General features: G+C 42.6%; 1 protein-coding gene across 2 annotated transcripts; it reads right to left on the reverse strand.

The window, feature by feature from the left end:
• Positions 1–14,280: 14,280 nt before the first annotated feature.
• Tox3 (TOX high mobility group box family member 3) lies at positions 14,281–114,826 on the reverse strand. 2 transcript variants are annotated; one of them, XM_059264531.1, is made up of 7 exons: positions 114,722–114,826; positions 42,886–42,948; positions 38,450–38,701; positions 26,365–26,634; positions 21,773–22,000; positions 19,974–20,054; positions 14,281–16,287 (listed from the first exon to the last, which is right to left on the reverse strand). In XM_059264531.1, exons 1-7 carry the CDS (start codon positions 114,806–114,808, stop codon positions 15,535–15,537), a joined length of 1,734 nt encoding a protein of 577 aa, XP_059120514.1. In that variant the 5' UTR covers positions 114,809–114,826; the 3' UTR covers positions 14,281–15,534. The 2 variants fall into 2 exon arrangements, with proteins under 2 accessions (XP_059120514.1, XP_059120513.1); XM_059264530.1 differs by having other exon boundaries at positions 38,450–38,704.
• Between the last annotated feature and the right edge of the window lie 29,353 nt (positions 114,827–144,179).

Here is a 144,179-nt window from a genome sequence, read left to right on the forward strand (position 1 = left end):
TCCAATGAGTGTTTTCAGAATCAATCAACATGGTGGCAGAAGTCATCTAGGGATGCTTGTTAAAACATTGATTCCTGGGTCCAACCCATACCCACTGAACCTGAGTTTAGGGAGGAGAAACCTGGAATTTGTATACTTAATTGGAAAAATCAGAACCACTAAAGACAGTAATGGCATTAATTTTATTCTGCTGGCAGTTAGTCTCTGTCTCAACTGGCAAACCCTGGGGTGGGCTAAACTGATTGGCTCACTCAGGGACAGGTGTCTGTTCTGAGACTGTCAGTTTTAGTTGGGAGAGTTACATTGAAGAATACTATTCATGCATCAGGACCAGTACTAGGGAGAGAAAAAGCAGCCAGAGCCAAAGTCCACTGCCGTGTACTGCTGTCTATTAGTAATAAAATAAGCCAAAACAATAGAGATTTCATTGTCCAGTCCTTAAAACTCATTTGAAGTTCAGAAGTACTGCATCAATCATTTTTTAAAAATTAGGAAACATGGCTTTTCTGCAAAATTGGAGGAAGTTCCCCAGCAACAGATCCAACCTGGATCTGGTGCTTGCATAGAACAAGTGTAAAGTAGCCAACTGCCTCCAGGAGACAAACGCCGCATACACTCCTCAGCTGCCAAGGGTTACTCTTTCTCCCAGTCACAGATTGTACTCTGAAATGTCCCAAACTTGCAGTTTCCCCCTCCCCACTCCCTGTGCTCTCTGAAAAGCATCAAGCCACAAGCCTGGGGAAGCCCTAACATCCACCCACTCCAGGCTGGCCTTTGGGGGTTACCTTCTATGTGCTCTGCTATCCCCCCAGGAGGCCCCAGGAGGATTGATTTTTGCCAAATGATGGCAGCTTAACAGATAGTCTTCTTTGTCCACAAGGTCTTAGTCACAGTAAAAATTCAATAGATGGTTTTGCTGCAGGCATATTTTCAAATGCCAGGAAAGCATCTGACAGTGTTGGATGTTTGGAGCGCTATTGTTAGGAAGATTAAACACTGTCCCATGTTCAATCATTTATTCAACAGCCACACAGGGAAGCTAACGAGAGGAGGCAAGTGCAGCAGCAGTGTTTGGTGCATTTTGTAGAGAAGAATTTGCCTTCTTATTTTATGCAGAAAACCAAAGACAGGAATCTGAACAACAGGCTGGTCATGCAGTCTCACTTTGCAGACCAACTAGGGGAGATGCCCGCAGGCACCACGAAAGGCAGGCTGAGAGTAGGGGAGAACGCATGGCCAAAGCCATAAAACAGACTATTTTGGCACACACCTAAAACAAATTTCCCCCTCTCCCAGGTTCCTACTAGTTGCTTTATATCTGTCATTAACCTGTAAAGGATTTCTACAGAAAATGGGTCACATGTATGGTTCCCACCACTGGCATCTACTACTTCTTCTGGCAACAATGTTTTGCTTTTCCACAGAGAACAAGCTCTCCTCAAACTCAGTCCATGCACTTGTGGTGGCCTTGAGTAAATCACCAATTCTAGGGATGAACAGGTGACTTGAGTCTACACAATCACATCAGTGCATTACATTAAGACCTCATCAGAATCAATGCAAAGTCATGGGGTTATCACTAAGATGGTAAAATAAAAGACCGTTCTCTTTTATTCTCTTTTAGGCTGGGAATGCTAGCAATAAGGGTATTGTGGGAGGCATTGAATGGGATCCAAGGATGAAAATAACAGTGGAGAAGTCAGAGCAAAGACAGGGACAGAAAATGAGTCCTGATCACTTGTTTGTGATGTTGGCACAGCTGTGCCTGAAGCTAGTCTTGTCCCTGGACTCTTCAGTTACACAAGCAAATAAATTCCCTTATTTTCCCTAAGCCAATTTGATGGGAGTTTTTTTATCTCTGGCAATTGAGAGTCCTAATTAAAACAGGAATGGACAGAATAATGTGTTTTGTTAATTTTGTTTTCTTTAAAAACCATCCATTGAGCACCTGCTGTGGGCTTCTAAAGAATTAGAAAGCATTGTCCTTCCAAATCACTGAAGACTTATGAGCAACAAGGTTCAGAACCACTTTGACTTAGAGCAAAAAGAGACATTTGATTCTCATATGATGATATTCCAAAGGGGCTGAAATGATGTACAGAGAAAGATAATTGTGGGGGTCGGGGCTGGGTTTTCTTGAGGGTAAGGTAAGCTGGGTCAGGGCTAATAGGTTTGGCATTTCTTCTCACTGAGTGAGATGGATCTGGGCCTAAATGTTTAAGTTCGAGACATCCTCAAAAGTCTTGGCCAATATTGTGACCATTCAGGGGGCCGTTGGGAAATGGGAAACATAAACAATTCAGCTCCCCTTTCTCATTTTCTTTGCATCTGGTTGGGTTTGGGGGACTAACTGGCTGCTTCTGAGGCTAGGTCAGACCAGCTGCAGTCACTATTCTTAGCCTCTACAGAAGCTGGTAAGAAATGCCTGACTCTGAAGCTACATGTTGTATTACTGATGTCACATAAAAAGGACCCATAAATCTTTTTTTTTTTTTTTTTTTTTGGTTTTTCGAGACAGGGTTTCTCTGTGTAGCTTTGCGCCTTTCCTGGCTCTCGCGCTGTAGACCAGGCTGGCCTCGAACTCACAAAGATCCACCTGCCTCTGCTTCCTGAGTGCTGGGATTAAAGGCGTGCGCCACCACCGCCTGGCAAGAACCCATAAATTGTAAGAGCACCTGTTGTGACCCACCTTGTGCATTGAAGGGACACAAATATGAGAACTGGACATTGTATTCCATTGATTTGAAGTTGGCACAGACTAGCATAACAAATTAGATGGCCATCAAGTGCTTATTTGTGAATTCATTGACATACAAGGGCTGGCTCAAGGAGAAAGGAGATCAGAGGGTATGAACCCTAAAAGTGTTTGCATCCTGAACAAACTGTTCCTCATTAGACCAGCATGAGGCCAGATGGAATGTCCACCTGATATAGAGTTATAGATTAAAGAGAATTTACTAAAGAAGGCACCTAGTGATTATATTGGGAGATGCAGCCCAGGAGGATGGGGAAGGCTCCACTTCTTACACTTGGAAGATTTGGTCATCTGAGGGAACTGCTAGGTCTACCTTTGGAAGCTGTGAGGTGACTGGGTGGGCTAGATTTCCATAACTTTCCAGATGTTTGCAAGCACTGAAAGATGAGATGCTAAGGTTCTGTATATTGAACTAAAAGCAATTTTTGCTAACTTTCTTTGGCTTCCCTGTTCAGAAGCTGGGACAGCAAGATGACTCAGCAGGTAAAAGCATTTGCCACATGTCTTCATGACTTTTATACTGCTGTGATAAAACACCACGACCAAGGCAACTTCTAAAAGAAGTGTTTGATTGGGCTTACGGTTTCAGAGGGGTAGAGTCCATGATGGCAGAGCAAAGGAACAGCTCACATCTTGATCTACAAGCATGAGGCAGAGAGAGAGTGAGTACGGGGAATTGCATGAGTCTTTTGAAACCTCAAAGCCTGCCTCCAGTGACATGCCTCTTTCAACAAGGCCACACCTCCTAATTCTTCCCAAAATAATTTGTCCACCAGCTGAGGCCATTCTCCTTCAAAGCACCACACCAAGCAAACCTAATGACCTGAGTTTGATTTCCAGAACTCACACTAGAGGGAACCCACCCCTGGAAGTTGTCCTCCGACTGCCACTTGTTCGTATGCACATGTGCACACCCATCGATACCCATCACACACTAAAAACAACAACAACAACAAAAGATTGGTCATGTGAAAAATCAGAAATTAAAGCAAAGACTGAGTAACTAGCTGCACCATTCATTGTGTTAGGTGATGGAAATAAAAGATTTCCATGTGATTTTCTCATGCTGTAGGAGGTTTCCTGAGCATATCATGCTGTCCCTATATTCTCTCAAAGACCTGACCTTTACACACTGCATCATCAGAGCATATGTTGGAATGTCCTTCTTTACCCAGTCAGCGGTCCGGTGCATATTCAGCTGCCCTTTCTGGGTGCTCAGCCCCTTCTCTAATCTTCATCAGGCTGTTTGGTAATCACTTCTACCTGCGATTTGCCGAGTCACCTGCTTTGGGTTTTGCTGCATACAGTCTGCTGCACATCCAGCATCCAGAATGTTCTCCTTCAAGCACAGATCAGACCCTGGCAGTCACCATTTTCCAGTGTTACCATTTCTCTGGCAGAGTAAACCCTATATCCTGACAGTAGACTAGCAGAGTCTATACCAAAAGTTCACACACGAGCAGGACGTGAACAGAATGTGTAGAGGCTTAAAACATACCATGTCTAAGCGGCACTAAAAACCAATTGCATCTGTGCTGGGAGCTGTCTTTTTTCTTTTTTTAAGATTTCCAAATGATTCCTTTGTATGGCATTTTCATGGAGAAATTTGAAGATACAAAAAACAGAAAAAAATGGTGTGTTGAGCTCTGTGGACACACAAACCCACATCTCTCAGCCATAGCCCATCCTCTTCTCCTCTAGTCCACCCACGTGTGCTGTGTTGTGTCATTAGGGATCAAGTTCCAGATCTCACCTCATTTCATCCATAAAGGTTTAGGATGGAAAATGTAAACATAAATTTAAAACAATAAAATGAACCTGAGAGAACTACGCAACACATGGGATTACACACACACACACACACAACACACAACACACACACACAACACATACACACACAACACACACACACAACATACACACACACACCACACACACACCACACACACACAACACACACACACAACACACACAACACACACACAACATACACACACACACACACACACACACACACACACACACACACACACACGGGCTGGGGGAGAGAGAGAGAGAAATAAACAAACAAAAAATTGATGGCTCCCTTTTTAGCCACATTATAATGAGAGTGCCCCTAAAGAAAAGAGTGAGCAGCTGCTGCGAGCCGCCATGCAGCTCCACCCTCCACAGTATTCCTTTCAGCCTCCCACTTGGATCTTGTCTACTTTTGTTCCCACCTTTTTTTCTCCAGCCACCCAGGCTGCCTTGCAGGGTCTCGAACTGGACACCAGGAAACCCTTGAGTCAGTTCTTGTTGCCGGGGTGTTCTACTCCCTGCAGACGAGGGACTTGCTCCCTCTTCCATGCCACTGTTTCAGGGAGCCCTTCACTGAGGACCCTATCAAACTTGCTCTCCACTCTGCATGCACTCCTCTACCCTCCCTAGATCCCTGCTTATTTCTATTTATAACATTTCACTGAGTCCTCAAATACAGAATTAATGAAACTGGATGCCCTATCAGAATATAACACTGTAAGAAAGGGAGCCATGTAAATATTTGCTGAGTGGATGTAGGAGTGAATGACTCAATTGGGTGATATTATGCCTATATAGGAGCCAATGAAATGATGGAGATAAAGGGTAAGAAGTCAGATAAATAATCTATTTCATAGAGCCTACACAGAAGCCACAATATTAAGAAGCATGAAAAGATGAGAATATTAATAGGTAAGACATTCACAGTGAACTCATGGTAGAAGCTGTAGTGCTTGAAAGAAATCCCTAAATACTGCGCTTACATCAGAGAGGACAACTGTTGCCTTTTGTTAGCAGTCCCTTGGGCTGCTTGTACCATGGAATGAAGTCAGGTTGGTAGGACGCACAGTTATAATCAAACAGTTGCAGTGCATAGGCCAAACACAGCAGTTCCTAAATACATATGCATATGTTTGTGTGTGCTAGCAAGGAAAAAAAATGTCAGAGCCTCGGAGTGAAGCCCAAATGAGCAAAACCCTAAGCATCCTTGCTCACTAAGCCATCCCATTCTCCTCCTCAGGGGGAGCTGATTCTGGAGTTCATTGTATGCGTTGCTATTCTCGTCAAATCAGGAGCATTGTTGGCCGTTTTCCAAACGCAGGAAACAGTGAGACAGCTGAGAATCTCTGAAAGGCCAGATCTACAGTCAGGCATAAAGGTACTAACGCCACACTTTACTCCTTTCCCCCTCTAGAGCCAGAAGGCCACATGGAAGCATTCCCTTCCGGACGCCTATCTAAAACAGGTTATTTCCATCAGGGCTTGTAACACTAAGCACCAGTCTCTAACATAAAGAGGGAGCTTATTGTCACTCTCTCACATCTAAGGCACAAGATGTCCTGTCTGTTGTGGCCTGGCCAAGGGCATTGTCACTAGGATACTGAGAGATGGACTTGGACTAGTAATATTCCCCAGGTGGTCCTGCATTCCTCTGCATCAGAAATCACAGGAACCGGAGCAATGTTCCGACAGTAAATACACTTTGCACCTCACAGTCCTGATAGTGAAAATCAGAATGGAAGCCATGACTGGATAAAGCCTCTAGTTGTCAAAGCCTACTGATTGTCCTATGTCTCAAGCAAAGAGTTCAGCTCAGGAAGAGGGACCAAGTGGCAACAAGGATTCCTGTGCCCATCCACGTGATTTTAGAGAAAAAGACCAGACACTAGGGAGATGGCTCAGGGGTAAAGTAAGCTGAGTCTGGATGCCCAGCACCCATCCAGAAGACCAAGCACAGTGCCTATGCCTGTAGACGCCTGCTGGGCTCTAGAGGTAGCAGGAGCATCGTGGCTTTCTGGACAACTAGTCCTGCCCAGTTTTAAGTTCCAAGATCAGAGTCCTTATCTCAAAAAGAAAAAGAAATAATTGAAGAAGTGATTGAAGAAGACATGACTTGGACCTCTGACCTAAATACACACACACACACACACGCACGCACGCACGCACGCACGCACGCACGCACCACATACAAATTGAAAAGGCCACCACTGAAGCCATTTGTTCCAATGCTCTACTGTCCCCTGCTGTGTTCAAGAACAAAGAGCTGTTCTGTGAATACAATTAAAAGAAACTTTTCAAAACTTAAAAGGTAAGTTTTCTTGGGGGCTGTTTTGTAGCTTGGTGGACCGTGAGGGACATACACTCACCCCTTTTTCCCACTAGGAAGAATAGTATCTAATGATCACATCTTCTAAATGCATCAGTTCTACCCAGAAAGATGACAGTGAACATGTGCTGATGTGACATCTGTCACAATTTGGGCCAGTATAAGTGTCCTTTCCTGGTTTGGAGAAACTAATCACTACCCAGAGTGGCCTGTGCTTTCTGTCTTTTGTAAATGATAAATATTGCTATCCATGTCTCACCATTCACGTGGGTGGCCTAATGAGATTGGCTTCTGAGGACTCACGGGTGACTACAGAGCTCGCTACCGAACCTAAGGGGAACTGGTTTCACCAAGAATGCGAGAAATAGAACCCAGACAAGGTTTGTAATTCTGCCAAAACTTGAATGAGTTTGTAAACATCATCGTAAAATATGTTACCATGTTTACATCACATCGCTTATTATTAAGGACTACTGTGGAAGTATGAGCAGAGCCTACTTCTTAAAATATTTTTATACAATAGCTATGGCATTCAATTATACAATAGTAATTGTGCCTAACTGTACCAAACCCCAGTCTGTTTTACAACTGCTTCTCACACTGAGCTCACAAACTACATAAACACCATCTGTATGAAACATAAAATCCTTAGCTGTTCTAAGAACACAGGCATACCAAATGTAGCTTATTAATTCTGTGGCCATTTTCATGGCTGATGTTTGAGTCTCTACCAACCACCTCACCCAGATGATCTTCCATGCTGTGTGCATTCTGTCTTTGGCTTACGCTTGGGTGCCGGGGTAGCAAGACTCATTGCAGGCACCATGACCTAGGTGCCCAGAACACTCGCCCTCATTTGCAGAGTTTTGTTTTGTTTGTTTGTTTGTTTGTTTGTTTGTTTTTTGCATTGAATGAATTTTGTTCTGCAGAGTTTGCTAATACCCTGTGTTTGGGAGTGAGGGAGGAGCAGGGGAAATAAGGGCCTAAAGCTACCCAACAGTGGTGCATCCTCAGTGTCCTTTTCAGAGTGCTGGCAAGGCTGTACCTCTAGAAGTCCTCAGATGCGGTTTGCTCCTCACCACGTAATTTTGTTTTTTAAGAGGAGGGTAGTATCTAAAACAAAATTCTGAAAAGTTCTTGTCCAAGATAACTAGGAACTTCATTCAAGAGACTGATCCAGAGAAGAACTGAGCATCGTTTCCCAGCAGCGTACAGAATACAGATGTAGGCACAATCTACAAATAAACAGAAATATCTTAGCAGGAAGTAAGTCAGCTGAATCCACCAAAGATCATTTGTGCCCATTCTCAAAAGGCATTGTGTTTGGATTGGCTCCTTGTGTCTCACAGCTTGTGGAACCCAGGCTATTATTTCTGAGCTTTTTTAATGATCTAGAAGCAAATAGGGATCATCAAGATTTAGCATATTTAAATTCTGTAACGTTTTGTTGACAGAAGTCCTGATCTTCCTGCCAATCACTATTCTTAGGAGTTAAGCTAAGTCGCTCTTTTGTTTCTTTTGCCGGGGGTCGGGGGGCAGGGTAGAGAGAAGATAGAGCTAAGGCAAAGCTGGTTTTATTTGCTGTGTGAGGATACTGTACCTAAGCATGGAATTAGGTTCTGCTTTGGAAAGAGCTGTGGTTGGACTCATGTTTATTGGCCAGAATATTCTGAACATCATTAAGAAGTTGCCAGGTAGGTATGCCAGCGCTTGGGCATGGTTTATGAAAATGTTATTATGGACAAAATGGTGCCGTTTCTTCCAGGTAACTGTCCCAACATTCAAAGATGGATGTCTTAATTTGGCATCCAAAAGCACACAAGAGGTCAGACTGTAGGTAGGTAATTTCCTCAGATGCTGTTATTTGTCCCTGGGGGCTCCACGTGCTCAATACCAATTACAGAGGAGAGGATTAAGAACGGGGGAGAGAGGGTGAGGCGTAGCACAGCAGGCCTGAGTAATTTGGACTAAGATCTTGTGTCAAATTTGCAAATTACCAGTTAAGGCAGGTTTAGGACATGGCATCGTTTTCGCTCATTGTGACAAACTGCAAATGAAGGTTCTCTGCATGTCAGAGGGAAGACAGAAGTGACACATAACAAGGCAGGCTATCAAAGAGCATCCTTCTTGGGAACAATAGATCCTTGGATGCAAGGCAAACTGACTGGAAAGAAAATGTAGGGCAGAAATCTGAAAATAAACCCAAGACCCAGATCTCAAAATAACCATTACGGTGTTGAGTCTAGAAAGTCACTCAAAGACTGTGTAAGTGAGTGCCGCGAATATTTGCTCACAGAATGTTCAGGACTAGCATTGCATGGAGGTATGTTCAGAATTCAAGTCTACTCAATCTTGGCAAGTAACCAGTTGCAAGGTAGTTTTAGTGCTTTATTTAAAATCAAGACAATAATAAAATCTGTTGACAAGAGACATATTGCTTTTGACAAGTAGCTGGGTCAAATTCACCATACCCAGCAAGGGCATGGCTTTCTTAGAGATGGAGAGGAACCTCATGAAGGGTGGTGCGGGGCAGATGTTCACCGTTCTCAGGGACACCTATTCCCCCTACTCTCCCACATTAAGCGGATCAATTCCCTGGGCTCCTTAAATCATGCATAACAATGCATACCCACTTGACTCTCACCCTTTGCCATCTTATACCTGGGAAGCAATACATAACCTGCCTTGGCATTGGCACAGCACCTAGTGTCCTAATACTTGAATACAAGGCGAAGCCGTTTGCCAGAATACAAGCCAACGACAGAAAGACACTGTGGTAGCGAAAACAATCAGACTGGAATGTATTCACACCAAAATAAAGTGCCATGTGGCACAGTGCCCCATTGAGAACATGGGTTAGGTGGCGCTTGCTCTGGCTTGCTGCTTGCCTAGCCATGGGGAAAACATGGATTAATTACTCTGTTTAGTGTTGTGATGGATTTCTGTCACCCATCTACACCCACAAGCATACGTTACACATCCTACACCCTAATACATAAACACACATACAGATGCCATGGATAGTCAAGCATTTGACAGCAGATGAAATTAACAGGACACTAGGGTGAATTTCCATTCTAGTTCTGACTATGACTTTTGTCAACAGACATGGGAACAAGCCACAGTTCCTCTCTGTGCCTTGGTTTCCTAATTTGTTATGTGTTAACTCCCACCTCACCTGGCTGAGAGATGGAAGGAGTCATCCATGGTAAATTGCTTTGGAAAGAACAGCCTGCTATACAAGTGCTGGGGATAATAAGGCATTTTACAAAAGAGCATTATTCGTTTGCTAAGAGGTGTGTGCGTCCACACGCCATCCTCTATCTGCGAAGGTTCTTCTTTGAAATTAAATTGAGACCATAACCAGCACCCCCCACAAACCCCTAGTGCTGCCTGAGGTTTGACTTAGCAACAAAGCCGGGTTTTCTTTTCATCCTTCGTCATGTTGGAGTTCAAGCGACAGGGACTTTTACCCGTAGTAGTGAAAATAGCTTTCTTTTTATAGCACACTCGAAAAATGATCTCTCTTGATACTAACATAAGGATAAGGCCTATTCTCCTGTGGCCACCAAAAAAAAATGCCTTGATTTAACTTTTGTGGTGGTGGTGGTGGTGGTGGTGGTGGTGGTGGTGGCACACCTCAGAGAAGAGGACGGGAGGGAGCACGGAGCAACATGAAGAACCAGATACTGAGGAACATTTCCAAATGGGGATCCTGATCAATTGTTCTTTCAGGTTTTAATGCCAAGTGAGTCACACCCTTTTAGTATTCAATCCCGCCTTTCTCACTTGAACACCTCCAGAGGCCAAGTTCAACACAATTCCTCAGCAGATCGTCAACAAATGTCACCCCAAACTCCCTTTCCAGTACTTTCTCCTGGCTCACCTTCCCAAGAACAATGCACGTCCACATCCCCTGCTTTGCAGTGCCTGGACTTCCAACCTGAGTCTTCTCCCCCACCCCTACCCCACCCCCAGATTGGAGATGGCCCCTCTTCTAGGTCAAGACTTCCATCTTGGCTTCTGACAGCCTCCACAAGCCCCAAAGGCACCTCCTAAACATCACAAATTTCATGCAGCTTTCTCCATTACCGTAGCCGATCACAATGTCTCCCTTTCCTAATGAGAATTTTCATTTTCTCAGATTAAAGAGAAAACCACACACATTTGTTTGATGTCTCTCATTGGCACACCTAATCATTCTGTGTGGTGGTACCTTCTCTGCCCCAAGGGGGAAAAATGAAAACTCCACTGAAGGATGGCCTGTTATGATTTTTTAAAAATCTCTATTAGGGAAAATTTCAAACATATACCGAATAAACAGAAGGTGCTATTTATCTCTGCCTTTCCTCTGGGACCCATCACGGGGTTCTGCATGCTGTAGAAGTAAATTTAAGTAATTAGGGCCCAAGGCAAATGGAGCTGTCTGCCTGCATATCTGATTCCACATCTCCCAGGTGACTTAGTGTTTCCTCAGTAACACACACCACCACACACCTGTAGGCTTGCAGTCTACACAGATGAAACCCATCCACCAGCTTTAGGATTCGGGGAACACGTGCATCTTTGAGGTTAGTTTGAAGGATATAGAGCAAAACTCACATGGCTAAGAATATTTTTTAAGAAAATCCAAGTCTGGTTGAGTAACACCCATGCTGCCTTTGAGAGACAACCTACACTTCTGAGAACTTCTGCTGGATCAAAAGTGTAGGGTTTTTGTTTCACTACCTGTTTACTGCTGACAAAAATCACTTTTCAACTGTCTTCCAGTATCTGGCCCCCTCCAGCTTCAGATTCTTAAGTCCGTTATTTTAGAATATTCTTTTAAACTTGTGCCTACCTACCCATTAGTTTTCATACTTTCTCTTCCCACTCATGTGCGTGTGTACGTACATACATGTTTGTGTGCTAAGGAGCAATAAAATCCTTAAAGTGAACCAGACTTCTAGAGTGATGGATTACATCTCCATGCCGTGTCATATGCAATTAACTCAAACGGACTGTACAGTACATTATTCTGTTAGTGCACAGAAGATCAATAAGTAAGAGGAAAACCCACCCCAGCCCTCCACTTTCCCATCCGATTCTAGTAGGTCTGAGACGGATCATGCTACTGTGATGTGTACACCGCAGCTAAGGCAGGCAGGTGGTGCATAGACACCATTCAAAGTTGGCCTATTCAGTCCCGACTCCTCTAAGGCTCCATTCATGCATAGCAAAACACCATCTGGTCCTATTTTGCCTCCAGCAATCACAGCTGACCAAAAACGATAATAACAGCTGTTGCAAAACAAAAGCCAAACAAAGGGGGTGGGTGAGGGGGAGGAAAGGTTAGATTGAAGTCCAGTGCTGAAAATGCTCTGTGAAGTGAGAGCGGAGAAGAGACCGTTCAGATGTCTGGAGCCCGCTGAGTGGACAGCAGAGGACTCCTACTTCAACTTGAGATATTAATCCATCTGTCTGGAAAGCCTTCAGACCGCCGTCAGGTGGTAATATATTGCAGAAATTATGCTGCACGAAGGCATTTAAGTTTCTATTCTTTGAGTCAGGAACTAACGACCCCGTGTCAGCTGAAAATGAAAAGTCCTTATGCTCTTTCATCAGACGGCCATACAGGTGAACACAGAAAGGGAACACAGTTAGCTACAGTAATAAAATAATATCCCCACAACAGGGGAGGGACGAGGTGTGCGTGATGGAGATAGGGTTTGGGGAGGGGGAGACTCTTAACATCCCTAGAACACTTAAGGATCTACCCAATAGGGTACCATGCTTCTCATACTGATTTTCATCACCTGGATTTATTTCTGACCTACTAAAGAAGGAGTACCAAACCCTTATTTAGAGGCAGGGACAGAAACCAGTCACTCAGTCAAATGAAGTGTAAAGCAGTGAACCCTGATTAAAAACAAGTTGGTAACAAGAGTGGGAGACTTGTCACATGACTCAGGTCTTTTGATGTTTTGAATATATAGTTTTGCCTCGTGATTAATTTTTTTAATTGTAATTAAATCATCTTTTTCTTCCCCTGGAACTGACCATCAGTAGCTTTACATAATTTGATGAATGCGATAAAACGCTAAGATTTACATATTAAAAACCCAGTCATGGAATAGCTGTGACAACACCTGCCTCTAACGGCAAACACTTGCAAACAGACTTCACTTGCAATTAAGCCTCATCACTAGTGACATTTTCTTCCCCAGCAATACTTCATGGGTTTTCAAAATGACAATTATAGAACTAAGACACAATTACTGTCACATGGAGTTTAGCAATTAATTTTGAAGACATTTGTCCAAAGGTCCCACCACAGAGTATCAAATGGTTCTTATTGCCATGTAACGTTCGTTGCCATTCACAGAGACCCTCTGAGCGAGCACTGGCTTGCTCCTGATGGGTCTGCGGCAGGCAGCTCCCTGCTTTGCGGAGCACAGCTTGCCCCTTGTAGATGTGGTTAGGCATCTTTCTAAGGCTGTTTGAACACTGATACCTGTCAACTAATACATCTTATGAAAAGCTCCAATTTAGACATAAATTTTTCTATAGCAAGAAGCCTATAAATTTATAATCAGAATCTCTCGCTGTTCAATATTTGTACATAATACAGAGTATGAGAGGATTATGAAATATTGAAAGCAAAATTCATTATTCATAACCCACAACATACAGTAAATATTCTTTGAAGTACAACAACTTTAAGGAATCCATATTCTATTATTTTTTTTTGAGTGTCTTGCATGCAGCAGTGAGGAATGCTGCCATGCACACGCTCACTCCTTTCAGATTAGGATTCTAGTCAGGGTTGACACTTGCTGTTTTTAATTTTCATTTTATCATAAGCAGTTTAAGACTGTTGCCAGTGGTAATTTGCAATTTTTATCAAGACCTCTTCATTACAGCTCCTGACAGGACAGATGCTGTAATTAATCATGCAAGACAACCGGGGATCATGGTCACACAGCTCTCAAAGGGAAGCCACCACAGAGCAGAGAAAATGGGGGGGAGATGGGCACTGAAATTCTTATTTTGGCCTCAAAATTAGGACCCGCCATTTATTTTAATCGAAATAATAACCCAATGGCAGCCACACTAGCCCTGAGCAGAAGACAATTGTTTTTTGCCTTACATAAATATATTTGTATCTTACCTGTATTTTATCTGTAAATAACTTGTGTCACATTTGTATCTTAACAAATAGATAATTACAAAAAACAAACAAACAAACAAACAAACAAAAAACCCAAAACACTCCCCATCTCTTTTCAGGGCCCTGGTATCTGGCTATAAAATCCAAGTTCTCAGTCATGAATATTGTGTTCCCGGTTGAAAAGGGAGGACGATGCTCAGCTCAAGCAGGCCTGGCCGGGGCCATGTTCCCCATCTCAACGTAGTCAAGGGACCAAAGGTAAAATTTGACATTCCATTTTATTTGAAAAGTGAACAGTGTCCTTGCCCTTGCATCAAAATACAGTCCACAGATTTTACTGAAATGTGTTTATTCTATAGCAAGATAAAAGCATTTTTGTTTTAGTTAAGCAAAATACAAACAACTTAATTGCTGCTATCATAACTCATAAAAAAGTATAAAACAGCATAAAAACACAATAAGCAATGTAGCAATGGATAGTTTATGTCACCAGTGTTTACGTTAAAGCCTGGTTTAGGAAAACTTTACAACACATGATATGAAACTTACAACTGGGAAAGAAAATATTTACATTGATTATTTCAGATGTAGTGTGCCTTTTAAATATTCAATATTCTACCGGTATTACATCATAATAAAAACTCTTGCTTTTTCTTTTTAAATCTTAACTTTCGTAATAACTGTTTCATTTAAGTGCATTTCCCTTTTAAAAATACAGTGTTTTTATTTTTCGAAACTTGTCACTCAAAACACGTAATATAGTATTCACAACTCTTCTAATTGGAATGAACATAATGGGCTAACAGTGGCCATAGATATTGTCACAACATATACTGTGGTTTGATTCAGAGAAGTCATGGATACAAAGTAGAAGTAAGTAAATAAGTCAATAATTGAATCTAATCACTTGCTTTTTCTTTTTTCTGGAGAGATTTAGAAAAAAAAATAAGAGCTTTGGCAAAAGTCTGTGATTTACATTAATTTTTTTCATGACAAAAAATGCCATCAACTATTCACATCATACAAATGTTTGTATGAAACTGGATCTTCATATTTCAGGTAGTTACAACTGTGCTTTGTACTTAGTGTTTATTTTAGGGCTTCAGAAGTTCAAACAGCCTGGGAGTGTGGTTCACTCACTTCTGGAGAAATAAGGCCATTTTTTTTCTATGACTCGGAAAGGCCAGTTTACAGTCATCCATATGTCCCAGGATTCATTAAATGGTTTGATTCACATATTGTAGGTATAGCCTGAATAAATAAAAAAGGCAGCACATGACAGAGCGCAGCTTCCTTGTTTAAAAACAAAGTGATGTATAGTCAGCTAAGAGACGCTTCCCAGCTACACTGCAGTTCTTATTGCCTATCTAATAGACACTTGAGAGGACCGTTTTGATCTGTTACACACTGCTGCATAACGAGAGCCAACTTACAAGTTCCAGTTTGCACACCTTCCCTCCTACGCCTCTCTCCTTGGTGCACTCCAATCCGAGTGCCTCATGCACCTTAGAAAATACTGACCTGCGGTAATACTTGAGTCTGTGTCTGGGACTGGATTTGAGGCTGGTGCTGCTGAGAGGCTGGCTGAGGGCTGCCGATGGCAGGAATGGGGGATGTGATCTGGGAGGTGACTGGGGAGTGCTGCCGGGGAGAAGGCTGAGACTGGTGCTGCATGTGCTGCAGTTGCTGCAGCTGAAGATGCTGCTGCAGCTGCTGCTGCAGCTGCTGTTGGTTGATCTGTTGCTGGAGATGCTGCTGTTGCTGCTGCTGCAGGTGCTGCTGCATGTGGTGCTGGAAATGCTGCTGTTGCATCTGCTGCTGAATTTGCTGATGCATTTGGTGCTGCTGCAACTGCTGCTGCTGCATCTGCTGCATCTGCTGTTGCTGCTGCTGCTGCTGTTGCTGTTGCTGCAGCTGCAGCTGATGCTGCTGGGTTTGCACCGAAGGGCTCACCTGGGTGGAGGCTGCTGAGCCAACCATGGCCGTCCCCATGGAGCTTATCAGTGGAGCCCCAATGTTCGAGGGCATGTTGGCTGCGATGGTGACTGATGTGACAATCTGGCTCATGGGTAGTCTCATGGTTAAGGGCTTGGGAGCGATGGACCTAGGGAGCGACTGTGGGAGAGTCTGAGGTGAGGCTGGGACTGTCCCATGTTGAGACAGTGGTGTGTTCAGAAGGAGGGATGATGTCAGATTGGTTGATGCCAGAGTCTGCTGGACAGAACGGATGGTCTGGGCTTCTGCTGATTCAGCAGCAGCCTGCACAGAGAGGAATAAAGTTCCGGAATGTTATAATCTACAAATATATACTATATACACTGACTCAGAAAACAGCCACCACCATTCATGCTGCCCCATCTCCATGGCCTTCATCATGCGACTGTTTAAGCACTTCCTGAAGGCAGAGTCAAATCTGCTCCGCTTCACAGTGAGTCTGGGCTGGTGTGGTGCCTTAAGGGATGGCCCACCCTCCCACTCACTCTCCACACCTAGAGCCATCCCAGAAAGATAGATCTGTGGGCCTGCCTCACTCAGGAGCCAGCTGCATACCAACTGCAGGCATGCTACTCCTTCAATCAGATGGAAGAGCAGGACTCCATCGGAAGGACCAGTCAGCTACCTGGCTTTCTCCAATAAAGCTTATCTTTGTATGTCACCGGGTTGTGTGACTGGTTGTTACACAGCATTAACTGGGGTAAAAGATAACTGACACGCATTTAAAAGCAACAGTACTTCATCATTCTAAACATGCTAGCCTCCCTTCTGAAGCAACACTGTGGAAAGACAGTGGATTACAGCTCTACCAATGCACATGTGCAGTCACTCAGGTAGTTTTCAGTTTCGCTTCTACAACATGGCATCACATGCCACTGAACTTGTATAGACGCTCTGATATGAGAGTTAACTCATGCACCATGCATTCAGAACTGTATCGAGTAACAACAAATACCACCAGACACCGAATTGCTGGAAAATGTCAAAACCCCATTTGCATAACTATTTACCACAGTAGCCACTCAAACATAAGGAAAACATAACTACATTCTTCAAAGACACCGAATGGAAGCCACTCATGACTTTAGAAGTGTTTCAGGTTTAACAACTATTTTCAAAGACCCCCAGAATTCACTGATGAAGCCATAGATGAAGAGAGAGCATTAAAACGTCATATCATGCAATAACCCATTAAACAATGTTGGAAGAGCAATTCCATTTTGTGACCAAAACACACAATTCTGCAAAAATTTCTTTTACACATGCAAAAGTGGTTGGAATGTTTCACCTTAGAGACAGTTTCACCCTTCATTTTTCATAAAAATCGCTATTTTTCTGCTTTGTTTGCTTGACTGGTTTTGGTGGTGCTAGTGGAACCAAGCACCTCCTACATGCTAGGCAAGTAGACCACCACTGAGCTCTCTCTCCATGCTTTGGGTTGGTTCTTTGAGGTGGGGGGGGGGTAGCAGAGGCCACTACAGTGCAATCAAGTATCATGAGACATCTTTAATGACTTTAAATATTTACTTCTGCATTTTTGCGACTCAGAATTATAAAATTCTGCTACTGAAGGAACCTGAAAAAGGCTTCATACAGAGCCCTCCAGTGTATCTGATGGCTCCGGTTCAACACACCACTGTGAAGCAACACACTTCCATGGGCAATGTTCTCTGTCATTGTAACTGTCAATGTAACTGTCACTGGAGGGTCCTAGTCTAAAGGCTTAGGGGAGACAGTGCTATAGCTATGCAAAAGTATCTTCAGAATTTATTAGAGGACTCACAAAACAGAATACACAGTTCCGTAATATAACCGTCATGTATTCTAATATTTAAAAATCACCAGGCTAGTTTTAAGGAGGAAACTAGATGGCAACTGTCTGCTGACCCTGGTCAGTGGCATCAGAGAGTCCTAAGGTGGCAGGCACTTCAGTGGTAAATGAAGCTGGACTAGTGGCTGTGGAGGTGCCTGCCAGATTGACGTGCTGAAAACCTAATGGCATGCTTCTATTAGCTTCTCTGAAGATTTAAATTCAGTAGACAGTGGAGTCACAGACTGGGGTGGAAGTCCTGGGCTCTGCACAGAGAGGCGCACATTGTATGGGAATATGACGCAAACCTATTGCCAATCTCTTTCACTGTGGCCCTTATGTTCGAAGACTAAGATCTCATACCTCCAAATTCTCATGAACCAGATTCTCTTAATTACTCTAACAGGATTTGATTTATATCCATTCTCACCATGAAGGGAAGTCTGGGAGTCTTCAACTGATCATCATCTTAACTTTTGGAACCCTAAACAGATCCAATTCTTCAGAAGCGTGATACAGCAGGCACCTTGTACCACTGGATGCTGCCTCCGGGGAGGTCACTGTATCACTGACTACTCCACCCTTCGGGTCCAGGTTGAAATTCTTCTAAACTCATACCTCAACTATTACTTTAGTTCTTTTCCGACTGCCTAAATATAAATCCTAGGACCCTGTGAACATCATTTACCAAATTTAAGACACTAAACAGTGTTTTAAATGGGTCCTTTTGAAATTCTGTCTTTTTGGTGAAGGGTCATTAAAGCACATTTGGAGATAGCTGGGAACCCTGACTCTAGTCCCAATAGTGTAAGTTATCCCTTCTAGGTCAGTCACAGACTGCAGGATCCTAGTTGTGTTGCTATGTCCCTTTCAGATAGTGGTTCTCGGTTTAAACTCATACACGGTCACTTGCTGACACTCTCACTCCCCAGGGTCACCTATCCTTGCCTCTGGGTACCCCAAAAGCAGACTGGTTCACTTGAGAAGCACACACTGCTGCTCTCCCCAATGCTCCCACCTAGTCATCAACTACACCTCTATGTGGTTGTGTACACAACGCCCACAGAACCTACTTTCCATCCAAGGCACATCTGAGTTCAGACTCAGTGTATCTGCCAGTGTGCATCTTCCAGAGTATCGGAAAATGCGTTCTGCTCTTGCCCTGATAAATGTTTTCTCTCTAATGAAGTGGGAAGTGTCCCCGAGAGCTGTCAACAAAGGCAGGAGGCCCTCTGTTGATCGGATTCAGCAGAGCTGCCAGTGGTGGATCGTCATACAAAGAAGAAAACAACTCAGGTGAACAAGAGAAGAAAGGGACGAAGCCCTTTCAACGTGGCTTTGAGGCCTTATGGACTCGAGATAACAATACTGATGAAATGGAATTGGCTTCTCAGAAGAGAGGAGTCCGCTGCTAAAACCTACTAGTCCGAATTATTCACCCCAGAGCCCATCTAAATTCTAGAAAGGCAAAACACCTCAGTAACTAATTGGTAAAGTAATGTAGGAGCTTAGCTCTGGTGGTGGGCTAAGCAGTAGAGTGCTTGCTCGGTGTGTGTGAGGCTCCGGGTTCAGTCACTAGGACCTCCATATAGATGGGTGGATAGAGTACACATTCCTTTTGGATCAAGGGAATAATGACCTAGAGAAGAGCTGCTCTGGAATATTAATGCCTTTTAAAATACATCACTGTATATTCTATGCATAATGCATATACTTTGTGTCTTAGTACTTGGAACAGGATTTATTTTAAATAATCATGAGACTTATTTATTTATATGATGTGAAACAACTGGTCAAAAATGCACCACTGCTGATTACGATAATGTAAGCACTGGAGAACTTATGGTATGCTCAGAAATGCCTGACAAGCACACCCCTAGCCTCACACTGAGGATATTAACCCAGATCCAGTTCCTGACACGCGGAAAGAACAAGGGGCTATTTAAAATATAGCTATATGGCTACAAACGCAAATAGAAAGAACAGCAAATCCATTAGCAGTAATTCAGTCTCGGCAACTTACAGAAGCCCCTACTGTCCACACTATCAGGTGAGTAGTGAGTGTCTAATGGAGCGCTCCCAGGGAGCCACACCAAGTTCCCAGCACCTGAGCATGGCTCACACACTGCAGCAGGCTTACCTTGGAAACGAGGCTGGCCCGGTAAGCAGCCAGAGCCTTCAAGTATTCCTTCTTGGCGGCTTCTGTTTTCCTTTTATATACCTATTAAAACAAGACCACAATCAGCACCGCCCGCAGGCTATAAATTCTTCGCTATAAAACTGCTGCACAAATTAGGTCACATAAACAGAACCCACCTAAAAACTGGTCTCCCTGGCTCTGGTTTTTTTAAATGTTGTGCGGCGCGCGCGCGCGCGCACACACACACACACACACACACACACACACACACACACACACACACTCCTTGACATAAAAAGCCCTGCCACCTACACCCATGGCCAGGTTTGATGTTTACAGTTGAAGGGGAGAAGGATCTCAGGTTACCACTGAAGGCCTCATACTAGACCATGAACAAGCACCAAGGACCAGCTTTCTGCAAATGGCTTAAATTCTAGCAAGGACTAGGTTTCTCCGTCAGTGTCAATGTCCCCTCACACGCCCACCCTAAACTTCACCAAATCGGAGCTTTAATGACAAACTATAGGGGCTGATGAGATGGCTCAGCAGGTAAAGGTGTCTGCTGCTAAGCCTGACCAACAGAGCCCAATCCTTGGAACCCACTCAGTGGAAGGAGAGAACTGATTTCCTGCAAGCTGAAAGCTGGCCTCTGACCTACACACATGCTGTGGTCCCCGGTACAAAGCGCGCGCGCACGCGCACACACACACACACACACACACACACACACACACACACACACACAATTAGACAAAGAGAAAAGATGGAGCCATCTCAATCCTAGGCTTCTTTTGGAGAAAAAAGGAGAAGTAGAAGTCATAAATAATAAGAGATGGGAGATTGGCATACGGAGACAAGGGAGGAACCTAAGTACTGGTGCGCTGCACAAGATTTGGGCTTCATTTTTCTTAAACGGTCTGATGGCTGGCTGTTAGAACAAAGTAAAACCCTCTTTCCAGAATATGTTAAGTTTGGGGTACAGTTTCCTAGTTCCGTAGAACGGCATTTTGGGAACAGAAATCGGTGTGCTGTGCATGGTAATACGCTCACGGCAAGCCAACAGGCGCATTCAATGGTTGCACCACCCCGGTGAACAAGCTACCAGAATGAGTTCCTGATGTGCACCTCTCCACTCCTCCCTTCTGAAGCAACCATTCTGTTTTAGCACTGATAGGGCCTGTTCTTCCATAGATATATAAAAGCATTAAAGGTAATTGGAGTTTTATGCAAGCAGAAGAGGACCAACTCCAAAGGAGCCCGTCCTTCCCCTCATTTGTGCTGAGGACTTGAGAGCAGGCCCCTGAGGAAGTACCTCCCACCAGCATGGCTAATCTCTGAATACCGCTCACACTACCTAGTTTTAAAATGAATTTGGAATAAAATTTCAAATGCCCACTGACAATAATGAGACATGCAGAGGCAGCTTCAAAGTTTGGAAATACACCAGGATAGCACAAGGGTTCAGAAAGATGATCAATGGAAAAGCACGCAGGATGGATCTACTCCCTTTGTAGGGCCCTTTCTGAACAAAGGGGAAAATTCCACATTATTTAAAATGAAAAGATTATCATCAAAAGTTTATGCTTGCAGGCTACTGCCCAGATTCCTTCCAAGTCTCCTGTGAACCAATTTTGAACATGTACCCATAAGTTGCCTAGAAATCAATACGAGTTGTTCGGGTTTATTTACGTATGTTTTAATTCCATAGCTTAGACGAATGGGCTTTCTTAAGAAGCAATCATATTAGATGTAAGAATATTCTGGTAGCTTTACTTGTCCATGATAGATGCTTGTCTTACCTGCTTTTGCTCCTCTCCAAGGCTGTCCCACATAGATGCTACAATTTTGGAGACCTCTCCAAAGGTTGCATTGGGGTTTTGACCTTTAATTGCAGCCTGTGTGTCTCTGAAAAACAGGGCATATGCTGACACTGGCTTCTGAGGCTCATTGGGATCTTTCTTTTTCTTTTTCTTTGGAGTCTTGGGCTTCTTGCCAGAATCTGGGGCCGTTCTTTTCTCTCCAATGGCCTGCAAAGCAGGAAGAAAATTCACCGCCTAGAATGAACTTGCAGAGAATGCAGCAAGGCTTCCTCCAAGCCACAGTCGCTCTTTGAAGGTTTTGTTAAGGATCATCAACAGATGAATCACCACCAAAAGCGGGGGAGGGGCAAACTTGCTTAGAGTTAACTGGACAGCAGAGATTAGCATTTAGAACACTGATTAATGAGACCCGGAAGTAGCTTTGGTATATTCGCAACATATGCTTTCCATGGCAATTATGAGTAATGAAAGCCAGAACACTGCACCAGGCTACGCTATCTATATACAATGCTGCGCACGCACACATGAGCCCAGCAGTTCAGAGGCAGAGGGTTTAGAAGGAAAACCTAATAACATTTTGGATGTGGATCATATTTCGATATTTTAAACAAGGTCCCCCGCCGCAGTTACATGCCATCTGTATGAGTGGTCAGAATTGATTTTTGTATGGCTGATTTTTTTTTTTTACAAGAAGGTTGCTGTGCTAATGAGCCTCTGGAAGCGCAAACAGAAATTAGCTGTAATCACTACACTTGCACAAGTAAGGAAAGGTCACCTTTATTTCCTAAAATAATAACTTTCTAAAGGACAAGATACCGAGAAATATAAAAATGTCAAAACCACTTTAACTGGAGACAGAAAAGAAATAAATACTCATCGTAACATTAACAGCCTGTAAAAGAACACCAGCTGATACAAAGTCACCAAGACTAAGGGGAAAGCTACAAGAAAGCTATTCATTACACAGGGTTACAATGTAACTCTGAATACAACAGCTCTGCAGAGAGACATGGTCCCAGTACAGACTCCAAGTCAGAACTTCCCTACATATGATCCCAGCAGACATCCAAATTTACACACAGCCACACTTACTATTCATTTGCTGCTGTCACTTGATGCTTATTTACTAGTTTGTTTATTTTTATTTTATGTGTATGGGTGTTTTGCAGGCGAGTATGCTTATATACCACATGCACGCACTGTACATGGTAGCCAGAAGAGGGCACCAGATCCCTGGAACTGGAGTTACAGAGGTTGCGAGCAGTCATGTGGGTGCTGAGAACCGAACCTGGGTCCTCTACAAGAGCAGCAAGTGCTCTTGACCACCAAGCCTTTTCTGCTGGCTCTATAACCTTTTTATTGACCACATTATCATCACAGAGATACCCATCAGAGAAGGAAGGTAAATGACTTACCAACCTCAGCTTTCTCTGGCCTAGATTACAGTACAAGCACACTGAAGATATTTGTCTGTGGTTATTTTCATCAAGAATCCTCAAGTGTTTGGCAAAATCTGTTTAAAAGCCAGACTTAGCCCCAATGAACAATAATTGACCCAAGTTACTAACAGATTAGATTTTAATGATCTTGAATCTTAATTCAAATATTGCTAGAGTTTTAAAACTTTCTAAATGGGGGTCATTTGGAATTTAATCCAATTATTAAAAATTCTTAGGGAGGAACATAATAAGCAGTAACTTTTCTTGAGACCACTGAATATTTGAACCTTTGGGAACCACTGGCTGCCTTCCAGATCGTACTGTTTTTAAGTGACAGCCACATCTACAAAGCATACAAATGGACTCACTTCCTTTCCTACTAAAAGACCAGTCTTCGTAACTTCCACAGTTAATTTGATAATTCTGTAGATGCCACAGTCTTTTTTCTAAGTTTTCAGAATAAGCAAGACTTGTTTAATTCTACCCAATGACCTAAGGCTTGATGGGGAACCAGACACCTTTCAGTTAAGACATTTTATGGAAGCCAGGTTTTCTCTCAATGCAACAAGGATAAATAAAGCAATACAGCTGCAAGTGGAGTCCAAGGCTGGCAGTGCTGGTGCTAACAGTATGCTTAGTTCCCATGCAGCTCTTCTTCAGTAAGGAGAGCTGGATCATGTCCTCTGTAAAGCCATATTCAAAAGTCAGCAAGTTCTGAGGCCGCTCTTGGCAAAGTACAATTTGTCCTAACCATACTTTTTAAGACTAAACTAGAAACGAAGAATTCCACAGTTTAAACAACAGATCAGGATACAGGCTCTTAAAAAACAAAAAACAAAAAAAGCAAACAACAACAACAACAAAATTAACACTTTTAGTAGCTGACTTCAAAAGGCTGAGAATGCTAGAAAAATATCTTTGACAAAAAGAGTTATGTAATGATCATTTTAATCTTCCTTTCTCAGATATTGACTTAAAATGTAACAAACTGGATTCTTGGTCTTCACATAAACCTAGACCCTCACTTAAAGTGGAGTAAGGCAGGGAGGGGTCTTATGGACAATCTCTGTTTGACACAGGACCTGAGTGAGTGCAGTCAGGTGGAGGGAAGGATTCCAGCCGGATCTAAAAAGTCAGAGCTGGCTAAGCAGCCACAGCCTGGGCCTCTTTTCCTTCACCACAGGCAAGTCTCCATGAAGAAGGCTATCACTAACTCTGCACTGGTCAGCTCTGTGCCCAGCTGGATGCTGACCGGACACCGTACAACCAAACACTCCGCTTTAAATCCCCTTGCCTTCTGCAACATCATTCCAGCCTCTCTCTTTCCTCATCTCTCCTCACTTCTTCCCTTTGCTAGCTAAGATAATGATGTGCAGAGTTCTGACCATGACCATGACTCATTCCTTACATTGTCTTACACATGGTCCCAGACTCCAAAGTTCCAGCTCCAAAGGGCTTGAGGTCCAGACTCAAATGCCAGCACCTCAAACTCCCCCCACTGCAGGCCAAAGCCATCCATGCTGGCTCTCAAGCCAAAATCCACTTTCTCCGTTCCACTGTACCACCATATCTTAGTGACACACCCTCTTCAGCACCCCTCATTAACCTGGTATTGCATGCCCTTCTTTCCTCGGATGAAAATAAACAAGCCATCATGGCAGTCTCTTCTAATCCATCTCCTTCTCTCTCTTTTTTTTTTTTTTTCTTTTGGTTTTTCGAGACAGGGTCTCTCTGTGTAGCTTTGTGCCTTTCCTGGAACTTACTTGGTAGCCCAGGCTGGCCTCGAACTCACAGAGATCCACCTGGCTCTGCCTCCCGAGTGCTGGGATTAAAGGCGTGCGCCACCACCGCCCGGCCTCTCCTTCTCTCTTGACCCTCCCTGTGTACTGTTTTCTTTTTTTTTTTTTTTTTTTTTGGTTTTTTGAGACAGGGTTTCTCTGTGTAGCTTTGCGCCTTTCCTGGAACTCACTTGGTAGTCCAGGCTGGCCTCGAACTCACAGAGATCCGCCTGGCTCTGCCTCCCGAGTGCTGGGATTAAAGGCGTGCGCCACCACCGCCCGGCTTGTGTACTGTTTTCTACAGAAGGCCAAAGTGCTTCTTCTAAAGCATCAGTCTGATTACGTCATCCCTGCATATAGATGATCAGTCCTCAGTTACCAACGGAAGACCACACCACACACCCAAGCCATTTCTTCTACTTCTGTTCACCCGCCCTGAATCAAACTTCATGGCACTCATAAATGGAGACACACTTCCCAATGCTCCTCATTCTTCCCTGCACTAGAACGCTGGCCCCTCTCTTCTGCCTCACAAACTTTTATGCATCCTCTCAGACCTAATTCAAATACAACCTTTTCAATAACGTCTTCCTTAATCCACTCTCCCAAGCAGAAGGGATTGTAATCTCTGCATACTAGTGACATCAATTATGTCACTGATCACACCTGGAACTAGTCTTAACACTGGTATTCACCACCATGGCTTCTTAGAAACCTTTGCCCCACTAAACCCAAGAAAACTGACAAGCACAGAATAGGTCCAGAACACACCACCAGTAAAAGCATAATGGGTAATCACACATAATGTGTACCATCACCGTGCTCATTGTCATTAAAGTTACACCACTTGGGCATTCAGAAAAGCCACATCTGCAATCTATGTGTATTCAGAAGTGCATTCTCCAGGACAAAAGCAAAGGCATAGAGTAATTCAAACCCACCAAGTGCCCATCACTGAGAAACAGCATTCTGAAATGCGGCCAGCCAACAAAGGGAGGAAACTTGCTCATATCTGCAACAGAACCCGAGCTTTCGAATTTCTGAAGTGTCTAGAATATTTGGAAACCTAGTATAGGCCCTTCCATTTGCAGACCGGGACAGTTAAACCTCAAAAGCCTTAAGGGATTTGCCTAATGTCTTACAGCTCTTGGAGACCTGATCTCCCAACTTCCACTTCAGCGCCCTTTCACCAAAAATTGTGTGTGAAGAAAAAAAGATTTAAACCACCATCAATTGGAAGGTTTCTCCAAATCCATGAAGAAAAAGGAGGTGATGCCATGAATGTGATCCATAACATGAGCAGGTACGGGCCCAGCTGTCTGCTAGGCTCCACGCTAGGCCACCTCCAACTTACCCTGTTTGCTTCATCAGCGTCCTCTTCGTTGACGGAGCTGGAAGGGGAGGGAGTGGCTGACTTGCTTGCTGGAGGTGAAGGGGAGGTGTGGGGCACACTGGCCCCGCCCAGATTCAAGCCCAACTGCGCACTGAGCTGAGACTGGTTGATGGTGGTCAGCTGGGCAGGAGGCATGATCCCAGAGCGAGCTGCATCGGTCATATGGACAATTGACCTCATGATCAAGGAGGGATCCTGGCGGTACTGTGACACTTGAGTGTGGCTCTGATCCTACAAAGAGAAGAGTGGAGGGGGAAAGAAGTTGAGTTTCCCCAAACAGCAATGAACTTGCAGGGTGAGGGACTCGGCAGGTGGGTCAGAGCCTCTGCAGCTCTGACAAGACATTCAGATGCACACCACAAAGATGAAAGGCCAGAAACACAAAATGCAAAGATGCAACCCAGCTGTCTTGCTGTAGGATGGTCCTTGGATCACTTTTCTTAAAACACGATCTTCCAAAGGAGACCAAGCCTCTAGGGGTTCACCAATGAGTCTGTGTCCTTCTCATACTCAGTACTGGTTCCATGGCCCTCTAGCCCACTGTGTGCGAGGAGGACCCATCCTCTGCTGTACCCTTGTGGAAATGTAAATTCCCAGCAGAGAACGGCCAGAGAGACAGGGAACTATGGCTTCACAGAGCAGAATCTGTCGGCGGTAAAGAATCCTTTCCATGCAGCCGTGTGCTAACCAGGGTCATCGCGATTCTGAAGGACACGGCCAAGGGCATCTGGAAGTCATTCAGTGTCTTGGCTCCCACAACGGTGCTTTCATTTAAACCTACTTTGTTTTTGCTTTCTCTTGCTGAACCCACTATGATTTAATGTCATAATACTTCTAAAAATATTCAATAATATCAGGTGGGGACTTCCCCATCAGCATTAGTTTTCGGTGAAAATGATTTCCCCGACTTCAGAAGTAGCCTGCCTTGTCTGGGGAGTTATATAAAGCCATTAAGGCTATTACTGCCTCCTTCTCTTTCCTTCCTTTTTAATACCAAAGAAGGCGAAATAAAGACAAGCCTTCCCAGCCACTTCTTTCAGACTTGTCGTCTGCAGGGAGTCTGTGATTCGACTAAAGCCTAATTCTCTTGATTCCAGGTGACCTGGAATCTCATTTTATAGACGAAGTCAAGGATTCCTCACTGTCCCTCTTTGGAGTCTTTCTGGTAAGGCCTTTTTTTTTTTTTTAAATAAGCAGAATTGTCAATAGCTACGTTGAGCTTTCTCAATTACATAGTCTTCCTGCCACTAAGCAAGCAGCCATGGCATAGAAAACTGGCTGTATAAATGATGACCTCACCACGCTACAACGCGTTAGGAAGCTTTTAAAGCAGCGAGTTAGATTGGTGTGTGCTGACCTAAGGCTGGGTTTCTCAATCGTGGCTCTACTGACACATTGGACCAGATAACTGGAGGCATGGACTGTGCCCTCTGGGTTCTGTGGTACCTCTGCAGCACCCTCAGCCTCCACCCACTAGAGCTAAGCAGCTTCCCTTAATGCGTTTGGGGTACAACATCACTTCCGTGTGGTTGACTACTGAGCTCTAGAGTGACATCCAGGATGGGAAAAGATAAACTGGGGGTAACTGTGGGAAAAAGTCCCTTTTTATTTAAAAAGCGACCTTTACTGTTAATAACAGTCACATTATAGGAGATTGGATTAGAGCAACAAGAAGGGGTCTTAACTTCTTCATATAAATATAAAATAAATATATAAATATAAAAACACAACAGACAAACAAAACAAGTGAAAACTAGAACACTACTCAGGCAAAACCAAACAGAATACAAGAAGGTTAAATCACACTAACGCTGGAATTTAATAGTTTTTGTTTTGTTTTGTTTGAAACAAGATCTCATGTAGCCCAGGCGGTCTTTAAATGTAGCCAAGGCTGGCTCTGAACTCCTGATTTTGTTTCATTTTTTTTGAAACAGGGTCTCATGCTGACCTCAAATATCATTATGTAGCCAAGGCTAGCCCTGAATGTCTAATTCTTGACTCAGTCTTCAAAGTGTTGGGACATTACTGGACATTTTTCCCTTCAGAAACCCTGTCATTCATGTTCTTTTGAGGCACCACTATTGTTCCTTTACTTCTAGTCTCAGTAATAGGTAATTGACTCATGCTATTTTAACTGCCCTGCCCATATGTCTTCTGGGATGCTTTCTTAATCTTTTCAGCAAACTTATGCCTGCAAGTTTTAAAGTTTTCAAGCAACTTCCGGAGTATACTTAAATACATTTAATTTTGACTGAGTAATAATACCTCAGTTAACTGGCATGGCCACATTAACTAAGTCTGATTATGAAGCTTCATCCTCCAAAGAGGAGTCACCTGCCTCTCACTGTTCCAATGCCTGTGAAAATCAGCCCAGACAGATGTTTACTAACTGGCCACCAAAACCAGCATTTGGATGGGTTCTCATCAGCAAAATGGCAGCCAAGAACCAAGCGCTCCTGACAGATGCTCCCGGCCACTCATACCTTTACTGTGGAGCTGGCTGCTGGGGCTCTCCTGCTGGGGGACTGGTAAGGAGCCCTCCATGGGTGTTTCCTGGGTGCTAGAATCTGGGCTAAACTCAGCATGTGTTGTTTCCTAATTTAACCCCCGGGACTGGGTGTTATTACTGTACCAGTCCTTAGACAGACATGGGTGAGTCCCTGGGCCAATAGTCACCGGCTAGTGACTCTTGTTCAATAGAAAAATGGCGCTGTAATGAGCTAGCTATGCTGCCCTAAGGTTGGATGGTGCTAGCAAAAAGAAAAGAGAACAGGCCCTGGGCTCTCCACCACCACCTTCCATTTGTTTTCTAAACTGAGTTCTCTAATTATATTTCATTTACAAAGACAGTGTTCTTCTGCAGTTGGAGAATTATTGTGAAGAATATTGGTGGCAAGGCCAAGGCTTTGCCAAAACCTAAGTCTTCAAACCCAAGCAGCTGTTGACCCATCCTTCATATCTCCCACAGGACAAGATACCAAGAACCCTCTGGAATGTAATCAAGGAAACTCCAGTTCACATAATCTACTCATCAGAATGTGCCAATACTCCTCATGGCTCACAACTACCCTATCACAGCTTCCTATGTTGGAGGATTATCATATATGATTAGCGGTCCTAGTGCCTATAGACGACACATTTGACTCTACAGTGTAGAGGATCAAGCTTCTGTAGGGCCGCTAATAGTAACAACATCAACCCCCATCATTTTCTATTAAAAAGTAATCTTGTAAAGATATCTAGGCTGGGGATGTAGTTCAGTACTAGAGTACTTATCTACCACAAAACAAAGAAACAAAAGAGTTCTTAGGACTCCTGATTTAAAAAAAAAAAAAAGTCAGTTCCTTTTAAAAGTTCATTCTGGCACCATTCTGGTGCCTATTAAAACTAAAAACCAAAAAATCAAATGTGATTCTTGTAAACGTTCAACAGAAATGGGGATGGTGCATCCTACTTGCTGTCACCAAGCTCCAGACAGAAGAATTGGTGTGTACTTCTTCAAAAGAGCTCATAGCTTTTCCCAGGAGGAATAACATAACAAGGAAACGCATAACCAAAAACAAAGCCCAAAGAAACATAACATGGTTTTATAAATCATTTCCTCCCTATAAAACTAGGCCTTGAAAGACTTACCAGTGGTCAACTTATATGAGCAAAATAAGTACTGGATTGTAAGAGACCTCTGCTAGTAACACGATTTGAATGCCAACAACCTTCACAACATTTATCTATCTATTTATTTACTAATTTGTCTGTTCATTTAGTTTTATGCTGTGGTTCCGGGTTCAAACCTAGAATCTCACTCAGTTTAGGCAAGGCCCTAGCACCAGGCCACGTGTTCACGCAGCCCTTGAGAAAGGTCGAGGGAACTTCCTGTGCACACTGAGGGCCACAGCACAGAGTGTGCTCACGGATGCTGGAGACAGAATTAGCCAGGAGAGGAGACACGGGCCAGGAGTGGACAGATGGCAACGGGCCAGAGGAGACGAGGCAGGAGGATGGCAGGATTCCTTCTTGACGAAGAGCCCCAAGAGCTAAGGTACAAAGGGAGGCAGAAATCAACAGCTGGGGAGAGGAGCAGAGCACCCCCAACAGAGGTGATGTGTGGAGGTGCAAGGCTCAGAGCAGGATGCAGCGGTGCACAGCCCAGCAGAGGCTGCCAACACAGAGCCAGAAACGGCAGGGCCCTTAGGCTGCGGGCTGGATATTGGCTAGAAAATGACAGATCTGACAGACTGGTTCAGGACATCTGGATGGCAGTAAATGGCACTGGACGTTCAATAGTGTGTCTCCTACCTCGTGGAATTATTCATTCCAATAAATGTGAACTGACCGCTCCTCATGGGCAGTCCAACTCCATTAACTTGAGGCGTTCTGTATAAATGTTCAGGTAACCACCTCAATCTGTATTCTGAAGAGAACTCAAAGATTAATATCCAACTGTAGAAGGTCACTAGGGATACTTGGGTCCTCATGACTTCTCATAGGAAAGCACTGCTGGCCATCTACGGGCCTGAAGTACCACACATCTATATGGCTCCCAACAAAAGGGTCGCTGCTCTGAGAGGTGCTCCTGCCTGTACCTGGTCAAAGGGTCTCTTCACTTTGTAACCAAGAAGCTAACAATGGCCATTTTGTCAGCAGTCTCAGTTTGTCCGAAACCCTGCCTTTATTAAATATTAAACTTTTAAGTTAATTGTTTTTTAAGATTTTATTTTTATTATTTAAATTGTGCGTGTGTGCGTGTGTGTGTGTGTGTGTGTGTGCGTGTGTGTGTGTGTGTGTGTGTGTGTGTGTGTGTGTGTGTGTGTGTGTTTAGGTATACAGACATGAGTGCAGATACCTGGGCAGGCCAGAAGAGGGCAGAAGAGGGCATGTAACCCTGGAGCCAGAGTTACAGGCTTTTGTGAGCCACCCAGTGTGGGAGCTGAGATTCAAGACAATCTTAACGACTGAGCCATCTCTCCTGACACCAAACCAAACTGTTCAAATGTGGATAATTTTGTGTTAGTAAAGAGATGTCTCATCACTAAAATAATAGAAGACTCAGCCCACAGGTGCTGAGCCAAACACGAGATAACTACCAAGAGGAAGAAGTCATAATGTAGGGTCTGTAAACCCTGGGACCTGCCTAAGTTTATGGCCCAAGGTCTGTTTTCCCTTATGTACAGACAAAAGAAAGGTGTGAAAGAAGCATTATCTCCCACTAAGATTTTCTCCTTGACTAACCAACACCAAAAGGCAAGCGAGAGAACCTTCCTGACTATGTAAGTCCTCACTACACAACCGTGATTGCAAATCACACACAGGACTAGGGTGGGTCAAGGGGAGGGGCCAGGTGGATACAGTGTGCTCTCACTTCCTGAGCCCATTCATATTTAAATCCCATTCATACTCAAATCCCATTCATATTTAAATCTTTTTCACACTTCAGTATTGAGCAGCAATTTATCTTGGTACAAAAAGAAATAATTCCCCTAGTATTTATTTTTCCCAAATGCAACCTATAGACTTTTACATTTATTTTTTTTCCTTTAAATATTATATATTATTTTTCTGTCTTACCTACTTATACTCATTAAATAGTGGTTCCTCCCATTTCATCATAGAAGGCATTTTAAATTTCATATGCAAATGTATTTATGTGTCTTCTATCTGCAATGTCGAGTAAATATTCTCTGTAACAACTCAACATCGGGTTTTCACACTGGAGGACAGCATCCAATTAAGAAGCAAATAACCCAAATATGAGAGAGTGTGACTAAATAGATTTCCACTGAGCCAGTTTTTAATCAATATTTCCTGAGAACTGGAATAATTAAACAATTATCTGTAATAAATATTACATTGTATTAAAAATACCAGAGTAACTACAAATATTAAATATAGGCCAGCAATTTTATGCTCAATTATTTAGTCATGTCCTATAGCAATGTTAAAATTTTATTTATAAATTGACAATAATCAAGCAAACAGTTATGCTCAGCCAGTAATATTTCTAACCCCACAGACCAGCAGCAAATGCCACCCACTAAGCAAGCCAATGAGAATCACAGACTCCTACTTGACTAACTTTATTTTTAAGATTTATTTTTTCTATGTTCAGTTATGTGGGGGGCGGGGGGTATAGGCACACGAGGGCAGGTCCTGTGGAGGCCAGAGGCTGCCAATCCCCTGGAACTGGAATTAGAGGTGGTTGTGAGCCATCCAATGTGGACGCAGGGATAGCAGGGGCAAACTTGGATCTTCTGCAAGAGCACTATGAGCTCTTAAAGGCTGAGTCATCTCTCCAGCCCCCATTCCACCAACTTTCCATATCTACACTGTTCAATTTTACTTAATCACTACTCTCAGGTTTATGATCTCATACATGATCTCAGGTTTACAATTTACCTACAATGAGTTCTATGCAAAACAGTCTCATTTTAATTAACTGTTACTTTGCAAAAATAAAAATTTCCAGTTTGTTATCAAGCACTGGATGGCATGTCACTCTGGTCGCTGTGATGCTTCTTTGTGTTAGCTGAGTCAGTGCCGGGTTTATTTCCTTTAATCCTATATTACATTTTTTAAGAAGGAATCCCATCTTTCCAACTGTTTACACTCTAAGTTTCCTTCCCTTCAATTTAGTGCAGCAGTCAAGTAATATAATGAATATTATAAGTCAAGCCTTATAATGAATAAATACGCTTTCACTGTCTCTTCATTCCTTCAGATACCGAAGAGATGGAATAGCTCCAGACTCAAGGCCAGCCCACAGACGCAGCAGGTTGCTGCCTGCCTGGAGGGGTGGGGTGGTGGAAATCCGGCAAAGGCCACCTACCACAAGATGGCAAGTGCTGTGACAGTGAGGATCTGAGATAACCACAGAATGATTTTTCCTCTAACACATACTGTGCCATTATTCAGGCTGATCCCGGAATCTGAACTTTATAAAATGGTGCTTCTGCAGTCCCCAAGCACTGATAAAGTCTGGCAACACTCAATGGTAAATGATACAAGCTACAAAGAAGAGACGTGGGGGAAAGTTGACCATTGTCACTGTCGAAGAACAGCTCCCTCTAAAACTTACCAATCAAGTCAACTGCCATGCTTGACACTGCACAACAGCCAACTACAATGATTAGTTCTGAGCAAATGTCTACTTTTACAGATAACCCTAACTCTGACCTTAAAGGCAGCATTAGCACCCACACGATGAGTGAGGGTCAGTGGTATTTACAGGCCAAACAGAAAGAATGTTTTAAGCACTGAATGGTTTGGGGCTGTCTGCTTCACTGGGAGGGGCAACAGTAATGCATGTGTATTGGGTATATTTGGCAGCTGGTCCAACATGGAGTAACAGCTACATGCTAAAATGTGTCTTTCGTGATAGCCATCTTTAAGCATTCAGACTGTGAGTTCTGATATTACAAGGAGGAGGCACTGATTATTAAAAAACAAAACAAAAACCAATGTTATAAGCAGTATAATCAATTTCTGGTTATTAACAATCCACAGAGCTTAGTAGGTGCTCCATAAGTTTTTGCTACTGGTTAATGTGCTTTGATTTCATAATTCAGACTTTGTATAGTTGAGGCCTTGTCCACTAAAAGTGAGGGATTTGCTTCTTTTTCATTGTTAACTAACAAGGAAAATGGTTTTGACAGCAGTTCCACTTAAAATACACAGGCACAGCAATCATTCAATCTGTATGAGAACTCGCCAGTCCCCGATGACTGAGCGGGAACCATCCTATGGAATTCAGCAGCTCAGCCTCTGTTGACAATGGCAATGAACATGTTCATAATAATAATAAGGGCTTGTTTTAATAGAACGTTCCACACATTAAACACATTAATGACCCATGAAATAACTGTTTTATCTGTAACACATTAAGCGACATTACTAAAAACAATGTATTAATTGGTAGTGGGTTATTTCTTTGAATGTAAGTTTTTTTTTCCTTTGAAAGTATAAGATAGCAGGGAAATCATTTCATAAAGACAAAAATAACTTAATCAAAATTAGAACCATTCCGACTGTGTGAAGAAAGAAAAACTTGTAAAATAAGCTCAGTAATTTTAGACATGTCATTGCAATACACCCCCACTTTTCCGATCATAAATGCTATCTACCTGGGTTTCGAGTTCAGCATGTTATTAGCATGTGAAGTGCTCACACTTCCCGGCCTGAGTCTTCCACAGCCTTTTCTCTCACCTGAACAGATCTAGACACTTCACACTCAAACGTGTTTCCTTCACCTCCCCCATTTCAATTTTCGACCACTATCTTTGATGCCCTACAGTACCAACACAGCATTTTCTACACACACACACACACACACATGCTCACTATCACAAATAAATCCAAAGCAACATCAAACACAACACACAGGCCCTCTACACAGGAACTATAATGCAGGCAGAAAATGTGTGTGAATTATCAGTGTGTTTTATAAATTCTCTTTGGGGGGGCATACAAAATATCAAACTAGAGACAATTACTTCACTGTCTGTTTCTCAGATATCAAAGGGAATTTTGAAATTCATCAAAGCTAACCTTCTGTTATGTACAACAGGCTGAGCTGAAAGGAATGTTAACAAGTTCAATTTTCATTCAATCAGCAGTACTGCTCTCCGAAATGTTTCATTGCAGGAAAGAAATAAAAATAATCTATATGGTAATTATGAGAATGAATCCCCCAGTAACTTTCAGCTACATGAAAGGTCAGTTCTATTCAAGATATTTTATCAGCCCCCTGCACATACTCCTGTCCTGTCATTTTAAATCTGAACAGCATTTTATTTTCCCATTTACAGCTACCTGCAGAATTAAGTACTTAAGCCAAATAAGAAAAAAAATAGAAAAAAAAAAAGAAAAAGAAATGTTGAACGCTGGCAAAGGCTATAATAGCATAGAGATAAATCGTTCATCTGCTCTCTCTCTCAAGCCTCTGGGGCTGCAGATTTTTCTTCTCCTGGTGCACTGTGGGTATTCAAAACTTGTTCAACATGATTTCATTTCATTTCAGGCACTGCCTGAGAAAACTAAATTACAGAATCAATCATACAGAAGGTCAGAGTGAGACTTCATTACAAGTATTGCATGCTTGCATGAATATCTTTCATTTATGACTGACCCAATATGTCACAATAGCTGTCTAGTAAAAATAATCCACTTTCTGAAATTGATGTACTACTGATGTCGGTGCTACTCAGCAGGCTGGGCAGATTATGGAGAGGTGTTAAAAAAAAATAACCTTTGGAGCTTCATTGTTGGTTTTCAGAACTGCAATCTTTTGTAGATTAAAATAACTTCCAGATGATCAGCTAAACGGACAATAATGCTTAAACGTAACAAATTTTTAAGTAAAATCTACTGTTGCTTCCGACCTGCCCAACCACATCCTGTTTTAAAACCTCCGCGCCCACCACAAGCAAATCAAGGTTGTTCTTTGAAGCTCCAAATGCACGGACATTCGATTTTTCAGCAGTTCGCTTTTGAATACCAGAGGGGTATTTGCATATTCTGAAATGTGCATGCTAATCATCGGACTCTTTTGACTTTCCTTCTTTTCGAGTCTGCTTTCTGTTTTTAAATATAATGGCATAAATTTAAGGAAGATAAACATGTTGTGCTTGTTGCCAGCAATAATGCAGCTAATCAGCACTGTGACAAACTGTCAGTCTTTCTACAGCAAAGCCGGCGGAGCTCTGAGGAAAAGCTGGGCCGATATGACATAAACAAACTGGCTTTTCTTCTTATATGATAGGCTTAATTCACCATAGCAATCCTTCACAGACAGCCATATTCATTTGGATAATAAAACTTGTTACTTGCACAAGGTATGAAATATCCCACGTGCACTTGGACGCTGAATGTATGATGTATACAGTATTATTTATTATTTCTGTATTGACCTTCCTACAGAAAATCTGAGAGGAGGCTTCTGTAGAGTATTATGATGTAGCCAGCAACTCAGTACCCGGAGGGAGATAGAGAGGAACCTTGGCATAACCTATTTTTAACCATGCCTCTGGCGATTCTGAATTCAAGTTTACAGGTGAACATGTCAGGAGTCCACAGAACAAAGCCAACGACACATTGTATTCATCATAATTCTGTCCTGGTACATTTTATTTTTCCCAACATTTGTGATTTAAAATCCCATGACATTTTTCAAGGTGAAATTCTACTAGAATTTCCAACAAGATTAGTTTGCTTCAAGCCAAAATAAATAGCATTCGGGTTGAGCGGAACTTCAAACCAGTAACCATAGCCGTGATGAGGTCCATGTAAACACAAGAGCCTGCACTTAAAGTACTTATACTTAAAAAAAAAGAATCGATGGAATAATTGAACTCCTTTAGTGATTAGCCATACATTACAAAGAAAGCATTAAAAATTGAGTCCTCGATTCCAATGCCAGCCCGGGAAAGCATTGTCTTTAAGTGTATGTGAATATCATAATTATTTTATGATTCCATCTTTAGTTCTTTCCAATATAGTAAATTCAATTGACCATGAAATGAAATTTCATAGTCAAAATGCCTCCTTTACACTTTTTTATAGCAGCAATAACAGTTTTATAGCTTTGAGGCAAGGTAATTCATCAGATGTTTAATTTAAAGGCAGATTCTTATATTACTAATAAATATTTACCAATTTAATAAAGTACACATTTTAGCATATATTATATGGCCTTTTAAGTATTTCTGCAACTTGAATGAGCCTAGCTGAGCATCTATAAATATGGCCAGCCATAGTAAACTCCCTTAGTGACTAAACACCCTTTTTATCTTTATTATTTTTCAAGTACATTACAAGCTAGACTGTAGAGGAAGATAGAATCCTCCATTCCGGTGTCAAAGGAACAAAAATGTAAGAAGGTCCACAGGAAACAATTATTTGTGATGTCAGGGAACATTAATGAATACTTAATGACTATTTCCTGCCTGCTCACTGCATTCTTCTCTGACCAAAAAAAAAAAAAAAAAAAAAAAAAGTAAAAATGAAAACCTTCGTGTTCAGCTCAAACACAAAAGATCACAGGCAAAGAAAATTATGTTGCTGAAATCCTATTTGGGAAAGTAATCTCGCATTTCAGAAAGCACATTGAATCTTTGCACCGTTAATCCACTACATATTTTGCAATCATACGCTGTTATCTGGGGAATTAAAAATGAAGCCGATAAACATCAGTGGCATGGTCTTAATGCACAGAGAAATATGTAAACAAGCAATAGGATTTGTTTTTGTTATACCAACACATCTGTCTCATTTTATCAGGGTTTGGGGGAAAAAAAAGAGCCCTATAAACTGTTAATCTTGTTTTAAGACAACTGGTTAGTACCTTACCTCCACAGACACAAATGCATTATATACTGTGCTGAAATAAAAAGACACAATCCCAGCAGAAGAGTTTAAAATACTTAAGCAGATTTACTCCAGCGATTGCTGACTATAATTGCACACTAAGAAAAATAGAAATAAAATTATCCCGTTAGTAATCTTTGCTCTCTAGAGTGCCTTATTCAATGTTTGTGACAATAAATAACACAATTAGGTGTATTTCACACAGTAACTCAGGCCGTATTTTCCTCTGCTGGTTACAAGCAGATTTTCCCCTTTCCTCTGTATCACAGTTTGACATTCGATTCAACAGAACAAACCATGTACCATACACATTATGCTCTAATTACACAGGTTCAAAAAACCTGGGCACCTAAGACGGGCTTCCGTATTTAAAGGCTTGTCTGAGTAAGCTCTCAATGCAAGCATACCTCTACATTGAAACAAAGGCAAGGGAAGACCAGCTACCTCCAAAGCAGTGAGCAGTCTCCCTAAAGTTCTAAAGAGAAGACTCTTGTGGGCCATCCTCTGTGGCTGTCCATCACCCAATACCAGATAGCAATCTAGTATTACCTATGTTTAAAGGGCAATCAGAGTATATAAGTACCCATCAGCAGACAGGCATATTTGTGAAACAGCCCTTTAGCTCCATACCACGTGAGGACAAATGACCAAGAGTAGTCACAGGTAACATAACGAGTGGGTTGCTTACCATATGCAGCCCATTACTATGAAGTACGCCATCTTGCTCCACCAGGTTTCTTGAGATTGTAATGGAAGGAAGATCCAGGCTTTGAGGGGGAAACTGGGGTGTGAACTCATTTCCCTGGGAAGGCAACGGATCGCTGAGAGCCTGAAAGGGTAGCAGTACATCGGGCATGCCCAGGGTGGGGTCCGACTCTGGAGGAGGCGTGATTGGTGGAATTTCAAACTCTTCATCCCCAAGGCTTGGTGTGTGGAATGTCTGCTAAAAGGAAACAAAATGCAGACACCCTCACATTCAGTTCCTGTATTTTATCCCTCCTTAGAGGGAAGAAGAGAGACTTCCCATGAAAACATTACATATCTAGGCCAAATATTTATTTCTCAGATGAAAACATTTTAAACACAGATTTCCATATATAAAGTTTTGCTGATCATTCTGATTAAAGATTTAAGTCTCATTATCATATGGTTTTAATGGAGTATCAGTATTAACAGTTTTTTAATGCGTACTTAATTAGCAACATCTGTCTTTGTTGTTAGTTGGAGCATCAGCGACATTAGATTTGGCTATATAACAAATTGCCACTTTGTTGATATGTTAGCGAAACAGCTCAAATCGCTTACGCGATCCACACGCTTCATAAAAAGCTGACAATTTTGTGGCATGCACACACACACAACATTAACCCAGGAGTGAACATTACACGTGTTTACTTTCTGCCACAACCTATAAAACAAGTAATATTAAATTTGTGGTTTGGTTTTTAAATTTTTCTTTATTGGCATATTCCCAAGTGTAATAAATGCTTATATGGAGATTGTTATTATGTCATGCAATGTTTTCTGTAAGGACTATTGTGGCTCATATTAAAAGAGCCGGTGCTTTTATTGAGACTGTAAGAAGAATTGTTTTCTTCTACATGAACATTTCCATTTGCATTTATCAGAACCCTGTCTACCAGGCTTCAACTTCTAAAGACTACCTAGAGAGCGCAAACCATACTGATGTGGCTGCACTAAGTCTATGGCATGGGTGCTGTCTGTTCACTTAGCCAAGGTTATGTCTTAGGACCTATGCAAATCGTAGTGCGTTGTTTTTCATGAATGGTGTTGATGTTCTTACAGGCTGTGTTTTAAAGTGAGGTCTTGGGAGAATATCAGGGTCGCTTTGCATTTGAACTACAGTAACCATCTTTCCTGTACCACAATGGGTTATGTGGGAGAGAAGAGAACCAATATCCAAGACTATTATTGTTATTATTATTATTATTATCTATACACACACACACATATATATACATATATATGTGTGTGTGTGTATACACACACACACACACACACACACACACACACACACACACATATACACACACACATTTTGGTGAGGCACAGGGTTTTGGGGCCACTCAGATATCTTTTTTTATTCCTAGCTAAGAGGGTCACAGATGTAGTTCATTTATTATTAATAGTATTTGAAAGACTGAACTGGCATGGGGTAATTGGAGTCTGCTATTATTGATAAAGAGACCTAATTAAGAGCTGAAAAATCATCATTCTTCAAACTCTTAATGACTATGCTATATAATAACTACCTGAAAGGAAAGAGAAACAAACTCAATGTAGGGGTGGGGTTCAAAGAAAAGCATTTTTTGCACACAGAACCTTACAAGCATTATTTGCAACTCACCAGAAGGAAAGAGCTCATGAGCTGAGGGAGTCAATAGCATGGCAAGAGGACCTTGGCTGACGCAATAATGTAAAAACACCGCAAGCTCATAGAGCATTTGAGAGCCAGAATGCAGCAGTTGATATTCTGACACGGGCATTCTTGCAATGATACCCCTCCACCCCACCCATGTCAGCTTCTTACTGTGGTACCCTGAGTTCTTAGCAACAAAGGGATGAATTGGCCACAAACGCGGTTGGCTAATGAACGTAACCCTATGGCTGCGTTCGCTGTTATTTTGGCACTAATGTGGTCTAGTAACAGATGCAACTGTAATTTGTGACTCATTTGCTACCCCATTACTGCTTAATGAAATCTAACATATCACATTAACAATACGGATAAACACTCATTCTTGATATGTGGCATTTGGCTGTTTTCATTACCACTGTAATTAACACTTGAAATATTATTTCAATAAATATTTAAAGTACTTTAAAAATGGTCAGAGTAATCATGACACAGAGAGAAAACATGAAGCTAATGTGTGAATTTCACACTTAGAGCACCTTGGTCCCCATAGTGTTATTTGCAGGACATTGTCCATGTGAAGGAAACCGGTTTCAGGCACGATTTAGGCTTTACAGCATGCCAACCTAAAGTCTTCCAGAATTAGTTTGCACTCATTAAAATGTTAAAAAAAAATACAGATAAATTTACTTTTAATGCAGTGATTGGGAAATTAGATGAGAGCTATAATGTGGCACATTAGCATTAACTCCGCTTTATGTTTGATCATGGAAAAATGCAGTGAAACCACTGCATAAGATCTTAAACTCCAGTATAAAGCATACCTCAGGCCAGGCAGTTAAAATTAAAGAGCTTTTCAATTTTTATTTTTGTTAAGGAATATATAGACATGTTATATATAATATGTCCTCATGCAAAATTTTTTAAAGACACATTAATTTTAAGTTAGAAGCTATATATGTCTACATTGACCTAATAAAACAATGCAATGAAATATTACTGTAATATGTAACCAAGGAGATGCTAAAATCTTAACTACCTGTAAAGAGAGGTAAAATATTACATATGAAGTCTTCCACAGAGAAAAGAGAGATAAGACATCAAATTTAATATTAAGTACTGCAAATCCCAAACATTGTTTTCTGAAAGAATACAAGTCACCACAAATCCCATCAACAATGAAGGACATGGACTTTTGATCAAATTAATCATTTAGCATTTATGTGATCAATTTTTACAGATATTGACTTTCCAGTGTTTACCTTGAACATGTTAAAGTAGTATGTGCATGGTTAAATACCATCTGTACTGCAATGTTCAAAACATTTGTTCCTTTTGATAAGAATGCAAATCTGGAGAACTGTTGTATCAACATATAACAGCCGACGTCTGACACGGTGAATTATCACAGCTGGAATTAAATTGTTTCTGAACAGCTGCTGGCAGCACAGCTTTCATCAATGTTTGATTCAAATGTAGAGGAAAAAAAACCCCACAGAATGAAACATCATGTTGTCCTTACAGATGGGGTTTGTGTTCATTATCCCAAACAGCACAGCAGCCCGTGCCAAGCAAACAGTATTCCTGTCTCTAAGCTGTCTTCTGGTTGGAAAGATGATGGTCACCGGAAAATGATTAATCTACAAAGACCCTTACTTCTCGAGTCTCCACTTACGCTAATAATTTTTAGACATTAATTTCTTTCGTATCACTTGCTCCCCTGTACCAGGATCATTTGCAAAGCCATTATTATTTTCAGTCCTCTGGGGTCAAGCTAGTTCACACTCCTATATTTGAATGTATTTGGAAAATGAAGACTTTTTATTGCCCGAGCCACAGAGGAACTGTTCCATTTGGGTCGATTTCATACTTCTGTTTGTTCTTGTTTGAAATGTTAAATTTCACACAATCTACCCTTGTAGGAAAAGGTTTTCTTTTTCTTTTTTTTTTTTAAATCAAGTACCTTGAGGTGTTTTCTGTTTGTTTTTGTTTGTTTGTTTGTTTGTTTGTTTGGAAGGCATGCCAATGAGACCAGACAAAGGTGGAAACCTAGTAAAAATAGCAAGAAGATAATGCTATCACATGTATAACCACAAACTAGCACAAAGCAGGAGTTAATATGGCGCTGCATAGAGAGCCCATCACCCAGAATTCCAGCTACACCCAGCGACAATCACATATTTGACCATGTCTATTCATTAACTCAGACACTCAATAATTGCTCATTGAACACCCACTATTGTGGGCACTGTGCTAGGAGGTGGGGTTCTAACAACAAAATACTCATTGCACATCACTCTAGAAACCATAATCCTGTCTGTCATAGTTTCCTAAGCCAAGACAATCAAGGAAGTTATCCTTAGAAGGCTATGAAGCAAAATACTTTCTATTCAAGTTTCCAAACTAATTAGTTACCTGTTTAGACATTCAGGTGTGTGTGTGTGTGTGTGTGTGTGTGTGTGTGTGTGTGTGTGTGCACGCACATGCTTTCTATTACATATTTATTACTGTTTGTGCATGTCTTTTTTCCATCAAGAGACTCACTTAAGTTCTAAATGTTAACAACAGTCTGCGGACAGTGATAAAGCCTTGTCGAGTTATTTTCTTTTCCAATAGGCTTTTCTCATTTTCCTCCAAAGTTGTTACCTTGCGCCACAGGAGAGAAAGAGAGAAATTCGATACCTTGCTTTTCCCTTCAAGCCTATTAAATTATCTATACAACACATAAAACATGAACAGACACCCACCTCACTGGCAGCGAAGAAGGCATTGTTTGCCTCAGCCATGTTCATGTAGTTATTATTTCCAAACTGAAAAAAAACCACAAAACATTAGTTTATGTTAATGGAAGCAAAGTAAAACCTGTCGTTGTTTATTTAATACTTAGAAGTGATTTGGAAAGAAGGCCAGTGTAATGGGGTTCATGGGCCAAACTGGAAATGTGAAACTGTACCTACTGTCAATCAGTTCCTATTGCCACTAGAGTACGGAGTTATGCTGTCGATAATTCTAGAAAATAGTTGCGTTTCTCCCCAAGACTGATAGTGAAAGGAGACAATTACAACCATTTGGCTGTCTGGTCACTAGTGTGCTGTTTATTAAACTGGCATTTGTCAGAGATAGGTAAAGTAGTTCCCAAGAAAACCACTTGGACACGTCTTAAAGCATGCTGGGGTTTCATACGTCACTCTCCCAGAACAGGGGTCACAAGTGTGGGCAGATTAAAAATGTGAATTAAAGGGATACAATTCAATTTCCGAGACTCAAATTCTATGTGAATGGGGTGTGGTAGAAATGTAAATAAATAAGACTAAGGAATATTTCTAAAATCTCCAAGCGGGGCTTAACTGCCCATATCTAGCTCTATCAGAGCTACTGAAAGCTGTGTTATTTAATCTCTCCATGTAACATTAAGTGCAAAGAGGTTTAGAAAATAAGCAGGATCCTATGAACACAGCAATTTTGACTTCATTCCCTAACACAATGGCCTGTTCATATCATCACAAACAAGACTGTATCAGCATTTCAGACCTAAGCTCTCTACTTCCAGGGACCTGTTATCAAAATGTAAAACTTGGATTGGGGCAGAAATGTATTTTTAGGTTCAAATGGTCTAGGTAGGCGTATTTTGTTGCTTTCAACATTCTGCTATCAGTCTGGCAATATGGGAAGGCTCTGTGGGCATAATTATCTGGAGCTGTGTTATTTTCATGATGTTTAAATGGTAAGGGAACATCCTTGTATAAAGTATTCTATCCATTTCATTTAATGCATCAAAAGAAACAGGTGTGGTCTCCAAGGGGTGATGTGTATATAGTTATTTTCTAATATATATTAAAGCTAGCAATTACATTAAAGTAAAAAGTATAATTTTCCCAGGAGGTAAATGGGTAGATCAAGGGATGGTTGGATGAATGGGTGGTTGGATGGATGAACAGATGGACAGTGTTAGATACATAGATACTCAGATACATATGTAGACTGATAGAAGGAACAAGTAGAAAAGAGATACGCAGATATGGAAAACACATGTAATCCTCTTCTCCATACCACTCATTTCAAAGAGGCTCTCAGTCCAATTCTGAACCTGTAGGAAGCAGGATTGACCTGCTACATTTTATCACATCAGGGAACCAGGAACTAAGCAAGATTTACAGGGAAAAGTCTAAGGGCTCCAGAGTGCTGTGAAGGTCTACGGAGGCAACATCAACCACCACACAACACCTGAACACACACACAATGAGCTATCAGACAGGCTCTCCTCCAGCACTACCGACTCATTTGGGTGAATGTCTTTAAGAATTTCTGAAAGGTGTACTCATTAGCCCTTAAAGAAGACCTTTATCTGGCTTGTCTGAAGGCATGTGGTTTCAAAAACATACGCATGGGTGCACAGATGAACGCACACATTTCTCCATTTTTCTACAGTGTGAAAAATATGTCAGAACAAAACCCCATAGGCTTCTGTTGTACATTTTTTTTTTCATGAAATGCTCAGGCCTATAATCAAATATGACCCATATCTGAATCTGTATGGTCCATGTTCCAATTCTGCCCCTCCCCCAACGGCCTCACAGCCAGTACCACAACTTTAACATTATTTAAATGTTGGCTTTGTTGGGGAATTAGAAATCCATTTAAGGCAAAGAGCTCATCATCAGAGAGTATTTTTTTTAAGATTAAACTCACTTATTATCTAATAGCACCTAGAACAACAAAGGAAAATAAAATGGCCATTAAACTAAAGGCCTAAACAATTCAAAAAAAAAAAAAAACCGAAAAACAAATTAAGCTCAGAGTGAAATAAGAACTGGGTTAGAAATCCTCTTCAGAACAGTTAGTATGCGAATGTAATTACTGAAGAAACTACAGCTAATCAGCTGTGAATTGTATCCATTAATTAGTATTTGCCCTGGAGAAATGAGAAAAATCAGTAACAACACTGGTACCACCGCAGTGCTGATGAGCTGCACGCGGCCGAGCTGCTGCGTTTACTCAAGCAGGTGGCTCCAGCGGTCCACATAATTTGAAAAGCTCTCACCTGGAGGGGGGAGTGGGAGCGGCCGGAACGCTCCTTGCCTATCTCTGGTATCTGCATAAGGCCTTAATTAATGGCTTTTAATTTGGAAGCACTTGGTGACTGGGAGGGAACAGTTATAAATCATTTCAAGTAGAAGCAAGGGTTTCTCTTCTACCTGGGGTAGAATATGTCCTGTTTAAAGGGTGCCTTCAGATGGTGGCTGGAGGCCCGAGACGGTTTTTCTTCTGCACATAGAGCTGTGGGGATGTAGTTACACCACCACCACCACCAACTACAAACCCATTCTTTATCTGAAATCCCCTTTTCACGGAGTGCTGTGTATTCTTTACCGGCTACATCCAGCCATTCTAGTAGCCAGAAGGAAAGGCGTGGTCCTTAGGGATTTTGTTTTTGTTTGCTTGAGACACAGGCTTGCTAGGGAGTCCAGGCTGCCCTCAGACAGTTCCTAATCATCCTGTCTCCGCCTCTTGAGTGCTCAACCTCTAGGAGTGTGCCCCCATGTCCTTCTGTTTATTTATTCATGATAAAGTGTGGTCTATGAATCCTGCTTCTCTTTTTGGTGTTTGAGAAGAGATCGGATTCTGAGAGGGACAGTACTCCTTTGGGGTAGAGCACTAACAGACTGACCTAAGAACAATTAACTTGGAGTTGTGTACAATTAAATTTAGTTTATGTTCTAGAAGGCAGTGACAATGGAAAAAACATTATACTACACACACCCTCCAGGTCCAGGAGAAAGGGGCCTTACCTGGGCTCCCTACTGCCACACACAGGACTAACCATGCTTGGCATATTAGAAGCAGTCCAGTATTTGTTGAAAGGATAAAAAGATGATCCCATCAAACCTAGGTGACCCATAATCACCCCTGCTACTCAAGGTCATCTGTCAAATATTTTAATGGTAATTAATAATGAGTGATACCCATGGAAGCCTTCTGTACATATTTTTTTCATTTCATTTTCCAAAGTGGGACTAAATGCAATCCATTTTCCCTAACAGCCAGCAAGACAAGAGTTATCATCATACTTATTTGTTCTAGGTCAGCTGACCAAGGATTCCAGGGGTCAAGTTACCTGCCCCAGAGGATTTGAGCTTGCATAGTTGGCATCCCCCAGCCTCACTCTCTGCATCCCTCCCACGCCAGAACCCATATACACTTTACTCTTTCACGTGGTGATCAATTCAAATTTTAAACTTTACTAAATCTATTATTCCAAGCTGGAATTTCCCAGAGGGTATTCTAGTGTTCCCAAGTCTATTACAATGTTCCTCAAGGAAAGGGTTCCACAGTCCAATGTATTTGAGAAAGTTGGGCTTTTTTTGTTTTTTTTGTTTTTTTTTTTGTTTTTGTTTTTTTTTTGATGCACCTCAACGCCTTCTATGAATCTAAGGGCTCTGTGAACTCTTGGTTTGTTCAATCTACAAACAACTATCTGCCACCTGTTTAAGGCACTGTGTTAGGCCTGGGGACACAATGGCGATTACAGATACCTTCCCTACCCTCCAGCCCACACCATCAGAAAGAAGACCACTAACCCGTTGCTCTCTCCTTTTGTTTACCTCACAATACCCAAGCTCTTCAGGAAGCCTTACTGCAAAGACATTGACAATGCTATTCTACACCCCCCCCATCACTCATACGAAAGCTAATCCTAAATTTACACTGTAGCAAAATCTACACATTTAAAAATCAACTGCAAGTTTCTAACTTTCCCATCCTAGGTCACCTTAACTTGGTCTAGCTCCAAATTTTTGAGCTTATAGCCTCCACTGACATTCTTCAAAGGCCCCCTACTCAGTCATATAAAGGTCTTGATGCCTTCTCAAGACTGAAGCAAAATATTCTGAACAAATAAGATAAATGAGGGGAGGCACTTAATTACTGTGATGGACACATGAAAACATCACCCAAGAAAACATCTCATTCCTGATGTCGCAACAAGAGTACATGTGTGGGACTTTTAACCTTCACAAGGAGTACAAGGAGTACTTGTTCCTTATCGACATTGACAAACTCCAACAGATGCTATCCCAAAGATATCATCTCCAAATATGTCATTATAAAGGAGAACCAAATGACTCTGCACGTGGAGATCCTGTCTCTTAACAGGTTCAGAAAAGAGCATCCCCACTGTACTCAGAGGTGGGTTTACTTTTGCTGCATGATGAGGAATTACAGCTTCAGCAAACACAATTTATGAAGGACAGCAATTAAAAAGGAGTGGTGTGGGATTCTGTAGAAATGCCCGTGGCCCATGTGACTGTGTGAAGTGCCACAGTAAATTAATGCAGATTGCAAAGTCTGGCTCAGCTAGCCACAAGCTTGGGACGAAATAGAAGAGCAGAGACAAAACCCCATCTGTAAGCACAAGGCTTGGCCAGTCCACAGCATCATCTCCACTGAAATTATGTTGACACCCTTGTGAAGAATTGTATAGACTTCTAATAAAGCAGCATTAACAATGGGATCTCAAACAGCTAAATGGCACCAATAGATAAATAGTTTAAAAAATTTTAATAGCTAAAAAAAAAAGATAATCCTTCAAATTCTCCTCTTTCCTCATTAAACTTGTTAGCAGGCAACACCATCCGATTTGATGCCTCACCCAGACATCGTCGAGTTACTTACACAAACAAAACTGTAGTTATGGACCCCGTGTGCCAGGCCTGGCCACGTGATGGAGGGGGCAGGAGGTGAAGTCCACTCCCTCTGGTGGTTCTGATAACTAGACTCTGGGAAAGGTCTGACGATGTCAAGCTGCAATCCCACTGAGGGTCAGAAGCTCACAGGGAAACAAGGCTGACGTGAGAAGTGGTGGTAGTGCGGATGACCACCATAGGCGGATCCAGAGCACCCTACCAAGAAACCAAGAACAACGAGAGCACAAAGACCATCTACAGTGTCCCCAAAGGTTGGGGGCCCAACAGGAATGTGGGAAAAGACTTAGCCACAATGCAGAAGTGATGTGAATGGCATAGACACTTGTGCATCCTCCCTTAGCTTTTGAATTCTGGTTCCAGACTAGGTTTGTAAGCATTTCTGTCACTGTGACTAAGTTACCTGACAGAATAGCTTGAGGGAGGAGAAACTGATTTTGGCTCCTGGTTTCAGACCGTGAGGAGAAGATGTGGAGAAGCAGAGCAGAACACATCATCTTGGTCCAGAAACACTGAGATACAGGAGATACAGGAAGTGGCTACTAACAAGGGCCTGGCCCCAGTGTCCTACTTCCTCCTTCTAGACTCCACCTCCTAGAGTTCCTAGTACACAGCACACAATGGGGTACCAAACACGTAAAACATGAGCCCGTGGGCAATACTTCCTATTCAAACATAAAAACATCTGCAGTATCCTGACTAAGCTGGGATGTTTGGTAGGCTTGGTGTCTTAATTGCATTTTCATCTGAGGACATTTTCAACTTAGAATATCCAAATTGTGATGTTTTTGACCTACGATATTTTTCAATGTAAGGTTTATCAGCAATGTGCATATAACTACCTACACATATATACACACACAATGCTCCTAAGTATATACAAGTATATGTGCATATATGCAGAGAATCACACACATATGCATAATTCTACATACACACATACACATGTGCCTTTTGACAAGCTAAAATTGCCCAGATATCTTCTGCTGAACACCAGAAAGTGTAAGGACTCATATATTTAACGCTTCGATTTGGATGTCAGCAGACATTTCAGAAATATATCCAATGCTGAACCCATTTGCTTCCCTAAGCCTGACTTTTGTAGTCTTTTCCATTTCCTTCAATAGGGACCTGCCTCAGGCCAAGTCATTCTTGAATCTATGCTTTTTCTCCTTTCTCCATCCAAATTATCAGAAGATCCTGTTGACACATCTTTCTAGTTAGACTCAAGCAGACCACCTGTGTCCACCGCCTATGTCCACCTCCATGGCAGACCACCTGTGTCCACTTCCTATGTCCACCTCCATGGCAGACCACCTGTGTCCACTTCCTGTGTCCATCTCCATGGCAGACCACCTGTGTCCACTTCCTGTGTCCATCTCCATGGCAGACCACCTGTGTCCACCTCCTATGTCCACCTCCAGGGCAGACCACCTGTGTCCACTTCCTATGTCCACCTCCATGACAGACTACCTGTGTCCACCTCCTATGTCCACCTCCAGGGCAGACCACCTGTGTCCACTTCCTATGTCCACCTCCATGCCAACATTCGCATTGCTCATGATGGCCTCCTTGATGTCCCAGCAACACCCCAGACAGATGCCTACCTCAGGGCCTTTGCACTGGCTGGTCCTTTCATCCAGATCATTGTCCCTCCAAATGTCCCCACGGCTTATTCATTCCCTCCTTCTGAGTCTTCTGTACAGCCTCCATCTCCAACACTCTTGGTCCTTCTTTCCCTACTCCACCTTTTCCATGAACACTTCCAACATCACACAGTACAGTCATCGTTTCCCTCCTGCTACTAGAATGTAAGTCCAGTGAGGGGAACATGGTGTCTCTTTGTTACACAACAGCCCTATTGCCAAGAAGAATGGTGAACAGTAGATGCTCAACAGATCTGTTTTGAATGAGCCAATGAACTCCTGGGTGAGAAAAGCCACAGTATTCTTCAAGCCCCTTGGGCCTGAAATTAAAATGACAAGGAGGACCCACCACCATTGCTGTCCCCACACAATATCTATGAACAAAAAAGCAGAAAGAGGGAACCATACATTCTAAGAAGTAGTGCTCCAAACTCTAGAGACACCCATCTGGAGAAACACTGGTCCTGGAAAGGCACTATGGGGCTGATCTGTAGCCATGCTTAGCAACAATTCGGTGCATTTCCAAGCAGCAGCAGGGAGTATTTAGAATGCTCAAAATGCAAAGAAATGATGCATGCCTGATGGGACAGAAGTGCAGTCAGATGCATCCCGGACCTGACCGTTACAGGGTGGACTGAAATGTCACTGTGCCTGTGAGTACGGACAATTACCGTGTCCACTCCAAAGAAAAGATCCGTATATTTAAAGAAAGGAAAGACTCAGAAGTTTAGGAGGGGAGGGAGGGCTGTTAGGGGATGGAACCACTTGTGGCAAAATGCAGACGACCATGACCGATGCTCAGGCAGGCAGAATGCCGAGAGAAGGGCCAACCATCCGATGCCAAAGAGGAAGGGGGTCAGGTACTCAATTTAATGGCTGATTTTTTTTTTCTAATTTGAAATACTTTCTTCTGAAGAAGTGTTCTTTGGTCTAAATCAGTGTGATTCAAAAGGTGTGGCCAAGGACCAGAGACTAATCTAATGCCTGCTCAAGCATGCAAATTACCTGACCCCACCATGGACTGACTGTATCAGATCTTAAGGCCATGGGGCTCTCATTTAATGTTTTATGGTTTTTCCCCCCTCAGGAATTGTACAGCATGTCAGTATTTGCCTAGTTCATTTTAGACTAACATTTTGAATTAAAAAAAAAAAAAAAACACGAAACCTCCTTTTCTCCTCTCTCTCCCTACATTTTTTTTTTTTTGTTCCTTTGTTTGTTTTGAGATGGGATGCCAATGTGTAGTATAGGCTGGCCCCAAGTTGGCCATTCTCCTGCCTTAGACACCTGAATACTGGGCTACCAGGTGTGTCTCACCATGCTGACTTTAAAGAAGATTTTCTCAGCCTCTAAAATGAGCTAAGGGAGACGCTGGTGGCATGTTGTTTTGTTGTTATTTACAGCGACACAGGAGTTTGTCATCTCTCACCTTTCCCACTTACAGGAAAAGGTCACCATTTGTGAGGTGGACACCCACCTCACTCTCTTACCCTCCCCACCAGGACAGTCAGAAACATCCGTAGCTGCATCAAGAAGGCAAAGCAAGTTGTTCTGCTGTCAGAGTTTCAGCAAGTGGTGTGGCCACACGAGTGACAACAAAACCCAAACATATGGACGCAACTCAAACACAGAGCCCTTTGGATTCCCAGGATCTGGACGCATTTGGGTTTGTGGATCGCACAACCATCTGGACAAGTTAACAGTGACGGGGGGGGGGGGGGGGACACTTGTTGAATATAAAATATATACATACATATACACACATATGTGAGCAAAGAGATGAAGGTTTCAGAATCAAGGGAGTTTTCAGCCAAAGTGGAGTAATCATTGGGCTGGCCAAAACACCCTCACTCGTATTTCCAGGAGAGAAAACTGGGAGATCAGTGCCCTTAAACACCCTACAGCGAAAGTGCCAACAGTAACACAACACTGTGAGTAGGTTTTTTGCATGGTCCATCTATGTGCCTCCCTTTCCTCCCCCACATCTGAGTACTCATGAGACCCCAGTTACTAGGACTCATGTGGGGAACGTATTCTCTCTGTAGAGGATGAGAAAGAGATATGACTGTTGCTTGTAGAGGGATGACAGTGTGGCTGAGCTGATGGGCAAGAAAATAAGGCATCAATGTGAGGACCAAACCAGCAACAAATAGTCGTCAAACTCAGGGAAGAAAGAGTCAGAAGGAAATGGCCACTTAAGAGGACAAGTCTTGAACTCAGGAAGTGGGCAGGAGGACAAAGAGCCCCAGACAGGGGTGAGTGAGGTGGGCAAAGCTGCGGACCTAACCACACACAGGGCTTGTTTAAAAATCAAAGTAGTCAAGTGAGCAGGGAGAGTGCAGGTTGGTAGGGACAATGAAGGCCAACTTTAGCATTCTTAAATGTTTTCAAAAGGGGAGGTCTGTGAACCATTCTGCTGGGAGGGGAAGATATCTCTCTATAAATGCGCACTTGCATATATACATCAATAATCTGAGGCACACAAAAGTCATATGGAAAGAGACCACGAGGCTGGGGATGTGGCTCAATGGGAGGTATCGTCCTTCATGTGCAAAGGCCTAGATTCTATTCTTAGTACGACAAAGAAAAACAAAAACAACACAGGAAATCTCCAAGGCTGGCATGAGGGTGCATGTGCCAACAGTGCCCACAGACAGGTGGCAGGGAGAATGAAACAGGAAACACTTTACCACCGGACTATCTAGATCCCAGTCCCACCAAACTAGCTGAGTTCAAGATCCTAGCTGAGCTACGGGCAACTAGGTACTTGTACACTCCATGTACTTCTGTTTTTCAACTTATAATACCAAGATAAGAGGTCAACAGCCTTGTGAGGCATTGAGAATTGAACGGGCTAGTGTATAAAATGCCATCTTTCTTAACCATGCTAGTAGTCAGTGGAAAAGCCCAAAACGATCAAGACTAACTTCGTGCCCCCTTTGACAGCCTAAGAGAGTTCACTACTTAAAAACTCCAATGGCAAGGCTGGGGAGATGGCTCACCAGGAAAGTCCTTGCCACCTGGGCTCAAGCACCATGGATCTGAGTCCTGATATGAGTAATCACAGTAGTGGCGGAGGCAAAGAAAGCCACCTGTCATCCCAGCATGAAGGAAGTTGAGCCATGCTAGCCAGAATGGCAAGCTCCAGCTTCAGCAAGAGAACAACTCAGGGAAGAAACCCAACATCAACTTCAGGCCTCCACACATACGATAGCACACACACACATGCACCCATGTGCATACATGCCACCCACACACATAACTTATGCAAAACAACAAAACAACACAAAAAATAAACATGACTTCCCTGTGATATCCAGATCAAAATGCAAATTCCTTTCCAGAGTAACAAGCTGCTACACCCTCTAGCTGCTGGAGCCTCCCTTAACTCCTTCTTAGAGGGCTGCTCTTGCCACCAGGCTCCAAGCACACTGCCTCGGATGTCCCCTGGTCCCTTCCTTCCCTGAACCAGTGTACCCACTGCTCCTGGCCTTGATCACTCTCCCCTTTTCCTTTATGTAAGCTTCTGCCCTATATTCACTCCTCAGCGAGGCCTCTTTCTACTGAAATCCCCTGCGTCGTGCACACCCACCTTCACTACCCTTCCCATGACTCCACCTTCTGTCTTGTTGGGGTCAAGGGTCACTCATCATAAACTGACTCTTCTGTACTTGACTTCTGTTTACTCGGATGGAGGTCTGTGGTGACAGTGATGTTTCTTTTCACCATGGGGTAACGTCTGGCCACAACAGGTGCTCAGTGTATGTGTTGAATAGATGAACAAATAGGTGGACTAGAGAGACCTCAGTTCAAATCCCAACTCTGCCATTTCAAGCTGGGCGCCATCAGGTGAGCCCTGTCTGTTATCTTTATGATTTCCTTGTTTGTAGGGAGGAAAAGGACAGAAGTTTGTGGGAATGGACTGTGCCAGGGGAATGAGGGCAATACCAAACCGCCAGCCAAGGACCTCATGCAGAAAGCCGCTGAGGGGGAGAAGCCTGGGGATGAAGGAACTCAATAACCTGAGTAAAATGAGGTCTCGTTGAGCTGCTTTATGTAATATTTATTAGCAGCCCATTATATAAGAGAGCGCAATAGATACTATGCTAAAAATAAGTTCTGATTTCTGCCCAAGACTCTGCTAATGGGAAAACAAGATACACTTCTCCATGTTGGGAATAACATTGGGTATGTATGAAAGAGCTCTCCCTGGAAAGCCGGGGGGTGGGGAGTTATGAGAAGAATCATGTGAGTGTAGTCTTGAGGGACCTGTAGGAACTTGCCTGGGAAGTAAGAGCAGACTGGGAGAGAAAGATACTGAGGAAAAGCCCAGTGTCATAGTGGTAGACGGGGCAGGTCAAGAGATGGGAACACAGCATTCATGGCAGAAGCAGCAGAATTCTTGGACTGAGAAAGAAAGGGCTGTGACCTATGATAAATACTGGCATCGCTGCTAGGAAAAACTAGTTCTCATCTACCATGGGCACTTAGTGTGAATTAGTTTTCAATAAACTGTTCCACTGTGTGCACACATATCATCTTTAAAGATACCCAGAAAACACCTCCTTAGAAACACTATCTATCATGGTACCCTCCCAAGCCTGGCTGGACTAGATTCTTCTCTAAGCTCCAAGGCAACCTGTGCATCACTCTACACTGTGTTAAAGCAGTCTATTGCAGTGCCTGTCTCTCTGTGGGACTCCTTGAGGGCAGGGGCTGAGCCCATCAGAGCCAGGCCCACAGAAAGTCCTCAGATGATAATGCCCCACCTAGGAGTGGTTAGGGATGTTACTAAGCCACTTATTATTTTCCCTTTCCATCAAATGCCAAGTATGGGTCAGTCCACATCAAAGTCAGATGAACCACTGCTATTGTGATTTAACAAAGCCTTAAAACAAAGTAGAAATGAATGGTCAAAGGAGATAAAAATCCAGGTTATTTCCCTTCTACTGTCAGACTTGGCAGTTTCTCCTGCAATCAAATGATTAAGGAGCTCCAGCAGTCGGGAGGCCGGCAGATCTCAGTGAGTTCGAGGCCAGCCTGGTCTACAGAGCAGAGCTGTTACAGAGAAACCCTGTCTCATAAAGCCAAAAACCAAAAAACAAAAAACAAAATAAATAAATAAGGACACCGGAGACATTTTCTGAAAAGAAACAAAGGTCTCTAAAGGAATATTTACACCGAGGACCCTCAGCAAGTATCCTGGTCATTATTTCCTGTAGAATACGAAATTTCAAATTATAAAAAGAAATAACAAACTCAGTAAAATGAATCTCTGTATTTTTAAATGAAGAACCTTTGACTAGTTACAAATATCTTCAGTTCGGTGACTCAACTCTGCTAACCAATGGGAAGCATCTAATTATGATTTAGTGTGAGTGCCAGAAAAGCATCAATGGCTTCCTAACTGGTCTCCAGTCATTGACTTCTAAAGTATAAGAGTTGATGTTCTGTAGCCCTCATCTGTTCAGCCGTCTAAACTATAGACAAAGGTATAGATAACATACAGATAAAATTATGCACACAAATATATAGATTAGTGACTCTCAGCCAAGAGCAATTATGTTCCCCAGAAAGTGTGATCGTGTCTCCTGTTTACATAAGGGGGTGGGGAGCAGGGATGCTGCAGAAGAGCTTCAGAAGGACCATCATGTCCAGATAAAGAGTGGCTGAAAAACCCAGACCCAGACCCCTCCACCCAGCAAGCATGAATACAAGACGAAAGGTAAAGCATTAAAAAGATAAATGCTATAGAACTATCGCTTCTACACCATCAGAGCACCAGTGTTCTTTCCGGGGTGGGGACCAGCTGATTCTGAATATCTCCGTTCATAAGATTATTGACTACAATCAAGGTGAATGTGTTTCAAACATGTAGCGATCAGTGGGTTGTCAGCTGTGAGCTTTATGTGTGTAAGTAGCCACTGGCTTTTATTTTCTTCCTGATGAGAATCAGTCCAGAAATAGAAATAGTTAACATCTTCTTCTAAGACTAACATTTTCCCCCAGAAGATCAATAAGCCCATAAATCCTTCATGAAATATTTTAAGTGACTCAGTGTGTTTATTCTCCAGACTTAATCACATCTGATAAACCAAAGATCTAAGGCTTCCTTAACTGAAAAAACATCAATGACAAGCTCACGAGCATATATAATATGGAACAATGTCTAATCATTTAAGCCCAGCAGGACTACACCAGGTCCAAGAATGTCTATAATTCAAGGCCATGACTTCTGAGAGCAAGGCTTGGATACTTGGCTCACAAATTTTCGGAATCTGGGCAAGTGCAGGTACCACTCTGGTCAGAAAGCTATCAGGCCAGGGTTTCACTGCATAGTTGAGAAACCTCCTTCCTTCGCACACACCACAAGAACGCCTCGGTTCTATACGTCTTCCTGTAGTTTTATGATGACTCAAATCCTAGAAGAACAACTTTTTTTTACCTGATGGCTGATGATACTGCCCTCTCATTATCAATACTCTCTGCTTGACCACGGATGTGTGTTTGTCTAAAGCCTTTGAGTAGGGAGGGCTCACACGAGACAGTAAATCCACTTCTGATGTGGTCTTAGGGCAGATGGGGGCAATCACAACCCCCTCAATCAACCATTCCCAAATGTATGCGTTAAGATTTTTATATCTCGTATTTATTTTTAAAGGCGAACTTTTTGAAAAGTAGTTTGAGTATGAAGCTAATCATTTCTTAAACATAACTGTAAAAATAAAATCTCTTCAAAGCAGGGCCACTTGCTTTCATCTTGAAGACAAATAATGAAATTCGGCCAAGTTGTACAGTGTTAATCTGGTACACAGCTCAAATTTATTTCGGCATTTTGTATAAACAACCGTGAAATTAAGTATTCCTAAATAAAAGGCTTCTTCTTCTCGGGGTCCCGGGCACTGCACACTAATACATTCAAGATTACCTTCACATTTCTTTCCGTGAATCCAAAGGATGTGATTACCCAGCAATTTGTGAGCAGTTCTTCCCAAGTCACCTATCAAATGTACTCACTTCAGCAAAAACTCGATTCTCTTCCAGAAGAGTGACTGGACTGGACGGGGTAACCTGGAGCAAGCTGTCGGTGCAGAAGTGTCCAAAGGAAGAAAAACACAGGAAAAGCATAAAACAATCACAGGAGGCTATGGGTGATGCTGCATTTGAGCTCAGGACTGTGAACACCACCTTTAAAATGCTGTAATACTATCTCTATTATATTACGGCTACATAGAAACATATTTGGGAGGAAATTCCTGCCTGGAAACACAGGCAAGTTCCTTGGCTCTTAAATAAAAGGTTTGTTCCTTGTTTAGAACGACTCCTCTGTAACATGTGCAGTGACCACTCATTCCTAACAAAAGGAATTATTTCTTCTTGTTGTGACTAGTGGAGGAATACACACACACACACACACACACACACACACACACACACACACGGCACATAAAAAAAGTTATTGCACATTCCATGATGCTGGTTAATAACTGAGGGAAAAGTTGAAATCATCTATAAAGCCAAACTATAAAATTCTTTGGCCATAATAAAAATAAGTTAGAGGTATGATATTTTTAAGAACAGCAGCTGCTTTCGTATCAAGATTAATATTGAAAGTAAACCCTGTCTAATAGGGCCCCTGGGATTTGTAACAGATTCCATGAGGGATGTCCATCTGGCACTGGCCACAAGCTGTTCCCTTCTACTCTACCACACATGCCACTCCAAAAATATACCCTTGCTGATCAACCATGCCCTGGGGATAATGCTGACTGCCCACGGCATTTCACTTGAACGTTTTGATGACTGTATCGAGATTACAAAGAGCTGAGGTTATCAAAACACACAACTGAAAAACTACATCAATCACACAGGTGCGTGACCGGGAAGTTCTCCACAGAAGGCGTTGGGGTTCTCCACAGGTAGGAGAAAAGACAGAAGTCAAAGGTCTTCACCAGACTTGAGGAGGGTACCGAGAGCTGAGGCTGCCTCCCTCCAGCTCAGCTGGCGCCTCCCTACAGGTGCTTTTGGGAACAAGAGTAATAATGAAACTTTCAGGGTCCAATGTCCTCATTGTTAGGCAAGATGCTAAATGACGTTAAAAATCAGACAGAGCTGGTTTTTGTTTTGTCTGGAGATTTATTTTTACGTGTGTGTGTGTGTGTGTGTGTGTGTGTGTGTGTGTGTACACAAAGACAAAGGAAGGTATTAGATGCACTGGAAACAGAATTACAGGTGACTGTGAGCTGCCTAAAATGGGTGCTGGGACTCAAACTTAGGTCCCCTGGAAGAGCAGCAAGGCCCTTAACTGCTGAGCTGTGTCTCCAGCCCATGAACTATTTTTTAAATACAAGATTGTTATCTTTCATCAAAGAGATGAGATTTAGTTCCCAGTGAGGGAACCTAAAACCTGTGTTTTATGTGGTCACGTGGAACTATATACAGTGTGGCATTTATGACAAAAACTGAGCATGAAATCCACAAACTAGCCTCAAGAAAGGTGATGGGAGGTCCAGATAATAGCATGGAGGTTCAGAAAGCAGCCAGTTATCGAAGCAGAAAACGGCTTTTGACACTAAACCAAATGTAATATATTTTAAGTAAAACCTCAGGTTCATCAAGCCTTGCAGACTCTGATCCCATAAGAAGTCTCTCTTAGAACAGTTCTTTCCCAAGAGTTATCTCCCATCAAAGTTAAGCAAGCACTCTAAAAACGTCTGTCTTCTGTATGTTGATTTTATTTTGAATCATTCCGAAAGGGTCTGAAGGACAGAAGAAAACGGCCATGATGTAATCAAGAGCCAGATTCAAAGTCATAAGTGATAATATATTTCCTCCCTCTTTTGCTTTTCTGTTCTATGCTTTCTAAAATTAACACTTATCTATCACCAGGAAAATATGTGTCTACAGTGGGTCTTCCCAGAAAGGATATGCTTAATCTCCACCGGCCGGAAGCAAGGAAGTAAACACCAGTCCTGAAGACAAAAGCAACTCAGATTTTACTGTCCCTTCATTTCCTCCTTCTTACAACAACACGTAGAGTCTAAGAAGCTCGCTCCAGTGACAACACAAAGAGGGGTCTCCAAAAGATGGCTGCTGACTTGCAAGAGTTCCAACTCAGTACAGAGCAATCGGGCAGGAATGAACGAGTAACTTCACCTGTAAAGTGGGCCATGACGTCAGGATGGAGGGTGAAGTAAACCGGCTGAGAGCAGGGAACAGAAGGTTCCATGATGGAGCCTGGGTTCAGAGGACGACGGGGTGGATGGGTGAAATGGGGACAGAAGGAAAAGAACCACAGAGATTGTCTCGGGCAGTTGCCTGGGACCCAGTTAGGTGGTGGGGGCGTGGGGAAGGGACTGTCAGCCAGACTTCTAGGTTTAGGGCTCTAAAGGCTGCTGTGTGGCAAAGCCACTCAAGAAGACAGGAAGCTGGGGCGTGGTCTCAAAGACAGACGCATTTTAAACTCATCAGAACTGAGGCGCTGAGAGATGTTTACAGTTCATAGGAAAGTTCTAGATTCACTTTTTCATATGAGACTCTTACAAGACCCACAGGAACGGGGCCTTCCGTGAAGCCTCACACACAAGTGGGGCTGAGAACTGGGATTTCCCAGAAGCCCCAGCAGATCCTGTGACCTCCCAAAGTTCATGGCCCCAGTGTTGAGGAGCTGGGGGAAGAGTGACTAGATATGTAGAAGGAAAGCCTAGGAAAGTGGTGTCCCTGCCACCAAGAGGGACACCAGGAACGAGCAGCGATGCTAAGTGCTGCAAAGTCCGAAGAACAAGGAGACCGACACATGCCTGCCAGACACCATGATACGGAGGTCACTGTCCTATCTCAGAAGCAAGGAGCAGAAACATAAGGAAGCACCTGCAACCACTTCCTTCAGGGAACTGTAGAACAAGATAGATATCCACACAAAAGCAGACCCACAAGAAACCACGCAAATACTCAGTTCTAGTTTTGTTAGGACAGCAAGAGGGTCCCTTGTGGCAAAAGAAGTTTGGGTATAAAGAAAATAAGAACTTCTACCACAGAGCCCTGATTCTGATAAGAAAACAGATTATAAACATTATGCCCTTAGCATATAAATTATGCCTCAGTAGATAACACGAGTCAAAATTTTACAAAGGAAAATCCTCAAGACCAAATGGGCAAATTGATTTTCTCACATTTCAGCAGAGATCTATCATCTGGGATTAGTGAGAGGGCTGGCCCACCAATGAGACATGATAACGGTTATACAGCCTACGATGTTGGTTTCGGGGGTCAAATGCAGAGTGTGACTCCAGGTCTGCTCCTCTATTCCACATCTTGTCCCTCACCAATAGCTCAGAGGCTACCAGAGCAGCTGAGTCACAGGATAAAAAAACAAACAGCATCCATACACAGGAAGGAAAGAAGGTCTACTCCATCATGATGTGTGGGCACAAGCTTCCTGGTGCCTTTCACAGCTAGGAAACACAGCATTTCACAAGGCAATGTGGATCCATGCCACCTCACACAAGAATAGTTTGAAATTAAAAGCATGTGCACCAAGCAAGAAACACCCCTGGTCCCAGACTGGATTTTACAGTGAAAGTTAATACATAAAAATGTTAACTAGAAATTTGAGGGGACTTCAAACAAAATTTGGAAGCATTTCTCACAAAGCAATGGGTTTTGATTAGCAATGTTTGGTCACTTTTATATGATCAGTTTTATCTGCGGAGCAATGAGAATTCCTACAAGCCCATGATGTTTGGAAGCAAATAATGAATGACTATTGTGAAAGTCTCTCCATTCTGAAAGTTGGAAAAGAACAAAATTCACTCACATCGAATCTTTTCCTATTCCTGGAAAAAAAATAAACAAAAGGTAAAGCTTCCAGTAGACAAGTTCCAGATGGAACTCATTGTGGTCCTTTCTGCATATGAACTTATTTGGTTACGTATGCTTGCATTTATTTCAGCTCTTGAATACATCTCACAGCTCAACTTCAGCCACGTCCTCTGCTGACCCTCTTCCTCTTCCCACATCCAACACATCTGTTTTCCCACCAGTGGCCTCCTCTGGAGGGCCAAGCAACCATCTTAGTCCAGCACTAGCCAACTCTCCCATCAATTCAAATAGGCAGTTATTCACCTTTCTTTAGAATCTTCAAATCTTTCTTCCTCTCTTTCATCATGCCAGACCATGTTAATAGGTAACTTTCCCCATTACTACATCCCCTAACTAGAAGCTAAGAGCAAGGAGCATCATGGCCCCAAGGATGCGCCTCAGAACTGACAGCATGTAATGACTTTAACTGTGGAGACAGTATAAGTATCTGGATTTCATGTTTCATTCCTTCATGAACTTGAAAAAAAAAATTTACTGGGAGAGAAAATGCCAACTTTAGGGAAAAAAACAACAAAACACACAAACAAACAAAAACAAAGACCACACCCAGGAAAGCAAAACACAGAAAAAGGGCACTCAAGCTGGCATGATATTACTTGGTTCCAGAAAGAGAAAAAAATCAAATGGTTTAAAATCGACAGCTGACTGTTTATTAAGCAAATGGGAAATGGATTCTCATGAAATAGCATACATGTGAATAAATATCCACCACACACACACACACACACACACACACACACACACACACTGACCCCAAGAAATCAGTATCTAAAAATTGTATCCCGCCTCCTGAAGGCTCCGTTTCCTCATCATGAGGTTTCTGATTTCAGCAGAGCCTCCTCCACACCTAGCAACCCCTTGTAACTGTCCCATTTCTTCAGTTTCCAATGGCCTCTGTCCTTCTCAAAGGTTCTTGGCTCCAATTCCTACCCACCTCCTTACCAAAAATCTCAGCTCCTCCTACCCAGATCACACATGCCATCATACATGAAGTCTTCAACTGTCTTTTCTTCCTTCACCAGGGGAAATGCCCCCTTCTGCCTCGATCACCCCACAGGGTCTATAGTCAGCCCCACCAACTCACTTCTCAACTTCTCATTTAATTCCCTCTGATGTATCAAAATATCCCGATTCCATTCCATCTTAAGTTAGAGCAAGTGTGTGGCATGGTGGCTTGGCTTGCAATCCCAGCACTCAGAAGGCTGAGGCAAGAGGGTTCCCACGAGTTCAAAGCCAACTTAGGCTTTACACCAAGTTTCAAATCAGCCTGTGCTAATGTTAAGACGCTGTCTCAAAACTACAGAAAGGTGTAGGGGAATAAAAATGGCAGAGACTCTCTCAAGTTCCTCCTCCCAGCCTGACTACTCCTTTCCCGACTTCTCTTCTCTCCTCATGTTCCTCTTCTCTGTGTTCCTCTATGTAATAATAGGTTATCATTAAATTCACTGTTAACCGCTCCTTAGAAAATCGCATAGACACCTTCCCCCGGCATCTCCATCTTAATAATGACCCTTCCTCCTCTGACACTTTCAATCATCTCTATTTAGAAGAAATGTTTTCATTTGGAAGTCGACACTCAGTGTTCTTGGAAAGTCCCCTTTGCTCTTTTTTTTTTTTTTTTTTTTGGTTTTTAGAAACAGGGTCTCTCTGTGTAGCTTTGCACCCTTCCTGGAACTCATTCTGCAGCCCAGGTTGGCCTTGAACTCACCTGCCTCTGCCTCCTGAGTGCTGGGATTAAAGGTGTGTGCCACCACCACCTGGCTCCCCTTTGCTCTTAACACACACTCTGGTAATTCACCCCACTGTGCCTCACTTGCCAGCCATACTTGGCCAGTCTACAAAGCTTTCAATACACTAGGTTGCAACCTTCGACACCTCACACGCACTCAGCCCACACAGAGCTGATTCTTTCCAGTTTGGGGCATGTTCCTCTCAAGCAACCCATTACTATCCTTTAAATATCTCATCCAAACCGCAAGCAACCTTCTCCTCTCACTCCTGGACATAAAGTCATTCCATTTTGCCAATGATACAAATGGACTTTAGTCCTAGGTGTCGGTTGGTTGGTTGGTTGGTTGGTTGGTTTGGTTCATTGAGACAGGGTCTCACTATGTAACCTAGACTGGCCTTGAATTCATAACTCTCTTGCCTCAGCCACTTGGGCTGTGTGTGCCACATCCCTTGGTCCTTCATTCTTCTGTCACGGACCTGACAATCCTAACTCACCTTTGGATCTGTTTATTTTCTTCTGATCCACTGCAAGTGAAGCTATCTTTCCGGCTGTCATCTAAACAACATTCCATTACGCCATAAGAAATGGGTAGTACTGAAGAGGTGGAACATAAAATCCTTTTCATCCCAAACGTGACCACTCAGTATTTTGACATTAACCTTCTCGCATATATGCATGCCTTCCCCACCCTCCTCTCTCTTTCTCCTCATCCTCTCCCCCAGCCTTCTCCCTTGCCCCCTCTCTGCAATATAAATAACCTTAAAGGTGTTTATAATCTCAAAACCTTAAAATGTTTATACTCTTAGAGTAAACCTGGGAGGAAAGTGTAAGCAGGGTATATTTTTAAGGTATTTCACACTGTTCTCCTCAGCAGGGCCTTCTAGATATCCAATTGCCATGACATGGCTACAGAACAACTGTCTTAGTCTGCTTTTGTAGGTAGCCTTCCAAACTGCAGACCTGATCAGGCCCATCCCTGTAACTGTAATGCTCAGCCTACTGACCACAACTCCCTTCCCCATTGGGATGAACATCTCTTCGCCGAGGACACCACCATTCCTTCCCAGCCCCAGTTCCTCCCATTTATTATCAACCTCATCACCTCTGCTTCCAAGGCCCTTCACTGCCGCCCTGTGCCTTCCATGTGGCTATCTAACAGTCAGCTCTTCCCCACACCCAGGCTTCTCCACACTGGAATGTAACTGGCTTTTCTAAAAATGCCCCCAGGTGGCCTGAGTGTCTCCCTGCACAACTAAAGACTTGTGACATGCTCTCAAATTTGTGCTCAAGGAATGAGATTTTTTTTTAAATTTAGCTATGTAGTCAGAAAAGGACTTACTGTGTGCTATTTCTAACGAGAGCTCACAATTATGAAGAGCTGATTGTCAGTGGACACAGCCTTGTTTTCTCTTCCAGGGGTGTGATGTATATGTATTTGAGGCATTGTTGCCTGATCTGTTTCCCTCACCCGTCGATTATAAATGATAAATGTCACAAAGGAGTGTGTCTCTTTTTGTTTAATCTTTTATTTTCAGTATTAGACATACTGTGTAAAAAGTGTGGAAGTGCTAAAGAAGTATTTCCTGCACAAGGAAAAGCTGACCCTGTGAGTCACTAACAGTGCATGCCCATCCCTGGGGACGCCAAGCAGAACAGAGATACTTTGGTTGGCGTTTCACATCAAAGACTAGGACATGACAGGTTTCAATATCTTGCTATAATTTTTCTGAAGGTTTCTAGCTTGTCATGAAAGAAGGAACCCATGACCATGTGCCAAGCAGTGTTCAGAGCGATGCACCATGCAGCTAGGAGCAGAAGCAAGCAGCTGGTCCCTGAGGACTCCAATCTGAAGGGCTGATCCTTGCAACCTGACTCTGAAGTTGTTCCTGGTCTACTAAATCAAATCTCTCAAAACAAATATGTACAATGAATCTCAGTATCAAATTACTGTGCAACATTTGGGGAAATTCTCGATGGTACTGTTACTGTGATCCTTGGAACTACAAATAAATGTATCCCTTAACTTTTCGTGTAGAAACTAAATTTTCCTACCAATTCTGGAGCCTACGGCCCACAGCCAATCAAAAGGCATTCTCTTCCCTTTCGGTTCAGCTAGACTGGGCTCCACGTTAGCAAACAACACAAGGCCCTGTCTCTATTTCTGATTTGTAGGATGATGAAACATCTTTATTTTTGCCCCTCAACACAAGACTCTCTCAACTTCCAATTTCTTTTCATGAGTCATAAGATAGACTTGGGGGAGGGGAGAACAAAAAAAGATCACCCAGCTCATTCTCTGTGTACAGTCAGATCAATACAACTTTTCCGGAAGGCAAAACAGGTGGGTCTTCTCCTTGGCAGTCACAGGTGGGGTCCCACCTTTATATTCCCAAGTACAGCAAGTAGGACACCGAGTAGACTGAACTCAGCTTCTCTTTGCCCACTCAGCACTCAGGTATGTGACCCACTACAGTAGGCATTTGAAACCAATGACTTCAAACTAAGACAAAGATACCTGGGAACAGACATTGCACAACTTGTACACAATCATGGCAGCTAGAGGACTGCTGGGGTCCAGGCCGGCCTGAGCCACATAATGGGGTCCTGTCTCAGAGCAACAAAGCAACAGAATAAAGTGCAAGTGAGAGATACGAGACTGTCTAGAAATGTTAACTTTGGACCCTCATGCATATGCATGCAGGACCACACCCCATACTCACACAGAGACACAGGCATCCTTAAACACACACACACACACACACACACACACACACACACACACACACACACACCCCTACTTTCTTTTCAAAATCTAGCTCTTTGGGGGAAGAACTACAATTTTTACTCGAATTCAGCATATCCATACACTGAACTATAAAATGAAAGTAGTCGTGGTGAATTCCCAGGAGAGTTTAAAATATAAATGGGTAAACACACTGCTGATGAAAAGCAACAGAGCCCATTTTATACCAAGTATCAGCCGAGAAGCATTACCTACTGGCAAGAAGAGAGAGAGACAACTGGCTATAAATACTTGACAAACCTAAACACTATCGTCTGTCCTCGCTAAAACCCCTTCTCCTAAGAAAATGTCCTGGAGGTCTCATCTTCCCCAAATCTGCCATATTTACAGAAAAAGCCTTCTTATGCAGGCAGCCTGTGTCTCCACCTCTGGAAACCAAACCTTTCTTCCTGCAAACTTTCCTGATCTCTCTGGAAGAAAAACGGTAATTACTTCTCAAACCCTGGCCAGCACACAATTAGCCAGGCAGCTCCTCAGTCCCCACCCCACCCTTGATGTTCAATGATAATACAGCAGACACTTCCTCACTGTAATTCTCCCTGTGAACACCTGCTGGTTAAACATTCATCTTCACCAACACTGAATGCCCTGAGTTTCATATATTAAAAAACAGAAGTTTTCTAACTAATAATCCTACCCCCACTAAGATCCATTCACCCACAACTCTAAGAATAATTTTGACTTCGCTTCTTCCAGTTCCCTGAAGAACTCTTTAATTCTGACAAACGCACTTGTTATTTGTGGCAGGTATGGCGTGTTCTTTTCTGGAAGGTCACTCCTCTTTCTATGGTGCTGGGTCTGTCCTGTCTCCAGGCCCTTTGCGTCTGGACAAGGCCACAAAACTAGTTCTTGCCGAACACAAAGTGAGAGAAAGATGAATCTTACTTTGGGTCCTAAGAAGCCGAGAAGCAGGTGTGACCTCTCTGACTTCCATTCCTTCTTCCACTCAAGCTGGGTGTGGACACTTAACAAATGGTCACAGATTTAATGCCAGCACTTGGGAGGCAGGGGCAGGCAGATCTCTATACATTTGAGGTCAGCCCCATATATATAGTGAGTTCCAGGGCTACATAGTGAGAACCTGTCTCTAACTGTAATCATGACTCTTAATCAAGGAACTTCTCTTTGCAACAGATGAAGACCATTACAGAAAACCACAACCCATCAAAATGCAGAATTGTAGAGCCCCACTCAACCCATACATCTACAGGAGAGCTCCTGCACATAAGGCTCAGGAATCACTGCAGAAAAGGGGGAGGGAAGATTTAAGAGCACGAAGAACAGGGAGTTTACTGTGCGATTGTGTCTCCTAGAAATGTCAAAAGTAATACCTCATCAGTATGACTGCTTAAATATGACCTGGACAAGAATGAGGCCAGCAGACATGCTAGGAGGGAAGGGGGAAATCTCATGAGGCCTCAGAAAAAGTCTTCCCCAGGATAGAGGGTTATTTACCATCCAGTGGTCAGCCATGAAAACATACACATACAAATAACATTATATGGACTGAGCAGGTTGTACACACACCCACACACCAATTAAAGAAACAATGAATTGGAAAGAACACAAATGGAAGGCACACAGGAAGGGGGGGCGTTGAGGGAGGAAAGGGAAGAAACAACGTGATTATATTATAATCTAAAAAATAAATTTAGTATCCCAGAGTAACTAGTAGCCTCTGTGCCTCCTCACAGATAACCAGAGCAACGCCCATGGCTCTGAGCAGACAAAAAGCCCACTTCCGTTACATTCACTGGCCATACACTGTGTGTCTATCCATTACCAGTGGTGGATCTGATCCACTGTCCCCTCTTTACTCTTCCCTACCTCTATTTCTGTAGTCGTCTCAAGAGTTTTATACATCTTAGGTCATCCTTTGTTTTCCTTGCCCTTCACATTTCCCATCAAGTCCATTTCTCTAATTAAAACCCCCTCTCCAAACCTCCTCTCAGCACTTACATGCTGCCCACGGTAAGCTGCACTCACTTGCATTTGGTTACATCACTTGCTCCGTCTCCACCAATCAATATTTATTCAGCACTCTAGCACCAGGCAGTTACTTCAGCAGCCTGAATGGGGGATCCTGGAGGACAGTGGTTTTCACTTTGCATATTATCTTGAGACAAGTCATCCACCTCAGTCCTGTGCTAGTGGGGAGAAGTCAAACAGCTTTGTCTATTAATTAACTCACTTATTACACTGTCCTCAGCGCCCTACTGGAGTGGAAGCGAACAGGTCTTCTGTGAAGATGTCATTCTTGTAAGTGAACAAGAAATAGACTCCTACTAAGTTCCTACTGCCCTCTGGGTTGCAAGTTCAAGGACAAGGGTTCAGATCCCACCTACCAGCTCCTTAATCCCTCAAGGTGCACTTCCTTGATGTTGTTTCTTCAAACTCCTTTCCTTCAAGGGTTAAGAACTGTCATGTGATTTCCCAATAATGACCACCTAGCAGTTTGCCCATGAAAGACAAGAAGGCAGCAAAATTGTGTCTCTGGGCCGCTTTTCTGGGTCTCACTAGGCCCAGACAAGAGTTGGAAAGACACACCCCAGCAACAGCAGCACATACGAACCTTGTAGTTTATCTCACCTTGATGGTGACCCTAGAGGAAAAGTATTACCTTCCCTCCTGTGTACAGGTGCAGATTCTAGAAAGGCTGGGGAGTATCTTGTTCAAAACTCACCTAGCACATGAACCTGTGGTAGGTCCAGGATTTGAAGCCAGTGTGCCTGGTACCAGATGGTTAGCTCTTAACAACCCACAGCATGAGTGCACACCCATGCCCTTCCAGAGGACAGCTAACAGACAGATACTCTCCAAATTCTTGCAGCAGGGTACTTGATCCTGAACCAAAACTCATCTAGAAATTTTCCAATTTAAGTCATGAGGAGCAGAAGATTGCCTCCAACCTCCATCCAGTGCACTGAAACTCTGATACTGTGTTTTCTTTCATTTATTCATTACAGTTTTAGTAGAAGCAATTCTGAGCATATTGCCACCCCCCATCAATGATCAAACATGATCATCCTGGAGAAGAGCCCCTATCCAGTTCCACTGAATGCTGCTCATGGGGTATCGGATTCTACCTATCGATTTCGCTCATTCTTTTCTGACTAAAGACTTTTTTAAAAGCCTACGTAAAATAGTAACTGGGAGCTTAAAAAACATGTAAAATACCATATAATCAAGATTGTTTAAATGTATAAAACTGTCAAGCAGATTATCCTTCATGCAATTCAAATGAGCCTTTGGGAGACAGAATGAACTGAGGGCAAACAAGAGCTTAACTCTAAAAGACAAAGAGTTGGCTTCTATCAAGTTGACACTTCCAGATAAGACGCTGCATTACACCAGGTTACACTCGCAATAATAAGTTTTGATTGGCATATCATTTGCCACTAACTACTGCTTGGCTCTCACTGAGCACAGGCAGCATACTATAAACTGTTATGAAAGATGTCTTTGTATTGTTCAATATTTACAGAATATGTTATTTTATAAATGCTCCAGTTGGCAGAGGTAAAAAAAAAGGCCCCCCCCAACCCAAAAACAAAACAAAAAAAGCATTAAAGTATTTCAGATTAAAATGATCCCTTTGCCTTAAAAAGAAGTGCTTTCATAAGACAGGTGACAATTCTGTTCAGAAAATTTCACACCCAGACTCAGTGAATGCTCAGTGGTAAGAACAGAATTGCTTTGTTCAGCCGCACACACAGACTTCTACATCGCCTCTGTTTGTGTATCCCTGAATATCCTCTTTCAGACCCCACTTTCATGGAATGCAAAATCAATTTTCTTTTGGACAAAAAAAAAAGTGAGATCTGGTCTAATGATTTTAATCTTTTAAATAAACATGAACTGAACTTGGACCACAAGCTCTTCTCTCAAGAAAAGATCTTTGTTCAGAAAGGTCTCTTTCATCATGTGAACAGCTAGGGCCAGGGACACAGTCCAACCTGGAAAACACGGCGAAATACACATCTACACTGATGTCCCTTTAAAGAAACAGCTAATGTTTAGACACGTACGTGCACACATGCAGAACCACGACCAAATGGTCTTGCCCCAAATGCAGACTGATGTTTACTTTAATTTTTGAAGCAAATTAGGTTCCCCAATTCAATTTTAAACAAATGGAAAATGAGAAACAGAAAACTATAACATAAAACTTTTATGGCTACTTCGCTTAAAAAAATAATAAAAGAAGCACACTCGTGTTTATGAAATAGAGTCTCTTAGCCTCAAAAGGAGAATCATTCTAAAAATCACAATCCTTCAGGATCCTCACAGACACCTCCCCAGCATGGCCCTTGCAGGCTGTTTCAGCCTTGCTAATAGTTATTGTTTGTAGCACTGTAACTAAGTACATTACCAACCAGTTGTTCAATCTATATAAATTTAAGAAACACACATTGCCAAGGAGTGACTCATACATCAGTCTATTATATGGTACAGGACTGACTGTATTAAACAAATCACTCTGCCTACAGCTGAAGAATGGGAGCTATATAGAGAGCAGGGGTTATTGTCTAATTTAAATCTTGGCTCACTTCCCAGTGCTGTACAAGATTCCAATTTGTGGAAATGTTGCTCTTTGCTACTGCCAGAAAGGCTGCAGAAAACGGCATTGGGAGCCTTCCAGAAATATGTCTGCAAAATGCCAATCAACAAGTCACTGAAGATTAACAGTATGACTGTACCAAATTAATTTAAATTATAGAAACATATGGCTAAGATGTTTGCTTTGCACTTAAGACAACACCTACTTCACAAAGAGCTAGGTTTGTTCCAGTGTATAAAATAATACCCTAACATCCAGATTACTGCAAAATGTGAACATTGGCTGATAAATGGGGAGCTAGCTGTTCTCACTGAGGCTATCTTTTTCAATATTGAGGGTCTTATCTTTCATATATTCTAAACATATGGGAAAATACTTTTTGTAACAAGGTATTCATTCCCACAAAGATACACAGAAAATAATCAATATTATTCAGCTACTGAAAACAATTTGCGCTCTCTCTCTCTCTCTCTCTCTCTCTCTCTGTCTCTCTGTCTCTCTTTCTCTCTCAAATTTTAGCTTTCTTGAGATTCACCATAGATCCCAGAGGATGGAGCAATCCACTGTACATTACTCCCATTCTAAAATATGATATTAGAGTAAGAATTGAATATACAGCCAAGAGAAACTCACCAATTATATGACCAAATCATGAAATTCAAAAGACAACACAATTTATACCCTGCCAGCTGCTTTCAATATGTATTATATTCATGCTGCTTCCATTATTTCCATGGGACTCTTTAATATATACAATCGCGTCATCAGCCAAAAGGGGGGGAACCAATGGCACTTCGGGCAGTAGTTACACACTGGTGTGTGCTGTATTTCAACCAAGTAGGAAGGGAGCTGTTTCATGTCTCTCTCCACTGCTTTTCTATTATTGCCTAGCTAATGGAAATACATCAAACAAATGTTCTACACAAGCAGTAAATATTAAAGTTGACCTATCCATCTGGGAAAATGAGAACAATACTGCTCACTTTTAGCCCAAATATGACACTGATAAATGAAGCGATAAGATTCCATCACACTTCCAACAACCTGGGCTGGGAGCCCCTGCATGATCCTGGTCCCGGCAATTTTCTTCATCCATCTTCATTAGGCAGTCACTTGACCTGCCTCCCAACATCCCTGTCAAATCAGAACCTTCGGGGGGTTGTGGTAGCCTCTAATGATGTAGCCTAAATATGCTCTTCATGATTAAAAAAAACCCAACAACCCAACAAAACAAAGTAGATGAAGGCCTTGATGAGCAACAGAGAAGGCACAGTTCCTCTGCAAGCAAAGAGACATCCATGTTCCTCATGATTAAAAGGGAAACCACAGCACAAAACCGGTCCACAGAGCAACCCTGTTGCCAGCGCACTGGCCACTGTGGCAGGAGAAAGCCTCCAGGTGTGCACACAAGTACCCAGAGCCATCAAAAGATAATTACGTATTCAAACGAAGGATGTTCGCGGGGCCTTATCACAGATGTAGAAATGCCTTCCATTTCCTTCCTCAATCACAGTTTCAAGTGAGCTGGAACAAGAAAGGAGGACATTCTTCCCCCAACACAATGAACGAGTTTCATCACATTAGCAGTTTTACATTACAGTCCCATTATTTTCTATTTCGACGGCATAATAAGAGAGGTGCTGATTTGATTATTCCATAATAGTGAAAATGAATACCCATGCAATATAAAATTGCTATTATAACACAAAGCTACTAATAGGATTCACAAGACCCCTTGGAAATTAGGTTTTACAACTATGATCACAGGGGTAAAATTGGAAAGCCAGTAAACAACAGAAGGGAATTAGGTGTTCCACACCAGAGTCCCGGCGATTCAGACAGCTGCTCGCACGAAGCCAGGCAGCATTTACTTTAAAATGACCTGCAAAACCCAGACCTTGTGAATTACTAGAGAGACATCCCTTCAAGATATGTTTCCAGGTACCCACAATGTTAAGTAAAGCATTGTTGAAGTGTAGCATTAGCATAAGATTTACTGATTTCAAAACAAAACCATAAATGAGCTGATGGTGGGGAGGGTATGAAGAATCCAATTGTTAGGGACCAGACGGATTCTACAGATCAACAAACAAAAGGAGAAATAAAATGCCTAAGGATTTGGGAGGAAAGAGTCTCACATCCCTCATCTCAAATAACAAGGATGCTAAGTCTCCATGTGATTAATGTCCTCCCCAGGTGTCTGCAGGATCCATGACCCACCTCAGGGTGTTCTCAGCTGCCAGAACAGTGCACACCTGGACTCTGTGCCTCTATCCACAAGAACGCATGCTTTCCCTGGGGTTTCAACACATCCCTGTCCCAACAAGTAGAGGGTGAGTGGAGAAGCTGGTAAGTGCAATGCCACCTCAGATACTGGCAAAGATGCACTGGCTTTTCCAAAGGCTTTTTCCAAGGCTGTCCCCCATCAAGTTCTGAGAGTGACCGATCTGAAATAAGGAAGAAACCATGACAAGCAACCATCGCTAGCCTTGAACACAAGAGCCACTGGCACCAAGTGACAACTGTGAAGGTCTGCTTCCTGCACAATGAAGCAAGCAGGACACTCATGTTGACTCGAAGCTGTCCACCTCTGCAAAGACAGAGCCCTCTAGTACTGGCAAACAGATGGCTGATCAGGCTGTCTTTTCCAAACAAAAGAGATTATGTCAAATTTTACAGAGTTCAAAAACAAACTTATTAGTGTTTCCTGGGCAAGAGAAGTCAGACAACATCACATTTTACCTTTCGTATATACATTTCTTTTTTGTATGCATGCATTCTCATTAGTGGAGGAGGTGGTACTGTATGCCAAAGAGAAATGGCAGAGTATATGAATGAGGCAGTTTTGTCCTGTCCATATCACCTCAGGACAGTTGTTGACTCCTGGCACAGACTTACAATAACCACTACTCTTCTGATTGACAATTACTGGTGCCACTTCATCAACACTCCTTCATATAAACCAATAGCACCACACTGTGATGCCTCCCAGAGATGTCGAAGTGTTTCAAAATTCTGTCCTCTTTCTAAAGTTGGGTACCACAGGGGTTCTTCTAACGGCCTTGAACATCTGTAATCCTAGTTATTCCAGGGCTCTTCTACAAAACCCTCAAATCACTGCTGTGTTTTGCTTTCTCTCTTTCCTTTCAAAATAATGCAAAAGCCCATAATATAATGATGATGATGATGACAATGATGATGATAACATAATATTTATTAAGTAGCTTCTAGGTGATAGGTATTATACTCATCATTTCCCATTAATCACCCCTTTTTATCCTTGAGAAGACCCTTATGAAGTAGAAACTATGATATTTCATAAAATCTATGACCCCATGGATCATAAGACAGAATTTAACTTCAGACATGTTAAACTATGAAAAACCATATGCCCAAGTAAATAAAATACAGTATTATTTTTACCAGCCCCATCTGCACCTATGGAATAAAAGGCCAGACAGCTTAAGTAACCAGCTGGTCCAGTTATGAACGAGAGAGTCTGCACCCAAATTAAGAATGATTCTGAACTCTTAAACCTAACCAAGTAGTCTTTAGTAATTTTCACTACTGTGGTGGTTTGAATAAGTATCACCTCTGCAGACTCATGAGTTTGAATGCTTGGTCCATAGGGAGTGGCACTGTTAGGAGGTGTGGCCTTGTTGGAGGAAGTGTGTCACTGTGGGGCTGGCTTTGGAGTCTCATATATGCTCAAGCTATGCCCAGTGTCTCTGTTGCCTAAGAATCAGGATGCAGAACTCTCAGCCCCTTCTCCAGCACCACATCAGCCTGCACGTTGCCTTGCTTCACATCATGACGATAATGGACTAAACCTCTGAGACTGTAAGCCAGCCCCAATTAAATGTTTTCCTTTATAAGACTTGCTGTGGTCCTGGTGTCTCTTCACAGCAATAGAAACCCTAACTAAGACAATTAAATTATCTCAACTAAGTGATTAATGCCTGCATATTTACATGTGCAGCAGAGGTCAACATACTTTCCATATTCACTAATGCCTCACAACAGCCAGAGAGCCAGGGCACCCACTATATCCACTGTATAGAGGAGTGAAGAGGGGACTTTGTCCAAGGCCATAAGGTGATGCAGACAACAGGCTCTTCGGACCACACTGAGCTACTGCACTGTCTTTCTAGAATTGGGAGTCTCCACCTCCAGCACACACGGGCTTGCCTACCGATAAAAAGATAGACACAATCTACACCATTCCAATTTGTTATGCATAGGTCAAAACATACCAAAAGATGGTAACAGAAAAAGGATTACAGAGACATCCAATCATTAACATATTCTGCTCCAGTCTCATGGAAACTTCTAGAGCTGTGTGGACCAAACTGGGGAAAGTATTGCCTCAAGCCACTGAGTTGAACAGGCTCCTTTTAACAACCTTCCTACCTAAGATGATCTCTGCAGGACAACTAGGTAAGCAACTAAGGTTCCCTGTAACACCTTCCTAAGGAAGCCTTTGTGACACTTGCTGCTGGCCACTCCCTGAGGTAAAGGGGTAAGAGAAGAGGATAGGAGGGCATGAAAGCTTCCTGTCATCCAAACAGCCAGCAAACTGGACTGACATCAACATGGGAGAAAACCTGCACGTTGCCGAGCGTCTTGGCAACACACAACTTCTCACCTCCTGCATGTCTGTTCCTTACTAAAAGATACCTCGAAGCCCACCAGACAAATAAGCATGTCCTGAGCACCTAATTTTGACCAGGAAAACACACACACACACACACACACACACACACGCACGCACGCACGCACGCACGCACGCACGCACGCGCACACACACAAAACTGCAGCCATCCAGGAATATTTACATTTCAATGTAAAACCCTGTCCTGGTTAGTTGATGGTCAACTTGACACAAACAGGTCATCTGAGAACAAAGAATATCAATTAAGAAAATGCCTCCATTAGATTCGATGGTGCCGCCTCTGGGGAGGTGGTCCTAGACTGTACACCAAAGCAGGCAGAGCAAGCTATTGGGAGCAAGCCAGTATGCAGCACTCCTCCATGGATTCTGCTGCATCTCCTGCCTCTAAGTTCCTGCAATGAGTCCCCTCACTGATGGACTATACACTGTAAGCTGAAATAAACCTGTTCATGGTATTTGTTCATGGTGTTACCACAGCAACAGAACCCTGACTGGAACAAGCAGGAAAAATGTAAGCTGTGTGGGAAAGCCCTTGTCTTTCCGTTGTCAAGTTTCACCTCCGGCTCTAAGTGTCTTTTCCTTTCATGTGGCAGGAAATCCAGCTGCAGCAAGACAACCAGCAACATGAATGATGCAGGTCACACCTCCCAAAGTGGGTCCTCAAGGAGAAAACAAATTCCTGTCAAAACAGCAAAGCCTATTTCCACCAAAAGCAGAGACTGAGAAAATACCTCAAGAGCTACAGAAAATTACCATTGGTTGACCAGGCTACAACATCTAATAAAAAGCAGAAAAGTTTTTTTCAGAAAATCTTTAAATTGAAATTGAACTGAATTAATTGGTCAGAATGAAGAATTCTAGAAATTTGTTTCAAATATAACTTCTAACAAAACAAGACAGTATTTATAAATGTTATAAATTCCTTTTACGACAAACATGAATTTGATATTATGCTGATAAGGACTGAACCTCAGAACTCAACATCTGGAAGCCAGATGTGGTGGTTCATGCCTGTAATCTCAGCACTCGTGAAGTTGAGGCAGGAGAATTACCATGAGTTTGAGGACACTTTAGGCTATACAGTAAATACCAGATTAACCAGGGCTACAGAGTAAAGCCCTGTCTCAAAATAACAATGAAAAAATCCTCAGTGTCTGAGAAACTTTTAAACACACTGTCAAATAATATCACTTTTTGCAATAAATATAACTCTGGCTTACAGATAACAAGGTTTCAGGTAACCCAGGCTGGTCTCAAACTCTTGAACTTCCTGCATCAGATTCACAAGTGTTGGGATCACAGTAGAGCCCCATCACACCTGGCTCTCAAGTACTACTTTAAACCAGAGGCTAATAAACTTTGCCTTAAGGATGAGACAATGACTTCTCCATGTTCTGTGGACCATCAAGCCTTTAAGAAAGTAACGAGAAGACAGACAATATATAACTGAGTACAGCTATGTTCTAATAAAACTGTATTCATAAAAACAGGCAACCATCCCTGAGCAAGTTGGCTGGTGTTGGTTTAAAATATCTATTTTTCTAAAGACGGTATTAATTGTGGTCTATCATGACAATTCTGTTTGCTCATTAAAGAAAACTGGCAAGCATGATAACCAGGGATCTCACCAAATACCCAACACAAAGCCAGCCTGAGCAGGTGTTCACCTTAGTGAAGGAGTAAGGGAGATGGCAAAAATGTGGCCTTACTTTCCAGATTCAAGTATAATGCTTTACAAAATAAAAGGACAGCAGGGAGGAATAATTAGTGTTTGAACTGCATTCATGGGTTCTCTAGAGAAAAGTCTATATAATCTCCACTCCACAACTCCCAAGGAATAACAAATGACAAGCGAATAAAAAGAGCCATTTGATGAGGGCTGAAAGTGACTCTTCTCTGTGGGTCTAAGTATAACTATTTAGAATGCAGAGACCATTACAGAAACCATGACTGGTCAAAATGCAGAGACCAACCGATCATGGGGTGTCCATCCCAGTGGATACACGAACATCATAGCTCAGGAAACACCGTAAAGGGGGCAGAAAGACTGTAAGAGCTAGAAGACCAAGAAGTCTGCTGTAAAATTGGGTCTTCTAGGCCATACATGACACCTCAACAACATGGCTGCCTAAAGAAGACCTGAACAAAGACACCACCAATACACATGCTATTGTGGAAGGGGGAACTTATGAGGCCCCACCTCTAGACAAACAACTACAGGAAACTAAAGACAACTGAGGGGGGAAATTTGTCATTCACACTAATGAGCCCTTTAATAGTTATCCAATACCAAGTTATCATCCCTGAAATCATGGCCATACATGCAACACTAAATGGACCCAGTAGGTGCTCTGTGTGTGTGTGTGTGTGTGTGTGTGTGTGTGTGTGTGTGTTAGTATATGTGTATATAACAATACTAATTAAAGAAAAAGAGGCCATGAATTTGAGAGGTAGTGAGCGAGTGGAGTTATAGGAAGAACTGAAAGGCAGAAGGGGAAGGGAAAATGATGTAATTGCATTTTAATTTAAAAACTTAAAAAATTTTAAAAGAGGTATTAACATTATTTGAACCAACAAAAAAAGACTACAGCAACAGCACACACACTATAAATAAATTAGCCAGTTCTGATACTGTAATTCAACACTCCAAAAACAAGTGTGTCATAGAATTCAAATAAGTTCATCACGGCAGGTAATTTAAATAAATACATTTAATAAACACATCACATAACATAGACATTGCTCTGAGGTCTGCTTTTGTGTTGTTTTTCCAATCAAGGAGTCCTATTCTGGCATCTGTCCTCCCACAGAACCATCACCTCCACATTCATTACCGCATGAGGTAGTTAATAAATAATAGGTCATGATCATCCAAGATTAAGACACTTCTTTTAGAAAAACTGAACATGAGGGCAGCATTTGCCAGCTCTGCCTGATTGTGCAAGCGTTTGTTGCTTGGAGAAGATGAGGATGCTCCATTTGTTCCTCTTCGAAGCTCACACTTGAAAATAAGGAGAAATGGGAAATGGCCATACACAAACGAATCTTCACACCGCCAGCTGGGAGCAAAGTCATCTCTACACTTCTTCTGCTCATGTGACAGGTCAAAGCCAAGATGAGGTCTATAGGCTGAAAGAATGCTTTGTTTCACATTGCTGATGACTGTGGATACAGGAGGCTCTCAGAGACAGATGGGACGGACAAGTCAAGGATTAGTGAGGGATGGAAGGGTAAGGCAAAGGGATCGACCCAGGGAAGTGGCCCAAAGTAATTCCTACATAATCATGCCTAAAATGCATCCAAAGGCAAACAGCTTTTAAAAAAGGAAGGCTAATTAAAAGAGAACCAGGTTGAGTAGGGCAGGTGTAACAGGGGGATCCCTGCCACTCCCCATTTCCCTGTCCTCCTCTCAGCCGCAATACAGCTAGGAAGCAAAGCAATCAAACGGAATCAAGCCCTGGGTGATTTGTTCCAGCCACACACAGTGAGAATCCCCTGGCTGACCCTGTCCTGGGAGGGGTGACCTGTTTACTGCTGTGCTTCTTTCTGGAGCTACAACTTCTGGATGCCAGACTCCAAGCTAAGCGTTAAATACAGTCACTGGCAATCTCGAAGCCCAAGGGTAATTCAGATTATGATAGACCACATGACCAGATTGGATTTCATAGAGCTGATGGCTAGATTTTGCCACCAAAACCAAAAAACAAAACAAACAAACAAACAAACAAACAAAAAACCACTACTAACTGCTTTAGTTTCCATCTAATAAACTCTTCTTTCTGGAGTGTATGGAACAATCAAAACTGTATCAAACCAGCTAATAATTTGATATACAGTTAAAAACTCAAAACCCCTAGGACAATCTCAACCTTTCTTTCAGCCTATCTGTATCTTTGGTGATGAGTTCTAAATTAGCCTTTAATTGATGCTTCAGAATTCCAGTCACTACCAGAGAAGAGCCTACATGTTAAACTCTGAAGCTCCTTTACATAAAACCAAAAATTTTGGAAGCAGCAATTAAAATTTGTTTTCAATGCACAAAGCCCCTCTTGGTATCAAGTTCTCCACAGTATGATGTCTTAAACCCAGCGAAGTTCCTGATCCATCACTGCCTGGGCATATAAAGGTCCAGCTACCTGTGAGTGTTAATTCTGACTGTCAACTTGATTAGATTAAAAAACACACAGGGGATTAGTGGAGCACACCTCTGGGTGTATCTGTGATGTTTCCAGAACAATTAGATCATGAAAGCTGTAATGTAGTCAGTAGATTAATCCCTTGATGGGTTCATAACATGATGACATTATTGGGAGGTGGTGAAAGGCGGGAGGGCGGGGCCTAGAGGAAGTAGGTGAGTGGGGACATATTCTTGGGGCTAGATCTCATTTTTTTCTCTTTCCTGTATGGCCTTTCTCTCAACCTCCTGTCTAACATCAGGCAAAAATTTTCCCTCCACCACACATTCTTATACCATGATGCCCTGCTCAAGGAGCCAAGGGCTGAACTCTCAGGTTTTATAGTAAATGAGAATCAAGTCTCTATCCCTTAAATTGACTCATTGGCTAGCCAATCATGGGAATGGGAAAAGTTAACTAATAGACGGCTAAAAGACAAAAATAAATAAAGGAGATAAAAAGAACTGTCCCAACTAGTAGGATCAAGTCCAAGGTGGTAAAGAGAAAACAACAAAGAGGTAAGGTGTAGTGGCTCGCACCTACAATCTCACTCTCTACAGGCTGAGGCCAAAGGACTATCTCGAGTCAGACGCCAGCCTGGGTTGCAATGTGAGATGCTGTCTCAAAAACAAAAGTCAACAGAAGACTCACAGGTGAGAAGTAAAAACACAAGTGCAAACACACGTGTAATGATATATAGTCTACCAGAGTCTTCATCTCCACCCACACCCTGCACATGGTAGGCTGTGACGGACTATGGCCAGCCTGGAAGCATTTTAAAGAACTAGCAAAGGCCTCAGGATGCAGAACTATTCCTTTAATAAAAGAGAGTTCCTGAACAGAGATATATTCATACAACCAGAGGAGCTAGCCCTGACCATAAAGGATTCATCATCACAAGCACATTGGTCATGCACATAATCCAAACTCCTCATAGGCTGTAAGTTAGGCAAAGGTGAGAAAATTCTCACTCTGGGCTGGGACAATATTGAGATTATCAGAGAGGACTCCCATAACAACCAGTTACCTATCAGCATCCCAGACATTAGGAAAAACGACTAAACACACAAGTGGTCTTTGGAAATCTCACTCTCCTTAGAATGTTTTTCTAAATGCACTTCAGCTAAGACGTTCTAAAGTTTTTTGTTTGTTTGTTGGGTTGTTTTTGGTTTGGTTTTGTTTGTTTGGTTGGTTGGTTGGTTGGTTAGTTGGTTGGTTGGTTTGGTTTTTTGAAACAGGGTTTCTCTGTGTAGCTTTAGCTGTCCTGGAACTTAACAGAAATCTGCCTGCCTCTGCCTCCTATGCCACCAAAACTAGAAGTCCTAGTTTTTAGAAGGTAGTTCTGTTGGTGTTGACTTTCCAGAAGTCACAGGCTAATGGGTTTACGTAGTTGGAAACCTTGGTTAGAGTCTTTCAGAGATGTGAGTTCTAATCCAACAGACTCCCGGACTAAAGAATCCAGTTCACATTATTTAATGTTAAAATGCATGACACTTCCTTATTTGAAGTGGGGTTACACATATATATGTCCTACATGAAAAAAAAAAAACTTTCCAAAATTATGGCGTGAACTATAGCTTTCTAGCTCATGAATTTTACTCATAGAAAACAAGAGAAGTGCCAGAACTTTCACAGCAGACACGGAGTCAGAGACATCTCCAATTCAATAAGTCTCTTAACTGCACATTTTAGTAAGCAAAATAATTCAGTCAAGAGATATGACTTCAAAACTTTGATTTGAATAAAATTAAATATACTAATTATTTGCAGATCAGTGAAACAAAGGAATATCACTACTCAAATTTCTGGTCAGTCCAAGAGCCATATACTGAAGATAAAGTGTTGAGAAATTTTTACGTATGTCCATGATCTTAACTACATTTTACTGAGGCTAATACTTTTTTATTTTTATTTTTTTTTTACTTCCAGATTAGATTACTTGAAAGTGAATAATGTCTTCAAATCTTAGTCAATGGCAAAAGAAGGTCCAGGAAGAGAGGAAAGTGAATCTGTTGGCTGAGCAACCTTCCAATTAAGCTGTGACACTAACTGTAACATTGTGAATGAGCTTGAAGTTTATTAATGACTGTGCTTAGTACTTGCTCAAACTACTGAGACTGGGCATTCTGATGAAGCAATGACTATGTAATCACAGAATTCCTGTAAGTTTCCATTGCATATAATTCTAGTTGATTAATCATACAAATATTTGGAGATATTATCATGAAATCCTACTTGAAGAAAATATGTAACACAGAAAGATTCAATTCAGAAATTCAGATTAGTATAACCACTCCAGAAAACAATTCAGTACTCCTGAGTGAAGTACTTCCTCTAACACTCACATGCTCACTCCTAAATAAAGAGAAAATAGAAATTTCTAAACGAATGCTAACAAGGGTAAGCAAAAGTCCACTGACAAAAGTGATCAAGAGAACACAACCCAGCTGAGCATAAAGGCGCATGGCTTTAATCCCAGCACTTGGGAGACTGTATAGTGCGTAGCTATTCCAGCTTTGATCTGGAAGTTCCAAGCCCCAATGAGGCTTCAGTAACTGTCACGCCTACAAGGCGGGGCCAAGAGAGGACCCTGAAGACCCGAGATCCGGATGCGCCAGCTCTCTTGGTTCCTGGACCCTGGACGCTGGAGGTAGACCGAGCAGAGTTCTCCAGAGAAACACCGCTGGACTGCGCTATGTCTTTCCCAGACCCTGCAACCTACCTATCCCTTCATTTGTAAGTTAAGCCACTAAATAAACTTCCCTTTTAACTACGAGGAGTGGCCTTAAAAATTTCACCAATAGGAGGCCGAGGCAGGAGGATCTCTGTGAGTTCCAGGCCAAGCAGGACTACACTGTCACAAAACAAACAAACAAACAAACAAACAAAAAAACCTAGCAAAGGAAGCAGGCAGAGGGGATAATACACTACCAAGTAACAAAAACAAGAGGTTTAGGCGTGAGGGTAGGCTTAGACAAGAATAAGGCAGAAATAATGGTGAAGGAGGAAAAAAAAACAAAACATACACACAGGATGGCTCCACCCCAACAGAGATCTGATCCATGAAGAATCAAAGAACATTGTTGAGGAACAAATACATGAGGTCGAATGATAAAGAAAATAAGAGAAAAATAAATCTGAAAGTCAAGAAAGTGACCCTTTCTAAGGTGTGGAAAGATTCAAGTCACAAGTCAAAGGGCACAGACAGGGACTCCCAATTTCTGACAGTTTTCACTGAAGCTGAGTGTGGGGAAATGGGTGGTCACTGTACTGTTGTTTAAATAGCCTCATTAGGTAAACTGCTGCACCTAAAAGCTGTATAATTTAAATTCATGCTACCATAGTTTGGATACCCAATGTCACCCAAAAGTTCATGTGCTACAGCCTTGGTGCAGTGGGAAGCGGCTTGGACCTGCCTAGGCTCAGTGTGCTGGGCTCTGCTGACTTCCCACGGGAGACTTCGATTTGGGGGATGTGGGGATGCGGGGTGGCTTGGGAAAGAAGGCTGGGGGGAGGGAGGAGGGAGGAGGGAGGAAGGGGTCTGTGGATAGCATGAGGAGTAAGTAGAAAATTTCTTAATAAAGAAAAATAAAATAAGTAAAAAATAAAAAGTTCATGTGCTAAAGGTGTGGTCCCCAATCTGTGGCACTACTGGGCAATGATGGAATCTTTAAGAGGAGGTAGAGCCAAGTGGGAAGAAGTAAGGTCACAGGCATCAGGCCTTTTAGGGGATATTGAGAGTTTAGTCCCTTATCTTCCTCTCGGCTCCCACAAAGACGGCAGGTTTCCTCTCTCACATGCTTCAACAAAGCAACAGGGCAAATCAACTGTGTACTGCACTGTCTGAAACCATGAGCCAACACACACACACATACACTAACTCACACACACACACACACACACACTCACACACACACACACACACACACACACACACACACTCACACACAGACATACACACACAGAGCAGGGTATGAAACACTATAAAAGGATGCATAAGCCCAACTCATCAGCAAAAGAAGACTGTTATCAATTAGGTATTTCAAAATGGAGTACTGGAGTATTTCCAGAAATCTTGGTCATTGTGATGTTCTCTTAACCCCGGATAAACCTTCTGAAGGTTCCTCCCTGTGTGTCTTTCATCTAAGTGTCAAATATGCACAGCGTTTCTGTGAACGGCCTCTGTGAGCATGCTCGAAGCGAAGGCTGCAAGCCAAGCTATTTCTATGCCTTCATCGCTGGTGTGAAGACTCATTGCTGCAGCTTTATTACAAAGGACGGCTAAAAGACTTTCTTCAAGCTAAGAAAAAACAGAGCTATAATAAGGTATCTCCCATTCGTGGGTAAAAATACTCCTTCTAGAGAACATAATATAATTAGTTTCTATTCCAAGTCTGTCAGTGTGCACTGTTAACCTCTGACAACTATACACGAACCTTCTAATTAGCATGTTATCTTTGGTGCAATTAATAACTTGTACCTCATGTTATAGGCAAATTAAAGTTTTCCCACTAAAACTACATTTTCCAGCGTAGTTCTAAGTGTTTTGCCATTTAAATGAAATTTTAACATTCAGACCTCTTGTTCCAGTTTCTCCAAGGCTAGACAGCTTTTTGCTATCAACGTTCTTTCAAATATTTTACCTAAGACAGAGAATCTCATACTAAATTCAATTTCACACTTGCCAATCACACACGCCCACACACAGTTAGTCCAGATGATGTGGCCTAATGTGGATTCATGTGTGTGTGTTGAGTGTGCACACAATGCTTAAATGCATATAATCACATTAGCTGCAAGGCATTGGTTGAAACAAACTTTCAGTACACCAACTTAAATATATTAAACCTAATGACTAATATTCACACACCTACTAATGCTTTTAACTATGAGTCTAAGATCCACAGCAATGTCCCCAAGCCAGTACAATAACGGCCAGCACCATGGTATTCAAGTGAAGAGTCTAAAAGCCCTTGGGACTACCCTCCCACAAACAGAGATATTTCTACTTGTAAAGGCAAGAGTGGTTTTTCTAAATACAAGATCACCATAGCCTTTCAATTCCTGGGGACATGACCACCCCTTGTTCCTCAAAAATTCTGGTTCCATTACCAAGGAAAGATGGAAGCTTTTACATAAATGACACTACTTAGATAATAAAAAGTCAAAGTGTTTTGTTTTTTTCCTCTCCCTCCTATGACAAGCATGGGCAACCTCAAAATATTTACATCAATGAAGTGATTACAGTAAAGGAATGGACAACATGTAAAGATCAGTGAAGAGGAATCAACATAATGTTTATGGCCTTAGGTTAGGGAGCCAGAGCTCATGAAGAAATACACACATGTATTATAACAAAATAAGCACAGATTTGGGGTTGCTAGACTTAATGTAAAAGAGCTATTTGAATTCATGACCTAGTACCTAAATATGTCTAATGATACATATATCCCTTTTCTAATTCTTTACCAGAAATAGCTTGACAGGAAGTCATTTCTTTCACCTCTGAGTCTTTGAATAGGACTCCTAGCAGTCAACTGTTTTGTTCTGTTTAAATTTAATTCTAGTAAAAGGAATTGGAACTCCTGGGACAACTGCTGGTTCTGTGTGTAGAAATGGGAAGAAAAAAAGCAAGATCTGAAGGAATGTATGTGATTCTCAGAAAACAGACATGCTGTAAGAAATGGCTGGAGAGTGACCCTAAGAACAGCAAAGAAAATGACTCAAGACCCTCACACATGGGCTGTACTGGGACTCAGTGTGCCCAGAAGAGCACCAATTATAATCTACATGAACAAGCACAGCCTATGAGAGGCTGGGGGCCCAATGCAAAGACAGCGACTGTACGGTATGTTCCCATGACACAAAAGAAGAGCAAGTGTAAAGAGGACACTCAAAGGCACATGTTAGCAGAGTGAAGGTGTTCAGGTTTGGGCATTCTGGATCTCCTGTGCTTCTTTACAAAGAACAGGTTTGCACTGTCGTTACTGTGTGTGTAGAAAGAATAAACACAGGGAATTCTAACCCAAACAGGTCCAGTGAAGTAAGAAGATGTGAAGCATGGTCCTCCAGCCCCGGGAAGTTTGACGACTCTAATCATTTAAAGTTTGGTGTGTTTGAAAACAAACTACTTTCGCGTTAAAGCATTTCTGTCCTAATAATTTCAGGGAATTCTGAATTCACACCAAAAGAGCTGACAGGTGATTGACAGGTGACAGGATGAACTTGGACCTCCTGAGAGGTGGGTCCACAGTGAAAAAGTGAACTCCCAATTAGATGTTCCAGGTTGCAGCATCACTCTGCCTAGTCCCTAATCTTAAACAATGATAGCTCTGGTTCTCTCTCCCTCCTGTGGTATTGTGATGAATGGTCTGTGGCTTGCATTTGTTTGACTGTGTTTCGTAATTCATCTTTAACCACAAAACGTGTATCTGTCCACAAAAAGAGCAAGATGCTTCCTACAACCACACTCCAGAGATCAGAGCACATTCTAGAGAAGACACATAAATGACTCAAGGTGATTTTGTTTGAGTCGAATAAAAAATGATATATATAAAAAAAAATTGCCCCAGAAACAGTTACTAAAGTGCCAGGAGGTTTCTATAGAGAAAAGGAGGAAGCTGCTGGATTGAATATTCACCAGGCTTACAAGGATTGGAACCCAAATGCAGAACTTCAGAGCTGTCCCACCAACCCGAGCCTCTGTCTCTAACTTACACGCACATCATTACTGCTCAACACATCCATTCACAGCACAAATGCCAACTGTATAACCGCATCCTGGGCACTACTGTATGTGCCTGTACGCACCCAAAAACCTCCAATCCATGCCTTGATGAGTCAGGACAGTTGAAGGTAGAAGAGAAGAGTTCAGGGAAAGGAATTAAGATTGTGTGGCTATAAGGGTGACTTGGTGGGTAAGTCACTCTTGACAAGACTTCCCAGGGGAAGTTGTACCTTTGAACTGAGACATAGAAAATAGAATGCTAGCCTTACAAAGGAGAGGCCACAAAGAACATTACTGCCAGAAGAAAGAAAGAACAAGTGGTAAAGTTTAAGGCAGGACTATGCTGTCTTCTTAAAAAAAAGAAAAGAAAAAGAAGGTATGGGGATGGAGAGGTAGGTGGAGGGAGGGGATGGAAGAAAGATGCAAGCAAGAAGCTAAGACGGCTTCTCCAAGGTGAATGCCAGAGAATGTTTAAGAAGATTGGGGAAGCATGGAAGGGGCTGAAGAACATGGTGTGAACTAGGTGAGCCCCTTTCGTTCCTGTCATTGGCCAGGACAGCTAAGAGCAGCACTGTCCTCCATGAAACAAAGGATGATAAACTAACGATCAATAATTCTCTATGTTCTGGGGATATTTTGTTATGACAGCGGGTGCTGCACGGTTCAGCTGCAGTGGTGGAGTGACTATTTTTGTATACTCAATATACAGACATCCCTACGGCCTTCCCCATACTTCCCAAACATTCAAATAACTGCAGTTTTTGCAAGAGTAATGCCAGGTGTTAAAAGATACAAAAATACAGATGAAATGGAAGCTAGAAAGTGCATGGGAAACCAAAGCTTCCTACAGTCACAGTGGGATAATGCAGAGAAGGTTTCACAACCCAGAACCTGCCTGCCCCCCCATCAAGGTTAGTTCCAACCGGAAACGTGGAATGACATTCGAGGACTGCTCTGAAACTACAATTTCTCTCTAGCCCACTGGCTGCAGTTAGAGGATGGAATGTCCAATCTGCAGTGTGAGCATCTAAAATACGGAATTTAAAATACGAGGAGGCTCCTTCCTCAGCTTCTTTGACTCCTTACAAAATGTAAGCAATTGTGGAAGCCCTTAAAGCTACACATTCATGATTCGTAATTCATAATGCCATTCCTCAGCAAGAAGTTTAAAATGCGACAGGAAGCCAGCCCACTTTCCAGCCTTTGCCCACATGTTTCTCAATAGTAATCCACTGACGAAGATGTGAAACTGACAACCTAAACATCTGAAGGGGAAAAAATAAATCTGCCTCAGTAAACATAATTCACCACGACAGAAAAAAGAAAGCAAGAATTTATTTTCACGTGTTCTTCATCTATTAACCTCATCATGGATCTCAGGCTGATAGTGCCATGCAAGTCAAGTTTAAATGAGAAGAGGCCTGCCTGTGCCTTGTCCTTGGTCCTGAAGATTGAATTTGGATAGATAGCTTGTGAGGCTCACATTCTCTGAGATTTTCTTGACTTGAATTTTCCAGCATCATGCACTGCTTTGAGTGTCTTGTGTGTTTTTGGTAGCATGGAATGGAGGAGCAGTCTGTGAGGTTTTTTTCTGAGTGTAGATAGCTATCTGCATGGACGTTTCCATGATTTTTTTTAAAATCATGCTTCACACAAATATTTTCCCCTTTCTCTCTCTCCAGGAATTAAGGCTTTTGGTGTTTCTTGTCCTCCCTGATGATATATTTCAGTTAGAAGGTAATAGTCATTATTACTGATTTACTCAGCAGTCAAATACAGTACCAGATTTGAGAGGATTTTCTGACAACCCTAAGGAATCTATGAAGCCAAGTGACCCTGCTCCTCTGACTGAAACAGGAAAGCCAGAAGAGCTTGAAGGTGTTTCCATCACCCTTCTGACTTCCTTTCTGTTGGTACTGAGGGGACCTATAGCAATGCACACTAGCTTTTACATTTTTTTTTTTTTTTTGGTTTTTCGAGACAGGGTTTCCCTGTGTAGCTTTGCGCCTTTCCTGGAACTCACTTGGTAGCCCAGGCTGGCCTCGAACTCACAGAAATCCGCCTGGCTCTGCCTCCCGAGTGCTGGGATTAAAGGCATGCGCCACCACCGCCCAGCGCACACTAGCTTTTATTCTGTTTCCATTGGCATGGAACGACAGTAATATGTCTTATAAATTATGAATATCTTTCTTATAGCCACAGTCAAACTTCTCAGCCAATATTTAACTTCTAGTAGAGGGTCACTAATAGCAAGATTTCCCCTTGTCTTTACCATTTAAAATCTGCATTAAAAATTTGCATTTAAAAACTTGTATGATTGATTAAACACACACACACCTGCTTTACTTATAATTCAAACACATACATTTAGAATAAAAGAACTCTCAAATAATTGATTACAAATTTTGGATCTGAAAGGGTGAGTTCATCTGGTCTAAAGTCTTGATACAAAGGTCATATTATTCGAATTTCATAAGGATGAATGTCAGCCAGACAAAAATTAACATTAAGACACTTAGATTTCAAACCATCTTATTTAACCGACTGTCGGTTTGAAGAGCTGTGTCTGTCTACTAACTACTGTAGCTTAACTAGCTGGACATGGAAGCAGGCCCTCGTCACTGTACAACTCCAGCTAGCTGTGGAAGAGAAATCACAGTGTTTCCTTCAACCACAAACAGACACAAATGCAAACCTTTAATTAACTACAAGTGAAAGGAAGTGGATTGATGACTCTGATGTACTTAGAAAGATCTAGTTCATGCAATGAGAACAATGAAAGATAATCAAACAAATCTTTTCCACTACAAATGATACAAAGTCTTATTCAACCCCAAATCCCTAACACCTCCTCATCTTACCAATAACTGTACCAAATATAATAAAATATTTGAAAGCAAAGCACATATGCTACCCACTAAAAGCTTAATGGCCTACACCACACTTCCATAGTAATGGATTTAGTTTGGTTGACTTGTGATAAAAGCTTATCAGGAACGAACAGCAAAAGGACACAAGGAAATGGTGATGATGGAAATGACTTACCCAAACTGTGCACTCCAAACTGGCCAATTGCAATGTAGGACAATTATGACCAATGTATCAGGCTCCTCCTCCCACCACAGACTTCTAATGCACTGACTCCTCAGAGTAACTGCTACGGAGCACCTACTGAGGTTATGACCTCTCAGAGAGCATCAAAATCCAGCATACCATGAAGTGTTCCCAAAGCAATGCCCCTAAAAGCCACACACCATGGGGGTGGAGAGATGGCTCAGTTGTTAAGAACACTGGCTACTCTTTCAGAGGACCTGGCTCTGTTCCCAGAACCCACATGGCAGCTAACAACTGTCTGTAACTCCAGTTCCAGGGGATCTGATGCTCTCGGCTGACAAAGGGCACATACATGGTACAAATATATACATACAAGCACCCAAACACTCATGCACAGAAAATAAAAATAAATACTAACTCTTAAATAAATACACAGTTCGGGCAGTGGTGGCACACTCCTTTAATCCCAGCACTCGGGAGGCAGAGGCAGGGGGATCTCTGTGAGTTCAAGGCCAGCCTGGGCTACCAAGTGAGTTTCAGGAAAAGGCGCAAAGCTACAAAGAGAAACCCTGTCTTGAAAAACCAAAAAAAAATACACATACAAAAAATGTTAGGGAAAACAAGTACACTATTGCAGTCTGGGGCTGGAGAGATAGCTTAGCAGTTAAGAGCACTGATTGCTCTTCCAGAGGACCTGGATTCTATTCCCAGCACCCATGTGACAGCTCAAAACCACATGTAACTCCAGTTACATGAAATCCAGTGCCTTCTTCTGGCCTTCTCAGGCACCAGGAATCATGTGGTTCACATACATACATTCAGGCACAACATCCATACACATAAAATAATAATTTAAAAAAGAATTCAGTCTGACACCATAGAACAGAAAACACATTTGCCACCCCGCTGCACTTATCAGTTACCAGTTCTCCATCTGACTCAGACTGGCACTGGGGGTGGACTTCCAGGACTATCTTAGTTCATCACCTCTAGACACCACCACCCAAGCATGCCCTTGGTTCCCAGACACCTTGCCTTGATCCAGCTTGGCCCTCATATTATTTTAACAAAAAAGGAAAGGTGGCCTTCCCCACCCATGCCTCTGTCTCTGCAGCAGAAACAGGCAAAGAGGCCAGGTCCAGAGGAAGTGCAGGATGTGTTATGTCACGACATTTTTCCTCTTTCACCCTCCTCGGTGGTGGCCAGCTTACCCCAACCTTTAAAGAGAGCAAGGAAAATGACTCATATTGGCTACTGTTAACAGAATATTTAAATTATGAAGAAGAAACTATCAATGCTATACACTTCAAAAAACAGATTGTGTGCCTCTTTTTCATATTTTTATTCTTTTTATTTGTGTATATACGTGAGGCTCCATGAGTTTATGTGTACCACATGTGTAGGGACTTAGATGTCTCTTACCTTTAAGCTCAGTATTAAATCCTAACTGTCCTCGGATGCACCCATCCTATAAGTCATATAATAAATTGAAACCACTGTGACCTGATCACACTCAACACACCAAGGCCACTGTGAAAGGATGAAGCAAAACACAAGAGTAAGAACAAAATGATAGTTTAAAAATAGAAACGTGTTTTGGAGTATCAAAAACATTCTTATTTAGGCCATCAAGAACCTTTCTCCCAAACCCCTAACCAAAATACACATGGATTTCTGCTTTAAAGAAAAAAAAAGAAAAAAAAAAAAAAAAACCCTTGCACGCAGAATAATACACGTGCTTTCAATTTGGTTTAATAAAAAGTAGGGCAAAGCAGAAAAAAGCAGGTGCCTGCGCAGATGGAGTGTGCTAAACACATGTAACACTTCTGATAATGTTGAACCACCCCCTTTTTTGGAATTTCAAACATTCCCTAAAACCTGCATTTTCAAACACTGCTAAATATTTGGAGTCTAAAAAGATGACATTCATTATTTTGCACAGTAACACATCTTCAAACATTCCAGGCTAGTTTTGAAGAACTGCAATTGATATCTTTTCCATATATACTTAACCTCCTACAGATTTATTTGATTCTCAATAATTACTGCTCTCTGGTAAAAGGCATATGTTATTACAGTACGCTGCGCTCCCACAAGCTGTCCATTCAGTGTATTTTAATAAATCTCTGCCAGAGCTGTATAAATTTGATCCTGTTTAAATTTAATAAGGATCAGAATATATCAAAGCGCAAATACCCATGGGAGAAATAGATATTTTGCATAGTTATTGAATGGCCTATTCAGGGTTACAATATGTAAGACCCAGACCATCAACCTTGAATTAAAAAGAGAGATTAATGTGTTCAAAGCCAGCTACTTGTTAAATAACATATGAAATTAGTATTTAATAAAACATTTTCTCTATATTGCTGCTAATGGCATCTGTCTTAACAAAGCCACAATATCAGTATTATTCTCATACAGAATTCCAATATTTACTAGATTTGTCGGCAACATATCTTAAATGTCTACATTAACTTTGGCAAAATGCAGTACCACATGGAAGGTGGAGGAGGAAGATCACCTCAGAGCTAGTCTGGAGTTGGGGGGTTAATGTCCACTTGAACAAGACAAATATTAAAACTAAATAAATACTTTTCTTGATTTATTTCTCCCACAACAATGAACTGCTTCCTCCAAACATTCACTTCTCTGGCAAGAAGACATTTCTGATTTGAATATAACGTCAATGATCTAAATTCACGGCCTATGGTTAGGCAGATTCTTTCTATTTTTCTCTCCCAAAATTTACACTTGAGTGTGAACACAAAGGACAGTGACTAATTAGCCTGGATTTAGAAGCTGAGGGAAGGTACAGAAGGGCATGATGTCAGTCACCAGGAAATCCTTCCTCATAGAGAGGATGAATTATGGGGCAGCTATTACACCAAGAAGATCAAAGAGGCCTGTCTCAGCCAAAGCATATAAAAACAACCTCCTCAGCCCTAGCTATACTGGGCAGACAGATGGGACTAAACTGTCCTCTCTTATCTGCAAATATTTGGAGACCACAAGTTATTTAAAGCCTGTCAGACCTACATTAGTCTGTGATGTCACATTCAAATCTACAACTAGTTTTTCCCAACCACTTTCATCTTCTTTAAACTAGAGGCATAATGGCTAGTCCATTCATCAAACAAACTGATAAAAGACACTGTCAGGTGGCCCACCGGGATGCATTAACCAGCTTACCAAAGGATTAGGCCCTACTATCAGATAGGTGGCTGTCTGGTAATGAGGACTCTCACCAGTGTGCTCGGCTCCCTGAGCTAGGCAGGCCCCAACCACAACTCACTGGATCTTCTATGTATGTCTGAGTCTTTCCTGTCTTCCCTCCAGAGGGAAGAGTGGATGGGGACAAGTGAAAGTAAATTCTAGCTGCACAAAAGATGAGGGAGATGAGATGGTGGGGAAATCATCCACCTCTCACGCCGAGAAGACAGGCTTAAGAATAAACAGACAATGGTTCTTACAGGGAAGAAGTGGTACAGTGGTGGACAGAAGCAGTGTACCAATAATGAAAGGAATCTGTATCTTCAACACAGATGAAGACATGGTATGTCCAGGGTGCCCAATTCTATGAAGGACTGAAAAGCAAAACCCTGGTAAACAAAACACGAACATTTGACTGCAGACCCACGAGAGGAATTAGTTCAATGAAAGTTCCTGATATAATTTCTAAACATACTTTTAGCCAACTAGCTCTTGATTGAATCGCTGTGATTTTACAATGAAATCGTGGGCTTTATTGTGCTGTCATTGTTCTGAGAAACTATTTTAAAGAGATGCTCGGCAGCAGGGTTGCTCCTTATCTTATGCAGGACAAAGAATGTTGCCTCTCAAATAACGTCGTAACTAACCACTACAGGCTGTTCACAGTGAACAAGAGCGGAGAAGCACTGTTCCAAGTCATGTTTGCTCTGTTCTTGTTATATGTAGCTCTTCCTTCAACATCAGTGCCCGTCAGTTTCAGTGATTGATAGACCACCTGCATGGATCTGGTCACTGAAAGCAGGTCCACACTCCTCTTTCTACAAAAACTTGGAGCCAGATATGTTTGGCCCTCGAGAGACTTTAAGATTCAAAGAAGTGATAACGGAGTATGAGACAACCTTATATAATCTCTCTAGTTGATGCTTTTGCAGCAAAATGTCTAAACGCTCACACGCAAAAACAAAAATAGTCTCACAGGCTGGTGGAGATGGCTCAGTGAGTAAAAAAAAATGTGCCACACAAGCCCGATGACTTGAGTTCGATTCCGTGGGTGCGCAGAGGCAGATGGAGAAAAAAGTCTGCACAAAGTTGTCTTCTGACCTCTACATGCACAACATGGCATGTGCACTCCACCCACACGTGCATTATATACATATATATATATATACACAATATATATATATACACAATACTAATAGACAAATGATTGTTTTTTTTAATTTTTTTTTTGCCGCAAACATGATGTTATGAACTTTTTTCTTCAAAGCATTTATAATGTTAAGATTATAGATAGTTTTTGTGAGGACCTTCACTTCTCTTTAACTCAGCCACGTGAATAAAAATAAACGTGTATTTTTATTCCGAAAAGGAGAGTTCATAATGTGAAGTGGAAACCCAACATGGCCAAGGCAAAGTCGTTTATTTAATTCTAGCAAAGCACCAGCGGCAGCAGTGACTGTAGTTGAGACCTGCGTGTGCTCCCCACCCCCTCACCCTGTAGCAAAACCACTCTGTTAAAAAGGGAGATTAGCGAGTTGGTAGGTGTTAAAGACATGTTAGCACCAAACAGATCTTCTCACTGGTGCAATAAGAGGCTGAAAAGGAAAATGATAAATTTTCTGTGTGGCTCAGTGTGATTGAAAAACACACTGCATTAAAAATCCAAGCCAGGCCCTCCTGACAGTAGAAACCTAGTACTGCCCGGCGTCTTCCAGTTCTACACTGCATATCAGCCCCAGCTTCTCTGCTAAATATTTGGAAGCACACAGACGCCATTCGTGTTCAGCTGGAGGAAGAAGTAACAATGGTGTAAGACCACGAGGCTCCAGGATATGCTTCATTGTATATGTAGTCTATTTATGGTATGGATGTAGTTAGTCCTTTAACATAAGTTAAAGTATGACTGTCAGAGTAAAGTGTTGGTAGGAAAGGCCATTGAAAGGTGATTAGGTCATAGGGGCTCTAAGCCCTTGAATGGGTTAAAATCTTTCTTGTGAGACTAGGTTAGTTCTCTACAGATTGGATTCCTTCCTACAGAAGTCATTAGTTCCTGCAAGACAGCGTTCACTCTCAGCAAGTCCTCCTTGTCACAAATGCTCATTTTTTTCACACACTCACTTCCCTTCCATTCTCTGATAGGAGCTGAAGCAGCACACAGCCTTCCCTGGGAGCAACTGCTTCATCTTTGCTCAGTCTAGCTACTGAAACCATGATCCAAGACAAAGCATGCTTCTACATTAGTCTTGGATGTTCTATAGTAAGAACAGAAAATCAGCTAAGGTAAGGCCTACGAACTCAGTGTCTCGTCTACGGCTTTGCGTGCTGACATCACCATTATCGTTGGAGTGTGCGAATGTAGAGGTCAGCTGCCTACAGAAGTTCCAGTGGATACAACAGGCTCCAAGGAACCCTGGTCCCTTCAGATGTCTTGGGATGGTTCAGGACACTAAGACTCAAACTGTGATACAAGATGGCAGCATCAGCATCACCTGGGAACTTATCAGAAATGTCAACTCTTGACCTCCACCCAGACCTACAGAATCAGAAACTCTATGTGCCCCAGCTTCTGCCAACTAGGTTTAGTTGACTCTGAGCCTCCAGAAGGTTCTAAAGAAAAGCCTGGGTAAGAGGCACACCAGGGGCACACCCTGTGGAACCAACCTGCTGGCTTTAAAGCCCCAACCTACTCCATGATTTGGAGGTCCTCAGATAAACACAGTCATGCCTCTATTTGTCATTTTTTACTTGGGACATTCATAGTTGTTGAGGATTAAATTTACTAATACACACAAAGTACTTACAGGAGTTCCTAGAGACACCCTACAAATATTAATAGTATTTCATGTAACGTAACTAACGCATAGGCTTTATCTCCTAATGAGTTAGAATCTTGGGTTGACTTCAGCCAGTGTAGGCGCAAATGGGCCACAAGTTATATGCAATCCTTACAGTTTCCAGTTAGAGGCAATGATTTTTAAAAAATTATCTGGGCATGGTAGTGTATACCTGTAATCCAAGCATATAGTGATATGGAGGCAAGAGGATCAGGAGTTAGACCCAGAATCCACTACACATTGAGTTCAAAGCCAGAATGGGCTACAGGTGATCCTGTCTCAAAAATAGAAACAGAAATTAAATATGAAAAATACAATAGAAATCAAAATGTCTGGTTCCCATCCCGCAGAGAAGCTCAATACCTCAGGAAGTGAACAACTCAAAGGCTTCAGGAAGTCCTTGAAACTGACCAGATTCACTAGGCTCTCCCTCTCCCTCTCCAAGTATACACAAGCCGTAAGAACTGCTGAAAGACACTCTCAGGCAAGCTGAGCCGCCTAGAAGAGGCTCAGACCAGGCAATATCATCTTCAAGAAACAAAGATCTGAGCTACCCGGAAGAGGCTGAGGTAGGCTGAGCCACCTGGAAAGGATCATCTCCAGCCTGTTGAGCTGCCTGCAAGTTGTACAGTGCACTTAAGGTTTCCAACACTCATGAGCTCTCACACATGCTGAGGTAGGCTTCTGGTGACGCAACTGTCTTTGACTCACTATTCTCATGTTCCTCACCCATATTCCTATAAGAAACCCAATAAAACTCATCGGTTCACGAAGTTTGACTTGGGTGGTATCTGTCCCTGGGTCTGTTGTTGCTTGCCTATCTGGACTGAGGAGACATTTGTCCATGTCTCCCCAAGAACAGTAACGAAGTCTGGCCTCTGTTTCTAACTACCACAGAGAATACGTCTTACAAATCCCAAGTGTGCTTCAAAGCATAAGTTTCTGTCATTCATTTATGCACCACAGGTATATCTGGAATGCCTCTGTTAGAGAAGACAGTCCTTGACTCTGGGGATTAACTAAGGACCAAAGGAGGCAAGACTCTCTGGTTGATGTTACCCGAAGCCTTGAGGAGTCCAACAAACAAATAAAACACTACGTTACCACAGAGCAGAGTGAAGCAGGGAGATGGCTGAAATGTACCAAGCAATGGGGAAGGATTCTATCTTTGACCGGCTGGTCCCTGAGAAAAGGACACCACTGAAGCAAAGATCTGAAGAACATCTTGAAAAATAGGGTTAGGGAGAGAGGGCAATAAGCCAAAGCCTGGAGGTGAGTGGAACATTGCCAAGTGATGGTGACAAAGTGAGTACGTGTCCGAAGCCAGAAAAGGCCCAGGTGGCAGACATCAAATTAAGGGCATGCCCTGGGCTTTGAGGGGGCCACAGAGGAGCCCGAGCAGGAGGGAGTGTGCCAGACTCTAGTGTTCTGGAGACCAGATACCTACCCTTAGTTGTTTTCAAGTCCGTGAACACAAGGCAACTAGAGACTCCTCCCTCCATAATGTCAACCCTGTCGCTAGAGGCCTTGGCCAGCTGAGACAGACACTAAATCAAACAGCGAAAAGACTGACTTACCTCAGTTTATCTAAAGGAATTTATGGACTGCAGGCTAATATTCTATTTCACTAGAATATTTGTATTTATGAAGACATTGTAATGAATGATACTTCCTTTTTTAGTTCATGAAATTTTCAACATAAAAGAACTCTGCATTCCTATTTTGAAATCCATTGTGCCATTTTTATTCTGCCTGTATTTTAATATAGCATCAATATTTAACTACTCATTAAATGAAGTGTGACTTTTATAGTGAAAATGTCAGTCTTTGCAGTTCATTAAATTCATTTAAAGTATAGCTGTTTGAATTTTTTTTTCCCCTGGAAGAATAAAAGGACTATGCACTGAAGGCATAAACTTTAAATTTAAGCATGTGTTTTCTTTAAAATTAACATTCAGGATCTGTGACATTATTCATAAGACTGAGGGACTGTTTGCATTTTCCTGCATTTACTTAGTGACTGTCGTCTTTTATAGAGTAGAGAGCTGTTTATCACAGTTGGATATGACCAGTGGAATGTCACTGTGGACATTAAGATGTCATAAGCGATTATGAATCTCTGGAATTCTGCATGTAGTATTAAAAAAACATTATCTTGAACTATGTGCATCAGAAAAAAATAAGCCCTGCAAGATATGAAATTTAATAACTCGCAGAATCCAATAGGGCCTAAAAATGGTCTATTTCAGTTTTAAAAAATAATTCTGATAAGACATTCGACTGCCTGAAAGAAATGGATATATTAAAATGGAATTTGAGGAATGCATTCAAATGAATTTTTTAGATGTTTGCAATTCTTTCTTCCTAAAATTACTATGATTTACATGGGTGAAGCAGTAAATGCAAATGACTTCCAATCACCACTGTACGTGTGCATGGTGACAGAGTCTCTTAATGAGGACTGAGCAGATCCTGGCACTCCCTGAATAGGACTAAGGGAAACGCAAACTTGCATGCCCTCTCTTCTCCACAGAAAGTAAAACAGGACAGTTCTTATAAAAGCATAGTCACTCCTTTTCTTCCTTAAACAGCCCCTCTCTCACTCCGATTCCAATTCCAGCTACCTTTCCAAACAGACATCTGAACAGAACACTTGAGTCACAGGGTGTTTTCTCTTGTTTTAGAAGGTAAAGCCTTACCCTGGCCACATGCACATAAGAGGCTGAGGCAGGAAAGTTGGTTTTCCAGATCAGCCTGGGCTACACAGCATGACTGTCAAACAAACAAACAAACAAACAAACAAAAAAAGGAACCTCAAAGAAAGGAGGAAGAGGAGAAGGAGGTGGGGCTGATCTTTATACTAAGGCATGACCTTTCAAAACCTCAGCCCCCTTCTATAGTTCTACTCTCTGAGCCCCACTATCAGCCTTTTGACCTTAGCATGATATTGTTTTAGCATATTCACCCCAATTTTATTCTCATGCTATGGTAAAAACCTCCCAGGAAGTCTCCAGAGCTGGATTAATAATCACAAAAGAAAAAATCCTACTTGTTTTATTCTTATTTCAAAATCTTAAAAAACAAAGCAAGATAAATGCATGAATCCTGACGATCCCGCACTGTGGTGTCCTACCACGCTACGTTTATTTAATCAGAGTCGGTAGATAAAATGAACCAAGGGTCTTTTGAACGGGTGTAAAAACTGGTGACTGTTTTGGGACAGCTGTCCACATACACTCTTGAAGTAAAGACATGCTTAATTTGGGGGGGGGTGGAGGGGACTAATTTTCTTCCTTCTCTTTTATCCTTTTCTCTGAAATCTGTCAAGGAAATAGAGAACTTATCTGGAGTCCAGAATACCTACCAAAATTAGAGGTCAAAGAGCACCAACAAAATGATATAATCAAATTCCACTCTAGGCCCCTGAACACTTGCTGAAAGAGTATATTTAGACATCAGGAACTTGACTGACAACACACAAAGGGAAATACTAATTTCTAGCAATGACTACTATCAAACATTTATGAGTTGATCTCAGCAAATCTTTGCTATCAGAGATGTTAGGGGCATGTGATATGAAGGTAATAACTAAGGGGAAAGCTTTTCCCATGGATCTGCTGCTCTGTAGCACTTGGAAATCCACACATGCCCTATGGATCATATGTAAATGTTCATGTTCTTTCAATAGTTTCCAATATTTTTATGTTCTTGCTCTAATCTATATATCTCATAATTCTGTGGGACTATTCATGTTGTCCTAAAGTAGTTACTGTTTATAGAAATTTCCCACTGCTTGTAAGTCATTCTCCAACATTCTCACTGGCTTAAGTGGTCTCATATTTTTATACCTAAGCCTGTAGTTTCCCAAGTTTAATTACCCCAGAACAATCTGGTCTCAACAACTAAGTAAAAGAGGAGGGTACCCCCTCCCCATAAATCTATTCATCAAGATTCCACCAAGCCTGGAATGTCTAGGGAAAGCTTCAATAATCAGGGGGAAAATGAGCTGCAGAAACTCAAAGAGAATGGAATAGCCAAGGCAGATTAGGAAGCCAGGAGATGAGGGCACACTGAATTAAACATTCTTAAGCAGACTTACATACATAATGAATTGGTCAATTCTGCCCAATGTTTCTGAAAGAGATTACCCTCCCAACAAGGCAAATGAGTGCTCAAGGATGCTAGCTCAGATGGATTCCTGAACAAAATAAGTGTTAATCACTTTATCTCCCCCAATCTTTTTTTTTGTGAAGAAGAGCAACTTTTCATTTCCATAAAGCCTTGAAATCGTCCTCTGGCGGGGGGCCGGGGTGTGGGGCTGAGGGCTGGTTAGAGGATGCTGACAAAGAAGTCCCTGAAAGAGGGGATTTCCTGACAATAAAACCCTGATCAGAGCCAGAGAGGGGACATTGTTGTCTCCAACACTCCCCTTTCCTCTGCGAATTCCAGGCATAGTAGAGAGGGGAGGGCCACAGTGTCACAGTGACAAGGGCTGGAGAAGGATCTAACAGGTATGCTTAGGCAACTCACTTCTTGGGAGACTCTGGACCACCACTTCTTGGAATTTGTTCTTTTAGATGCATTGCTTCGGGCTTAGGGCGCCGTGTCAACTGTTGCCAAAAATGCCCAAGTAGCTAATAAACTCAGTAAGTCAAGAACCCTAAACGTTAGTGTAAGATTTTACACCTAGTTATATGCTAAGATTCTCCTGCATGCTGGACACAGTGCACCAGGTGGAAAACAAAGTCCATGTGGTCAATGGTTCTGGAAATTCACAGATGAAAGGGGCTATACATTGCCTCCCAAATTTCAGTGCTCTCCATGCCAAACACAGTGGCCATTCCATGAATTTCTGAAGAATAAAAGAAGAATGAATCAAGTAAACCAAGATTCCTGATCTTCCAGGTGTGTGTGGTTCTTAAAATAAGAAAGTTAGTAACAATAATTAATAGACATATTGGAAACCAAGCATGCAAGTAATCAACTTGTGTGCTGATGTTAAAAGAAATGGACAGGAAATTACAATCTGTGCTACGTCACTCCGACTTAGTAGTCAACTATAATCTGTGCACATATTATTCATCCAAAATAGCTTTGTGACTTAGTTTAAGCACCCCAAAATAGGTGGACCCTAACTGAGCCAACTCCCTGTAGATAGGCAAATTACATTTCCTTTAGGTGAACACAGACTTTCTCTTTCTTGGTCCACTCTATTTGCATAGCTTTGTAAGCCCAAGAGATATTTTTATTAACCCAGAGAGAAAGAAGAAGAAAAAGGGTAACATTTGGCAAATGTCAAGACAAATGTAGATTATTTTAGCCAATCCAGTAGCCTCCTTCCCTGGTGACCATCTCATCAGAATGAGCATTGGCTTTCTTGGCTATTCTGGGGAACGCACAGTGATGGAGCCTCTTTTTTCTCCTTTAGACCCTAAAAAGATATCTGCCCCATATTTTGATAAATTCCTTTTGTAACAATAGAATAATACATCCCTGCTAGTGTTTCCTAAATGACACTACTGGAAAGTTTCCCCCCCAAAAAAAAAAAATCTTAAAAACAAAACAGTGTTTCCCAACCAGCAGACGTTTGGCAGAGTCTAGAGACGTTCTTGGTTGTCACAATGGAGGAAGAGAGGATTGGCCTCCAGTGGGTAGAGGCCAAGAATGCGATCACACACCCTACTATATCCATAAAGAACTGTCTGCTCTAAATATCAAAACTGTTCAGGTTGAGAAACCTTGCCCAAATGAAACATTAAACAAGACCACAGGGTTCATCTGTCAGTACTCAAGATGAAAATCCTCCAAATAGTTCCCCAAAACCTTGGGATATCGTGAGGCAATCTATCTCCAATAGTCTATGTTAGCTTTGATCTACATGTGAAGACACTAAGCTGATATCAGCACGACATGAAATAATGATGACAGTAGTTAACATCATCTTGGATGTCTTGGAGTAATAATTGTAGTATTATCATCAATGGAGTGCTTCATAAGAGTTACAATCAATATTCCAATGATCCTATGTTGTAAATACTAGTGGTTGTCTCTAGATGTGAGGGGGCTGATCACAGGGTGCTCCACGAAGCAGTTGTTCCTAGGAAGTTAAGTGTTGTGGGTCAGGATACAATCTATTTTGCTCACCACTGTTTGTCCAGACCCACAAAGTAAAATCTCTGAAAGGCTCGGGAACATGCTAGAATCACCAGTAGATAGTTGAATCCTGGATCCAGCTGGCAGCCTATCTAGTTCTCCAGCCAGGCTCACACCCTGACATCATCCCATGCTATCTATCTGAAGCCACTGAAACCCATTAGAGAACTCAGGTCTCACCTCTGATAAGGAGAACCAATAATAACCCAAGGAGAGAGTCAGGCTGCTCTCCAATGTTACTGAAGTTAAGTTTTCCAATTTTCAGAAAGCTGATTAAACAAAACAGTGACCCCCTGCCTCCCAATAATGGTCAAGTACATTTGCATTACCATGAGTCACTTGAAAGCTATCTAAGAGGGTGGCTGGCTGCAGAACAGGTCAACTCTTTCTCTTCCACTAACACCTGGCACCAGGCAACGTACCTGAAGCCCAGGGCAGCCCTTTCTCCAAGGGAAACTCTGGACCCTCAGGAGCCAATTCTTAGATCATGGGATGCATGTGTGGATCTGTCCACACTTGATAATAGAACCTCAATGCCAGGCCCATCTCAGCACTGTCTTTAGGTTGAATTCAGACAGGTAGCAATTATGCAGTGAGGTCTACTCTCAGGGATTAATACCTCCTGGGTGATGTGAAGGTTCAAACATTGAAAACTCGGTGAAGAGACACCAATTTGTACATTTGATCATGCCAGTGGAGGCTAGAATTCTGAAGGAAATAGCCAATATCAAACTTCTGACAAATGTCACACAGAGAATTATATTATAGTAAGAAAGACACCAAAAGAGGAATGAATAGATTGTGCTTCTTTGTTTTACAACATCAGAATGGGAGGCTTTAGTTCCTTCTCTGATGGGGAAATTTGATTTTAGAAGGATGTAAGTATCCTTGACATTAAACAAACATGTACCCACTGAACTTGTAGGTGCCTCAACTATTTACCTGTATGTTTGATTTTTGAAAGAGGAGTGGTACTTTTAAGAATCGAGGCAAAGAGAAGTAAAGTAGGACTCTAATAAAACGTGATGGAGAGATGGCTCACTGGTAAGAGCTCTTGTTCTTGCAGAGGATCTGAGTTTGGTTCCCAGCACACACATAGTGGCTTACAACCATCCCTAGCTCCAGTTCCAGGGGGTCTGAATCCATCTTCTGACCTCTGTGGGCACCAGGTACACACATGGTACACATATATGACATTCAGGCAGAACACTTATACACATAAAATATAAGTTAAATTTTTAAAAAAGAAACTAATAAAATCTAGACTGCCAGCCCATAGGAAAGTATCTCCCAGCATCCTGAACAGCTACTACATGGGTCTTCTGTTTGACTCCAACTGTTTGGCAGCCAATGTAAAGACAGAAGTGAAAATGACAAGGTCAATACACCCCTAAGACAAAAGGAAGTGACTTTTCTTCAGATCCTCCCATTCAAGTTCTCTGAGTCTGTTGAATCATCCTCAAGACTCAATGAGATACACTGAGACATAGTCTAAACCAAACAATGAAGGATGTTCAAGAGCCTGCTACCCATGCGTTCCCTTAAAGTGAAGCGAACCCTAACCAGCGCACTATAGTAAAGGAGCCCAGTGCATGGTCCACCATTGGCAGGGTCAGTTCTGGGGCCTGGGGAGGCCCCTCGTTGAATTTTGTTATCTGGATAAGTGGATACAATGTACCTTCTTCACACCACTGCTATTTCTTAAAGCAGACTTTTTAAAAATATGGTCTGGGCAGTAGAGATGTCAAGATAATCATTTCTGATAAGAAACTGAAGAATAAAAATTCTGTGGCAATAATTACATCATGGCAAAATTCATCATCAGAAAAAAGTTCTCAGAACAATGAATTCTAGTGGATTGGAAATTCTGGTTGGCAGCTGTAATCCACCAATGAAATCTCATTTGTCATCTAATGTATTTAACACTGTTGAACTAAACTCATTTTAACAGACAAAGCCTTCCAAATTTCCTCTCAACAACTAGATGTCACTCTTTGTCCTTTTCTAGATCTTTATCATCCATCACTTTCTTTCAGCCTTCTCATTAACCCAACAGATGTTCTTCCTCTTGACTTGAGGAACCTTGAACTTCCTCAAGCTCCACCCTCACAGGCATGCAGGCTTGAGCACATGTAACACAGGGCAGGCTGACTGTCACCTGCCGCTTCACATGTCCTGGAAGCTCTAGCATTGTCACAGTCCCTGAAGAAGAGAAGCCAGGTGTCCAAAGCAGGGCTGTCATGACCACAGTGTTGTCTACAAATCTGTGATTGGTAAGTCATAGAAGTCAGCAGCTTCTGGTCCATGATTTGTCCCCACTCACAATCAGAAACTTAAGACTAAGCCAAGAATGGAGAAGACATTTGAAAATCACTGACACAGACAGAGCAAGTATATTTTGCCACCAAGAAAATTGCTTTCTGTAAAAAGTTGGGCTCGTAGGAGAAGGACAAAAGCTATTTCAAATTAATGTTTTCAAAAACAATTAGCACGTCTGAGCAAGGTGGAAAATTATAAAAGCAGGTAATCCCGGCTTGTGGTGACGAGAAGGCTCAGACAGGTAAGAAAATTCACCAGCTACCTGCTAAGGAAGTTGAGACTGGCTTACTGTGATAAGTTTGATATTAAACATGAAACCCCCCCAATGACGAGTTGAAGACACAGCAGGTTACTGTGTTAACCAATGCTCCTGTAGGTACTATGCACACTGGATTAACAAAAGCAATACATAAATAAATGCTTTAAAATGTGGTAGTTATAAATGTACTACAAAACTGGTACACATCACAGCAATGTCCAGATGCCATATGCAACAAGGTATGACGGAAATCAATGTGGAACGATGCTGAATAAATACCACTGACAAGAGACACTAGAGGTTGCGAATTAGAGGAAGCAATGCTATGAACAAATGTGGCACCTCAAGTGTTTCTAGAACAATGACAGCCTAGACTATCCTTGAGAGGCTAGATGACAGGTAGAACACAGGTTTAGTTGGCGGGAAAGAAAGGAAGAGTGGGAGGAAGGGAGGGAGGGGAGGAGGGAGGGTGGGAGGAAGGGAGGAAATCAGTGTAAAGAGGCAGAAAGAAATCTGAGGCTAAACTGGAGATACAGGCTTGAGGCCTGAGGTAGATTATAGAAGGGTCATAGTTCTGTACACTTTTGTAGACAGGTTCTTGCGTAAGGTACTTTGTTTCTTTGTCAATCATAAATGGACTCTATTTCCTCTCCCTGGAATCTGGGCTAGCCCAGTGACTCACTCTGGCCCACGGAATACGAGAGGTGGTGGTGTGTGATAGTTCTCAGCCAGGGCCAGGCCCTCTTAGGCACTCCATGCTCTCTCAGGAAGCCACCATGAGAACAAGCCTCACACTGTGGCAGGGGATGGCATTCCAGAAAAACATGGTCCCCAGCTGATAGCCAGCTGCCCTCCAAAAAACAAGTATCCTGGCAATCCTACAGTGACTACACAAGAAAGCTCGGAGGAAAAGGAACGCCTATCCTGCTGAGCTCAGCCTAGATGGCTGACCTACAGAATCATAAGCCAGGGTATGCTTAGAAATGGTTTGTTACACAGCCACAGATAACTGATACAAATACTAGAAAGGAGCCAAAGAAAGGCACAGAGATCCCTCCAAAGGTTTGTTGCTGTTGTTTGTTTTGTTTTGTAATACAGAGGCAAATGAAAACAAAGCCAAGCTTGAGAAGAGGAGTCCCAGTCTCTGGGAAGACTAGGAAACACAGGAGACAAGTGACAGAGAAGCAGCCATTGGATACATCCAGATGTGCAACATCAGGATCTAGGAACGTAGGGAGAAGGGGACACAGAGGGACTAGAGTGGACACAGGAGGGTCTAAGTTATAACGTAGAACTCTGGGGCTTAGAACAGTATGTTCCTTGAAGGTGACATTCCATGCTCTTACAAAGGATAAGGAAGTTTGACTCGGCAATGAGAGCTCACTGAAGGAGACAGTGCTAGTCCCAGGAAGCTCAAGAAGAGAAGCAGTCGGGGGTGGGGGGAAGGAGATGGGATAAGGGGGTCTGGGTGGGACCCTAGGTAAAGATTACTTGTTTGAGCAATTATTCAGAGAAAAGATATTCAGGAGGGAGTCACAGAGGTGGCTGGCTAGAAGCCAGGAGAGCCAACAAGTCTGGTAGTCAAGGTCACAGGGTCAAGATGGAAGGAAAGGACCAGTGGGTTCAGTGAGGTGAAGGGACATTCAGGTCTGTGGGTTTCTCCAGGGAATTTTGGTAGATATGTGGGTACAGGAGTCAGCAGCAAACTGGGTTTGATCAAAACGTTCCAGAAACTCAGGCTTTAAAAACGTTGAGTGGAGAAGGATTACTGCTCAAAGCTTTGTTGCCTGTACTGGGACTTGAGAAATAGCACTATAAAACTTGAAGATATATTTTGAAAAGAAGAGAAATGTGGGCCTGAAATATAGGTAATCAATTAAAATTAGGACATGATGATTTGCAGTTTCTGCAAAGAAAAACATAAATTACTGGGTATTTTAAGCAGGCCCAAAATAAAATGCCCAAACTGAAGAAAGGACTGAAGAGCCGTCCATCTTGGCACAATGCACCTCTCACCAAGGGCTTTCCAAGAAGCAAATGGCAACAAAAACGTGTAGAAGACTGGACCACTGCACACAATCTCAATTTGGAAACACCCAAAGAGTGGGTCTAGGATCTCAGCTGGAACTCATTTCCACATACCTGCTAATCTCCATGTTTTCTCATCTACTTACTTCTTCCACAGCAATGGGGTAAACTTTAGCTTGATCACATGGCCAGCAGCAGTACAGACTGCATTTCCTGGGAATCTAGTCATCACAGATGGACAACTGACTCAGTCTGGCCAGTGAACTATAAGCAAAATATTTGTTGTACAGCAGCTTCTGGAATCTTCCTTTACCTTTGGCCTCCTCCTTCCTGCAGGCCTGACTACTTACTAGTAACTCAACCCTAAACTAGGAAGACAAGACTCAATGTGAGCTAGAGCACCCTGGTTCCTAGGCATCTATGAAGCCCTTATAGCATCCGTGAACTACTTACTTCTAGACTACTAAGGTGAAGGGAAGTAAATGTTCAGCTCTTTTAATCCACTGCTATACAAATTTCACCTCTGTTCATTGTTTTTTCTGTAACATGTAAACTGAAACCTGACTACATTCCCCTGGGCATGCACTGAGGCTACTTTTTGCTTGGTCATTTCTCAGTCAACTTCGTTTAAGGTCAGTTCCTTCCATTCCTGTTCTTCTATTGTTGCCACTTCAGCAAAATCCACCATCAAAGCCATCTTCACGTCCATTGCTCTGTTCTTGCACGAACACATAACGTCCTGGTGTAGAAAATTATAAATAAGACTTGAATTTAAAAGCTTTGAAGTGAATCATGACAATCACAGGCCATCTCCTTAAAAGGGGACAAGTGGGTGTTCTCATCTACAGTTCCATTGCCTAGATGTTTCTAGCATGTGGCAGGTCCAATAGATGTAAATTCACAGACTAAACTACAACCAGTTCTGTTCAACACTATTTTTATATCTTTTTCATGCCTTATCACATTTTCCTTAGCATGCCAAGTACTGGTCACAGACACCACCTCCCCCCAAACCTTAAGGAGTTCAAATTCCAATGAGAATAAAAAAAACAATAATGCAAGCAATTAAGTTATACATTAGGAATAAATTATATAGAATCACTAAGGTCCTAACTGGAGGGGAGGGGATAGTGTATTTAGATACTAGGGCATTGCAGATGGTTAGACCATACTGAAAGATAACACTCGGACATCAAGGGGTCGAGGAGGTAAAGGTCTGTGGAGAGATGGTTCTAGACACAGCAAGATGAGATGAAGGCTGGTGTGGTCCAGGACACACAAAGCAAGGTGGAGAGTTAGAGGAAGAAGAAAAACAGAATTAGGCAAAGATAGATCCTGGGTTTGTCAATCAGCACTCAAAAACATCAATATCCATTCTGTCTGTCTTTGGGTATCTCTTCCTCCTTCCCTATCATCTTTTCTTCTCAACTATATGTGCAAATCTGCTGCTTACATCCTGCTGTCTTCCTTTTCTTCCAAATGGTTAGCAAAGCTCACCTTTGACCCTCCACACTAACCCACTGCCCTTCACTCAACAGCACTCTTTCAGGCTCACATTCTCCTCCACCTTTCCTCAGACATTCTCAGATGCTGCCTTGAAAATATCTTCTCAGTAGGGCCCCCTTCAAGACTCATTCTCTGCCTACATGCATGTCTATAAACATTTATGCATATACACATGTGAATGTTCTCAAACACATGCATACATAAATACATGCAAGCTTGCATATATGCATACATACTTCAGTTAGTACCTACTAAATGAAAGCATGGACTTTCACCAGACATTCTAGTGCCTCCATAACCTGGTCTTAATGAAACACACCTCCCTCATCAGGAAGATGAGAATTCGTCTCCATACTTATACTGTGGGGCCAACCTATGCAAGCCTCTAAGCGGACCTTTGCCTGTGTTTACGTTCATGCAGCAAATTCTACCTGGAATTCTCTCATTCCCTCTTCTTCCTCAAATCACACTATACTCACTTGTCCACTGTGAGCCTGACAGGCCCCATGAGCCCTTCCACCTGGCTGCACCATGCCTCTAGAACCTTCTTCCTTAATGTGCTCACGGGGCACTTTTACTCATGCCATCAGCCTAGAGAACCTGTCTTACAAATACATATTCACACACACACACACACACACACACACACACACACACACACACACTTCATGAACATTTGCCCCCAGCCAAGCTAGAGACCTCTTGAAGGCAAGCTACATCTATTCTCAGTCCATGACAAGAAGTTTATACCTAATACAAATAGTATAGATGTATATAGACACAAATATATATAATATATATACAAATAGCCAAGATATATATGTGTATATGTGTGCATACACACACACACACACACACACACACACACACACACACACACACACGCGCGCGCGCGCGCGCACACACACAGTGCATTATTAAGCACAGGCTCACTCTGATTTCCAGAAAGAATAATCATCAACAGGGGAATGCAAATCTTCAACTTCATCAAGTGCCACCTGAGTTGGCATCTACAACAAACATTTATTTCCACCCTATATCCGATTCCAGTCTTGTGATAGCAGCACTTTGCTTTTTCTCACAGGAATCAAGAAGGCTCCCCACTCTTCAACCATGTAGGTTACCACATGCTCTCAAGGGAAATGATACGTGAATCCCCTCCTGAGATGCCACCTGACTCTGGGCCTGGGGCCAGAGTCTATTCAATGAGACTTGATCCAGGACCCACTGATGGACATCATCACATTCCCTGCAATCAGAATAGCTGATTTGAAAAGCCAAACACATGAAAGCAGAAATGATAAGAAAATCCTCTGGTGTCCTTTGAGACTCCGGATCTAGCTATACCCGAAACATAACTGACAATCCCAGCTGCCTTAACTCAGCTGGGTGACTTTCTTACTTGCAACCCAAAGCATTTTTAAATAATATAATCCTTTTAACCATGTCTCTATTAAACACTCTTACTAGAAGGTTTTTTAATAAGCCAAGCAAAAACTGCAAGTTCTTCATTAAGGAAGCAGGCGTGAAGGGGCAGCAGCAGAGAGATCTGCTGGGCAGATTTTTTTAATGGGTCAATATTTCCAGATTTACTCCCAACCCTTTCTACAAGGAAACCAACTTCTAACAAAGCAGGCAAGTATTGTAAAGGTCTGCAAGTCAGCTCAGCGTTTTGGACTTCTGTTATTATTTCCTACAACAGTTTTAGAGAAACTGGAGGAGCCTTCATCCCTCTAGAGTAAACCCTTTGCCCATTTACAAATTAGCTGCAGGAATCATGGGAATGTGAGGGAAATCTCACATTCTAATGCAGTTATTTATCCTACGTCAGTTTTGAATCAGTTTGAAAAATCACCCCCATCATCATCTTTAGTCCAATGATTCTCTACCAACAACTGAGTTCATGAAGATGAGGCCACATTAAAATGACCATATTTGGACTACAATGGCCGGGTTTAAGATCTGGCACCTCTAGAAGCAGAAGTCTCACATTACTTAAGTACGTGGAACCCCAAATGTGTCTTGGTATTGGCCTATTGGTTTAATTTCTGGATTATCAGAACATTCAAATTATTCTTTAATAAGGAAAGTCAAATTAAGATTAAGGAGCATTTTCCAGTAGCTTGTATGTCTTGCATAATCATGAAATGCACTTTAGGAGACTATGGCCTCCCTGAGGAAGAGATTAAAGACACAAACCAAAGAAACACAGGCTACAAAATGATCTACCACCCTAGGAGAAGATATAAAAAAAAATACCAGAAGCTCAGGGACACCTTGAATAAAAGCCTCCACGACTTATTTTTAAACATAATTTTTGTTCCTTTTCTAAGTGACCATAATATATCTCCAAATATATTTGAATTTATAAGCACACTTAGCAAAAAAAAAAAAAATACTATCTCTTTAGCAACCATTTGAAAGAGATTCTCTAAGACACTTAAAAACACCATTTGTATCTCACAGAAATCCACTGTAAAAGTACACTCGTAAGAAAACGAAATGTTTTCCTTCATATATGGCTGATAGTTTTAAATTATTGCAAACTTTACATCACCTCTAATTAATAATAACTATTTAAAGGTGTTTCCTACCAAATAACTATCAAAAGTATAACGATGTGTCATCAAGCTGACACAAAGCTCTAAGTACTCTGGTTTCTCCCTCATTGGGCAAAGGTACCTGTCACACAAGCTTGATGACCTAAGTTCATTACTCAGGACTCACATGGTTGAGGGAGAGAATCAACTCCCACAAGTTGTCCTCGGAACTTCCACGTGCCCAGCATGGACACACACACATACACAAAAAAGCAGTACCTTTTTTAAATCATGAGTTTGGCAGGGCTTTCAAATGAGCATACTTCACACAGTACTTCCTCAAGGATAGCCTCGCTAAGTGAAGGGCTGTGTTAAAGTAGCTTACCAGCCCTCAAATTTAAAGTACATCCCATCTCCTACCTCCTCACTTTCAAATAAATCGAATCCATTTCCTTCACTTTTTGCATAAAGAGGAAGACTCCAGCTTTGTTTCCTCACTCTGAACTCTTTCTGGAATCCCAGTACCTATGTTGGTGGGAGTATTGCACCATAATATCCCATGTCAGCTAGCCTGGGGTCAATCTCTAGGAGTGAAGTCCAAAGGCCTGCATCCTAACAAGTTCCCCGGATGACTTGTGTGGGGGAAGATAGAGGACTACTGCTCCACAGAATGGTCACACAACCCCTTCTACAATCTCCTCCACCACATGACTAACCAAGAGACACACTTGCTCTATGATTTCTCCAGTGATAGTAAGTAACCTTCCTTCACTCGGTTTCTGCATCTTGCCTCTCTCGTTTAACGGGATCTCCTCATAATGAAAGCCTTCAAACGCCAAGCCTCGCAGTACCTGAGAGAGGAATATGGAGGCCAACCAAACTGTGTTGTGTGCCCCTCAGAAGTGCTTCCAGAAGATGCCTGGTCACAGACTGAGTGCTACCAAATTTGTGACTATTTCTAACACACACAACTGAAAGCTACATTTATATGCAAAGATTATTTAGAAACAGACAACTAATTGAGGGTGTTTTATTTCTTTTAAATACCGTGGTGATTAAATAAAGTAACTCCTCAAGTGGCTTCGGCTTCCAGCTGAGTTTGTGCCCTGGAGGAGGATGGCACAGAAATAGCGACACTCTTTGAACACCGTGACCACATACATGCATCGGCTTAATCTAAAATCCCTAAGATTAATTTTCTTTGCTTAACTCTATGCTTGTCCCTACTGAGCACAGGGTTCAGTTTAGCACTCCACTGTTTGGGCTGACCAAATGGAGAGCGTGTAGGCATCTACTTTGTGACCACTGGGCTACTTTACCCCTTAGTCACTCTAAGCCAGCTTGGACTGTAAGTTTTCCAATGGCCTGTGAAAATAGTTAAAGCTGAGGAGAGGGGGTGGAATTAAGCAAGCAATAAAACTTTAAAAGTACATAATTAAATGTCTACAAAATGCATACGTACTACAACTGATCAACATCAACCCAGCTGCACTACCATATCATATAACATGGAATTGGGGGCATGGTTCATGTTAATGTCTGCTGTGACGTAGAGGGCTGCCCAGACCATTTGTGCATGTACTAACTTGCATTCTGCCCAAAGTCAACTTTACAACTACCACAATACCCAGGTCTTTGCCCATGTCCACTCCAGCACCACACTGACCACACTGTTGGACAAGGGAATAAAATGTCCCATATAATTAAACATAAACTACAAATGACTTACCAAAAAAAAAAAAATCTCTAAGTTCTATTCCACTTAAAAATCAGTCTAAGACCAAAGTTGCAAAGCAACACAAAAGTAGATTGTGATGGTCTGGCACCATTATTTTAATTACTCAATTTCCTGTCAGCTTTCAAAACTGTGGATATGGTTTGAAAACTATGGTTATTTTACATAAAAATCCAGAATATCATTCTCTTCAAAAGAGAACTGTAAAATATGGATGCACAGGGCCCAAATGTTGTCATGGTGATAGTCTAGCTAACACTGAGCAAGTCTATGACTTTAAATGGGTGGTGTTTTCAGCTTGGCCACAAACCCTGTCCTCACGCAGGTTCACTGTCTGTCCCTATGGATATCCGAGTGTATGACCCCTGCTAGGAACTCTTTAAAAAAGCTATTTCTCTTCTGTAATGTGGCTTCAATATCTCATTTTAAGACCTGTCATGGAAGGATATGGATAAGGATATCTCAATGCGTTTTCAAAATTCAACAGCCTCATACTCCAGATCCCAGAAATGAAGTAACTAACCTCATGACAGGGTAAGATATTGATCTAGGAAATATCCATCAAAATCCCTTCTCAACACGTTTTCAGTTCCGCAAACATGGTCCCCAAGAAGAGGGGCAAGGAACAAATTAGCCTTCAGTCTCTCTTACCCTTCAAGCGATCCAGAGTAGAGACCCAATGAGATGGAATCAAAGGAGAAGCGAGAGTGTGTCTTAATTAAGTAAGGGTGATCAATAAAAACCCACATAAAAAGGAGAGAGCAAGACTTAGGGCTGAGGCCTTCATCTGCAGAAGTGCAAGAAGCCATATTTTGAAAAGGAAACAAGAAGCAGAAGTATTAAGCAAATCAAGGAAAGGTCAGTGGGAGTTCACCCTTAACCTGCTCTACTATTTTACCTCACACCCACGTTAGATACATGGTCTTATTTAGGGATGGCAGGCTTACAACAACTTCATTTTAATTGGTATTTTATGTATTATTGTCTTGCTGGTAAAATAAAATTAACTGAACCCAAGGGAAAACTCCAGATTAGTCAGTGGGTCACCAACTCACTTGAATAACATAATGACTTTCTTCCTTCTTAAAATATAGATTTTAGTTCAATTTGCTAGTCATATCATAAAAAAATAAGTAAATGTTCAAACAGTGGATTGAAATGAAAATGGCAATTAGCCCTTAGAAAACAGACATGGCTTTAAGTTTATACATTAGTGGCTGATTCATGAATTATTAACTGATTTTAATGATCCTGGCTATATTTTATTTGAAGTTATTCTCCTCTTTGCAATGACTTTTGAACCCTCCAAACCCTTCCATCCATTTTCCATAGGCAGTATACTTTCATGAGTGCTGACATTTAAAAGGGACCCATATACTGACAGGGTGAAAAGATAATACACTCACATATAATTTATACAAAGGACTCTGGTCATTTGTTAAAAGCAGAAATGAATGGAACCCTATTATTCACGGTTTGTAAATAAATGTAAAGATAAGCGCTCGCATTTCACTTGGGAAGCCCTGGCACCGATAGTCGGTTCCTTCTGAAGTTTCCCAGATGGTCATTAAAACAAGAAAAGGCAGAAACATACTTTTTTGTAATCCATCATTTCTCATTCAGAAAGATAATACAAGTCTTCGAAAGTCAAGCCTTAAGAAAGATTAATAATTCCAGGTACTTTCAGATGGAATAAACGCATGTCTTTGTATGCTGTTCCACCTCTTCAATAAATCTACTCTGAACGGCAAACACCACTCGAGATGCAAGTTAGCTGTGAAGCAAATGCTGTAAACCTTTAATTAGCTCTCGCTGTTCTGTACTCATAAAGTTAATACTTCCTCTTCTGTTACATTCTCTGTACAAAGATAAATTATGAGGAATAAAATTGTTTTTTCTCCCCTCCAGAAATTAAGACTGTAGGAATACTCTATTTGACCTGTGGCTCAGCCTAAAGGTACTTACATTTTTACCTGTAAACAAGTAAAGGTGTAAAGGCAAACACACCTTTAGAGTAAGTTCAATTTGACCCCTCCCAAAGCTGATTCCAACTTTTATAAGTTGGGTCCCCACAGTCCTTCCTACCATCAGATTGCTGAATTACTCAGAGCAAGTTATTTCAGGGCCGGTGCACGATTCAGAAAAGGGCACCAAATGAGCTTGCTTCCCCACTGCTAAAGTTGACCCGGCAGCTAGACAAACACTGTCTGATTTCAAGCTTTATATACCCGCCCTGAAATAAGCTTCTCGGCTTAAATTGACTCAAAATAACCCTTCTCAGAAAATAAAAGGAGATACACACAAAACACCCACAATTTCCTCAGTCCCTTGAAACCCTTGGGATCCCAGTGAACAGAGATTTGCCATGCATGGCAGTGACTGGCTTAATACAATAGGTTTCTATTCGGATGTCATTCGAGTGTTGCTGATCTTAAATCAGAGAAAGAAGTAGTTACATTAGACAAGGTAATGGCTTCCAAAAATAAGAGCATGCCCAGTTTACAGGAGGATTGCATACACAGGCTGAGCTCTGAGGAGATAAGTAATACCCCACTGGAACAATTAGGCGGATTCTCAGAAACACTACATACTTAATTAGGCTGCCTAAGTCCCTGACTGAGCATACATGGGGGACTTTTTAAAGCATTTAATAACCTGAGTAAATCCAAAATCAGACGACAGAAACCGATCCTTTACTCTGGCTACAGCCTTCGGCCTTTTCTTGCCTTGCTTTCGATGCTTAAGGCATTCTCAGATTTTGGAAGCGTATGAATGGGCACCACCATCACTGGACTAAAAACACTGAATAAAGTCCCTCTACCCTATAGTTACTGGAAGGTCCCTGAGTGCCTGGCTCAGGGGTACCCACCAGGCCACGGAAGCAAGCCAGTGAGGCTCCGATGGTCTTTTGCAAAGTTTAGCCCTGGAGCTGGGAAGGGAATATAAACAATAAGGAACAGGATTTTCATCAGCCAGGGGCTCAGCCAACTGTCCGGAGTCTAGATACAATCCCTCCTCCTCCTGCTATCTATTCATTAGTTTTGTATTGCACCTTTCTTTCAGCTGCCTCCGTATTTCCTCCTCCGTTATCCAAGCAATCATAAACAAACTAGGATCTGAAAGAAAAGTCGGAGGGGAGGGAGGAGCAGGGGGAAGGGAAAAGAAAAACACATTCAAAAGGCGCAGGGCTCTTTCTCTGAATCTCGCCCTCGGGGTTATGTCTCAAAGCTCTGTGGTGGGAGCTTTTTAGGGAAGGTGGACAAGCCCGGTCCTCGAAGCCCCCGTGACTAGGTCCAAGGTCCACCTATGGCCATCTGAGTCGCTTGCTCCTGAAGTTAACGCGAGGAGAGGTGCGAAAGATAGGGTGACCCCCCGGGGCGTGGTGTGAAGCTGCAACTCTGATGTCCCCAAAAGAAAAAACTTAACCCGCCCTCGCAAAAAAAAAATAATATACGAGAAGCCACTTGAGCTAACTCGGGAGAGGTGAGCACCTTCGTTTGGTAGTCCAGAGCACCCCAGAGAGAAGGAAGTAAAGGGCACCTGCTAGGGTCCTACAACTTCAGGCTTCCCAGACCCAGACCCAGGCACTCTTCTGAAGTTTGTTCCTCTCTTCCTGAGAGCCCTGACCGAATGGGTGAATGAGATGAGCTGCGGGGAGAAGGAGGAGATCTCTGAACTACGAGATCTGGGATCCCTACGTGCCCCCTACACACACACACACACATAGTAGGGGTGCTGCAATCGTGTTTACTAATAACATCTACAAAGAATCACGCGCGAGTCTCAGCTCAGTCCCGGGCGCGCTTCTCACAGCTTTGGGGGAGCGGGGGAGGGGACCAGGAGGGCAGAGGGAGCGCCAGCAGAGGGACAAAAAGGTGGGTGGGAAGAGGACAGAAAGAGAAGACGAGGAGAGTTGGTCGGAGACGAAGGCGCACGGAGAAACCAGCGTGTAGAGAGGAAAGATAGAAAAGAAAGTGCAGCGGGCAAGGCGGGACGCGGGACGCGCCCAGGATGGAGAGGTGGCCCCCGCCCCCGGCCCGGTCACCTTGCTGTAGCCGTAGTACCCCAGGCACTGCGCGAAGTCCAGGCCGGCGGGGTCCCCGGCCGCCGCGGGGTAGAACCTCACATCCATGCCGGGGCCGGGGCCGGGGGCCGGGGGCCGGGGCTGGAGCTCGCCGGGGCCGCTACCCGCCTCCTTGCGGCCGCGCGATCCACCGTCGGGGACGCCCGGCCGGGGGCGCCCGGGGACAGCGCACGGGCCGTGGGGCTAGAGGGGCGTCGCGCGGGGGCCGCCGACGAGCCCGGGAGCTGCGGCCGCCGTACACAAAGGCGCGGCCACGCGAGCCGCGGGAGAGCGGGAGGCGGCCCGGGAGACGCGCCCCACCGGGACACCGAGGCTGGCTGCGCACGGGCCGGGCGCCCGGGGCGCGGGGCGCAGCGCGGAGACCCGGGGCGGCCGGCGAGCTCAGGTGCGCGGCGAGGCTGGGACGGCGGCGGCGGCGGCTGGCCCCGCTCCTCCTCCCCGGGCGGACTGAGCCGAGGAGCCGCGGAGACAAGGGGCCCGGCCCCTCCCCTGCCGCTCCCCCTCCTGCCGCCGCCGGTCCCCTCCCCGCGCCGCCGCCGCTCCGCCCCTCCCACCCCGGGCAGCTGGCGCGCCGCCCGCCCCGCCGGTGCGCTCGGCCGCCGACCGCCTCCGGGCTCGCGCCCCGCCCCGCGCCCCGTGCAGCCCCGGCCACCGCGCGCCCCTCTCCCGGCCTCTCTCCGTCCCACCCCTTCCCTCCCCGGTCCTCTTTGTCCCCACGGCCTCACCGCTCTCCTCGCTCCCCGGCCTCCCTCGGCCGCCCCGCCGCTTACAGCACTGTCCCTCCTCGGGTCCCGCTCTCCTCCTGTACGACCCTCGCTTTCCCCTGCCCTAGCATCCCCAAACCTCCACTCCCGACCCGGCCCTCTCTTCCGTCTCTACCTTCCTGTCCCAATCCTTGCTGGTGGGGACCTGTCTCCCAGCCCCTCTACCCTGCCCTTATGCCCGGGTGTTCCCGGTGTAGACTCAGCCCAGAAACTAACCTGCTCAAGTAGCTCCTGGTAGCCAGGACAGGGAACCCCATGTACACCTGTGGTATTTTCCAAAGGGGATGTTAGGGCCTGACCTTTCACAGGTAGGCAGACTTGAAGCTTCCCCTCGGTTAAGCCTCGTGTCGGGTCTCTTTGTATTTTCTTTACTCTTGTTTGTTTTTGAAAGGCATTTGAGTAACTGGATCTAGGCGGATCACTCGCTGCTCTCCAAGAGAAAATGTCCCTCTTCTCCTAAAAGGTTCTGGGTGATTAACTTGCCCACGCTGCACCCACCCACCTACCCCTCTTTATTTCTTTCTCTTTCTTCCTCCCCTCACTCCCACCCCCACCCCCACCCCCACCACCCTCGGCTTTATTGCTCTGAGTTAATTTGAAAGTTTGGCCTTCAGCCTTGGCGGTAGAAAACGCTGGCGGAGCTGTGAGATCTTCTCCCTTTCCCGGTTCAGTTATCAGCGAACTACTTTGAACTCGAAGGGAAAGATGTTGAAATATTTCGACTGACTGTCTCTAACGGTGTAGTCCCTGATCGCTTCGCTGGCCCGGACCTGAACTTTTCCAAACATACATGGGTTTCTGTATGTTCTCCAAAGTAGACACTCCAGCTTGTGACACCTGTGTGTGTACCTTCACTCAATACTTCAGGAATCAAGCAGGGAAAAATAAACTTCGATTAGGTGAAAGTGTGTGTGTGTGTGTGTGTGTGTGTGTGTGTGTGTGCTCGTGCTCTTAGCAGAAACCTGTCGGGACTGAGAAAGCCATGTGTATTCAGGAAAGGAACAACTCCTCACATTGTCACTGGGTTGACTCTGATTTCCCCCCTCCTGAAAAAGCTTTGGTCTCCTCTCCTGAGTCTCCATTTAACGTCGACAACCCAGCGGCGCTCCCTAATGGCCCAGCGGGTTGCACAAATTGGCAGTGTGCTGAGATATTATCAGGACAACACCCCATTGAGTAAGTTCTTGAAACTCAGAAGTAGAGGCCCTTTCTCTGGGCCACTGGGCGCCTGTGGCCTCTCCACCAATCAGAGCTGGAGGTTGCAGTGGCCACCTGTTGTCCCGAAAGAGAACATCTTTTAAGTTTCACGATGAGCATTTAACAATGGCGGCTAGTGCAGGATCTGACCAAGGGAGAAAAGCAGACTGCTGATCCAGAGAACCAGAAAAGAATTTCCCCACCACATAAGCCTTAAAGGGAGCAAGCCTGGAAGGGCGGGAAGATGAGCTTTTCTCTGCACACTCACATCCGTCACCTTACTGCCATGCCTCGGGAGCAATCTGAGCTTGATTATGGAGGATGAAGGAAAGTATAATCAAAGTTACAGAGAGACAGGAAACCTGAAGTTGTAATCAGCCCTCCAGGATCAGGCACACAAATACTCTGCAGTAGAAATCCCACTAGCTGCAGGAGCTGGAATTACACGTGCTAGTGTGTTGCTCCTGTGAGAACCTTACCCCAGAGGCTCTAGGAATTAGGAATGCCTGCTTACAGCCCATACCACTCTGGGCCACTATTTTAGAAATTTTTCCTATGAAGCCTCTCCCTGTCATGTAGAAGCCCTTGAGAGGAGGCAAGACTCACAAGTCTGCATATCTTTTGATAGTTTAGGGTGAGAAGTAAACAAAAATAGGGGGTGGGGCGGCAAATGGGACGATGAGGCCTGGGATGTGCTTGAGACATCAGGAGTCACTGGGAAGTCTGTGTATTTGATCTTTCCAGTCTGTCTCCACGCATTCAGCAGCTGTCTTTGGGCACCTAGTACATGCCAGCCACTGTTGACACACTTGTGAATAAGAACAAATTCAGACGAGACTCATAAGAGAAAGCTTTTAGAAGGGACTATGTGTTGTGTCACAGATAGGCAGACACACACACACACACACACACACACACACACACACACACACACGTCTTGTATCATCCAACCACCCGGAGATCCTGTCATGTTACAGTTCCTGCGGCTATTGAGTGAAGTGATCTGACAAATTCACGTAGAGCCAGGAGGGTGCCAGGGTCTAGGTCTCCAGGGTATTTTAAAAAGGAGACTCGAGGGATCAGGTGGTGCACATAGCAGGATGCTCACTCGGCATCTCGAGCACAGCAGAGCATGCCTGGTACATACTTTGCTGTGAATAAGAGTGAGTTGATGAGGAAAGTGGGCAGGGAGAAGGAGGGGAGAAAGGAAAGCAGAATAAACACTTTAATGGTGGAACAGTCTCTGCAGGCAGTCTGGCTAGGGTGGAATGTAAGACTGCACAGGACCCCTGACTTGAGTAATCTCCATTGAGGGGACTCTAAGGCACCCTGACTCCTTAGAGCTCTTGTGTACATATGCGCTAAAGTTGTACTGTTTCATTTAGAACTGATTTGATTAAACTCTTCATTGCATTGATAGGGAGACCTCATTTTAGAAGTTCCAGGGGATAAGGCCTGTCCACTGGAAACTTTAGAATGGACTCTAAAGTATTAACAGCAATTGTGATGTGATCTATTTTATAGGATGTCCCTTTTTCCAGTCTGTCTGCAATTTCCTTTTCTGAATCCCATATCAAAGGCTTCCTACTACCAGGTTAGCCTTGAACCTGAAGAAGCTTCTTCAAAAATGCCTCTTACACCGGGCGGTGTTGGCACACGCCTTTAATCCCAGCACTCGAGAGGCAGAGGCAGGCGGATCTTTGTGAGTTCAAGGCCAGCCTGGTCTACAGAGCGAGATCCAGGAAAGGCTCAAAGCTACACAGAGAAACCCTGTCTTGAAAAACCAAAAAAAAAAAAAAAAAAAAGCCTCTTAAATGTGATTTGAATTTCTGTTGAATAGAGCTAACGTCTATTAAGAAGGGCAGCAGAGGGCTCCAGTGGGAGATGGCTCAGTTGACAAAATACTTGCCTTGCAAGCAGGACCTGAGTTCAGTCTCCAGAGCCCACATGAACAAGCTGGGCATGGTAGCAAAGCATGTAATCCCAGGGGTGGAAAGGTAGAGGTAAGCAGCCAGTCTAGCCAAACTGGGGAGCCTCAGTTCAGTGAGACGCTCTGTCAGAAAAAAAAGGTAGATGGCCGTTCTGAGACACCCAAGGTCTCATTTTCACACAGATGCTCTTGTACTCCCCCACAAACACACCAACACACATGAAAATACACATATGTGAGCAAATACACACACCTTGAAAAAAATCAGCGACAGTAAAAAAGTCCTTGTGAAGCCAAAATATAACTTCTGAACATAAAGAAATTCCTTCAGGGGTTGTCTATGATTTGGGTCATTACTGTTAGTTTGATTAGCTTGCTGTCTCTATTCACCCAAGAATATATTTTTTTAATGAAAAAAAAAAAAAAGCAGATGTTACGAAGGGTAAAAGCAACCTTAAATCGTAACAGAACTCTGAAAATTTCCCCTACTTTCTGTGGCCTCAAATTAAGCAAGGACCAGAGAGAACTGTATTAACCCAAACCTACTGGATTTTGTAACCAGAAATTTGACTTTTAGGAATTTCTGACAGTCACGTAAGCCAGATGAAACAGATACTACTAGACATTATATATGGCTTAGTTCTCCTGCATTTGGGTGGTGAAAAGTCCCATCCAAATATTATGATCCTTGTTTGCAGTATGTAATGTAGCCAAATTAACAGCAGCTCCAAATGGAAATTAACAAGGCCAGAGTTTCTCTGGTCCCTCCTCTATTCCCATAGTAACAGCTAATGTATTATGAGTGTAAATGCCTGGTGGTTGGTTTTGTATCTGAACTTGGCTTCGCGTCATAAAGCACAAGGTCTCTAGCCAAACTGGATTCTTAATCTGTATGTAAAACCCATTGCCACAAAATTTAGGTTTCCTGTCAGAGAATAGGTATTTCACATTCATAGTTGGAATCACATTCAAATAAAATCAACTGGCCAACATTCTCACAATAGCTGACATGTACAGGGGTTCGGGAAGATCCGAGTTACAAGACATTTGCACAACACCCAAGAGAAACTAGTTGACTCTCAAGGGTTTCACCAGGAATTACAACCTGAAAGAAACCTCCAGGCCCGGGGCATTTTTGTTTCAGTTTTTAATAATTCCAAACTTCTAATCTAAAAATATAAATTATTTTTATATCTTCACTTCATTTAAAAATACAGAAACATGGGCAGATGGAAAAAAAGTAAATCTTTCCTTCATAATGAATATATATATTCAGTTGTGTACACGAGGTTACTACTTGCATTACTAAGACAAATTTTGTTCATATTGGTCTCTGTACCAGGAGATACAGGAAGAGCCCACCGAAATTAACCCCTTTTTCCACTGACCATCACTTTTACTAAAAATAGCATTACTGGTAGGTTCTGACAGAGTGTAGTAACTCCAAAAACCTAGTAGGGAAAAGCACTAAGCAGAGAATTAATTCCTAGAAACAGGAACTGCATCAAGTATTTGGTTGTAGCCTAAGTACGTCTTCAATGAATGAAGTTATTTTACAAGCCAATAGACTCTGTGCAATCGGCATTCCAGTGTCTCTACCTTAAAAAAAAAGAAAAGAAAAAAGAAAAACACGCCGTCCTGCCTGTTTTCTGAAACATATTCTATTTCTTCTAAAGTGAAAGAGTGACCTCTTTTGCGGGAACAATTTCCAGAGACAGCATGTTTATCAAATGGTTTCTCTGTTTTCATAAAAACAATTTATTTTCACTGAACTCTTCGAGATAAGCATCAAAGGCAGGAAGAATGCACAATGAAGTTTATAATTACACTCCAGAAACAAATCCTAGGTAGTTTTTATTTTGCTCAAGTGAAAAAGGCTGGTGTTTTTTTTTGTTGTTTTTTTTGTTTTTTCCCTCAAAGAGACAAAGGTAGTGCAGGCTGGCGAGGAGGCTTCCACAGGGGTGGAAATGAGGAAGCCCAGCCAGTTTACAGCAGGAGGCCCCGACAGGGCTGCCCACAAAGCCCAGCTGAACAATGAGGGCCCAAGACCCAGGACTTTCTCTGCAAATGGGTGGGGGTCAGTCCAGATTTTGTTTTTCACTAAGGGATAGCTATAGGGGCATGAAGGAGAGAAAATCCTTAGACAGATGTACATTAAACCTTCTCATGGCAGATCTGAATAGCACTGCATGTAAATGCATCTCCATGACATCCTTTCTTGGAAAAGCACCCACATTCCTAGTCTCCATTTATATGGAACATTCTCTTTAAGAACCAGAGAACAATAAACTTGTAAAATAATAATAAACAAATAACCGAGAAGGACTTGAATCTAATAACGAGTGTGTTTCTTGAGAAAGGAGAAACAATTGCATTTGATCAGAGAACAGCCGAGGCCTAACTACAAAATCATCTCCCTTAATTTACATAGATCTGTGCATGCCAAACAGACTAGTGTTTGCTTTTCCAGTAATAGTGCAGGTGCGTCTCCTGCAGGGTCTAAATCTCTACCTCATCAAACTGTTTCACCAGAGTGGGACATGCCCTCTTTCCTGGAACAGTTTCAAGTTTTTTTCCCCAGCATTCCAGCCACCTGTTTGTGGAGTTCATACTGTGGAGTCCATGCATGCAATTAGAAACAAGAGAATGAAAATAAATGACCTTGTTTGTTATTTATAACAAAGAAACTCAGCAAAATTAATGCTGCAGAGCTTGACCTTATGACCTGAGAGAAAGGGCCACCTCATGGCTTTGTGGCCAGCACACAATAGCCTGGCAGCTCCCATTGTCCAGCCACTGTGACTTTTGGATGGTCATTAAAACCGTATATCCAAAATATTAAATGTTTTACAAGTTAGATTAGAGGATTTGCACTCATTTTAAAAAGCATGTTTAAAGAAGTGAGGCCAGTTAGCCCAAGAGCTTTTCCCTTTAAAGACAGCAAGTAAAATCATTTAGCTTTATCTACTTACTCTGTCCTGTGTCAACATGTTGAAGAAAAGGGAAATATTAAAAAATTTCAAATGAGGACCCTGGGAATTGAAGAGAGTTAAATATATAATAGAAACCAAACAGAAGAATGATCATTGTGGTCCCGGGAAAACACTCTGTTTCCTTCCTGTTGAGGCTACTGCTGGGCAAGGAAGACACAGCTTCCTTCTTTTAGATAAACACAGTGTGGATGCTGCCCCTGGAGTTGTGTGATGAAATAGCACCGCCATGTTTTCTCCACGGCGAATCCAACCACACACCCTACAAGCTCTCAACAGGAGGAAAATGGCACGCACAAGGAAGGACCTAAAGGACTTTCAGTGCCGACATCTGATCTCGATACGTGGTGGTTCAGAAAAAAGATAACACTGCACCTCAGGGGAGGAATCTCAGACTTGCCCGTGTCCCTACCTGCTGCCTTCTTTGCCTCCTTTTTGGGCCCTTCCCCAGTTAACACCAAAAGGTGTTGGCATTGCAGTATCAAGTATCCAGCCAAGATTGAATCTTCTACATAAAAATAATGACGTGGCCAGGCGGTGGTGGTTGCGCACGCCTTTAATCCCAGCACTCGGGAGGCAGAGGTAGGCGGATCTCTGTGAGTTCGAGGCCAGCCTGGGATACCAAGTGAGTCCCAGGAAAGGCGCAAAGCTACACAAAGAAACCCTGTCTCGAAAAACCAAAAAAAAATAAAATAAAATAAAAAATAATGACGTGAACCCAACTATTGTGTTTTGCTTTCATCTGTAGTAAATGAGAAAATTATGTGACCAGCAAATACCTTTCTTTTATAATTTATTATCAACAAACATTTGATTTGTATGTCCATTTACTAGACCTCTATACGCAGGTCAAATAAAAAAGTCTTGGGTATAAAAGAGTTACAACATGGAAAAGCTGCCATGGTGCATGGCCCTTCACAGATGCTGTGATCGTACATCAACATCTAGAGCAAGAAAAAAAAAAGATAAATTATATGGTGAAAGATTCAACCTCCTGGTGAACCTCTTTGGGACTAGCCAATTCTCAAGTGCCAAGAAAAGAAGTACTGGAAGCTTTTGAATTTAACCAACCTAAAGAAACCCATTGGGTAGACCAAGACGACATATCAATTATAGTTTTCAGAAAGTCTGATTTATTTTTATTTACTCTTTCATAACTTCATTTGCACACACACACACACACACACACACACACACACACACACACTGTGTAATTGGACTACATTTCTCCTCTTTCCCATTCCAACTACTGCAGGATCTAGTCCACCCTACACACACACCCCTTCCCAACTTCATGTCCTCTTCTTTTTTCTTTTTTTTTTTCTTTTAAACAACTGAATTTGATTACTGCTGCTCCATATGAACAATGATGTAGAACCAACCACTGGCACTTGGGCAACCAACCAGGGACAATACTCTTGAAGAAGACTAACTCTCCGTCCCCCAGAAGCCATCGACTTCCAATAGTTCCTCAGCTAGGAATGGGGTCTAGTGAGCTCCTCCCCAGTCCATATTGGAATTGTATGTGTGTTTGAAGTCATATATGGGCAACCATAAAATGCACACATATAAATACAACCATGCACCATACAAATGAGTGCAATGGCCATTTCATGGCCAGAAGACACTGTTTCATTCCTGCCTTCCCTGAACTCTGGCTCTTACAATCTTTCTGTCCCTTGTTCACATTCTTTGAGCAACAGGGGAAGGTAGTGTAATACTAATGTCCCGGTTATGGCTGAGTACTCCACAGACACTTGTTCTCTGCACTGTGACCAGTCATGTATTAATCACTGTCTACTGAAAAATGAAGCTTCTCTGATGAGTACTGAGAGCTGCACTAATCTATGGGCGTAATCACTTAAGAAGCAGTTTGATACTATGTCCTTTTAGTGAAATAATAGTTTTAGGTTCTCCTGTAAGTCCTGTGAGCTCTCCAGGCAATGGTTCTTGGCCATATTTTTAGCATGTGTTCTCTCTTGTAGACCGAGCCCAAGTCCAATCAGAAAGCCATTGGTTATCACCACAATATTCATGTCACTATCATAGCCATGGGCATATCTTGCCAGGCCAGTTGTTATTGTAGGTCACGGGTTCACAGTTAGTTATGACTGGTGATGACTTTTCTGCCTGTATTAGCTATATTGGTAAAACAATATAATCAAGGCAACTTACAGAAGAATGTTTCTTTGGACTTATGGTTCCAGAGGGCTGGAGGTCATAATGGTGGAGACAGCTGGGCAGCAGGTTACAGGGATGGTGGCAGAAACAGGAAACTAAGAACTCACATCTTGAACCACAAGTATAAAACAGAGTGAACATACTGGAAATGATTTGAGGATTTAAACTCTCAAGGCCCACTCCTAGTGACATCCTTCCCCCAGCAGGGCCATACCTCCTAAACCTCCCACAAACAGCACCATCAACTGAGGACCAAGTGTTCTAATGCCTGAGACTGTGTGTGTGTGTGTGGGGGGGGGGCATTCTCATTTAAACCACCCCCCTCCCCGGCAACTTGTGTAATACCTTCTAGGATTATAATACTAGTCAGCAGGGAGGATGCTTCCAGGTCAGTATTAGCTTGAGTTCTTCAAGTGTTAAGACCAATGTATATGACATCTGCAGCAATGGGGTCTTATGTCAAGTACTGGTGGGAAATTGAGCAATGACAATAGCTTGTATTGTTTGGGGTAAATCTCTGGCACCCCTGATCGTCAACAACCTAAAAGGAGGTATCTTGCCCCAGACACTGGGGCTTTTTTGTTTGACAACCAATGTTTTCTGGAAGGAATATTATCCTCCATGTAGAGTGATTCCATCTCTACTCTCCCTCTCTCTATATATATATATTCACATATGTATATGAATGAAGCAGAGAGAGCTTACAAATAAACTTACAAAACAGTAGATTTCCATGTGGCTTTTCACATAGTTCAGTTATCTTTCCCTTTACCCCCACCCCCCTTCCTCCTTCATATCACCTGTGCTCTACTAACACTCCTCCTGGACGATATTTCTTCCCTCACCTCCCAGCTAAGCCCTCTTAACCTGAAAACATCTATGAGGTCTCACTGTGTTCTCTAAGTACCAAGTTCTTTCCATAGCTGTGTTTCAGTGTAAGTAACAGGACAGAGATGTGAGCATTTCATCTTGCTAGAACCGGAACCCATGCCAATGAGTTTCTGAACACGCTTTCACTGTGCTCTTCCAAGTATGTGGTTCTAAGGTTCCATAAGAGGAAAACACACAACCCTTGTCTATACTAAAGATGACAAGACACGAGGGAGTATTATAATGGTGAAATGATACCATCGCCATCACTGGAGAAACATGCTTTCACCAAGAAGTCAACAAACATGTTTGCAGAAACAGTTAAAGATAACATGTTGCGGTTGCTTAGAGAAAAGAGAGGTCATCTAGGATCCTGGAACCAAAAAAGGGAAGACTGTCAGGAACAGATTACAAGATAGCATTTCCAGGAGGCAACAGAGAAGAAAGAAGTCCTAAATTAGAAAGTTTTTAAATAGTTACAAAGAAGTCATTTGTGTGGTGGGGACCTGAGGTTCCATTAGCCATCTCTTGGATAGATGATGCTTTAGTATAGGGGGTGACAACTAGAAAGGACAGCGTCTCATATACATTCCTATCTACTGATCTACCACCCTCAGCTCTTACTTTTATATGCTTTCATTTCAGAACCCAAACAGAAGCGATGGTGTTGTGGGACAGATGTTTCCTAAGGATACGCACGTGGCTACCCAGCTCAGAGAGGTTAAAGTAATAGATTAAAGTATGGATGCCACCAAAGTCCAACTCAGTGAAACAATGAGTTTTATTGAAGTCACTTATGGGAATATGGGTGAGGAGTTACCTACTGGAGCAGAAGTGACTTAAAGGCAGCTGCATCACCAAAGTCCACACCAGTGTAGTGCCAGTTCACCAAAGGTGGGAACCTAGAGCACACGGCACAGCCAACAGACAGCTTAACAGGATGGAAAGTATCCTTTTCAGCTAGCTCAGTTGATCCAGACCTCCTCCTAGGTAGCTCTGCTGGTTTCTACTTTTTCCAGGCAGCTTGGGTGGTCTCAGTGTTTTCTTGGTAGCTTGGGTTTTCTGAAAGTGACATTCAGTAGTCTTTATTGTTTACTTTTGGGAGGAAGAGGCCTAGTGAATCTGATCAGTTTCAGGGACTTCCTGAAGCTATTTTGAGTTGTTTACTTTCTGTCTAAAGGATGGAGTATTTTAATCTTGTGGAGAGGGGACTAGGAGGGACTGCTATACAACAGAGGCGTTTAAATGGGTTCTGTTGGTCTTAGAGTAAAAGAAAAATTGGTGTCACATAAGGATGCTGTGGTGCTCAAAGTGTCTGCGCACATCACTTCCCTCACCCTTTGTTGGTGAAAGCAGGTCAGACAGCCACATCTGATGTCAGTGAAGTAGAAAGTGTAACTTTTCCAGAAGGACTGACCTGTTCAGGGGACCCCCAATACGATAATCCAGCCAATGACATGAGTTGGGTTTTTTAAAGAAATTTTTTTATTCATTTTACATACCAACCACAGATCCTCTTCTCATCATTCCTCCTGCTCCGCCCCCCCATGCCTTCCCCCCCTACACCCTCCCATTCCCTGTTCCAAAAGGGTAAGGTCTCCCCTGGGGAGTCAGCAAAGCCTGGTACATTCAGTTGAGGCAGGTCCAAGCCCCTCCCTGCTGCATTAAGGCTGAGCAAGGCATCCCACCATAGGGAATGGGCTCCAGAAAGCCAGTTCATGCACCAGGAATAGATACTGATCCCACTTCCAGGAGCCCCTCAAACAGACCAAGCTACACGACTGTCTCCTGTATGCACAGAGCCTAGTCTGGTCCCATGTAAGTCCCATGGCAATGACACTAAGTTTTAAAGATACTTCTCAAAATTCTCAAACCAGTAGAGGTTGGGCTGGAATAGTGAGTGTTGAAGGAGAAAGCACTTGGCAGGGTCGGATGTTGGGAATCGAAGTACAAGGAAGAGGAATAGGGTGGGAGAGCAAAACCTAACAGAATCTGGAAGCCATGGCAAACAAGTTACGCTTGAAACAAGAGGCTGCATGATGGATCACATGAAATCACAACCGAATTATACTCTAAAATCTGACCCATAGACAACAGACCCACTTAACACTGAATAAATTCGGACTGCATGACAGCTGTGCACTATGTAGACAACCACATGTATACATGTCTTTTAGGTGTATCTTCATGACATCTCTCCAGGTAGATAAATACTACTCCATTCTTTCATGTTGAGGAAAGGATGTCACAGGAATGAGATGTCTTGCTTAAGGACAAAAAAAAAAAAAAAAAAAAAAAAAAAAAAAAGAATGGTGCGCTAGCTAGTTTTATGCCAGCTGGACACAAGCTAAGTCATCTTCAAGGAGGGAACCTCAGTTGAGAAAATGCTCTCCCAGGATGGGGCTGTAGGCAAGCCTGTAGGACATTTTCTTAATTAATGATTGGTGGGAGATTGCCTAGCCCGTTGTGGGTGGTGCCATCTCTGGGCTGGTGGTCCTTGGTTCTATAACAAAGCAGGCTGTAGCCCAATTGTCATCAGAGTGACATCATCCAGCAACTGATTGAGGCAGATATAGAGACTCACAGACAAACATTAGCCAGAGTTCCAGAATCCTGTCGAGGAGGAGGAGGAGGAGGAGGAGGAGGAGGAGGAGGAGGAGGAGGAGGAGAAAGGAGTGTAGGAGCCAGAGGGGTCAAGGACACCATGGGAAGGCTCACACAATCAACTAACCTGTGCTCATAGGGGCTCACAGAGACTGAACCAACAACCAAGGAACCTGCATGAGACTGACCTAGGCATTCTGCATATATGTTACAGTTGTGTAGCTTGCTCCTCTTATGGGATGCCTAACAGCAGGAACAGGAGCTGTCTCTGACTCTTTTACTGGCTTTTGGGACCCTATTTCTCATACTGGGTCCATGGGGAGATGCTTAGTCTTACTGCAACTTGATATACCATGTTTTATTGATACTCATAAGAAACCTACCCTTTCCTGGATGGAGACAGAAAAGGAGGAGATTGAGGGGTTGAAGGGAAGATTGGGGAGGGGGCTGTGGTCTGGATGTAAAATACATAGATGAATTTTTTAAAAAAGGAGCCTGAACGAGCCATGAGGAGCAAGCCAGTAAGCAATACTCCTCCATGGCCTCTACATCAACTCCTGCCTCCTGGTTCCTGCCCTGTTTGAGTTCCTGTCCTTATCGGGGACTATAGGGGTCTAGCCCCTCGATAATCCCCTCCTAGGGTCCAGGAAGAATCTACAACCAGCTGATAATTAATCTTTGATGAAAAGGAATGAATCTATGTACATGAAACTCCTTAGTTCATACACTTCTTATTCTGTGATAGTTCTCTCTATATACAGCTTCTATTCTGCTCTCAGGTCTAGCTCCATTCTTGCTTGATTTCTCTCTATATTTATCTACTGTCCCCTCTAGGTTCTATCTTAATTCCTTCATCTAGTTCTGTCCCTTCTAGGTTCTCATCTATCTAGTTCTTTCCCCTATCAGCTCCTCTCCCATCTCCTCTCTCATCTGGCTCTTCCTCCTCTTGTTCTTCCCCATCTGGCTCTTCCTCATCTCCCATCTCATTCCTCTAGTCCTCTCTTCTAGCCCTTCAATCTAGTTCTTCCCCATCTCAGTTTGTTCCTCTCAAGTTCTTACCCATCTAGTTCTTCCATTCTCTTTTCTCTTCTCCGTCCTGTGCCCTGGAAGTCCCGGTATATAAAGGGAGGGTCTGAGCTAAATTGTGTAAAGCTATTACTTGACATCCACCTCTCCTAGGCGGTGTCTCCTTGTGGAATTTACCTTTAGTCAGGAGACTTGCATGTGGGCTGCCATCATTGTTAGTCCTCGGAAGGTGGGCGCCCACCTGGGTGGTGTCTCCTTGTGGAATTTAAGTCAGGAGACTTGCACCTGGGCTGTTACCATTGTTATCCTCGGAAGTTGGGCGCCCACCTGGGTGGTGTTTCCTGTAGTCCTTGAAAGTGGCTAAGGGAGATAGATATCTGATTCTAGAGAAGCCTTTCCTGAGGCTGTTCTCCAAATACCTGGAATGTGTATGTCCAGAGAGTGATCAGTCCACACTGTTAGCCTTTCTTAGGGAAAAGTCAATTGGGAAAACTATGAAGGCACATATGATTTTCATAACAGAATACAGCTGATATTTTTTAACAAGCCAAGTAACACCAAAAAGTCCTTGGGATTTGGCTTCCTCTGGAGGAATTCCCTGATTCCTCCAGGTAGTGACTTTGCCATAACCAACTGAGTTCTTTTTTTTTTTTTTTTTGGTTTTTCGAGACAGGGTTTCTCTGTGTAGCTTTGCGCCTTTTCCTGGAACTCTCTTGGTAGCCCAGGCTGGCCTCGAACTCACAGAGATCCGCCTGGCTCTGCCTCCCGAGTGCTGGGATTAAAGGCGTGCGCCACCACCGCCCGGCCCAACTGAGTTCTTATGATATTTTCCTGTGGCCTGCAGCATGTCCTGACTTCCTTTGGTGATGAGCAGTGATGAGAAAGCGTAAGAGCGTAAGCCTAACAGAGCCATCCTCCCCAGTTTCTTTGTTGGTGGTGTTTCATCACAGCAATAGTAACCCTAACCAGGACAAGCAATGGTAAAAAAGTCAGGTATTTTCTTTCGATTACAAACGTGCCTCTTCTCTTCAGTAGAGACTTCCTTATCCTCTCACAGCCACAGCCTGAAAGCAAGGGGATAAGCCACTCTGCACAACTGTAGTAGAATATTGATATAGATATGGTAGGCTGAAAGGGTAGATTATTGAACCTACTTTTAAGGAGCAGCAACTTGTTTGAAATGTTTTACATTGCTATGGATTTTAGTTTATTGATGCAAATTTAAAGTTAATTTTGTTATACTATATATATTTCTACTCTTGTTTAAGGTATTATGTTTACACAACTCATTTAAAATTATATTGTATAATTAAGAAATACAGATTAATAATTAGTCATCTATTATAAACTTATAATTGTGTTAGTTAAGTTTTCTAGGTATACATAGATATATTTAAATTAGGTAGATAATCTTCAAACACTTCAAAGAACTACAGAATATGGCATTTAAAATGTTTTAAAAACTTAGACTTTCTGGAAAATGATACACATCTGCTCCTGGCAGCACCAATTACTTCAACGAGGATGATGGGCATTAAAGAAACCCATTAATGGAGTTGCTTTCCTTATGGCAAAAGTTAGCCATTTGGGCAAGAAACCGTTCTTGCCTGGACTGCTTAACAAAATGTTCTATTGACTGGACATGCAGGACCCATAGGAAAATGACCACTGAATTTTGCCAAATCAAGGTGAGATGGTTCTTCAGGTTCCTGCTTCACAGAGGAGACTGCCAGACATTCTGCAGGACACAGAAGAAGCAACTGAGAATTTCTATGCCTGTAGGCTGAAGATGGGTGTCCCAATGCTGCAAAAGAACTTTAGGTGACTGTCCAGGCAGCCAGCTGTCTCTGTCATTCTAGATTTTTGAAAGTTGCTCACAATGCTCTTCCTGTGTACTTAGGTAGTATTAAATCCTTCTGGGGTTTTTGATGTAGTTGAAGACTAAATAGTTATAATTTTCCTTGGTTATGATAAAAGACAAGTTAGATATGAAACTTTAGACTCACAAATACAGGAGAGAGAGAAAATTTTCTTGAATTCTTCCAAATACATATATACTGGATATTGTAACTGTAATTCTTGCTTGATAACTGTTTGTTATGTATAATTTTACTATATTAAAGCTGAAACCCTCCTTTTTGATTCAATAGAAAAGGAGAAGTGCTATGGGATGCCTTTCTGTATGTTGTGAATATGCGTTGCTATGAATGGTTAATAAAGAAGCTGCTCTGGCCTATGGTGAGTCAGGTTATAGCCAGGCAGGAAATCCAAAAAAGACAGACAGAAGAAAGGAGAGGCAGAGGAGATGCCAGCCTGCCATCCAACGAGCAACATGCCCACAGACCAGTAAAGCTACAGAACACGTGGCAAAACATGAATTAATAGAAATGGGTTAATTTAAGTTATAAGAGCTAGCTAGCAAGAAGTCTGACCCATAGGCCATACAGTTTGTAAGTAATATAAGCCTCTGTGTATTAACTTGGGATGAGCAGCTGTGGGACCCAGCGGGACACAGGAAAACTTCCGATATAGAATATTATTTTAAGATGTGTTACTTTTGTTTATGTTGCATTTGTTTAACTCTGTGAAGCTGTGTTACTGTGCCTGTCTAAAACACCTGATGGTTTAATAAAGAACTGGCCAATAGCAAGGCAGGAGAAAGGATAGGCAGGGCTGGCAGGCAGAGAGAATATATCGAAGAAAAAAGAAAGGAGCCAGAGAAGGAGGAGGACTCCAGGGTCCAGCCACCCAGCTACATAACAAGCCATGAATAGGAGTAAGAGTAAGCTTTACAGAAGTAAGAGAATGGGAAAAGCCCAGAGGCAAAAGGTAGACAGGATAAGTTAAGGAAAGCTAGCTAGAAACTATGCTAAGCTAAGACCAGATCTTTTTAATTAAGACTAAGCCTCCATGTGTGATTTATTTGTGAGCTGGGTGGCGGGCCCCCCAAAAGAGCCAAAAAACAAACTACACACAACCTCAAGCAGAATTTGTCATTAAGGTGGTGTTTTTATGAACACTCCTTGCACTCCAGTACAATGTCATAAGTGACTAGAAAACAACACATTGTTCTAGGAGCTGTTAACTAGAAAATCCTGTGGCAGAAATGAACAGTCTTCCAAGAGCCCCTGCCATATACTGCCCAGCTTTTTTGCTGTCACTGAGGCTCATGTGAGCAGTCCTGGCCAGTGGGCTATGAAATAGCATATGGTAAGACAACTGATAGCTCGTAAACCTCTCCCTTGTCCTATGGTGGTATCCTTGGATGATATTAGGTATTCCAGATGACACAGGCACAAGATGCAAGATGTCATGTATATCTCAGACTGTACGTGAGCAAAATCGTATGTCTTGATGACCTTCAGCTTTGAGGCATCTCAGGTGCTTTGTTATAGCAGCCTAGTCCTCCCAGGCCCTCCTTGCTAACAAACATCCTTCTGACCTTACTTAATACAAGAAATGACCATATTTGTCCTTCTCAGACACTCATTCTCAATGTTAAATATAAAGATAGGGTCTTTCATACTATATCCTAGCATACAGTTGGGATAAAATGAACAGTTCTCAAATTCAGTCTCATCTTTGTATGCTATACACTTAAGCCACCCATGATTATCTTTGGAAACCAGTGATTGACACATCTTCCTGATGGATCATTTTATCCTATTACCTCTAAGGCTAAGGTTTTATTTTTTTTCCCTGTCCCAGGAAGCAAATACTGTGGTCTTGAGGAAGTTGTTTTAAGTGTCTCTGAGCTCCTCATGAATGAGTTCCACATTCTGTCTAATTATCTGCAGCAAATGAGATAACACATATAATTTTTCAATTATTCAGGAAGATGAAAATCCATACCAATTTTGTGGTTAGTTTTGTGAGGCTACATTAACATGATGGATAAATGACAGGAGTGATGTTTAAAAAGATATCCGTTCAGTAACACATTGCTGAAACTTCTCTTGGCAATCTTGTCCACTCACCGCGGTATGAGGAGATGCTGTTGAGTGCTTCCTCCAAGTGACTTCCCTGTTCTCTTCATCTTACTTCTACTGCATTTGGGTTCTCCTTTTTAGGCAGCAGCATCTGCCCAGAGTCCATCTTTCACCATAGCCTTGTTTTCATTGCCAGGGGTTATCAGTTCACCATGGTGGTTAACCTTGATTGGGAACTTGATAGGACTGGAAAGCAAACAGGGTGGTAATAAGCACATCCCTGGCTGTGCCTGGGAGGGTGTGTCCAAGGAGGATGAAGGAAAAGGGAAGATGCACCTTGAATGTGGGCAGCACCATGTCATAGACTAGGGATCCAGACGGACTAGAAGGAGGAAAAGGGAGAAAGCTAGAGAGCATGAGAATTTTCTCCCACTGTTCCCCGGCTGGAGAGCAGGGTGCTCCACTCCACCATCCCCTCCCCACTGTAAAACCTCTGCAACTGTGAGCAAAATAAATCCTACTCTCCCAACTTGTTTCCTGGGTGTGCCCTTACAGTGGGAAATTGTGACTAACACAGCCACTGGCCGTGATGCATTTCCAGCCCATAAGACCTGTATAAAAGAGCGCAAAGGGTGTATAACAAGGATTCCTTTGCTTTTATAGGAAATCAAGAAACAATAATTTCTTTTCCAGACAATGCCAATGCCATATCTTAAAATTCCATGTATATCGTGTCAGCCTGACTTGATCCCCTCTGAGCTCAGAGCCATTGTGCTAATTAGAGGATACTGAAACAGAAACATGCAAAGAAAGGAGATGCTTGGCGATGCTCTGAGTTACTGATGGACAGAGCAGTGGCCTCTTTTTGTCCTGATTGCTAGTTACGTGAAATAACACGTGACTCAGCTTTCGATATGACTGACTATTTTCTGTTACATACAACTGAAGGCAATGAATCCCACTTAAGCTCGTTCTTTAGTCAGCCAGAGATGCTGTAGCCCCTGCCTTCCTTTTCCTCTTGGCACCTCTTCTTGGCTTGTGGATGGCTGCCCTCTCACTGCTTTTTCAAACCGCCTTTTCTGAGTACACACGTTCGTTCTCGATGTCTCTCTGTTCTCATGCCCCCCTTTTTATTTATTTTTTTTATTTTATTTTATTTTATTTTTTTTTTTTTTTTGGTTTTTCGAGACAGGGTTTCTCTGTGTAGCTTTGCGCCTTTCCTGGAACTCACTTGGTAGTCCAGGCTGGCCTCGAACTCACAGAGATCCGCCTGGCTCTGCCTCCCGAGTGCTGGGATTAAAGGCGTGCGCCACCACCGCCCGGCTGCCCCCCTTTTTAATAGGGTACTGGTCAAATTGTTTCACAGCCCACCCCAAAGGCCTCATTTTAAGGTAAACATATCTTTAAGGGCTCTCTATCTACAGCAGTCACTTTCTAAGGTACAGGGGATGATGACTTCAGCATATGAATTTGGGAGAGACGTGTCCAGCTCATAATATTTGTTTATGCCCAACCTTTGGTTAGTTTTGAACTACAGAGAACCCTTATAGAATTAAAGGCTCTTATTCTAGTTTGCCTTCCTGTTACTGTGATGAAACACTGACCGAGAGTAATTTGGGAAGGGAAAGACTTGTTCGTCCAGCACTCAATGATGCCAAAACAGAAACTCGGGGCAGAACCTGATGGCAGGAACTGAAGCAGAGACCACGGAGGAATGAAGCTTACTGCCTTGTTTCCCCCGGCTTGCTCAGCTGCCTTTCTTACACAGCCCAGGACTACCTGTCCGGGAATGGCACTGTCCACAGTGGGCAGCCTCCGCCCCATTGAACAAGAAAATACCCTATAGACATGTCCACAGGCCAGTTGATGGAGGCAATACCTCAGTTGAGAGTTTCTTTTCCAAGGTGTCTAGGTTTGTGTAAAGGTGACCAAAAAACTTGCTATGACAGTGACAAAGTCAGAGGTCTTAGGAACCAAGGTTCCAGTGGACCACTCCTGTCTCCATCATCTTCTCCCATTTTGGTCTCAATCTAAAGTCAATGACTGTTCATTCACCAAGAAGATTTGAATGGCAATAAGGTTTTTTGGCAATTCCAGTGGTATGTACATACATTTATGTTGTAGTTAAGGGTACTTAAAGCAAATTAAACAATACCATACAAAGTTGTCGGTTTAGTATTAATAAGACGGATGGAAGTTTTTAGTGAAGCTGCACTTTATTCTGCCCTTAGTTCTCAGTTATCTTTTAAAATTGTAATATTTTGCCAGGCGGCAGTGGTGCACACCTTTAATCCCAGCACTTGGGAGGCAGAGCCAAGCGGATCTCTGTGAGTTCAAGGCTAGCCTGGTCTACAGAGCAAGATCCAGGATAGGTACCAAAACTACATGGAGAAACCCTGTCTTGAAAAACCAAAAAAAAAAAAAAAATTGTAGTATTTTAATAAGTAGATTGGGAAATAAAAGGCATGTTTCTACAACTCTTAATTGATAAAATGACGGAGGCATGAGTTAGTGTGGTTGGAAACAAAACTCAAAATCATCTTAAAGGTCTAGAAATCTAGGTAGAATCAAAATTAATGAAAATTGACTGAAATTAATATTAACTTCCAAATTTGGAAGTATTGGCAGTATTGGATGGCAGAGTAATGCTGTGGAGATTAAATTAAGCCTTTCTGTAAATTACAGACCTCCATGGAGATATGTCTTTCTTTCTGAGACAGAAGCCCTTTTTAATTTGTTGTGTGTTAGTGTAAATTTGGCTGAATAAATGTCTTAGGATAAAATATTTCTGTAATTATGATTTCCCTTTTATTTAACACCAGGCATATAATGAGAAAATAATTTGTGTTCCTTTGGGTAATCCAACAGCCTGGAAAATCCCTGAGGAAAGGACCCCTTCCTACTATACCTTAGTGTGGTACAGCTACTGTAGGACATGGAGTGTGAGAACCCTATCTTGTCCTATACAGGTGAATATCCCTGAGCACATTTCCCCTCAAAGTTAAAGTAAGTAAGTAAGTAAGTAAATAAATAAATAAATAAATAAATAAATAAGGAAATGTGTGTTGTATCCATTTGGGGCCATTTTGTTATGCTATTTTTATGTCTTTGCTTCTTCAAAATAACCATATTACATTCTTTTTACTTAAATAGATAAAAAATAGCTCCTTATTCAGAACTAAAGCCCAAACATTGTAAAACACAGAGAGAGAGAGAGAGAGAGAGAGAGAGAGAGAGAGAGAGAGAGAGAAAATAAAATATGTACAGAAAATGAAATAGTACATAAAAAGTAATCAACGTCAGTAGCTAGATGAGTCTTCTTTGGAGTTACAATCCAGGGCACAGTCAGCAGAAGACCATGACATACATGGTCTTATCACTTGCTTTTCCAATGTAACAATATTCCCTTCTGTATGTAATGGTAGATTTGTTTGTCATAGACAAACCTGTCAGCTATGAACAACTAGAAAAGCAGGATGATACATTTGGTTGATTTTGTTTGAAGACAATGTAGAGCCCCCGAAGGCTGCAAGGGAGTGAGGGGTTAAGATCTCTAAGAAGTGTAAGTAGAGTGGGGAGTTCGACTCTCAAACTGCTTCTCCCCTAGGTCCTTGATTAAATTCATAACTGGTATTCAAAAGATTAGAAACTATGTAACAATACCAAGGAGGAAATGGCAATTCAGAACCTGCTGTGGTTTGTATATGTGTTGGGAACAGATCCTCTAGGGCACAGTGTTGGGAAGTGTGGCCTAATGAGAGATGATTAGGTATAAGGGCTATCACCTTGTGAATGAACTAATCTCTTCATTACTGGAACAGATTAAATATCAAAAGAATGAAATGTTTTAAGGCAGAGGTCAGCCTTCCTCTTACTCTGTTTTTTGCCTTTGTCTTCACCAGGGGAGACCATAGCACAGAAATCCTTACAAGATGCCAGTATCCTTGTGTTGGGTTTCCCAGCTTCTAGGATGCTAAGCAACACATCTCATTCTTTATGAGGTCTCCAGCCTGCAGCTTTCTGTTGTAGCTGCACAAGATGGACTACAGTCAAACCCAAGAAGGAAAAGACACCATGCCAAGCATCCTAGGTTTTCAGTTGCCATCCACAAGGGCTATGCCTCAGAAGGAGGAGTAAACTAGGAATAGACCAGTTCCAAGAAAAGCAAAGTCCAGATCTGAGCAACCTCAATCTGCAATTAGTGATCCAACTCTACATGGCTTACTGGGTAGGGTCAAGGGGTGGGAAGGTAGGAAGGGGAGAGAAAAATCTTTATAAAAATACTCAGACTCCCAAATTATCTCAATTTTGTTTGGTTTTTGGTTTCGTTGTTTGGCTGAAACTTACTCTATCTATAGACCAGGCTGGCCTCAAACTCACAGAGGTCTGCCTGCTTCTGCCTCTGAGTGCTGAGATCAAAGGCATGCACCAACATTGCCCAGCCTGATTTTGTTTTTATTTACACCTGAAATCCACCCCCCAACTACCAGTCATATATGGAGACAGGACCTTGTGACTGGAGATACAGATGTTTTGGACATACCTAAAGTGTGTCCAAAGGTTGAAGTTATTACACATGAACTTTCAAAAGCTATGGTGTTACCAGAATTCAACAGCCCGACCATTACTCTGGAAACACAGATGTTCCTCAGCTACAATGAGGTTACGACCCAATAAATCCATTGTAAGTAAAAGACATTGCAATGTGAACTTCAGTACACTTAGTCTTACCAAGCATCTGAGTTTAGCCTACCTGTCTGGAACAAACTCAAAAAACAGAGATTAGCCCACAGCCAAGCAAAATCATCTAATCCAACACCTGTTTCATAATAAAGTGCTTGCTATCTTATGTATTTTATTAAATGTCCATATTCTCCAAATATTGGCAATATAGTACCTTGAAGAGCACCTTCTTGTTTATCCTGGTTATTCCACAGCTGGATGGGATATGTAGTTTGCTGTTGCCCAGCATCATAAGGAATGTCATGGTACATGTGGCTAGCCTGGGAGAGGATTCAAATTCAAAAGTCCATGTACATATTGCTTTTGTAGCATGAACAGATTAAAAAAAAGTTAACCCCAACTGCCATAAGTTGTGGGCTCTCTGCATTTAGTACATAGCCTTTGCTCAGTGTTTCCCCAGGAAATATTTAGTGATGTGTACTAGTAAATTAATCCAAAAGAATGTCACTGGTATAGTGACATTTTAACCCTAAATACTTTAATGTATACTTTAAGTGAGATTTCTAGAGATCCTACCATAAACCAAAATGATTTAATGTGGTCCACAGGCACTAAATTACATGGAGAAAGTCATTCACTCTTCTGTGAACATTTAGTGCTGATGATTATGTCATGGAGAAAGTTTCAGCTTAATGCCAACTGTCTCCCATACTACCCTAACATGACTAGATTTTCTCTTTTAAGAAGGAAACCAGGGGCCTCCAGCTTGGCCCATTGGATAGAGAGATGTCAATGTTTTCTCTATTCTGAGGTTGTTTAAGAAGATGCCATGGGCTTCTTGGGCATCTAGTATAACCAGAATCTTTTATCAAAAAAATGAATGCCCAAGACAAAAAAGGAAAAATATAATGAGCTAGAATTCTACCCACTATTCCCTTTGTTCTGAGGTCTGTGACCATTATTAGGCCTCCTCTTGTGACTACTTTTTAATCTATGGAGAATGTTTTTGATTTCTGTTATGATCAGAACCTACAATTATAATTTTCACATTTATCTGAAGTAAATAGAAGTGAACTAAAGGAAGAGTATGTAAGAGTAAGAGATGTGAAAAAGACTGTATGAGGGTACATTGTGATGGAGGACAGCGTGCGGACGTAAGCCAGAGATGTGGAGTTAGCTATGGAACTGCAGGCTAGGGGCTATGTGCCAGGCTTGGAGAAAGCCTCATGCGTCCATCAGTCAGCATTCATTATTGAACAGCGACACCAGACACAGACCCTTTTCCAGTTGTGGAGATAGGGCACCAAACTGTAAACAAACATTTACAGTGTGGCTGAAGAACACAGAAAACGTGTAGGCCAAACCTCCTCAATAATAAGCTGGTATTTCTCCAGGAAGGTGATTGAAGGACAAATGTTTTGAGCAAAGAGTAGAAGTGCAAGGCCAGGCATATTGCTTGAGGCTGGGTCAGAAAGAGATCAGCGTCCCACTCCAAGGGTGCCTGGAAAAATGCAGGGTAACAGCTGGGCTCTCTGCACCATTACTAGGGGCAGAGGAGGAAGTGTGAGTCCCCTCAGTGGCTCCTCTTGACACCTGGGTGAATGGCTATTTACACAGGCAGATCACCCAGCCGCTCCCTGAAAAGCAAACAGCTGCTTCCTGCCTTCTCAGCTGGCACAGATTGGGGCCCTGACACTGTGTACTCACGAGAAAGAGGAGGTGTCCTCCTCTTGATTTCATTCGTTGGTTCAAGCAAGACATCTTGGGTGTCTCCCAAGGACAGGATGGAGGGGGGTACTGGAAATAATGTAAGGACAAGAAAGTGGCCACCCCTTACCTGATCTCTGCCCTCCACTTAGAATCCAGGGCTGTCCAAGTTACCAGAGCCTGAGTCCTCAGACTACCCAACAGCATGCGGGAATACCAAAACAAGTTGAAGAGGCAAAGAAACTTTCCCAAGATCCAGATCAAGGTGGTTGTAGATTCAAGCAAGTCAGTGTCCTAGCTCCCTTGTCAACTGTATTCAATGCCCCTGCCTCTCAGTTTGTCAATCTGGGAAGCATTTGGATTGATTCTTCTTAATCTTCCTTTACAAGACTCTCATGGTTGAGCAAAGACCATGAGTTCACTCCGGTAAGTACACCAAAATTTAATACAATATAAGTCCCTAAGTTACCATGAGGACCCTTTGGATTGCTGAGTGAGTCTTAAGTCTGTCTGCCTTCCTTTCCAGGCGACACCTGCTAATCTTACTTCCCATGCTGAAATTATTACCGCCTATAGTTAAGGCAAATGCACATATTCCATTTGGCCACTTATCTGTTTGCATAACATGTTGTATTTTCCAAGGCTCCTTTTCTCTGTTAGATCTGAAAGTGCTTATGAGCACCTAATGGAACTTAATGGCAGTTGAAGTAAAAAACACCCCCAGATATGATCTCTGCCCTCATAGTCTAGTCTAAGAGTGTGTCAAATGATTGAACATACAAATTCCTCGGCATACTAGATGTTCCTGTTAGTTTTGGTCCTCCAAGAGCCATGCTAAAATGGGGATAAACATGAACGAGGTTTAGTGCGAGAGATCTAAGTGGGTGGAAATGGGTTTGGAGAAAATTGACAAAGCCATCAGGAAGGAGAGAGGATGGGAGTATTTGTGTTGTTCCATTTTATGTGGCTATACAAAGTACCTGACACTGGATAACTTAAAAAGAAAAAAAAAAGTTTTGGCTAATTACTCTAGTGTCTAGAGTGTCTGTATCACAGAAGAGAGCAGAAAGGAAAATGGCCACAGACAAGGAAGCAAGAGACCACAGAGGTGGCAGTCTGCTCTTTGTAGGGCAATTTTTTTCTTGGGAACTTACCTACTTCTAACTAGATCTGAATCACCTACCCAAAACAGCATTAATTCACTCCTGAGGATGGAAACCCTGTGTGCAGATTGCTTTCTGTGGACCCCACCTGTTAATGATTCTGGCTTGAGGACCAAGCCTCCAGTATATGAGCCTCTGGGGGACCAGCCACATCTAGACCTTTGTTTGTGGTGTCAGACCACAGGATGGCTCTGAGGAAGTTCTAGAAAGGTCACATTTGAAGAGCTGGTTTTCCTTCTGTGCTCAGTGAAGGGCTGCCAGCAAGACTGGACCTTAAAATGTGGTGTAAATAATAAAGTGGCTGATTGAGAATGAAAGATTGGGAGTTAGAGGCCAGTAGAGCCTGGCCAGTGGACAAGCCTGTTCTCAACCTGGAGGAAGAGTGACATAAAATCAAGTCCAGAGTGTGCTAGTGAGTGTTCAACAACCACCTCCTCAGAGAGAAAGTCTATATTTGTAGGGCGTGCTGATTTCACTAAACTAAAAGACTCCTACCCTGGTAGGGATCAGATTCCAGCACGCTGTGCCTAAGCACAGAGCTGGGAGAGCCATCTTGTGAGATGGCAAAGCTGGCAGCAGCTCGCCACTGCTGTGTGTGAGGCTGGAATGACTGAATTGGTGGAACTGGGACCTTCTGGACCATTGCCTGGAGCATAGCAGGTGCTTTGCAAATGGCTGTTTATCAGGATCTGTGTGGACTGAGGCCACAGACGGGAAATCAGTGAGCAGTGGGGGAGGGCTGGGAGGAAGACATGGAACTGAGGGCGTTGACTCTGGGACCACAAGTCAGATGGAGGTTGTGATTCTTTTGAGCAATTACCTTTTAGACTTCTAGATTCCACATGGGACAGATGGAGAGGAGGGGTTTCTGTGGGGTCTCTGTAACTCCTTTTACAACACTGTTCTGAGAACAGCAGTTTTCAACCATTGTTTTAAAAATGCAATGATCCTTACAAACAAAAGACTACAAGTAAAACTGGTGAAGGAGAACGCTCTTCTGTTGGGGACCATATTCTGACTTCCTTGAAAGTCCCTCTAGCAGAACACTGACTCCGTGACTCCCAGCAAACAGCACTTTCCTGTGCCCATGCCCTGTGATGGGTCTACTCCCTGAGCTCTTGGTCCGGCCCAAGGCCTGATGCATCAGAGATGAAGAAGAGCTGGTGGCTTCCCTGCCTTCTGCTACCCTGCTGAAGAGGCCATACAGAGAGGTCACAAAGAAACATGAAGATGCTGAGACCACATGGAGCCAGAGAGAGGGTCAGAGTCCCGGGTATCCAGTGTCCCAGATGGACCCAGGCCTAAATCATGCACAAAGATTTAAAAATCGTGAGTAAATAAGACAGTTGTTGTTTTAGGGCTCGAGGTTATGTTACTTGGGGTTTAGATTATGGCAAAGAAGTAAAATTATCTGAAAAGGGTGTTGGAAAGATGGCTTAGTAGTTAACAGCACTGGCTGCTCTTTGGGAGAATCTGGATTTGGTTCTCAGCACCCATATGGTGCTGACAACCACCTGTCACTCCAGTTCCAAGGTATTCAATGCCCTCTTCTGACCTCCTCAGGCACCAGGCATACATGTGGTACACTGGCACAGATTCAAACAGAATATCTCTACACATTAATAATAATAATAATAATAATTAGTAAATAAATAAACAAGACAAGCTGAACGTGGGGACACATAGTGTAATCCTAGCAGGGATGAGAATGAAGTAGGAGGATCTCTAAAGTGGAGAAGGGGAAAAGAGGAAAAAAGAAAGCCGATGAAGAGTAAGTCCTAGCACTGGGTCCCAGTCCCACCAGGGACCTCTGCAGAACAGTGTAGAACATTCTTTGGAGTTTTCCCACCTAAAGAGGGAAAAAATCTGAGATATTTGTCTTCTGCCTCTGGACGTATCAGTTCTGTAGGATTTCCAGTGAGCCTCACTTAAAGACTGTGAGACCGAGAAAGTGGGGCAGAAGTTTGAGTTCTGAGAGCTACGGACAGGGTGCTAGGGTTTCCTCCCCTGTAAAGCAAAGCCTTTGGCCAAAGCTCATGTGCTAATGAGGTGAGGAAGAAGAGGGAGCCAGAGAGGACTCTGCACCACACTGGCTGGGATGGCTGCTTACTCTTAGTAGGTGGAGAACATGGGAAGTTACCTGATCAGCCCACCATGCCTGTGAGAGGAGGAAGAAGAATTTCCCAGTCCTTAGTCACACTGATAACAGATAAGTCCTGGACTGGTTAGTGAGTGAGAGGCCCGTGATGTAGGACTAAAGAGAGGAGATACCTAGTAAACCTGGAAGTCTGAGAGCTGCTACCTTAGCAAGTCCTTCCATCTCTCCCTCCACCTGCAGAAGCTGAAATCTCCAGGACTCCCAGGAGGAAGATGAATATTGACATCCAGCACCAGGATGGATCTTGAGGTGGTACACAAATCAAATCTGGCCCAGAAAGCAATGAAACTAAGACAAAACCAGGTGGGGCATCCTGATGATTCATGTCATGAAATGCGATGGATCACATCACAGAGCTTCATCAACGAGAAGGTTCATAAAACACTTCTACAGGTTGACTCTCTAGAGGCTGGAGTCGTTATCTCAATATTGCTTCCTGATCATTTTAGAGCTGAGGATATTAAAGAATGTTAATGAACACACAGAAAAGAAAAAGGAGATTGCTAATGCCGGAGTCCAGTTCCCCAGAATATCATGTTGTACCAAATGTTGACTCTTGATAAAATTATTGCAGTTACAAAGTTTGACCTAAGCAAGGCATCTTTCCAACCACATTGCTGATAATGTTCTTTCAACAACAGATGAAAACACAGTAGCCCAGCAACACAGTTAAAAGTGGGTTTGTGGTTCTTTTCAACCAACAGTGCTCACATCTCCAGAACTCTTGTTTCTGCTCATGTGTTACCCAATATATTTTCTTTTTTTTTTTTTAAAGATTTATTTATTTATTATGTATACAGTGTTCTGTCTGCACATATCTCTGCAATCCAGAAGAGGGCACCAGATCTCATTACAGATGGTTGTGAGCCACCATGTGGTTGCTGGGAATTGAACTCAGGACCTTTGGAAGAACAAGCAGTGCTCTTAACCTCTGAGCCATCTCTCCAGCCCCCAATATATTTTCTTTGATCATGTGAAAGAAGAGAGAGCTGCCATGTTCACCAGATTCTCAGATAATGTAAGTAATGTGGACCAGTGGTGTTGGATGGCAGAGTTGGGGCTCAACTTGTAATGACAGGCCGTGACATTAGGTAACACCAGGTCGCATAATATTTCAAAATAATAGAATCTGTACTCAACAATACAAATAAGAGTCAACCATGTCTGTCCAGTGTTGGGGAGCTGGATTGATGGCCAATAAGTCAGAAAACCTGAGGGTTTTAATTAACCCAAGACTCAGCAAGATCTACCAGCAGAATACTTATTTTTAAAAGCAATTTTAGGCTGCAGCAATAGGTCTTATTTTCAGCAGAAAGGCAGTGATGATCTTAATAGATTCTGTGCGGCCACACTACAGCTGGAGCGGTGTATGTTCAGTTCTGGGTGAAAGAGTAAGCAATTAGATGCAGGCAGGATTTCAAATGCATGTCACACAAGGAACAGTTATCAGCGCCGGGGATAAATGAGAACAAAATGATAACATTTTATAGGAATAATAGTGGCCTCCATCTATCTGACGAGCACTCAGGTGCAAAAGGGAGTCAACATAGCCTCCTTACTCTGCCTTTTAGTCAGCTATGGCCACATTAAGGCTGTGCAGGCCACAGCAGCATCTGTTTATCTTGTGTGCATCTACAGGTGAGCTGATTTCTCTGGCCTGATGGAGGGAGCTGACCTCAGACTCAGTAGTTTGGATTTCAGATGTGCTCTGTGTATTGCTTCTTCTTCTCTTTTTTTCTTTTTGGAATCAATGTACCTCTGGGAATAGTTTTCTCGTGGTAATGTAGGAAACACAAGAGATATGCCCTTTAAAACGCTCTGCAGGCTTCATATTAACCAAGATTAAGCCATCCAAAGTCAGGAGGCAGGGAACTATACAGTGTCCACTCTGAGACCACCAGAAGGAAGTTGTATACATTCCTGTCACAATAGACTGGAACCAATGATCTCATTTACCCTTTTGAAATTAATAAGGTGAAACTAGAGTCCGTGGTCAGAAGCTACAGGAAGGCAGGTTTGGGTACAGGGCCGTGAACTACTGAATGGTTGTTAGAAATGCCCAAGGATGGAAATTCATGGCCCAGAAGTAGAATAGAATCCATCAGCTCATTCCTAGAAGAAGCAGAGATGCAAACCCACTACCATTTAGAAAGTTAACCTTGCACTGGGCACCTCTAACATACCATGGTCCCACCCCATGACCTTCTCCCCTAATTA

This window comes from Peromyscus eremicus, chromosome 5 (assembly GCF_949786415.1).
Source record: "Peromyscus eremicus chromosome 5, PerEre_H2_v1, whole genome shotgun sequence".
NCBI classification, from domain to species: Eukaryota; Metazoa; Chordata; class Mammalia; order Rodentia; family Cricetidae; genus Peromyscus; species Peromyscus eremicus.

Bases quoted from the DNA above. Each gene is read 5' to 3' on its own strand.
- Tox3 (XM_059264530.1), bottom strand. From the start codon at position 114,808: ATGGATGTGAGGTTCTACCCCGCGGCGGCCGGGGACCCCGCCGGCCTG. The intron at 42,949-114,721 runs GTGACCGGGCCG...GTTTTTTTTCAG, and splicing joins GGTACTACGGCTACAGCAAG to TTTGGAAATAATAACTACAT. The intron at 22,001-26,364 runs GTAAGTTGGAGG...CCTGCTTTGCAG, and splicing joins ACGCTGATGAAGCAAACAGG to GCCATTGGAGAGAAAAGAAC.